Raw genomic sequence first — 121896 nt, forward strand, 5'->3', positions numbered from 1 at the left:
GTTCTCTACCCTAATATTACATGTGCTACCAAACACAGCCTCCTGTCATTAGGAGATAGACAGGAAGAAACACAGGGGCTGCCAACCTGGTAAGTCTAGCATTTGAGCCAAAATAGACCCTCCAATCATGTTTTTATTATCCATGTTTCATTGTTCCATGAGCACTGTCTTACACAAGTGTGACAACAGACAAAATAACTAAATAATCTCTGTCCTCGAAATGGTGGGGTCACAAAAAGAAAATAAAAATTCCAACTGAAATCAAATTAGAAAGGTAAATTAACAGAGGAATTACATTAATGATGTGCTGAGTTGAATTGGGGCTTCGGGATATTTCAGACTGCATTTTAAAAATGTGCCACCCTGAAGGAACACTAGCCCAACATGATGTTCTGAAGAGAGGCAAAGGGCCTTTTCACAAGACCAATTAAGTGAGCGCACACAAGTTCTACTTTGCGGTTACTCCAGCCAGTTCATTAAGGAGAGAATTATTTGGCCCTAATACGCCAACATGTAGCTAACTTACTACTCAATGATCGTGGAGTGAGTGTTGCCTGCCGCAGAGTTACTTGAACTACATGCTTATGAACTGACACACAATGCAACAATCGTGGCCATTGTGAATGAGTTGATACAGGCCAGCTCTGCTTTGCAGCCAGTGTGAATGTAGAAACATTGATAAAATGTCTCTTAATGGAAACCCAGTGTGGAGCTCCTTCCTTTCTTTAAGCATTTAAAGGAATTCTCAGTGACTGCTGTCTAGTTTGTGGACGGTTTTGTAATTAAAAACGACATGCACATGTGGAAACAATGTTTATACAAGACAGTAATTTAAAAACCATGATTGTAGCAACCCGGCTATTAGCATGTGCGATTCTGTCAACTTTTAACTTATATATATCATTATGCTACTTTGACTACCCACCTTTTCCTGAGCAAAGCATTTAAACTTCCAGGACATTTCAAAAAATGGACTAAAGATTTTTAGCTTCACTGCTATGAGTCACGGGACAGATCTTTTGTACGTGTAATTGCCATTGAAAGAGATCAGGTTTGCTGATAAGCCCTGTAGATGTGTGTTTTGGAAAATATTACACTAAGATTCCCTTTCTTAGTGGTATCCCTTGTGTAACTCATAAAAGCACGAATATTTGGATACAAAAAACATCTTTCATTATGACACAGGGTCTGCTCAAGGTAGAAAAAGAGGCTGCTGATTTTCCTCCCATTGAAAACGATATGATGAACTGTGGCTCGTAATCAAATTCATGTGTTTTTCCGACCCCACCAGCCAGAAATGGCCTCTTTGGTGCTCAGCTTGGATTCACTTGGATGGCTGGGGAATCACGTCAAGATGTTTTGGATTTGTATTTTTGCTGTTGTGATGAGTGGCGACGGGCAGCCATATCCCTCAACTAGATAATGACAGCAATGATACATAACTACGACACCTTTTTAACAAGAGGTGTTGTACCTATGTGCTTTGCATGATGTTTTCATGCATTCATTAACAGTACTTATTTATCAGTCATTCGACACTTACAATGGCAGGAAGCCAGATTTTACCTTGCTACTATTTGCGTTGAGCAAAAATAACGCTGAGTGATATACTGTATTTTGGTAAGTGTCAAATTTTGCAACTCATACCAAATAATTCCCATTTGCTTTAGCAGCTTCTTGCTTAATATTTTGTAAAAATAGTAATGCTTCTGCTGTAATTAATTTAATTAAAACATACTGCGGTCACACTGAATCTGGGCTCGGCCGACAACGAGTATATGCAAAGTGTGTGTTCTGCTCATAAGAAAATTAGATAAATCTTGTACGGATGTAAAGTGCATACCAGACAAATTACTTCCAGTGCTGACTCAGACAAGCAGCATGGCAAAACTGCCCGGTGATTGACATCATCAACATTTTCAAACCCCTAAATAAATTTGTTTGCTCAAATCATCACTTTCATTTCTCTGTTATTTGTCCAAAAATAATTGACTGCAATATAAAATGAGAAAGTTTCTCAAAGTAAAACGAGAAGCTGGGAAAGTCTGGCTTTATTTATTTATTTTGCAATCCCCAACAGTAGTCATTCAACAACAGTAAAAAGAGAAAAAAGGCCATTGTAGTATCAGAACTAAAAGGCAGAGCATAGCTGTATTCTTCTTCCTGCAGTGCTATAGTAAATCGCATGAGCAGGTTAGCTAAATAAACCATACTGCAGTAGCGGGAAAGGACTACTGTAAATGTCTTCAGGCTGTGAAACGGGGAAAAAGCATTATAAGCACAGAATACCTTCGCCATTGGTGGTTTAATGATTTGTGATTTTCAGTGTGTTATGCATGAGGCTCAGATTCATAATTTAATAACTTCCCATTATTACTGTATGTACTGTATATACATACCACATGTACTGTATGTTTTGTATTGCACTACTACATGGTTTTTATATGCAGCACATGCCAGGTTCATGTTTAGAACAAATCCCCTTTGTGAATTTTAATGTTGTTACAGTGGTATATTCACTGAGTTTCCCATCTACATGGATTTTAACAATGCATCCTCTGTGAATAGTGAGAGTCCGCTTAATGAAATAATTTACAAAATAATAAATTGCACAATATCTAAATCAAACGTATACTATTAAAACATTTTAAACATACCAAAGCAAGAATCAAAATATTGTCTAAATATTCATGCATTATGATTTTAAATGTACGGATAATACAGAATATAGCATTTCACATGTATTTCAGTATAGAAAAAGATGATATTTTGGGCTTCCCAAATATTCACTTTGCCAGCCTGGTTTCTAGAGAGGAATGAGTATGGTATCTGGTTTGGGTAGAATGCTTAACTTCCTGTTTAGTCTATGAATTTCCCCTGGGCAGACTTAAAGGGGATGGAACGTCAGTGTGTGTGTGTTCTCAAGTATGCATAGTCCAAAAAAAAAGACAACAAAAAAAAAACCCTGTAAGACAAAAGAAGCAAAGGAACAGAGTTGGTGTTTTTTTTTCTTTTTACTGAAGAAGCCGGTCCTTGGGCTAACCCATCACTCATTATATTAGAATAACATGAGTTAGAATGTACTAATTCATCATTCATGCTATCAGAAGAGGCTTTTCTCATAACTTGACATTTGTAAAGGACATGCCATTTCCATAATCATATGCTTAACAAATAATTTTTACAACATACCAGTACAACCTTTGAATAAATGTCATGCATCACAGCTTGTCATAGCATCTTTATGTGGCTGGTTCTAGTGGTGCACTGTACAAAACTTCTATTGTGATTCTCTGTGAGCAGGTATTAGAGGGAGTGGCATAGTGGACTCTGGAGCAGTGGAAATGCATTCTCTGGAGTGATGAATCACGCTTCACTATCTGGCAGTCTGACAGACGAATCTAGGTTTGGCGGAATGGATAGTGCCAACTGTACTGGCCCGAATAGTGCCAACTGTAAAGTTTGGTGGAGGAGGAATCCTGGTCTGTGGCTGTTTTTCATGGTTCAGGCTAGGCCCCTTAGTTCCATTGAAGGGAAATCTTAATTCTACAGCATACAATCACATTTTACAGATTTTGCGCTTCCAACTTTGTGGCAACAGGTTGGGAAGGCCCTTCCCTGTTTCAGCATGACAATGCCCCCATGCAACAAAGCAAGGTTTTCTGAGTTTGGTGGGAACCTGACTGGCCTGCACAGAGCCCTGACCTGTACCCCATAAAACACCTTGGGGATGAATTGGAATGCCGACTGCGAGCCAGGCCTTACGACCATCATCAGTGCCTGACCTCACTAATGCTCTTGTGGCTAAATGGAAGCGAAACCCTGCAGCCATGTTCCAAACTCTAGGGGAAAGTCTTTCCAGAAGAGTGGAGGCTGTTACAGCAGCAAATGGGGGGTCCAACTCCATATTAATACCCATGGTTCTGGAATGAGATGTTCCACAAGTACATATGGGTGTGATGTTCAAGTGTGCACATACTTTTGAAAATCTGTGTGTGTATATCACATTTTTTTAAACAAACACACTTTTTGAAAACAAAAACAAGAACTTGTTAATATTTCAAAATTTCAGTATTGCAAACCTTGAAAAAGTTCAATTCAAGATCAAATATTGGGCATTTACACACATGAATACTAAGACACAGCATGTCACTGTTCCATTGTGGTCTGGATCTATTGATTCACTGTCACCTTTGCAGCTCGATAAGGAATGACAATGAGTGGTTTCTGCTGAAGGGATATCTTTAAGATCTTCATCAGTCACCAGTGAGATATCTATCACTCCTGCAAGCTGTCCGCCATGTCACAGTACTTCACAGAGAGGAGGCTTAGCTCTGGGCAGGATTGGAGGGCCCCCTTCACAGTGGAATGCTTGTTAAATGACCGGATCACTGTCAGGCAAGGGGTGATTATCACCACCCCTTGACCCCACTGTGAAATACGATGAACATAGCTTCATGTTGTCTGGTGTTAGAATATGTGGCACCTTATACTGACTCAGCTAAGATGTCTAGCAATGGTTAAATAAAAATGATACATTTTTACAGTAGCATGCCGAGTTCAGCACCACAGAAAACAAGGCAGTGCGGTTGAAGAGCTGTCTTTTAATATATCAAAAGAGCCAATCTAATCTGATAATGTGTTAAAGATTATCTGTCGTCACTTGATTCATTTACAACATAAGATATAAACGTGTCTGCAGTTTAAAATGTATGACTTACATAGAGTGGTTACATAGAGCAACCAATCGCATGTGGTAGGCGGGGCTTACTAACTTGCAGCAAATACTGTGCCATTTTTATTTCCCAGGCAGGGTCAACCCTGGCATGTGATTTGGCAGAACTGACATATTATGTTTCATACAGCCATGAGAATGATAATTTGTGCTGTAAATTATGCTACACAGATGAATGCAAATAGAGTCATGTTGTCTGCTGTTTTATTGGACCTAACTAAATTTATCCTGTGAGAGTAAGGGCTCATACATTTTGATGTTTTCAATAAAATAAATTTTGTTTTGTGTTTTTTAAGACCCGTATTCAGTCAATATTTGTGCATAACTGACGTTCAAACGAATGCATGTGCTACTTTCTCAGTGTACGCACACATAAAATCAAAAATGGTCATTGAATGATCATTGCATTTAAAGACAAAAGACGACTGCATTCAGGCATATATTATAAAATCACCAAATGATCATCTTTAGAAAATGATTACCTTCAAATGGTTTCTATTTAAATCTGAGGGAAATGTAGTTCTGCACCTTAAAGATGTAATTAGGCAGGGGTTTTAGTTACCCTATAGCTATAATACGCTTGCCCAGACGTATATGCATTCCAGTCCTAAGCAAAGTCTCATTGTCTGGATGTGTTGTAAAAGCTCTTCCCATTTACAAATGATGCTTCTTTTTTCACAAAGCCCAGAAGTACTTGTTCCAAATGAGTTACCGCATATCTGAAAGCAAGAGAGCCTCAGTCCTTTAGTTCCTAATCTGCTGCTTATTTCAGAAAAATAAACCTGGCTTCAATTTAAAAATGCTGCATGTGTATGACATATTTTAATTATCTAGCTTAATAAAACCAAGATATGAGAGTACAAATACATGTAAAATGTTTAAAAGAACATTGGCAATAGTGCTTCCTGATCATCAGTGCTAATTCACTGCAAATGAGATAATAGTATGTACAGTATGTAACACTGATACGTATCCAGTCACCCAGTAAATACTGCTGATTTTCTTTTCTGTTTTGCACAATAAATTACAAGCATGATTCAAATAAGGTTCTTTTGGAGGAGAAAAAACTATGATTTATACTTTGTCCTGTTCAGTTTGAGTCAAATTCGCTGACTTTCGAAATTGAATTATTGTAAAATATCTTGCTATATTTCAGTTCACAAAATCATTATCCTGGAAGTAAAGTTATGACTTTCTTTTCAATGCCTCCATACCCGGACGTTATCATCCTGTTCTAAGACATTCTGAACATAACTGAATTAAGTTAACAGACATTGGCACAGCAATGAAAATGGTGCACCAAAACCATTTGCTATGTAAATGAAAAACCACATACACTCATACATTTTCATTTGTATTTTGTGTGTGTGTATGTGTGTTGTGTGAGGAGAATGTCAAAAAGTCTATTAAACAGCATCTTTGCCAATGTGAACCAAGCTCAAATTTAAAAAAGAATGTTCTAGAGAAAGAACGTGTTATACTTCTTCCATAAAGCTACGAGTTTAGACACTGACTGTGTAGCTGGCGGGGGGGGGGGGGGGGGGGGGGGGGGGGGGGTAGGGGGGGTAGGGGGGGGTAGTGTGTATCTGTGAAAACTACTTCTCTTGTGACGCTGCACAATAGTCAGTCTCATCAGACCCAAGTAGCAAATGTGGAAAAAAATCCTCATTTATTAAGAGTTTTTTTCTTGAGAGTTTATGTACTTCTGTATTATATCATGGAAAAACATTGAAGATTCCACAGACCACATCATACCACAAAGAACAATTGCTACTTTTTATGACAGGAAAAAAAATGTAAAAATTCACACTAAAGATTTTAATATGTGAATTCCTTAATTATATTGTGTCGTGGGAATGCTGAGTTGCCTGGAGGTTTTTATAGTGTCACTGCATTTGATGTCTGTTTTTCAAAGCATTAAAACTAACCTAGTCCTGACTTTGGGGTTTAGTTTACCCTATTAGAATCAAGTCTTTGCATGCCCTGGATCTGAGGAAAATGCAGCCATGTCCTTTTCTATCGTCATCTTTTCTACTCTCTGGTTCGTCATTACCCATGACTGGAAACTGGTGATTTTGAGGTCGTAAAATAAAAGATTTAGCACCACCTAGCATGGGGTCAAACAGTCAATTCCCTTGTGAAGGACATTGGAATCCACCTTTGGTTACAAAAGAAGCCCTTTTTCAGCATGGTGCCAATGTGCAGCAGCAGTTGTAGTGGTAGCAGTTAGAGACATGAACCTTTAATGAAACAACGTCACAGTGAAATTCTGAGTAGGGCACAGCTTATGTACTCTTATTCAAAACACATTTTAAATTTTTTTATTTTATTTACAAAACACATTTTTTTATTTATTGTAGTCTGCAAGCTAAATGTAGACTAAATATAGACTTTCATTGCTATAGTTAAATATTACCTATAGTCAGGATTATGCTTTTGTTTTCCAACAAAACAACTGTTTCCTGTAACACTGTTAAAAAGTTACAAATGTCATGTACATACTGGTTATAATACAGTAATGAATACAAACTTTAAAAACCTGCATAGCATCACTCACTGGTTTTGCAGTTTAAAAGAGCTTTATTGGCTAACTAATGTATCATCCTAATAAAAAAAATATGTGTGCATTTCCCATAAAAGCCACTGAGGTTCAAAATGCATATGTATAATTTTACCTAGCTGTCAAAAGGACAGATTTCCCATAGACATAGCATTGATGCATGATGTAGCGCAGTTCATACTGAAGTAATAAAATAGTCTAGCCAACTAATTACTTTGTTTTCATTATACAACAGAGAACAGTGAGGTACCCAGCAAGATGCATTAACACCCAACTAGCTGGTGTCTGTAAACTGAAGGTAAGGCCAAAATAATCAAACATTTCACCACAGAGAAGTGGAACAAGTGGAGCAAACTCATAATCAGCTCATTTCTGAACTCAAGGAACTGTGATTTTAACTGCTAGGTTACACCAGCCTTAAACTGCTCTTAGTCCTGATTACAGAGGGATCCTGTACTCAAAGACAGTAAATTGGAGATCCATAACCGTGTGAATTATTATTTTCGTAATACTAAGGGTCTGATTTTGGTTTTTGAACTTAAAAATAGATATGAACTTGTTTAGCCTGGAAGGGGGCTAAACTTCTGCACATGAGCAGCCTTTTATGTAAACACAAAAAATGACAAAAAAAATATGAATCAAGAAAAACAAGATTTTTTTCTGCAGTGAAAATAACCATCCAACCCAACATAGTTTCAGCATCAAACTTTTTTTGGACTGTTAGTCTATTTAAATGCATTAAATTGTACACACTTTATAACATATTATCACAAGAGGTCAAGACCCACTGGGCAGACCACCAATTTTATTAGAGCCAGAGAGATACCAAAGTCAGCTCCAAAAGCAGCTCCTGGTCTTCTTAACACTGCTCAGGGCACAGCAGTTGGTGGATTTACTATATCAAGCAACTCTTGTTTCCTCCAAATGTGGCCAAGACCACTGTCAGATCTGAAGTGCATCGTCATGCTGGAGCCAACTGTTCCTTGGGAAGACTGGATGGAGGAAGCCTTTGAGAGAAAGAAGGCTGGATTCCAGGGTCTGGTCAGCATTGGCCAGAAGCAAGACTGGAGAGTAAGGTGCTTGCACATTAAGGTGGGGTGAAGAGGCTTTGCAGGGTGATCACCCTACAAGACCTACAGTAGTATACTTGGCATCACAGCGGCACACAGACGAAGGGCCGTTGTTGGCCTCCAGATCTATGGCTATGGATCTGAAGAGCTGATCCATTGGAGGCTGATCCTAGGGCAAAAGCTGAGACTTGATCAACCTTGCCTGGGTCGCCTGAGTGACTTTCAACATGTCTGATGTTGAAAGACCTGAAACATGCAGGTTACATCATTGATGGTGAGCCCTAGCCAGCATCTGAAGATGCATCTTTTAAACAGGAAGCAACCAAAATGTGTGGAACATAGGTTTTTATGCATATTTGCCCACTCATATATGTGATGTATTTACATACCCCCCATTTCAACATAACAGTTTCATTTACTATATCTCTCTACCTTGTAATGAAAGTGCCCATGTATGATGGAGTAGTGGGAGGTAAGGTTCAGGAGCTGGAGCTGGGTTCTTCAGTTGGCTGTTGGAAGCAGTAAAGAGGCTGCTGATATCCCAGCCCAATTCAACAATATAGTTAAGATACTGAAATACTGAAAAATGTCCATAGTTTATCAATAGTTTAATTAACTAGCATCCTAGGAGTAGTGTTAGTCATTAGCATGTTCACTAGCATGTGAATTATGTTCTGGTTTTAAACATTTGTTTCATAATATGTAATTAATTGGAGACGTAAGTAACATTTGTTTTACTTCTCTGGTACTTGGTAAAATGTACACACATGTGTAGATGCACAATGGCTTTATTCACTCAAACACACATAAAGTAAGTATATTGTGACTGTTATAAGAAAAACACAACATAAAACATACAATGTACTGCTTATACATGGTGGAGGAATTATGTACCAGCTGAAATGGGGAGACTACGTACGAAAAGTGTGTAGGTCCTACAAGGTTGGCCCAATGGATGAAACAATTTTCAAAATAAAGCTGACATTTTATTGTTTCATTTCAAATGCAATGTGCCAGAGTACAAAATGATGTACTGTGAGACTTTAAAAAGTGCTGCAATTTCTGCATGGAGGCATTAACATGTCTAAAAATACCTTTAAACTCTGAGAATGTGCACTGTAACCACATGTGAATTGTTTGATTACAAATCTAAAATTGTGGAGTAGAGCCAAATCAAGAAAAAAATCAAATCTTTATTTTCCCCAAACATTATGGACATTGCTTCTCACAAATTGTACAGAACACATTAAGATGCATCATTCAGAAACACGTTTAGAATACTTTTCGGTTCCCAGGATCTCTGGGGTTTCTGTTAGATGTATTTCTTTCCAGATACTTCACACAGAACAATTATAAAACTGTTACTGTTTGGCAGAGAATGTGTTGGTCCATTCTTGCTCAAATACACTACTTAAGTCTGACGTAAAATTGCAGGCCTCTGTATTTACCCCACTTTTATATCCCTGTATCTAAAGTCTGCCAGGCAAAATCAAATAAAAGTTGTATTTTTAGGCAAAGTTGCATTTTATTTGTGTCAACACTGGCTGCTCTTAAATGAAAGTAATTACTTCTGGCTGCTGTCCGAAAAAACAGCACGAGCTGCAGGTCTGCAATTTCCTCTAGACGTGAAATAGCCCCACCCATGTTGTGTGTCATAAGTTTTAGGAGCCTAGCAGTGAATCAAGCTGAGAGAATACAGCTGTACATGTACCATGGGGCAAGAACTAATTCTAGGAATCCACCATATGCATTTAAAGCCATGGCTCAATGTAAAAAGACATCCAGTGGTTTTCTTACTGAAATCAATCTAAAGACAAGTTCTGGTAGTCGGCAGTCACACAAATATATTTTTTTTACCATCAAATTTAGAATGCCAAATCCAATCCCAACTGCAAGGCCATCCCCACTTCTGCAATGCCCACTCTCAATTTGAGCAGCTGCAGATTAGTACACACATCCTCCCAAAGGCATGCAGCCAGGAACTGCTTCTTTTCACCCCACAAGTAACCACTGAAGTGCAAAGATATTGCCCTGGAGGACTGCAAATCTTGTGTGCCCGGGGCAAGTAGTCATGCAGACCTGGCCGTGACTGACCACAGGAGCGATTACGTGACATAGCATGAGGTGTGCTGCTGACCCGAATATCCCCCCCAGCACACTCCTCCCCCCAACACCCCCCCCCCCCAAACAGGAGTCCTGGCCACCGTCAGTGCAGACATGGTCAGGGTTTGATTACAACTTATGGCGCATATCACTGCACTGAGAGCCAGCGCTTTAGCTGGAACGCCAAGTGGGAGCCTCCATAAATCATCTCAGAAAAAGCCATTGACAGGCATGTGCTTGGTACATCGAACTTAAGTTTTCCAAAACAAAACGTCATCGTTTTCGCACGGGCTTTCGGAGGCACAGAAATGCACGTGCTGCACAGAAGTGTCCGTGCTGCACAGAAGTGTCCGTGCTGCACAGAAGTGCCCGTGCTGCACAGAAGTGCCCGTGCTGCACAGAAGTGCCCGTGCTGCACAGAAGTGCCCGTGCTGCACAGAAGCGCCCGTGCTGCACAGAAGTGCCCGTGCTGCACAGAAGTGCCCGTGCTGCACAGAAGTGCCCGTGCTGCACAGAAGTGCCCGTGCTGCACAGAAGTGTCCGTGCTGCACAGACTCATCGACTGACAATCATTTGGTGCCATGTGGAAACACTCCTGCTCCTGTTCCCATTCAGCTCTGGAAATCAGCCTCGCACAAACAAAATGATGTACTGTGAGACCGAACGATACATCAGTGCTCAAACAGACATTCTGGCCGGCAGCGTGTGCTTCGTCAGATCTTAATCCAGTTCAAACATTGAAAGAGGAGGAAAGTAAAGAAAGAAAGGAATCCCTTCTGCCACAGATTTGATGTATTACTTCATATTGTACTCAGAGAAGATTTTTCATTTTCGTCAGCCTTAGCCACACCAGGGACTTTACTCACACGGTGAAGGTGAAGCAGTATAGTATGAAACAAATAACTTTTTTTCCCTTGCATGGCCTGGTTAGTGAGAGGCAATAAGCTAATTTAAGGTGAAAGGACTATGGAAATGAAACTGTGTTATCCAAAATGTTCAGGCACACCATGTGGCAGAGTGTGATAAATATTTCTGTAGACAGTGGGTACAATAAGAGCGAAAAAAAAAAAAAAAACAATACCATATTGTGGTTTTCTAATTAATCACTTTATTATGTACACTTGGATTTCCATTCCCTCGAAAGGATGACAAAACAAAGACAAGGAAGTTATTGGCAGCACAGTGGCTGAATTATAAACACACTTTGCTGGCGTTTCTGTTTCTTCAGCCATTTTCTCACAACTCTTGAGGCTGAGACATTTGCTGCACATCAGAGTCCCTTAAATCATTTCTCTGTAATATGAGAATGAAATAGTTCATTCTCCACTTTCACAAAAATATGCAAAATGCAACTACGTACAAGCCAACAGATCTTTAGTGTCTGGAGCCAGAGCCACCTGAGGAGGTTTACAGATGAGGAGGACAGACGGTGCCTGTCCTGGATGGAGTGCATAGCTTAGCTCTTCTTTCTGCCCCAGAGGTATGTCAGTACGCAGTGAAACAATTACTCAATGGACAGGTTCAGTTGCAATAGTTATAATGCATGGACAAATAAGTAAATAAATAAATAAAGTTCTTGAAATCTGTTCTAAATTTGCGTAGCAATTATTGTCATTACACAGTCACAGACAGTTTTAATGTTGCGAAAAGCACAGCACTGAGCTCAAAATTATATGGCTGCCACCTGTACTTCCATTCTGCATCAGCCAATGGTCCTTTTTTTCCATTAATTATTTTCAGAAGGGGAGAGCTGCTTCAATCCAAAAAATACAGACTGTAAAAGAAGACTTTTGAGAACGTGGAAAGTATTTTCTCCTGGCGAGGGTAATATCTGCCCCATCGTTTGGCCTGGCCCCTGCGTGCTGTCTGTGCTTTCCATCTTATTTTCAGATTCCACACACTTTCAGGAAATATTTGGGAGGACTGAGCACCCCTCCCTGCAATTTAACGCGCAATACCAATGAATAACCTTGTTTCAACACAGATCTTTCTTTTGTGTATCCATAAAGGAATTTCCCCCCCTTTGTAACAGAAAAGGTTTATTCATGTTAGAAATTTTGATGTGTTGAGAAAATTATATATAGTTTTGTAGGCTGGGGGACACAAATAAATACTTACCCAATATGACCAAAAGTATGTGGACACCGCTCAGTCTAGGACAGTTTTTCATGGTTTGGCCTAGGTCCCTTAATTCCAGTTAAGGAGAATCTTAATGCTACAGCATATAATCACATTCTAGGTGATTCTGTGCTTCCTCAACATTTTGGGGAACGCCCTTTCCTGTTTCAGCATGAGAATGCCCCCAGGCGCACAGCGAGGTCCATATAAAAATGGTTTTGTCAAGAATGGTGGGGAAGAACTTGACTGGCCTGCACAGAGTCCTGAGCTCAACCCTATCCAATATCTTTGGGATCAATTGTAAAACCAGCTGCGAGCCAGGCCTAATTGCCCAATCTGTGCCCGACCTCACTAATGCTCTTCTGTCTGATTGTAAGCATATCCCTGCAGCAATGCTCCAACAGTATAAAGCCTTCCCAGAAGAGAGGAGGTTGTTATAGCAGCAATGGGTGGACCAACTCCATATTAATGCCCATAAATTTGGACAAGATGTTGGATGTCAGGTGTCCACACACTTTTGGCCATGTAGTGTATATACCTATCCCGGACACTATTTGGAGTGTCAAGACTGCAAAGGTAGTACTGCACGTTGGTGTTATTGCTGCAAGGATGTTTGATCAGATTGTTAAAAATTCCATGAATTATATAGAATAAAGGAATTCAATTATTAATAAATCCTTTATGTGGAAATGGCTGGGCTGTTTTGCACACATACACACGCACACACACACACATGTAAGAACCTGCTATAGAACTTCAGCCTTGTTGCTTCTTGCTTCAGTACCACTGTTCTGCACAAACTTCTTGCAAGCTGAGATTTGATTTATTGGCCGCGATGTTATTAGCACAAACTACCAGTCGCAGATGTCACACCAATGCAGATTTCTCAACCAAATAAGAACCACCAGGAGTCCTTCAGGATACAGTAAGAGAACAGGACTGTTAATTGTACTGGATGCTATTAAACTGGTAAAAGTTTCAAAATCTGCCAGGACTTCGACAAAGTATGAAAGAACTTAAACTCATGAGACAATATTTGTACCTAGCTGGATGAATTAGCTGAGGTCAAGTGGAATATGATCTATGATCTGAAGGGGGATGTGAAATGTACTTTTCATGTCATGCGAAGAGCAAAAGTCTCACTTGAGACACGCTGCCAGAACATAATCAGAAGTCTGTTTTTGTGAGATTTTTTTTTTCTTCATCAGATGCATGCACGCACACACTTTACTGATACAATATAGACAGATACCACTCTTTTAATCACCTCATCCTACATAGTCTTATACTGAGTACACACATATTACAGGGCTGGACTGAGAAAGAAACTCTGGTATAAAAATGTAAATGTACTGTAAAAAAACAAAACAAAACACCCGAGTTAGCTGCCTCAAATTCACCACCATAGCTAATATGGTGTAGTAACTATGTAGCTAGGTGTTTTAGTCAACAAATAAACTCACTAGCTAATGTTAGCAATAAAAAAAAAATTACAGCTAATGGCTAAATAATCAAATCGTCTTCTGCTAGGGAGCTAACTAGATAACATCGCCAACTAACAGTATGTCCTATGACAAAAACAGTTTATATTTAACAGTAGGGACTCAAATATACTCAAGAAATCCAACAGTCATAACCCCATGTTTATATCATAAGTCATTTGGAAGTTATTGCAGTTTTTCTGACTCAAAACGCTTAAAGAGAGCATAATCATTTCAGACTGCAGACAAGAAGTGGTAATTCAGGCAGGGGAAATGCCTCAAGAAAGACATAATGGCCACTTGTAGGCTTCATAACTTTTACTGTATATCAATCTTAAGGTACTAAAACTATATTAGTTCTACTAATAAGGGGAATGGTAACATGTACTGTAGTACCCGGAAAGGAAACACAATCTGATGAGGTAGCTAATTCTACAACCCTTACATGTCAGATTTTGCTACAGTAGCAAATTCTGACAGAGGAACAAAAAGTTAGATTATGGCAGCCCAAAATAGTAAAAAATCAGACTGGCCCATCTGCCATTTGCCCAAACTGCCAGATGGCCAGTCCGGGCTTGCACACATGTAGATAACATGTATTTTATTTGTAAAACATCAACTAGATCGCCTAAGATAAATCAGTGAGTGTAATGAGTGTAGCCAGTGAGTGTACACAGAATTGGTTACACTGACTGACTTTCCTTGTGTAAACAAATTTTTACAGGGAATTGCTTTGTCATCTATGCCATAGCATGATCCTGAACATAAATGTATATATTGACTGTGTATATATTTCTGTTAAAGAAAATCGTTTAAATAGTACAATTTAACTTAGATGACGCATACATGACCTTCACCAATGGCATGCCAATGAGAAAGCACCGATTTGGATCATATCCATGACAATATCACATCCATTAAATAAATGAAATAATAATTTTTAAATGTGTTTTGTGTTTACTCAGTTTCCCTTTGTCTAATATTAAATTCTGTCGAAAGATCTGAAACAATTCAGTGTGACAAATATTCAATAACAAAGGAAAGGGCAATTTTTTTTTCATAGCATTGCATATTATCAAATAATTAAGGTAGGCTTAGTCAGAGGACTCTACGCAAGAGTCTTTATCATATCATGTCCTGACATGGGTACTGTTAGTGATATGAACAAAATCAGTGTTTTCTTATTGGCATGCCATTGATTTTGGAAATTGTGGAGTGCAGAGCCAAATTAAGACAAAAAAAATATGCCTTTGTCCCATACATTATGGAGGGCACGATAGTTTACTGTATAGAACAAGAACGCACAAGTTGGAACAGATTCCCCTGACAATTTATAAGTTATACGGACAGATGCATTTGGCTTCCTGAAATTGGACTGCACCATAGGACAACCTAAAAATAGGAAACTCCCACATACCTATTCTCAGGAACAGGGCTGGTTCTAGCCATAGGCAACAAGGGCAATTATAGGGCACCACCCGTCTCAGTGGGCAGCAAATCAAAGGGAAAAAAATAAAAATAGAAGTGCTGTGTCCATCATAGCTGGTGGACCCCCCAATCTCATTTTGGGTGGCAGAAAGGCTAAAGCCACGTCTGGACAGGAATTAAATAATATTCTGAAAAAGATATGAAGAATTCTTATTCACAAAGTATCTTAAGTGTCTTTAGTAATTATAAATGCACACAAAAACGTATCATCATAAAAAATAAAAAATAAATCTAATGGCTCTCTTTATCAAATCTATCATGCAACCATGATGGAAACTACTGTAGCCTACTATTACATGATAATTACATTATTTAGTATATTAGTTCGTTTAGTTAAAATGAGGAAAACTTAAAGAATACCACATTTATCACTTTCAATCATATCGTCACGACTGCAGTAGAAACATAACGATATACTTTCTAACGAAAGTCCCAATGTGAGGCTAAGTGTCACGTTTCTGGCATATCAAAGAGCATACTCACTTCATTATTGGTGATGTCTCCTGCAAAGTTGTCCCTGCAGTTAACCTATTCTTATAATTTTTTGTTGGTTGCAGTGATCGCGCATATCTTGTTTCCAGTTGTAAGCGCATAATTGATGAGAAAACTGGCTTGTTCAGTCATCCATAAAGGCGTCAATCCGTGTTGATGCAATGACGACTACGTGCTCACGCATTGTTGTAGTACTGCAGGGCTCGAGGTTATTTGATCCTCGTCACACACAACAAGCATGTCGAGGGAACACGCTGATTCACTGTGTGGGAAGTCAACAACTTGCGTTTAATTCCTGAGTGAAACCTAGGCGATGCCTAGGTGATGTTGGTCGAACAAGCATCGGTATGTGGCATAAGGTTGAGTACTCAGTGTGCGTATTCGGTGGATTGACAATACGAACTACTGCTAGTAATACCCCCCTCCCCCGGCATTCGCCCAGTCATTCCGTCTGTCCCCCGGGGGGCGGGGGGTGATTCAATCAAAGTTCGGAGACTTGGAAAGTTCAGTAAAACTGAGGGGCGGGTCCAGAGACAAATCTGAAGGCCGTGATTCGCCAATCAAAGGATTTTCACTTGTCATTTTCCTGCAGCCGTGGGTCTGGTTTACGCTGCTCGTCCGGCCCTCCTTACGGTAAGGCTCTAGTGGAATCTAATTGTCTCTGCATTTTGACTGAAGCCCAAATACCTTCAGTCTGAAGGCAGGGCTCAGGGAAGGAAGAACGGAAGGGCCTGGACCGGCCGCACGAGGAAAAATTGCTTTTCACTTATGGCTGCATAGAACAGGTTTAACACATTTTTGTTGGGATTGTGGAAGGGACTGACTTTTGCGTGAAGTATCCCGTTTTTGTCACTGTCGTGGGCGCCGATCATGGAGATGCAACTGTGGTCCACGAGGTGGAAAACGAAAAGGTGGCTTTTGGATTCCGGTTTAACCACAATTATCACCTTTACTCTCCTTCTGCAGGCTGCCAATGTCAGAGCAGGTAAGACACGCAAGGGAAAACAGATATTTGTTAATAGCCTGCTAGACATTTTAAGTCAGCCCTTGGACATCCTGACTTTAGTCGAGTGATACAACTGCTGTTATGATAAACGATTCATTGACTCACAGCTGAAGTTCTGGAGTCGATTATAACTCGCGTTAATGTGCCCAAGATTTCCAAAGCGCAAGGCATCTCACAGAGACGAGCAATCCCTTCAGATGAGTAATTCTAATAAGCGGTCTGTGTAACACACTAGGCTGTTTAACGGAATGAAACACAGGTATTCTCATAAGATAAAGTGTGAATACAAAGTCATTGTGTACTTTTGATACAATTCTGAGCTCAATAGCCTACAACTTTATATTTTTAAGATGCCTCTGTGTTTCATTTTATCCACAAAACGTTTGTATTCATCTGACTACATATTTAATTAATTTTGTAGGCATAATTTAAAGTATTTCCATCAGTTTCCGTTAAACGTGCTATGACTGGACTTTAGTTCGTACACTTTTGAGACTGATGCTTGGATGTCGGCTTGGTTACACGTATGGTACGTGGCATTACGTATTGATGGAGCCAAACTCAAAATGTGTGGACGCGCTTTCTACACTACTGCTTTAAAAATATTGAACCTTGTAGAGCCTAATAGCCTGCTTTTTACCAGTATGGTCCGTTAGGTGTGTGTGGACACGGTTAGCAGGGTGGAATTTTGTTGCGTTTGCGCTCTCTTCCTCAGTTTGGTTGAAAATATGCAGACCTGGGTTATCCTTGATTTTTGCGTTATAGCTAAGTATCCACCAGTTATAAATGAACGTGCTGATATTGGTGTGCATATAATACTGGTGTGTATCACATTGGCATTATTACATATTAATCGTTTAATTTTTGTCACATTTAATTTATTAAAAGTCTAATTAAAATGTAACATTGGGTATTCAAATAGAATTATTTATTTCTACCAATACTCATATTTATAAATAATATTTGGAGGTGTCGCATATCGAAAATCGAACTCTGCAGAAGGTCTTGCCTATCGGATGGTCACGCCAAGACTGCTTTTTTTTTTAAAAAAAGGGGAAAGATTATTTGAACGAGTTGTAGGCTACTCCTCCCCCACGCAATTACGCACATAGTCTATGTAGGATACCAATCGACAGTGAGCCGATTTGATCTAATTGATGTTATGTCATCTTTTCTTCTGAAAAATATCCTTTCGGCGTCCAGTTACATTTTGGATTAGTATTTGATCCCCTGTACGCATTGAGTTATGGAGATATGTTGCATAGGCCTATGCGACACCTGGACGGTACGAGAGTGATAGATTCCTGAGGAACTTTCACTGGCCAGAAGGAATACCCTTTCACCACACTACCCCGGTTCTCACTGAAGACTAGAAGGGATATTCACAGACAGTTATTTCGGGAATTTTACTGTTTTTGAGTTTCCATAATAATCTTTATCTGTTTACATATCAAACATTGTTACATTTATTGAACAAAATATTTCTGAGGTAAAGATGGTATGTATGATGATTATCACCTCTCATTATTATTCTTTTAGATTTTCCCCCATGTGTAGCTCCAAAAGGTTGAGTAGTGTATTTGTCTTTGTATGTGCCTCAGTCATAAAATACGTAAAATAATACCTATATATCACAAACGTACACATTTATTTGCTGATTTTAAATTTTCCTGGTTTACGTGCAGTTTCATCAGCCATAAATAAATAAATTCAACTTAAATGTCACTGCATTGAGTACTATATTACATTCTGAATGTAAAAGTGTGCCTTTAGTCCATGGACTACTGATCTTATGTTTTGTGTTTTATGAGTGTGCGGTGTTTAGACATACCATAATTGTATGATGTACTCTTTTACAGTTCTTTTACAAGCCCTCACAAGTAATTATGTCTTATATTGGCAACTTTATGTGAAATGCCCATGATAACTAACAGTGCAATGATGCTATCCCTGGATTGGCTCTCAAATTGTAGGGCACCAAAATACATTGAAAACCCAATAATTTGCAGAATCGCAAAAGGCATCTCATGAGAAAGACAGAATGACTCTGATATAAGGACTGTGTCCAGGCTATGAGAGCAGTGCTTTCTTGTGCTCTCAGAAGAGTGGCATTCTGGCTGAACAGATTATTTGAGTCTCAGGGACCAGGAGGAGAATAGGTTTTATTTTTTCTTTCCCAGAATTGTTCAAAAACAAAGCAAAGAACTAATATGTATTTTTTGTTCTGCCTGTTTGATTCCTTGTGATGCTGCTGACTCCTCAGTCAGCTGACCTCAGCTGCACTAAGCGTTCTAGTGTGTACAGCTGGGCTGCATCATATCCTTTAATATTGTCTGTAATGTCTGCTTGTTAACATGAGATTAATTAAATCAGGCATCGAGAAGCACTATGCAAATGTAGACAGACACCTCCCACTCATATCCCTGCTTGTGGGTAACCAATAGCTTGCAGCCAACATGGAAGCCTCTGTCTGCTTGAACCATTTCCTTTTTCGAAGAATGTCTCCCTCCTGGCCGTAAAATTTAGGGTTTCCCCTCAAAGGTGTAAGGATTGGAATCCTTGTTTCAACAATGACCAGGGGTGTGCAGCACTGTGTCATCAATTAAGATTTTTTTTTACTGGCTACCGTGCATGCTTTTTTTGAGTTTTAATGCACTTCAATGAGGGGTGCAGAGTGTGAGCATTGGGGCTGGGGAGCTGGGGGCTGTAGCACAGTTGAGAAGGGAAGGGGGGAGGGGGGGGGGGGCTGGCCAAGTCGGCACATCTGGAATATATGAGCCTGGAGGTATGCAGTATGCAGAAAGGAGTTCTGAAGCTCACAAAGAGATCCTTAGTTCAGTTTTCTTTTTTCTTTTTTTTGAAAACCGGTAGCAGTGTAGTTTTGCAATATACAGCTAAAGCAAGTAGTCAGACACAATTTCCCCTCTTCTTTTCAAAAATTTTAGATGTTATTCTGTTTCTTAGCTTCACCTATAGCTTACAAAACCTCAGAAAAGTGGCTGGACATACCAAGCGTTTATAAATCTACCAATTAAGGGACATTACATTGTTTTGTGGTAGGCACTGTACATCCCCCAAATACTTCCTGTTGAATTCATTTGTCAAGCTGATGGGACTACAGGAAAAGTTCCAAATTTGTATACATGCAAATTGACAATTTACAACAGGTAAACTACAGACTTTTTCATAAAAAAGACCTGGGAACTCTTTGGAAGGTGTTGCGAGGGCAGGTTACAATTTTGTTTTGTGCTCAAGGGTTCTGGAATTTTGAAGTATTTAGCGAGAGCGTTTGTACTGCCACTTAAATCAGATTAGAAGATGTTGAATCGTATGATGAGGCCAGAAGAGGCCATGTGGGTTTGAGATCTCTGGTAATGTCAAAGGCCCCTCGGCACATGTGTTTCTTTAAAATGGTAAACACCGAAGACCCAGGGAATGGGGGCACATGCAAGCGGTATCACAGTCTTAATGCATTCAAGATGCTCAGAGGTTCACCTGGGTACCACAGCAGACCGGAAACTGCAAGCTCAGCATTTCCTGCAGATGTCAAGCAATCCGGCCAGTATATTTCATAAAATAGTAACCAGCCTGTATTTAATCAATGATAAAAGCACAGGAACACACATGTAATGATAATGGATGCTTTTACACAGCTGTTTTCATACCATGACCTCAAAATGCTTTACAATAGAGTGTTACAGTTACCTCAAATATCACTAATACTAATTTCACAAATAGTGGTGTTTTGCACTCTACTGTATTGGAAATGAGAAATATGATTGATTGCATGATAATTTATAAACAAATAAAATGTAAAAAGAGAAAAAGTTGTATCTACTGTAGGATACCTTTTATCAGCCATTGTCATACAATGTGACTTTCAGAATGAATGCCTTAAATGCATTGGTTTCCAATGGGGAAGTATAAGGGAAATGATTATGTGCATTTGTGTGCATGCGTACCATTCTATTGTGTCATTCTTTTACAAAGAATGAAGCCATTGTTTTAGTTGGAAGAGATTCATGGTGGATCAGGGCATTACTTTTTTCATGTTGATCCAAGACATTATTTTCCAAATATTCCGTAAAAGTAAATCACAAGGTTACCGTCTGCTTACCCAAGGTGAAACTGGAATTTCCCTGGTAATGTGTAAGAGGAAGGAGATTAGAAAGACATTATCTATGAAATCCTAGAATGAAATGCATTAAGAATTCTGAATAAGCTAGCTTACAGAAACAGTATTTTTAGACCTTTAAAAACATTTTAAAACCATGCTTAGAGAAAGTAACACTTCTGGTAAGATAAAGAATTGAACTGTTTGTTGTATGTGGATTTTTGCATTTTTGAATCATTTAAGAAAAACACTCATACTGTGGATGTCTGCTCAAAGGATTAGTGAGTCTGTTATGCAGTGTGGCGAGTTTGGCCTGGGATATGTACATGTCCTATTCTGCAGGAACTTCCTTTGCTTTTTTCCATTATTTGAGATTGGATAGTAAGAGGCATGATATGTTTTAAGAAAGGCTGCATTATTGTCTGTCGAAGGCACTTTCCCAAGGGATCCTCTGGGTGAGATCAAACAAAAAAAGACACTATGCAAAATAAATCAGATAGCAAGGAACAGAGAGCACTGCTTATCATTGAAAAAAACATCCGAAAATTCCTTTTGCATTTTTGGCAAACCACAGACACATTGTTGGGCTTTGAAAGGGCCATTTCCTGTCTTGTGAACAGCACAGTTCATCAACCAACCCATTGGTGGAAGGCAACTAGTTGTATGAAGCTTCTGGTCCAACCACCCCATTGGTTGGACCGAAAGTTTAGGCCAATTGATTGCCTTCATTAATGAATAATTATATAAAAATAATTAAAAAATGATAGTTCTACTGGCTAGTGTTTCAAAAGGAACAGTGACTAAAGTGAAATCTGCATTTAGATATTTTAAATAATAAAATAATGATAGTACTACTGGCTAGTGTTTCAAAAGAAACAGTGACTAAAGTGAAATCTGCATTTAGCATCTGTGAATTGGACAGAAAAACAAACAGAAAAGAAACAGAAAAACAACTCTTCACGTGGATGAGAATGTCAATGCAGGACATGATCAGACTGTGTCAACAAGAACAGTCTATCGACAACTATATAGAGAGGGATATTATAGTAGGGTTGCATTGCATAAACCCCTCATTACCATAGGCGCTGGTCTACAGAGATGTGGAAAAAAGTGATATGGTCAGAGGAGTCACCCTTCACTATATTTTTGTCAAGTGGGGGAGTGCTTTTGTGGTGTACACCAAGAGAACAGAACAGGCCTGAATGCTTGACCCGTATAGTGAGGGGGTCCAGTGGCTCTGTTATGCTGTGGTGTTCATTTTCCTGGCATGGTTTGGGTTCACTATTCCCCATAGAGGGAGGAGTCACTGCAAGTTATTCTGAGTGGTCACCTTTAACCTATAAAGAAACATTTATGTCCTGATGGTCTCTTCCAGGAAGACAATGCCCCTATTCAGTGGGCATGAGGGGTCACTGAATGATTTGATGAGTATGGAAATGATGTGAATCTTATGCTATGGCCTTCACAGTATCCAGATCTCAACCCAATTGAACACCTATTGGAGATTCTGGACAGACATGTTAGACGTCGCTCTCCACCACCATCATCAAACCATCAACTGAGAGTATTCCTTTCAGAAGAATGATATTCCATCCCTCCAGTAGAGTTCCAGAGACTTGTAGAATGTGTAACAAGGAACATTGAAGTTGTTATGGTGCCTTTTGGTGTCCCAACACCTTACTAAGACACTTTATGTTGGTTTTTCCTTTAATTTGTCTCCTATCTGTATATGTATATATACTTCAACATATAAACATTTGTGTTGCTGTAAAGTGGCATCTTTTTATGATTATTGTCCTTGTTCGAAAGAGAGGCATTTTATCAAAGATTAAAAGGTTATGTGGTGAAGAGGGACTATGAATTTAGCTTTTGGGGTGGTTGTTGATTGGGTGGTTGGCTGGTATTGGTGCAGTTGGGTTCAAACTATAGCAACCGTGTATGTATATGTGTAATGTGTGTGTGGGCGGAGGGCAGCAGGGGTGCTACTAATGCTACTGGAGAAGAAACACAGAGCTAAACCTAAATACCAGTTGTGTGTTATGTTGTCTTTTGTGCGGTTTCAGTTCAATGCTGCCATTTAAAAGCAGGATAACCACTCTAAACTATGCTGAAGAAATTTATCAGAACATTCTGTCCATCAGAGCTTTTACAAGGAAAACAATATATTTTGGGTTATTGGAACTACAAATTATATTGTTTACCCACTGGCTTCACAGTGCAACTTAAGTAGGTCAACCATTGCTTGTCTGTGGATTTGCACGTTCTGTCGCACTTCTTCAGATGGGTTTTCACCCTGTTGCTTTCACATGCTGCTTGTGGCTTCCCCATGGACCACATTTGGATAGAATTGTGTAGCATTATGTGTTAATCGCATTGCTTATTATCAACACAGACATCTGTAATTAGTTTATCACTTAGCTCAAATTTAAAAAAAAATAATTTAAAAAACTGAGGTCATGAGTACCTGGGTGGGTTGGCTGCACTGCACAGATTTAGGTCTTCCTCTGAATGACGCATGCATGATGAAAATGTCCATTTTCCACAGTGTGAGTCAGTGGGCCGTTGCTGCTCCTGGGGGGAGCTTCAAAGTCATAAACTGCGGGGCTTCGGAATCTAATCTGGATGGATTGTAGTAGCCACGTCGTCTCCCTGTGGCCTCATCTATCAGCCCTGTCCTGGTCATGGGACCCTACCACACTCTTTACATTCATGATTTTAAAATAAAACTCAACATAAACATTGGTGTCCTTCTTGTATACAGTGTCTATCAATAGGTTATTGCAGGAAAGCACTTCCCAGGCATTTGAACAACTTTCAATTTTAAGATTTCAGTTATTTAATTCTTCCCCATGTCTGTTGTCGTTTCACACTGTGTGTTCTTGTGTCTCTGCTTTTAGCTGTGACTACATTGCCCCTTGGGGATGATAAAGATGTATGGAATTGTAACTGAATTATTGGGCTATTACTATGTCATTCAAGTACCAACTTTCTGTGTTAATTTAAAAACCATAATTCTGGACATTATGGGAATCTTAAGAATCCTGTGACAATCAGTCTTAACATAAAGCTTTAAAGGGAGTTTGCTCCCTTTGTCTAACTGTGACACATTAGCTGTGAACTTGCAAATATTCATTATTAGGGGGCCAAGCACTGAAGGTCCTATTGTATTCCCTGTTATTATCATTATGAGATCTGGCACAAATGCCGGGCAGCCTTTTTTTTTTTAACCAAACTTGGCACATTGATAGAGGGTTACTCTGAATAGCCAATGAGTGACACTTAATGATGCTACAACAAATGGTTGAAAATTCAGATTTGGACCACAACACTGTATTGAAAAAGCATAAAATCTATCTCTTCCAAGACATTTTTACCCATTTGCACCTTGGAATGTAGCATATACTTGCAAATATCTTTAGAAGTTATATACACAAAAGTTTCTACACTTAAAAATGCCCACAATCACAGGAAAATCACAGTTGTTTGCACTCAGCTGGCTACAGTGACTAATCACTTAATCAGGAGTATGAATATTTACGTTGCGGTCATTGTGATCTTGAATTGGCGGCCATTTTGGATTTTGATTTTTCAATTGTTACTTTTCCCACTTTCACCTGGTTGATTCACATGAAACTTGGTACACTTATACAGGGTACCGCCCAACCAGCACTGATCATTTGACCATATTCTGTGCTATTGCAGTCAACTGAATTTCCAAATATAAATTAATGATAAGTCCAGCTCCATTTTACTTGGAACTAATGTCACAAGATTCCCTTCTCACACAGAATAAATTTGTCCATTACCCATAACCCTACTATTGTGGATTTACTGCCATTTTGAGTTAATATAAAGCACTAAATATCTCCTCCAAGACAGTTTGTTCCAATTACATGAAACTTGCCATAAAACATCTATAGATCAACTCCTCTAGGTATTGTATAGAAAATATTGCTATGCAAAAATTGTGGCAGCAGTAAGCTATCTAGAATGCAAAGTTTATGAATTAACTTTAGTGTGGTTGCTTCAGCAGTTCATTAGCTGTTACCTTATGAAAAGGTTAGAGAGCTGTAGTATCTTAAAAATTTACCAAGGTTACCTTATGACCATTACAATCTAAATTAATTTTGTACTCTATCAAATAGTGGCACTATGTCACCAAATTGTCCCCCACTTCCAGACATCCAGAAAAAGGACCCAAATTAAATGCTATGAATATCAACTATTATGACAACTCAAAATATATACATGCAATCTGCTTGGAATGGGCAGCTTAAAATCTGTTGTTGTACTGTGCAGAAATTTAGGCAGAAAATAATACTATGTGCAGTACATGGGGGGAATGAGAAACTTTGAGATGCACCCATTCCTTCATTTTAAAATCGCCCCATATTATGTGAATGTGTGTTTTTTATATATTTTTTAAATCTAGACATGAGAGTATGCAAACCTTTTTGCTAATTTTTCTTTTTACGTTTTCAATATCACCTTTGATATAAAAGGAAAACGCAACAATCAAATAACACAAAGTGCATTTATTTAAATGAAGTGCTTTTGCATGTGTCCATGAGTTTGCTTCACCACTCTTTTCAGGATGTGCTGTCTGCCTCTGAGAAAAACAAAAAAAGCCATGCACACATATGATGCTAGTCCATTTGACACAGTCGATCGTGCAAGCACACGCTTGTCTTCAGTAATTTTCTTAATTAAATTCAGGAAAGGTACTGCAGTCATGAATGACATGTCATGTTATGGTATAAATGTGCAAATACAAGCTCATGAACCTTGTTCCTTGAGTTTTTTTACAACACAAACTAAATGGTTTTCCATCCGCTCCCTTTTCATCAACACTAGCCTATCTCCATTTATTTTACTGTTTTTACAATTCAGCTTGTCCCTGGTTGAGGCCTCCATTCTCTCTCATCAACTAACATCAGTTTAAATGATAAGATAAATGTATAATTGATTATCAGCAGCTAGCTAAACGGCTACATATGACAGAGTTCTTTGAAACGTGTTAACACCTAATATACTAAGACTTTCACTACTGCAGAGTGCCAGTACATACCTGGCTAGTTATCCTGCAAAAGAAAGAGATAGTAATATTCTGCTTTTGTCACACATTCATTTGTGTGACTGGCTTCACGATACCGGTAGCTAAATGAATAGTGTTTTTTAAATGTGTGATGCCTATCTGTTGTGATAGTATTATACAATTAATACTATTATAAGTATTTGGTTCTTATTAATCAGCTTGGTAGCTCGCTTCCCAAGTACAACATGCATGGCGTCTTTACAGTATTTTTTTTCTACGTGTCCTATTAGCTGAAATAGCATCACATGTACTAAGTCATCACAAGGCTCAGCATTCCGTATTTATTGCATTCAAAAAACTGTGTACAAGCACACCACTCTCAGAGCCAAGCTGAATATTGTAAAGTTGGAATGACATGTCTAGCTTAAAAGCTATAGGAGATGTGTGCACAAATTTAGGCAGAAAGAAAATAAGAATAGAAAGTATGCAAGAGAACAGGCAGCGAGTTGCTGAAGCAACCACACTAAGCATTTAAGCATAGTTTATTGAAAAGAAGCTAATAGATTAAATAATGAAATAGTTTGACATAAAGTGATGGAGTTGGAATGTTTATTCACACATAAATCCTGATGGCAACCCTTAGGAAATAGACAATTCAGAAGACACGGTGGTGCAATAGAGCTCCAAATATGAAAAAATAAAAATTAATTTAAAATCACTGTTATTTAACAGATATTTCAAACATGCGACTGATTTCCGCATCAGGAACATGCACATTTGATTTGTGCTACATAGTCTAGTCAAAATAAAATGTTGCTTTGCATTATAAAAATTCCAAAATTCTGAAGGTTGGAAGTTCTGTAATAATGGAAATTCACGTCTAATTCATTATAAATTAATGACAAGAATATACTATAGTAGAGACAAAATTCATAAGTTTTACACCAGCTCCTCTGATAGATGTTTAAAATGTGGCACGCAGAGTGACTCTCTCATACATGCCTTTTGTTATTGTGAGAAAATTAGAAAGATTCGGGAGAATATTGAAAGATGGATTTCAAGAACTTGTAATTGCAAAGTTGCATTTTCACCAATGATCTGTCTCTTTCAAAATGTTGGGAAAATAAGATACCCAACTGGATGGCAAATTCTTTTTTCATCATTAGTTTATAAGAAGCTAATATTGCAAAACTGTAAAAATAAAGAAGCACCTACACTTCAAAAATAGAAAACATTAATGAAATATTACTTGAGTGTTGAAAGGACAATGTCGGAGGACAGTAACAAAGAGAAACAATTTCACAAGATATGGAGCTCAATTTGCTAAGCTCTGTAGATTGAGTGGAGCCGCAAAATCACCCAGCATCCATACATTTTAAGGAACTTTGTGTTTTGTGTTCTGTTTTGTTGTGTGTTTGTGTGTGTGTGTGTGTGTGTGTGTGTGGGCATGTATTACTATCTTTGTGAGAACCAAATGTCCCCACAAGGATAGAAAGATGAGGAAAATTACGCAAGGTGGGGACCTTTTGCTGGTCCCCACAAGTTCAAGAGGCTGTTTTAGGGTAGGTAGGGTTAGGGTTACAATTAGGTTAAGGTTAGGGTTAAGGTTAGGCATGTAGTGGTTGGGGTTAGGGTTAGAGGTTAAGGAATGAATGTAAGTCAATGGGAAGTCCTCACAATTATAGCAATACAAACGTGTGTGTGTGTGTGTGTGTGAGTGATAAGTGTGTATAAGTTTGCATGGGTGGGGATGCAGTATTACCTGTGATGACAACCGTATGTGACTGTAGGGTGCTTGTGGGTGAGCAACTCAAACAGGGTCAAATCATGTAATTTAATTCCTTCAAAAAATGATGATTATGTAACATGTTGAAATATTGTTTGTATTATATTCAGACTCTTACTCACTCAATAAAAAATAATGAAGGTGTTTTAGCCTACAATTAATTTTAGAATTGTAGCATTTGCAGCTATATTGCTTTTTATATTTCTCATGACATTACATAACAGGCATTTAGCTCTTATCCCAAGTGACTTACACAACGTTTTACATAGCATCCATTTATACAGCTGGATATTTACTGAAGCAATGCAGTTTTAGTACTTTGCTCAAGGGTACAATCCAAGTATTGAACCTGTGACCTTCAGGTTACAAGATCATCTCCTTACCCGTTATACTACACTGCCGCCCCATGATTCACATAGTGTTTATTAATGCCAGCAATCATTTATCTGATCATTTGAAATTATGGACAGAGCATTTTAATGTTAAAGGTGGAGGGCCTAGGGTCAATGCATAGATGGAGTAAAGGCAGCCGTGGCAATATAACACAGTAGTATTTCATTTCATCATTGCGAGTGACGTTGTACCAAAAGGAGAATAGTTTACAGGGATGCAGTGCTTTTATAATTATATGGGTTGTCATAGAATGTATCAGCTTGATGTGGTAAAGCCTGCTTCCCTGAACTCCAAACCCCGAAAGTCATGTTTTACCCCAGACCATTTGTATATATTTTTCATGGGTTTATGTTCAGGATGACCAGTTATCCCAGCTGCATGCCTCTTTTGATGCCATTGCTCAGGGCTCTCAGGAAACAGTTGCACAAACTGTAACATCACAGATGTAGCATGGCTGTCAATAGCTTGCTTTCTAGACATAATAATCAAAAGTGAGTTGTCTGTCTGTTTTACACATTTCTTTTCTGTGGCTGAATGTTATCTTGAACAATTGAAGTTGAATGTCTTGTATGAGGACATAACAATAACGGAGAGTAAAACAATCTGATCTTCAAATTCCCCTCCTTCTAGCTGCAAGCATGGTTCACTAGGATCGACAATACGCTCCTGGCCACAGCCTTATACTATATGGAGAAAATAAATCTCTGGACACTCAATACACTCAGATGTTTACCGTAGTGTAGTTGGCATATTTATATGTTTACTATTATACAGGCATTAAGAAAATGCATTTATCATCTTCAATATCATTACTCCATGTGTTCCTTATGGTACACATGTACATTCTATCTTGACATTATTTTATAATACTATAGGTTCTGTGTTTTGCAATTAATTCACTAAAGTGGTATTGAACATGAATTACTGATGGGTCTAATGGCAGAAACCGACAGGTCTGAACTTCAGCAGACTCCGAAAAGGACCAACTTTAATATGTAGTGTACCCAATGTGGATGTATACCTCAATGTTAAGTCTTGTCCCTTTGCTCTTATCTCACACAGCAGAGCCAGTGGACGTGCTTAAAGTATTAGAATTTCACCAGGCTCCGGAAGGGGTCAAGAAAACGACGGGGTTTTGCGTAAATAGGAAAGCATCGCAGCCAGACACAGCCTTCAGAGTGGGGAAGCATGCACAGATCAGTGCCCCGACCAAGCAGCTCTTCCCAGGTAAGCAATCCCATTCTTGCCCTGACCTTTGTTCTTGCCTTGGTACATTGCCCTCGTCCTCTTTTCTGTTGCTGGTGAAACTATTTACTCGGGGGATTGAGGTCAGTTAGGTCCAACTAAATTTTTCTTGACAGGGAATGTTCACAAAAAGGACTCCTAAATAAGGTAGGCTGGAAAAACCATGTAACACCAATTACAATATGAAAAACTCCACTTTCAGATACTTTATGCTAAAAATTTAATTCAAACGTTACAACAGTCCAACGTTCCCTGTCAATGAAACTTAGTTTGACCTAATTTGTCTGCTTGGAGACTTCCCCTTCCTCTTCCTGCGCTGTGTGGTCCACTTTCCCTCAGCCTAGTGTTTCAGTGCAGTGTCCTAGAACTATAAAATTGGCAGGAAATGCTCTCTTTTTCCTCCCATCTTTTCTGAATGCACAATGAGTCATAACTTTAGAGATGCAGTTCCCAGCCCTTGATGTCAGAAATGATCTGATATTTATATTGTTTTAGGAGTGAGTCCATCAGAAGAGGCAAAAAAGGTCTTTGATAATGTTTCCTTTGGGCTGGCTACTGTCTGAAGCTACTTATTACTTTCTGGCTAACAGTTTTTATAATAAACAACCTTAAGTTACCCGGTAAATAAGGAAGTTTTTCATTACTTGAACAATGCATGCCTGCTCAACCCTTGTCTGGCAATGCAAAGCAATTTTACCAGCTAATTTTTTACTTCATAAAACTCATAATATAATGTTTCAAGGATGTCTTTGCGTAAGAAACATACTGGGAGATATTTCAGTTTTACATAATATCTGAACATTTTGTTGTTTTATGGGAGCTGGTCATATAGTAAATGCCTCGACAAGAAATTAATAGCTCCAGCTCCAGGGTGTATTCCTGTCTCTCGCCCAATGCATACTGGAATAGGCTCCAGCATATCCCGCGACCCTGACCAGGAGTATTCAGGTATAGATAATGGATGGCTGGTTAAAATTAAAGTTCTTAGAGTGCATGGTAATTTAATAAGCAGAATAAAGGTCTTGTATTTATGCACTCTGAAGGCACAATTACTGAGATAAATGTGTTATGAAATTACTAATTTTCTTAGTGTGCTTTGGTTTTGGTTTTTTCCAAATTGGCAAGTCTGTACAGGAAAATTGAAACACTGAATTGCGGGAGATTAAATTAATAATTCCACTTCTGTGAGTTTTGGCAGAAAATTATTTCCCCAAACCCTATGCCTTTAAGACTGGAAACTTAAGTAACTAATAGGTTTTCATCAGAAAATGAAAAAGAAAAGAACTTTCTTTTTGCATAACTTTTGAATGAGCTGTCAGAGGTTTCATAGTCTGAGGAATATTTCCTTTCCAATAGTTTTACTTCATTTCCATTTCTTTGGGAACCAAAAATGTTATTTATAACGTCTGTTACAATTACTCATTGAAGTGGGCCCAGTATTATTTTAAAACAAAAGAAGCTCAAAGAAGGGGTAATTTGACATGGTAAGATTATTTGTCTTCTTTTAAGGCCTGGCCAATAACTTTGTTTGTACTTTGTTTTTGGAATTAACAAAAATTATTTTTGATATTTGCTTGGCTGGAGGTATGACAAAGTTATCAAAGCAGTACACAGCAGTATAAAATAAATAATGAACCTCTTTCTACTCATTTCAAAATTGAATCAATCAGTTATGCAATCCATCTCCTGGATTTCTCTGTCTTGGGAATATTCTCAAGGTATACTTTTGCGTGTGTACACAATTAAGAAATAGTTCAGCTGTAATATGTGTTCATAAGCCTCAGGTTTTAAACTTTTCAGAAGGCATACCAAAAGATGTGATGAACTCCCTGACCTTGAGACTAAGGTCTCCAGGGAATCAATCACACTTTTGTTTGGGCTCTAAGCACGTGAAATAATCTTACAGTGGTGGTTCCCTAACCATGATCCTGGAGTGCCACATGTTTTTGATGTTACTCAGATCTTAACTGAACTTTGCACAGTTTACACAAATTGCACGGTTTATTGTGTGTAAATCGGTTGCTCTCGTCTCAGCTGGAGTGTTCCCTGAGGATTTCTCCATCCTCATGACCATCAAGCCCAAGCCTGGGATTCAGTCCTTCCTGCTGTCCATCTATAATGAGCAAGGCATTCAGCAGCTGGGAGTGGAGGTGGGAAGATCTCCTGTCTTCCTGTATGAAGACCAGCATGGAAAACCTGCCCCTGAGGACTACCCCTTGTTTCGAACCATCAACCTTGCTGATGGAAAGTAAGTACAGTAAAGCTTGGCCCAGTCCACATACCTCAGTAGGTTGAACTTATAAAATGCTCACCACATCCAAGAAGATACTGTCTGTTTCTCATAGTGAGAGGAGAGCAAGTCTTGCAAACCCTCATTGTGGAAGGTGCTTCCAAGTGCCATCAGTCACAGATTTGTTATTATTACAACCATGGCCCAGATTCCATCAACATTTGTCCTTAACTTTGAAATGCAATTAAAGTTTTACCTTGTTCTTGACAGGCATGTTTAGCAAATTCATTTTGCCAATTGTGATTATCTTGTCAGTGTGGCTGCAGTTCAATCAACATTTCTTTTTGAATTTGAGTAACACTTAAAAGCAAGAATTGTTATATTTTATTTATCAGTACACTTGCTTAATAAATTGAGACTGTGAAGAAAAAGTGTAACACTTGTGTTTACCTGTAATTAGTTAAAGACAAAAGTAAATACAGGTTACAAAAGTTTTTTAAAAAAATGTAATACAGTTAAAGCATTTGTCCAGAAACAAAGTAACAGTTGTTTGTAATTGACAGCCAAAGTTAAACACAGATGTTGATTGGATCCAGGCCTCAGATACAGTCAGAGAGTTGCTGGTAACTTGTGGGCATCGTGGGAGTCCGTGACCATTCACTGTTACATCGGAACTTTCTAATATTACATAAGATGCATGGGGCAGTAAAATCCTTAGAGGCTTCTAGAATTTATACACAGTCAAATGTTCAGTGTTAAGTCAACTCTTGCAGAGTACATACGGCCCCTGTTGGGCTCATATGCACTGCAAGATCACTTAAAAGCAGCAATTTTTTCCAAATGTATGTAGCAAGGAGGTTGTGATGCTGTATTTGAAGGAAACAAACCTATCATAGCACACAGGCCTCATCATCTCGGCAAAGCAATCTCCACTCTGTTGTTTGAAAGAGGAGAAGATTATTCCCTTCCTGGATTACCTCAGCCAATTCATGCTTCTCGGAGTCTCGTTTCCTGTCGGTTGAAGCCATAGGGCTTGGAAACCCTGGATTCTTTAGTAAGTACAGCAGCTTAGTTATAAAAACCGGAAGTCTGGAGGCAGGGAGGACCAAACAGGCTGTTTTATAATGTTATGTCAGTATTCACAGCCTCTTTTCATCATTAACAATTTGGGCTGAACGTTCTGATTTTTTAAAAATATTATGGCTAGCCTAGTTTGGACTGTTGAATTATTTTGAGTTTCATTAAATAAAATGATGAAGTGTGTTTGGAAATGGCACTTTATCATTGAGTTTCTGACAGTACCTTATCTGAAAATGACAAAGAAAGTCACTTAATACATCTGCCAGGAGCTTTATATCCACAGTTTTTGGATTTGGCAGTACTGCTCTGCTCTGGTTTCACCACACGCAGCACACACGGCAGCCGTGCGTCTGCTTTACTGCCACGAGTCATTGATTTTCCACACTACAACCCAAACAGTGTACTGTGGGAGAGCGTGCACCTCTCAGCTGGAAGACAGGCATCAATGTTGATTGAATCCAGACCTCTGTCATAGAAGACTAATGAATCCTCAATGGATCCTAAAAAATATCTCAGCATCGTCAAATATATTCTTGAGATTAAGACCAGGGATTCATGTCACCTATAGGGAACAGAATGAAGTGCAGGGTCTTAGGAGGCTAAAATTAAAAATAACAAGAACTAACATAATAGGTAACCATATCTGTACACGTCTCAATATATTCACCACTTTTAGGGGTAAAAACCTTAGAAAATTAGCAGAATTTGTGGTGTTCTGAGTGTATCTTGATGGGAGAACTATCATATTTAAAACTATTACACAGTTGTGTCTTAACTTGGCAACCCATTTATGTGTGACTACCCAACGCTTTTATTTACAATGCTTTGGGGGTTATTGTACAGTTATTCACCAAAGTACATGTATGGCTCAGATTTTATTTAATTTTAAAAAATAATTTATTAAACTGTCAAGTTATAATGTTGCTCATGAGTCAGATCTCAGTTTAATTTGAAACAAGTGTGCTTTTCTGTCAGACACAATGCCTGTTATTGTACTGTGCGAAAGGGCTGCAAATGAAATCCGTTCCTTTTCTAAACCCACTGGTGAGACTTTCAGATTTGGTCCTCTTTGCTTCTCATGTATATCAGATGATCTCTAATCATTTATGCTGTCATAGCCTCTCACCTGAACTGTGGTTGGTCTGGAGAAGCCTCAGCCTGAAGAGGCAGTTCAGTCCAACAGCAGAGCAACATGGCTTTAAAGGGAATCCTGTGTTGGCTCTCTGTAAAATCAGAAGTATTCTACCTAATTTGAGATTCTGGTTGTTCATTATTCTGTTATTCTTTGCTCTTTATTAGACAGGATCTGAAAATTAATCCCAGGAAAAGCCCTTTGTTGAACACACTTATCCCAGACCCAGGAATGTCCAATTGAACATTTTCCTTGAGTTTCTCAAAGAACGACTAAATGTGTGTACATTTGAGAAAGAACTTATTCTGCTGCCAATTACCGGACACATTTAACATTTTATTTCAAAATGAAATGTAAAACTATTGTAAGATTTTTTTGCGGTCAAAAAAGTCCTTGACTGGTAATGGCCCTGTAATCTACAGTTCTGCTCAATAAGGTTACTGGCGTTTCTTCGTGGTGTTTACAGTGTCTGTCAAAGTGAATACCCAGGAAGAGGATTATATTCTGTATTTTAAGTTTAATCCAGTATAATAAGGTTTGAAAAAGAAAATCCAGTGTGGAGGAATGGAGTTGTATGCCATGGGGCAAAATGCAACATTTCACCATGGTGGCTAGTCACAATGATCAGAACAGGCTTGTCTCACATATAATTCTTGTCAATTTGCATTCTTCATTGATAGGTGGCACCGGGTAGCTATCAGTGTCCATAAGAAAACTGTCACCATGATTGTGGACTGTAAAAAGAAAGTCTCCAAACCACTGGGCAGAGGTGACCGCGCCGCCATCAACACCAACGGGATCACCGTGTTCGGGACCAGGATTCTCGATGACGAGGTCTTTGAGGTAATGCCTTCCAAATTCCAATTTCTCGTTTTACAAAAATTTGATTTTAAAATTGCATCCATTTACTCAATTTATCAGCATTGCTAAGGTTGGTTTTGCTTTGTCTTCTTTTTTTTGTTTCTAAAATGCAAACATGAAGCATTAATTAAACTGTTTCCTGAAGCCATATGGGCTATTCTATTGTTGAACTGTTGAAATTATCACAGACTTTTTATTCTGGTGATGGTATGCATCACTCATACCAGTGATAGTTGCAGACTGTACATTATACTTGTACATTTTATAAATACTGGTTATTGTTATTTTAAGTGAATGAGATGTTCAACTCAAGTATTAAGACGGTTTTGTGTATATACTTAGCATTTGGCTTCAAAGATTTGTAGACCAAATTTAAGTCATCAAATGCAGCAAGCATTATTGTGTTCGCTCTGCACAGTGTATAGCTAGTTGAAACACAGTTTGTATATTGATTATTACAGTGCTAGATACATGGTTGGGACGTAAATTACAGAATTACATTCTAAATTATAAATTCTGTTTTATTGGGCAGAGTTCCCTGCTGAAAATTACTGGTAAGACGACCTGGGATTCTAAGCTAGTTTAAAATGGTTTAAGTGGTGTTTTTGACTCTTCTAGCTGGTAATTTCTGGTCTGTGGCTGATCAAAGCTGGTCTCTAGCTGGACAAAGCAGGTCAAAGGTAGTTAAACTGGTAGAGTGAGCTAGTGCTCAACTGATGGATATAGGCTGATCAGCTGGTGAACAGCTGGTTGACCAGCTAAAAGTGTCGAAAGCACAGTTTAAACAAGCTTCACCAGCTTTGGCTGGTTTAAGCTTTCATTTTCAGTTGGGTTAACCAATAAAATAGATGCCTAATAAATGAGCAAAGGGTTTATTCCAGGATAACTTAAAACCCTGTGCATTTTGAACTATTAAAGAAAGTGCCACTCGCAAATATCTTGATTGATGGTTGTGGAAACATGTGTCTGAATAGAGGGGACTATGAAGAAAAAAAATAGCCAGAGAAATTTGGTTTGGCATTTGGATTGAAGTGCGTTCATTCACATAGGAAAACCTTGTTACTTCAAAAATTTTTATTTTAACAACAGCTGTAGTTCTATAGTTCAAGACTATTCACTCAATAATGAGGAAAAAGAGACCACCTTTGGCAACTGCCAATGAAATTAATTCATATTTACTACAGCAATAAATTTCTAATCCTATTGCTGAATGTCCTTTATATTTAATAGGGGCCAAGGTTTTCTTTGGTTGGGGTACATGTGCAGTTTCATTTGTGCAATAATTTATTTTTGAATGTTTATAGAGAAAAATTGTGGCAAAAATATTTTTTGGTAAAGTATGCTTGCAGAAAGTATAGTGATCTTTCTGAGTGAAAAGTAGCTTATATTACTGCCATGGCTAGATTAACTGCAATACATTACTGGCACCGTGTAACCGGAAACCATTTGTCTGTGAAGTCAAGTGTCCCTCTGAGATTACATTTCCACCGTTATTTGTCCATGGTGGTGACCTGTTTGAGTTCAGTTGTTGGGAGGTATTTATTCTTTGGGAGTGAAATATTGTAGACTCCCCAAAGCGGTTTGGGAAGAGGGTGGGGGGTGCTTGCTGGGTGCTAATACAGAGGCAATGAAGAAAGACTTGGCCATCGGGCAATCTTTTTCAGAGTCAAGTTAAAGCCAGTTAAAGGACTGCAAACTGAAAATAGCAGAGTAGTTTACCTAGCATTTACTCTTGATCATGTAGGTAGTCAGTACATTTTTCATATTGAATCACAAGGAAATTATTTGGTTGGACATTATGGACACAAGACAATTCCCATGGTGCAATGCGTTGTGGTATTTGTCCTAAAGCCTGTAAATAATGTTTATTGGTTGTATTGGAGTATTGAACAGAGGCAACCGGGCCACGGCTATTTTTCTTCCGAAATGGGCAACCAGGCTGCAGCAAATCTGTTCCTATTTTGAAGGACAGTCAGGTTTGCAGGTTTTACGTCATAGCACAGACTTGTTTTCACCTCCCAACAGCCAAATCAGGCCTATTTGTAAATATGATTACCCAACCACTTCCCCAGGGTTTATATTTCCTCTCAGGTCAAAATGCTGTTTAAGGCTAGAGGATGCCTGCTCTGCTTTGAGTCTGCTTAATGTCATAGAGTTTGGGAAACTACAGCACAGCGTGACTGAGTGTGTCACACTCCCCTAAAGGTGCATATGCCGTTTTTTGGGGGAAGACTTGTCTGTATTTGTTGAGGAACATCTGGCATCACATTGTAGGCAATTTAGTTTTCTGGGCCAGGGGTATTAAGAAGATTGTTTTATTTGTCCCTCAGTTGCTATTGTTCTCAATTAAAGCCGGCAGTGGGCATGTTCTGGATTTGCACTGCATTTCTTTGTAATTCAAAGCTAAATACAAATGTTGATTGAATCCAGGCCATGGTGCTGGAAACAAACCACTCAGTGATTACCTCCGCCAGAGAGGTTATGTAATGCTTTTTGTCTGTCTATCCATCCATTTGTCTGTCTGTCCACGACAGATATATGTGGAAAAGTAATACTTGGATTGTCCTAAAAATTTACTGTGCCCATCCATGTTCTCTAAGGAGAAAACCTATTGATTTTGATGATCTCATGACCTTTCCACTAGCACCAGCATCACCCCAAAAGTTCAATTTATGACTGCCATATCTCAAAAAGTAATGGCTGGATTGCCATGAAATTTGCAGTGCACATTCATGTTCCCAAAAGAATATTTTTGGGACCCCATGACCTTTCCTCTAGCACCACCATCAGGACAAATATATCTTGAAAAGTAATGACTGGATTGCCAAAACATTTTCAATGCACTTCCATGCAAAGGGGGGTTGTTGTGTCTTGGCAGAGGTCTGCACTTTACTGAGTGCATTCTTTATGGCTTTTGAGTGGTTTGTTTCTGATTTCAATCTGCATAATTGAAAGCAATCTGTGAAACAATAAGCACTTTTGGTGGGGAAGAAAATGTATTGTGGAGAATTGCAATACAGTGCCTATCTGATACTGGTGGGAGCTGAGGCTGTTAGGCCTAGTTTTTTTTTTTTTCTTTTTTTTTTTTGCAAAAATTCAGAAATCGTATTTGCTAGCCATTTATTGTTCCTTGTAATTTGCTGAGTGTTTTCTCTGCATCCAGGGTATGCCTGACATGACATCTAGTTCACCCTATTTCACCCTAAAATTGTTGCATTATCTGACATTCCAATTTAAATTTGTAAAAATAAAATTTAACAAATTGCCAAAAAATAAATTTTCATAATATGCAAATGTAATGAGTGCAGACGATTTACACTGGAATCTCTTATACATATGTGGAGGATATGGTTTCTCAGTACCTGAGAGAAGACAAGTCGTGTACTGGCATACAGTCCAGCCTTCTTATCCCAATTTTGAGAGAGAGAGAGAGAGAGAGAGCTATAGTGGAATCTTGTGTGTCTGGCATTTTTTAATTAGTTTTTTTTTTTTTTAAGCACATCACATTTCCAATGGTGAGCCCTAGGTGGTCGCTCGCACGTATGGGTGTAATTTAGCTGAAATCCATTTGTCACGTGGCATCAGAACGCCTGCCTTAATGGACTGGGAGCAGCACATCTGGGAACCAGCAGTCATTGTTTGACGGTTTGTTTGTTTGTTAGAGGCTGTGAATTTGTGCCAGGCAGCCCCCCCACGTCTCTTCCCAACTCCAATGGTTCACCTTGGCTTGACTGATGAATCCCTTCACGGCTTCAAAGGGGCCCTTGGTGTGGCTGTGTTATCACTCAAGTTAGTGATATCCCAAAGGGCCTGTGAGACTCATTTGTGATGACATAGAAGTATGAAGTCTGATAGGCCATAGTAGGTAGGAGTCTGCTTGCTTCTTCTACTTGATGATGCAACATTCCCTCCTTAAAAATTCAGCTGAACGTGAGATATTGCAGCCATGTTAAGATGGCCAAATAAACATGGCCTTCTGCTTCCACTTGCTGGACCCCACCTTGAATGTGTAACATTTAGTGCGTTCTGACTTCTGCAGTTTACCGTTTGCTGTATATCCCGTTTAAACAATAATGGAGAATATAGTTAAAGTTTTAATTGGCTTAGCAACTTTCTCCTCAACCTCAGCTGAAATGTAATGCACACTCTGATAAAATGAATGACAACCATAATTCAGGCGGCTTACACATTGGTTGTGAATAAGGTGAGCCTTCCCCCTTCAGTGTGAAGGGAAATTATGAAAAAAATGCTATATAAATTCAATCCATTATTTGTTATTATAACTGAGCAATGAGCCAACATGGAGGTGCCTCAAAATGACATTCACTGATACTTCACAAAATGTACTCTGATAAATGGATTAACAACGAGCAGATTATTCCTGTTAATATACTAATCAGCATCTAGAATGGTCTTGTCAAGACTTGGTCTTACCAAAAATCCCTGAAAGATGTGCACATTCAACCAAACTTACATGAAAATGTTAACACCAAATTATATTGGTAGTGTTTTAGGGGGGGGGAAACCCTACATATGTGCGTTGCAGAAAATTTGTTTCTTGACGTCCAGGCTAAATGCTTGAGTGTGGGTGTGGCTCCGGAGGAAAAAAAAATGTGATCGTTGCACGATTTTTTCTGGCAATGGAAACGCGGCTGTTTTAGAGATACAGTAAGCAGTCGGAGTCTGGCTGGTCAAGTCATTTGTGCGATGAAACCCACAAGAGGCATTACTCAATGCCACCAAACTGTTTTATCTTTTCTTTTTCAGAAGGGTGCACAGCCAGACTGAAAATAGAGAACCTGCATGGGTTCCCATCAGGCAGCGATCTCTCCAGGGGGGGGCCCATAGACTTTGACTCCCCTCCCTTGTGTATAGACCTCATAATCAATCATAACTGGTTTTAATATCTTTGGCAGACAAATAATCAGGTTTGCTAAACAACAGCGCATTTAGCCAAACACCATATTTTTGAGTACCTTGTGGATCCGGTCCTGTTCCAACAGTGTCGGACACTTTTATCGATCATGAATGTGATTTTTGAAACCATTGCGTTTCAAATGTGTTTTTTTTTTTTTTTACTATAAAAAAAATTATTTGTTTATTTTTTTTTTTTCTAAAAAAAAAAAAATCCTGCCAGCTCACAGCTGATTGGGAACCTGACAGTTTCAGCCCTGCGAACCGCACTTTGTGAATGAAGGCCTTTCATTCCTCCTCTTCCCTTCTTCTTCCCCCTATCCCCCTAGCCTAGCTCCCTGTGGAGCCGAGGCCATAAGACTGACTATTCATCAGGCTCTGACATTTCTTGTCAGACGCATGGATGTTATACACCCCCAGATTGCCCCCATTACCCTCCCCTTGCTCTGTCTCCTGCACTCCTGCTTAACATGCTTTACTACTTAAGGGGTCCCAACAGAACTATAAGGTATCGCTTGACTGTTCTGGGGCGCGTTCACTGGGGCGCTTCGGTGGAATTCAGTAGCTGCTGCAAAGAAAGAGAGAGTATATGGGGGAGATATTAAAATCAATACCTACCATGGAGGTATTGCATTGTGTGAGCCCGTCTGGAGACTGCATTAATATTCATTCTGCAGATGCCATCTGTCTCTCCCTCCATTCTTAAAAAGAAACCTTATCCCTTCTTTGTCCACAGAGGCCACATTTGATGAAGGCTGTAGAGCATTAAGGCTTTTTGGTATTTGCTGATGTCACCAGCACAGGTCGGAAAGGAAGCGATCGGATTGAGGCGTGCCCGCCTTTATGCACGTCAGCCCGCTGTCTGGGTTGTGGTTGAAAGTTGTGGCCTCGGGGACAGCTGACTTAATGTCCTGCCAATGCAGACATTACTTCTCATTGCATTTGTGCCTGCCATCATTTCTGCACAGCAGCCCTGTAATTATTATCACTACTATACTACAAATTATAACAGTAATTATGTGGATCCATCTGAAGACGGTAGTTTTATATAGAAGGAAGTTTTCAGGCCCTATTTCCTAGCTTTGTTTGATGTTACATCTGAGTAAGTTTAGACTTGCTTTGTGTAGTCATTTCTGGTGCTTACCCAGTTTAAAAAACACTACAACCATGCTTTTGTTACTCTCTGAAATACTTTATAAGATTAAGCTATATAATTTACGACTTGAAGCATTGTGTCAATTTAAGGAGTAACACGTGAAATAGTAATTGATGTACAGAAACAGAACATTCTGTCATTCTGTTTCTGTCAACAGGCTCAACAGCCATTGAGCTGATTCCAGTGCCACAATAATAGCACACACCAGTGAAAACACAGAAACACACAGTATGTGCATTGCACTAAAGTAACTGTCAAGTGTAATAACAATCTATAAAAGCATTGACTCAGGGCTGCTCTGAGAAATTATCATGGTGCGTATTTATTCTTATTTAACCTGTGTACCTAACTGGAGCTCACTGAGCACAGTGGGCCATGTGTGGCATATAAATGCTTGCTGCTTCTAATACTGACCTTAGAGTTCAGTTTCTCAGAGTTCTTCCCAAGGTATCTTTAATGACAAAGGTCAAAGCTCAGTGACCTAGGGCTTTAATGCATTTTTAAAAAATATATTACTGGGGACAAAGTTATGGTTCCCATTCCTGTTTAGAGGTTTGAAGAGAATTGGAGCAGGATTAGGGAATTGCTTGTGACCAATAACAGTGAGCAAATACTGAACAAATGTATGATGTGTGATGCTTTCTTCTTTGCCAAACCTCAGAAGTGGTGTTTTCCTGTGTTTTCCAAAAACTGGTCACATTTGTATCTTTACATTCGGGGGACGACCTTCCTTATCTCTAATCTGTGACCGGATGTGACTGTGCAACACAACCTCAAACAGGTCAAATTTAATACACTATGTGCTGAACTGCGGTCAAAGAAAGGTCAGGTTTTTACTCTTCGTTGATAAAGAAAGGTTAAAAGATAATTTGTTTTTTTCAGAAATACAGATCTTTGGATAAACAGTGGCTCAAAATACAGTGACATGCAGTCACAATTATGAAACTGTGGATGTCTGACATGTTATTGACCTCAGAACTTGCCTTTCACAAGTTTTAAAACACACATACCATAGGGTAGCCTATATCTCTGACAAACATAACCGCGTAGATCTCTACTCACTTTGTGCATGTATTGAATGTTGGGCCTTAATATTTTTAGTTATGGAATAGCATAGTAACTATTTGAAAATGATCCCAACAGGAAGGTGTTTTTAGGAATGTACCAGAAAGGGGATGACCTTTACGTGGCTTTTTGTAAAGACTTGGTTCATCCAACCAAACACTTTCACTGAGTTTATGAGGTGAGAAGAGCTCCTTGTTGCCCCCTTAACTTCATGCTATGCACCTGAATGATCACCGCTGCCCCATTTGCAAGAAGTGGGGCATTCCAACTACAAACAATGCATTTATAATCGCAGATGTCTAGGAAGCCAGGGGCTGTCCCCTGCGAGCTTAGTGAAAATCTCCCCCCAGCTTATTACTGAATATGTGCTTCAAAAGGTCTTCTGCACTTGCCAGGTGTTCACAAACAAAAAATGCAGACACTTTTGTCTACCTGGACTCAACATAACTGTTTTCTCCAGCATATCTAAAGCCCCTACAAGACACACTGAATCAGAATATATGAATGCACATATAGCTATTGTCACTTTACAGAGAAATCTGAAATTTATTGTAACGCATGTCTTACAATGGCTTCTCTTGGTAATTTGTTCCTGGTATTTCACTGAATCCATTCATAGTGTTCGAAGAGGGATAATAACAAAAATTTACAAAAAATTGGCCCTTCACATCTGCACTCTTAATCATGGCCCCATATTTGATTAGCTACACAATTCTTTGCATTTCCTGTCTACTTTGATTCTCCAAGTTATCACTGCAAGTAACAATTGAGTTCTCCGTTAAATTAAAATCAAATGAAAGTAAGTATTTTGGCAGAGCAGTGGACAGGTTACTGGGCTTTTAACCAAAGGGGTGTTTAATCAAATTCTGGCTGGCACAATCCTTCTGTAAACAGCCCAGTGTGTAAAGATGTGATTATAGCAGAAGCTTTTTAAGTTTCTCCGGATGATGGGGTTGTGCCAAGCAGATGGTGCAGCAATGTGTTTTCAATTGGCCGTTGCAGCCAATAACTTTACCAAAAAAGAAGCAGTAGCAAAATTCTGCAGACAGCAGACTTTAGCCTGGATTTAATTAGCATTTTAATTTAAACATTCCTTATGAGTAATTGTGATTGTTTATTTTTTCAGCTTGGCAAGTTAATGTTGATTGTTGAACTTGGCCCAGTGTTCATAAAGAGAAAAATCTAAGTTACAGGAAAAGTTTCATTGAGTCCAGGACATAGGTGTATTAAGCCATTCCTCAGGTGTGGCTTAATACAGGGATTTGCTTCTGTTCAGCCAGCAGAGCATTAGTCAGGTCGGGAGCTGATTGGGCAATCACGCCTGGCTCGCAGTTGGCTTTCCAATTGATCCCAATTTTGTTGGATGGGGTTGAGATCAGTGCTTTGTGTAGGCCAGTCAAGTTCTTCCACACCGGTCTTGACAAAACCATTTCTATATGGACCTCGCTGTGTGCTTTGTGGCATTGTCATGCTGAAACAGGAAAGGGCCTTCCCCAAAGTGTTGGAGAAGTGCATAATCATTTAGAATACTGTCTAGATACTTGTCCAGATAATTTTGGTCATATAGTGCAATGCTTTTTTTCTGCCCCCCCTTTGCCCCTCCCACTGCTGTTGTACCAACCCTTGATGTTATATAGGTGATAATCTTAATAAAGATTTAAGAGTGCACTGCCAATGATGAGCTAATCTGGGAGCATCCTTCTAGGTCATACATGCAATTTATAGTCTTAATACTACTCAGGTTCAACAAGCACAGTAAGACACTGATTCAGTCATCACTAAGCTTTCAGTCAGGCTGCAGTTTATTTGCCCAGCTCAGTGTTCCCACTCTCAGTTTATTGCCAAGTGTAGCTGGTGCATGGGCTTATGTTATCATACACATACAGAATGTACCCTGCTGTGTTTGGACTAACTCTGCAAGGCCTGCCAAACAAAACAAAAAAAGAAAGATTTTTTGAAGAAGATTAGAAAAATGTGACATTGGGCAGTGAAGTTAAGTCAATGGCAACATGCAGCAAGATCGTAGGAGTTTCATCCATGGCTCTGGTGTTGATATTGTACTGTATATGTGTATGTATGCTTGTGTATTCCAACGCAAGTGAGTGTGTGAACATTTCACAGTGCTGCATGTGAGGTGAAACGTGAATGAAGTCCCTAGCAGTAGCTCATAATGTTCATTTATATTATCTGGAGACAGATTTATTACTTCACACTTTCTGCCAAACATCCTGCAACAAAGCCACGCTGATGTATCATCAAAAGCATTCTGAGCAGCCTTCAAATCATGCCAATGAGGCTGGAGGTCTGTAAAACAATATGAATAACTGCTGCACGAGAGTCTGAGGCCAGGGTAACTATGTTCTAGGAGCTCGTCTTAGGAGTTTTAGTTTTTTTTTTCGAGTGTTAACTCCAGAGCAAACAAGAAGAGACGTCATTGCCGTGTGTCAATTAAACAGAAACTGATACAATAAAATGAGCTGTGTAACAGCTGAGTGTAGTGCTGAGTAATGAGATGATGCAAAGTTGAAATTTAAATTAAAGCCTCGCTACATTTATGGTTCACCCTTACGATATTCCACTTTGTGCTTAATTTATGAACTATGTCACGCAAGAATTGTTTTTAATTCTTATTTTATTACTTAAAAACAGTTCATTGGTGTTAGCTGGATTGAATAGCTATCATAGTTTTATTTGCTGATAATTTTACACACATAGTTTTGCACACAAAATTAAGTAAACACATTAAAGGATATATTTTCTGTGTAGTTCTCTGAAATTCATGACCCTAGCAGAGGAAAAGTAATAAAATAGCACGTAGATAAAGAAAAAAGGAAATTACATGCAAGTTGCACAGAGCATACATTGTGTGGGGTCAAGCAGACCTGAAACGTAATAGCTGGGTTTAGTTCTTAAAAATTATGAGGCAGTAAATTTGAGTGTGTGAGTGTGCATGTATTAGGGTTGCCAGATGTAAAATTTGTCAAAACCAGACAACATGCACAGCTGGAAGCATGGTCACAAACGAGCCTTTAGACCGGGAACCAATGTCAGAACAGAACTACCTGTAAACTACCAGTAAATTTATTTTGTCGGTTACTCAGACCGGACTTTACACTGTCCGGTCAGGACTGCAAAGTGGTGATGTACAAATAATTTGAAGACTGGATATTTATATATTCGAAAAACGGACCTCCTGCAACCCTAGCGCGTGTTTGTGTCTGTGTTTGTGAATGTGATTCCATGTATCATTTGCATCTCTGCATGCTCGAGGTTGTCAAAAATAAACATTCCCTATCCATTGCAGAAACAAGTGTCAGAATGCAAATATCTGAAAAATGAACAACTTCACGTGCCGCCTCATGAAGATTTATGTGGTGGTCTTTCACAACATATATTTATGAGACACCAGGTAGTGGGGAGTAACACACCTCCTAGAGAGTTAAGCTCACACAGATGGAATGCCTGTTGTTATGTATCAATTGCACATCTTTATTTGTTTTCAAGGGCCACCCTGTTTGTGTTCATATTTTCACATGGTGTCAATTTGAGGCAACATCTCATTTTTATGGCATAGTATACCATAGACTGATTGTCACCCCCAGAGCTTATGCAGGTCAAGTAAGGTATTCATGTGGTCTTGTGGAGGCACATTTTCTGCAGTGGCTGAAATGATCCTGGTGAGGCTTTGGATTTTAACCTCCCCTCCCCCACTTTTGGTGGAGCATTTGGGGTGGGGGTATAATTTCCTTCTCCAAATGTTCATGAAAAACAGACCATTTAGGATGTTTTCACATAAGTACAGTCTCTGGTTATTTATCTTTCCATTCCTTTACAATTAAAGCACAACTCTACTGTGAAATGTGACTCTGAATCATTAATGCTTTGGGAAGGAAAATACAGTGTAACAGCCCCTGAGCTGCAGACAGACCCCACCCATCCAACGTACACACAAAGACGGCTGCCGCCTGCCATTTCTCTCTCTCCAACTCTACCATTCCTTCTGTCTGTGTTGGGACCCACTCAGCATCAAGCACAGGGTGTTGGTCTTATAAAATTTAAATCTGGCTGAAGTAAAAAGAGATATGCAAAGCAGAATACAAATCAGATGTCACTGTTGATATCATAATACATTTCATTGTTGTCTGCTTAACAAAATTCCAAAATAAGTATTGTTTTCTGAGAAGGAATGATGGCTGGTCAATTTTCACAGCCACAATGGCTAATTAACAGAAAGTTAATTTCCTCATACAAATGAATCATTTATGTATTTTTTTATTTATTGGCACTCATTTTGAGAGTACATTAAATAATTGACAATTGCTAAAATGATTCCCCAAAGTTTGATCAATAATTGTATATGTGAGTGATTCTATGTTCTAAAAACATAAAAATAAAAAAGTGCATTGTTTGATTCCTACATACTGAAAGACAATAATTAATATACCTCAATAGGCATGGAGCTTGGAGTTTCTTTTGCTTCCTGGAAAATACAGGATATATAAGGGTATATATCAAGGCACATTGTGCTCAGAACTGGTTGCTTTGATATCATATTAGTTCAAATTCCTGCAAAACTGTGTAATTCAGGTTGACTGGTTTCCTGTGAAGGAAAATGCCTAAGCCATGAGCATGAGCAATTTGGTTACCATGGGAATGCAGAAAGTATATATATTGGCAGTGATGTGTAGACTCATTTGGCTTAGATTGACCGTGCTTCCCAGGAGAATCGAGCAGCACCATGAGCTATGTGATCACAATGCAGAAGCGCAGAGGCATGAGGTGTTAACGCACTGTTGAATGTTATGATTTTTTTCCAGGGCGACATCCAGCAGCTGCTCATTGTGGCTGATCCAAGAGCTGCCTATGACTACTGTGAGCACTACAGCCCCGACTGCGAGACTCCCCACCGTGACACACCCCAAGCCCAGGAGCCCGAGGACGAGGTTAGTATCGGGGGCCCCATGGCCTGTACTGTATGTGACTACCAAGAACATCCCTACGCTTGTCCCTGAGGGCCTGCTACCTGGAGAGGGGCCTTACCAACCTCTGCAGCCTATTAGAACAGGACTTTTAGAGGTGTTCATTTTCAACCACTGAGCTCACAGCACACATTTGTTCTAGATTGTTTACATATGAGGACTTAAAAAAAAAAATTGTGTTGATTCAAGAAAAGTAGCCAAGGGAGTACAGCTGAATAAGTTGCTTTAACTATTTGAAGAAATATCTCTATTTGTCTTTGTCCATATATTTCATTTCAATGTGGGGTTTTATGATTACTGGCAGATACAGCTTCAGTTTTACCGTCTCATAGGGTTTAACTTAGTAGTCGATTTCATAATCGAAATACAGTGCATTCTGCCTGGCCTTTTGGTATTCATTTTTCCTCTGGCAGGCAGACATTTTCCTTTGGTATTTGACTAAATAGCGGATGAGATCACGGTGGAAACTTTTTTTTTTTCCGTGAAGTCTGAGTCCACTTTGGAGTTGCCTGTGATTTATTCCATTAATGAGTTCTGCAGGTTCTTCCCTTTGCTCAGACTGAAACTGTACCCCTCTACTCCATAGCCCTCAAACAAGGCTGAGTCTGAAGGCCCAAAGCATATTGTCTTATAAGACCATCAAAAAGCTTTTAAAACAAGGAACACATTTCTTAAATGTAATTATAACCAACACATTCCCAATCATGGGAATGTTCAATTTGCTTACTATAATGTTAAAAAAACTGGATTTTATTATGCTAAAATCATTTGGGAAATCAGCTTGTCAATAGTGAAAGAAATTAAAGACGTGCAATGCAGCCTGATTGGTCTGATGACTGCAGCTTGGCTCAGCATGCCCTTTGTTTACTTAGAAATTAAGGCTCCCCATGCTGTTTTTCAAATGACTAGAACGCATCTCCCATCGCTTTATGGCTCGGCTTTGGCTTTCACAAATTCCTTCCCAAGAGGCTTTGCTGCACAACGCCACATGCTGGAGCAATATACCTGCTAACACATGCGGGCGGAGGTGGAAGAGGTTATTATTGCAGCTAGATATTTATGACTTTCATTCAGTGGCCCTGCCTCTCACGGCGAATGCTCTTGGCCAGGAATGCGGAGAAACATAAATTGACATGCTCTACTGGCTCTCTTTTCCACAGTCCTTCTCTGCGGTCTGGTGGAAGGTGGCCAGCTCAGCAGACCCTGAGTTTTTTTTTATTAGCTCAGCTGCTGTATCGGGACTAATATTTATTCATCCCTGATGGATGTGGAGATATCAGGATTCGCCTGTTAACTTAATCCGTTTTGTCTTTGTTTTGACTGCTGATGTTCTTTAAAAAAAAAAAAAAAAAAGAGCAGGGGAAAAAAGAAAAAAGCGAGACCAGGAACTCCCTGCAAATATGCAGACAAAAATAAATAATTAACGGATGTGTTTGAAATGTTTTTCAGCTCATTACAGTTTGGTGCCTTTATTAAAAATGTGAAATGTATTTACTTTCTGAGAGCTTCTGAGTAAAATATTTTTACAGCTATTTTATTTATGTGGTTGCAGAGTTGACTGCCATTTTTGCAAACATTTTTGTGTTTATTGACGTCTCCAGTGAGGCAGAAAGGCTTCTGACACAGAGCAAATTTATAATAGAAATTATGGCAACACCAATAGACCCAGAGCCTGATGGTACCTGGACAAAGTTACAGTTATGCCACATACAAGCTCCATGCCATTCGCTTTCCTCCCTGCCAAATGTCCTGCTTGATGCTCACTTGGATCTTTTGCTGCTCCTGTTGACAGGAGGGGTGGTGACACAGAGCTTTCCACAGGTTATGTGACGTGGCATACACAGGGACCCAGAAAAATATTGTATCAATTAGCACAGGCCACAAACTGAAACCTTTTCTTTCTGAGACTAGATTTCACTATTGTTCATGGTCAAATATATTTTTTTATGCTGAAGTTGGCCATGAGCAACATTATTGCACTGTATGCTTTTCTTTTTTCTTACATTGTCAGCACTAAATTCATGCTCTTTTACTTGTGTGATGCATGTCATGTAAGCTCTATGTGTTAAAATATAACAGCAATATGGCTGCGAAGAGATGCTGACATCTATGAAGTATGACACTACATATTTGCACAAATTTTTTTCTTCTTAAAATGAATAAAAATAGATGTGTGTGTGTGTTGTGCATACACATACACACTATGTAAGTGTGCAAAAATGTGAGAAAATGTTGGTTATTACTACTACCCATTTACAATGCTATTATAGAATATAAATATATAATTACATACATTATATAGTAAAATGTATTCTATGCATTGCATTTATTATAGTGGAAATAACTGACATTAAAATACTGGATTTAACATGATTTATAATTTGGTTTAGCTTGCTGATGCATAGAGAGAGCTCTAGAATGTTTGGGACAAAGCTACACTACATGGCCAAAAGTGTGTGAACATCTCACATCCAACAAGTCATCCATAATTATGGGCATTAATATAGAGTTGGTCCAGCCTTTGATGGTATAACAACCTCAACTGTTCTGGGAAAGCTTCTGGGAAAGCTCTGGGAATACTAGATGTTGGAGCTTTGCTGCAGGGATTTGCTTCCATTCAGCCAGAAGAGCATTAGTAAGGTCGGGCACTGATTGGGAAATTAAGCCTGGCTGCAGTTGGCTTCCCAATTGATCCCAAAGGTTTTGAATGGGATTGAGGTCATTAAAGTTTTTCCACGCTGGTCTCAACAAAACCATTTTTATATGGACCTTGTGTGCCCGGGGGCATTGTCACACTGAAACAGGAAAGGGTCTTTCCCAAACTGTTGGGGAAGCACATAATCATCTATAATGTCATTGTATGCTGTAGCATTAAGATTGACCTTCACTGGAATGAATGGGCCTAGTTCAAACCATGAAAACCAGCCCCAGATCAAGTGGTGTCCAGATACTTTTGGTCATGTAGTGTATTTTTTCTTGATTTGGCTCAGTATGCCACACATTTTCACGTGGTTAAAATGCACATTCTCAGCTTTTGTTTTTGCATTTTGGTTTCACCATGTAGAAATTACAGCACTTTTTATAAATAGTCCATAGCATTTGAGACAAATGGCTTCACAGGTCACATGTATTTTAATTTGTCAGGTGTGTTCAGTTGCTTTCTTAGTGCAGGTATAAGACAGCTTTCAGTGTCTAGTCTTGATTAAAGGCTTTTCATTGCCTTTGCAGTCAGAGTACAGATCCAAATGAAGAAAAATGTGTCTTTGTCCCAAACATTATGGAGCTCACTGTATGGCCATATTCACTCATGTTGCTTAATTTGCTTCTACTATGGCCATACGTTAAATGCATAAAATAAAAATGTAAATATGTTTAATATTTTAAGAGGTTTGGTATACACATTTGGTTACAAACCCAATGTGTTGTTTACATTTAACACTGGCACATACTAACAGTGCTGTGCTTCATTTCCTTCTCATTGAATCCAGTACACCACTGATTTAGAGTACAGTGAATTCTATGAGTACAGTGAAGGAGATCAAACTGAACCTGCAGTCCCCCCAACTGAAGAGGCCTATTCCGAAACAGAGGTAAAAAAAAAGTGTCTTACTATCAGTCCTCATGGGATTCACTGTTCCCCTCCCCCTTAATTAACACCATGGCCACTGTGTGTGGTCTGTCACTCTGTCTGCCCCAGTTCATCTCTGTGTGTAACTCCACCTCCTTCCTCGCACCCAGATGGAAGACCACCTGAAAACCCTGGGTGTTTATTACTCATCCCTCTTTCCTCATTCTGTTTCATCTGTTTCCTCCTTGTTTTATGAGCCCTCATGTTGTCTTTATTCCATTCATTCTTTCACCGCACTTTTTCCAGAAAATGAAACTTATCTCTTCAGGCAAAGCGAAGAGAACCCTAAAGTTGTCTAGCTCTATGGCTGGACTGCTAAGGGATAAACAGGTAGCTGCTAAGAAGAAGCAAGCGATGTCCGACTACCAAGCTACTGCACCGTTGAAGCCAGCAGTTGCTCTAGGGGTAAAGATAGAGCAGATGAGCACATCAAGACCTTTCCTGTGACTGTAACAGGAAAATCTTTGATGAAGACTGAAGCTCCCTGCCTAATCCGCTGTAGACCATAGAAATTCTAGACCAAGGATAGGCAAACCTGACCCTGGGCTTCCAGAAATGTTTATGTTCTTTGTTCCTTCTAGCTTGATTACACCGTTTGATTAACCACATGCATTGATTAAACTTTATGATAATTAAAACCAGAAACATCTCTGGTACTCCAGGGATGCCTATCCTGCTCTCGACCAGTGTTTCTCAACCCTGGTCCTGGGGACCCACTGCCCTGCATGTTTCCCTGCTCCAACACACCTGATTCAAATGAATGGGTCGTTATCAGGCTTCTGCAGAACTTGATAACGACCCATTCATTTGAATCAGGTGTGTTGGAGCAGGGAAACATCTAAAACATGCAGGGCAGTGGGTCCCCAGGACCAGGGGTGAGAAGTACTGCTCTAGACCATTAGTAGTTCCTAGTGACATGCTCCTTCTGTTTTAACACTGTTATTTTTCTTCTTCTTCTCTTTCAATATGACATGAATGCAGCTTAATGTTGATGGGGAATATTATACTGACAGTGAAACTGACTACGGAACTGTAGAGGGTTATCAGACACAGGCTCCAGTTAAACCAAAACAGGTAAATGTTCCATGTTTCTATATTTTTTATTTGCTTTATGTTTGTGAACCCTGTGAAAAGACCAATGTACCTCTCGGGCTGGTTACTGGGAAAGTACAGAGAAAACCATGGATGACAATGTGAGTCAATCTGTAGCAACTGCTTTGTGTTTTTTTTATTTTTTATTTTCTTAAAATGTGTATATATACAACATTTGGAATAAGGCTAGAAATAATAGTAGGACACTTGGATTAAAGCTAGTATTACAAAATACAGATTAAAAAATATAACATCAAATTCCTGTTTGTTCCAGCCCCTTGAATTTACAACCGTAATGCCTTTTGGCACTTCTTTTAAGTGTCATATATTATTTTAGAGAATTGCAAGTGCATTCATTCTATGAGGAACCAGTAAATTCAGCATTGATATAGAACATTTACTGGCCTTATTTTGTATGTTAAAGATGGGTAAGGCTGCAATTCTGCAAAACCTGTCAGACTTTAATGTTGTACAATGTTTGAGAGGGAAAAAAATCAAGTGAATCACCACAACCAGTTTCCATTTTTCCATGTAGTTGCAATGTGCATTCTCATTAGTTCTCATCAACCCATTTAAAATTGTTTTTCTTTTTTGCTTTAATTGTTTTGCATTTATTTAAGTACCATCCAAGATAATAACGGTTTTGTAAGCAATTAAAAAGTAAATTAATGTATAAATTCTTAAGGACAATGCAAAGACTGGATGAACTGTTAAGGCCTTAAATCTCCATTCCTAAAAAAAACCTAACATACAGTAACTCTCAAATATTTATGCAAGAAAAAGGTTGAGAAATTGTGTCTTTAGAAGTGGCACCTGACAGGTACAGGGAAGCATCAGGGAAACACCTGCTGTGACACCTGCAATGCATTCAGACTGGCATTTCAATGATGGAAAGTCATATCAACAGATCACAGTGATGCCTAGCTTTGTGATATGCCAAAAAAATATAAGCCAACAAAACATAAGCTGGCAGGTCAGATCAGGACTGCTTGTTCCAGGAACACCACCATCAGTTTCAATATCAAAGCCTTTTGTTACATTTTTCATTTAATTGTGTCTTAATGTTGGCAATTTATCCACTCTTACTCTAAGAGCATGGGTTGCTACAAGCATTCACATCACTTCCTGCAGCCTGCATAAAGTCTTTAGCTCAGCAGCCAAATCATATTTCTTTGTACAGTTTGCACCATACAATAGTTCTATTTGCCTTTTCATGGCTGTCTGTGACTCCAAAGAAAAGACCAATATGTATCAGGAGGCTGAGGTTGTGACAGAAATGAAGAAGGAGGAGACATGTTAAGCACATTAGCATGAGTTGGCATTCATTACAGGAAATGACATCAGAGTCATCAGTTCTTCTGCCAAGGGACCCAAAATGCTCACTTGACGTGGTAACCAGATCTTCTGGCACGCTGTGCAGTCATGGTTCTTCTTCAAAACCTGCAGTCATTTATATGCCATTTATAAAGAGATGGAAAACCACAGAATCATAGCCCTTGTGGATTACAGTTGGGCAGCCATGCGCTATGACATCATTTCATTCCTTGCTCAAAATGGGCAGCATTAAATATTTCTGCTTTGAAATCTGTTGATCTGCATCCGTAAGCGTTCACTGATGGGTAAGTAATTCTGAGTGTTAGAGATTGAAGTAATGAAAACAAAAGCTGAAAGCAAGTTAGAAGTCCAAATAAAAGATCAAATAAAGAAAGATTTGGATGGTAGCCCTGTGTTTGTTTTGAAAATTTGGTAGTTGCCATCTAAAAAAAAAAAAATCTCTTGTAAGTACAAATAAAATAATGAAAACCATTCCGTGAGAAAGCAAAAAAAGAACATTTTAATTTGAAGAGAAGCAAGCATTGTGCCTCTTCATGAACCTAAAGGCAAAAAAGGGTTGGCTTGGTGGGCAAATGAGCCTCCAATCTGCAGAATTACTGTGGTAATAAAGGCCTTTATCAAAATCTATTTTGCTTTCTGCTTGAAGAAAATTGGCTCAAATTTGGCAAATGCAGCTTTACCCATAATTGACATGATTATATGGCAAGTAATTGCTGTTTTTAAAATATTTTCTTTAGAAAAGAGAATATTTAACTGCGTAGTTAAGCCACATTGCTACAAAGCTATGCTTTTCTGGATCATGTTATGCGGTCCATCCTCCAGTGAGATATGACATCAAAGCTGTTGCTCCTGCATTTCTGTGCTGTAGCTCATCACATCATCTGCAACATACTGATTTAACGGTTCTGATCTGATTGATCAGTGTTGCTGCAGGGTATTTGCAGCTACTGTAGCACTCTGTAAAACCATGTTAACTATAGGCAGACTACTGGCTGAATGGATATGATGCGACAGGTGAGTAAGTAGCTTGGTCCATGTTGATCCAGGGCTGTATAGGTGCACCTGTTGCATTATATATATATATATATATGTATATATATATTGTGCACACATCTAAATGATCCAAGCCTGTCAATTGCACGTATGTATTTCTCCCATTGTTATGTATTTAAGAGGTGTGTCAAGTACTGAGTACTTTTCAAAATCTTCCAAAATTGTTTAAAAATGTTAATTGATCACTCCTGTGTTCATATGAAATAAGTGAGAATATCAGTGCTTTTCTGTACATTGCTGCAGGTTATGTATTTTACACACCTCAGATGTCATTTTTTGTTTTTAGCAAATAATTAAAAATTGGCCTAAAAGGTCCCTATTCATACTTGCAATGTACTTTGGCAAATTTAAGACATGTATGTTGTTTGATTCTTGCATGTTATTTTGAATTCTGTTTTCTTACCTCAAAATGTCCTGAATGAAACAACAAAAATACATTAACTGCTTAAAGTCATTTGTCAGACAGACATCAGATATTCACATCCCTTTTCCAATACACATAATTTTAGTTTAAAATGATGTGCATCCACTGAAGAGGGGGACTACAAATAGGTTTGTATTATAATTTATGATTAGCTGATAATTTTGCAGAATAACTTGTAATCATCAAGCAATACCTTATTTTTTGGCCCCTGTGTATTGCCGTGGAAATTATGTTTTGGGTTACTTGGCCTTGTAGAAGTTTTCCAAAGACTACTATAGTTGAATTGTTAACAAGGTGGCCCACTCTTCTCTCTTATATGTGTCCCCAGGACCCCAGGAAGATCAAGCAAACCAAAATGATACTAACATCTAAATATACAATTTTGGTGACTCTGCCAACAGTCATTAATAAAGATATTTTGTCTTTGTATTGTAGCGGCATAAAATAGAGTAAAGATTGGGCACAGTTAGATATTGAATTATTGAATCGCTATTTGAGATTATTTAGTTATTTAAGTGAATCTAACCTGAGTGGTACGTGTGATACAGTGGTTTGTTTGGAGGTTTTTCTCCCTGTTCCAGTTTTGCCACACATCTACTGTGCATTAATAAGTTGCATTTTGAAAACAGTGTTATAATCACACTGACTGAAATTAATTACGGTTTACCATTTATGGGTATAAAATGAGGTATTGCCATTGATAGATTACCTGTCCAACTGCATTTTCTGTACATGTTCATTTTCTGAGCTCTGGAACATGAACATGTGTGTCTGTGGCCTAACTGCTTAACTAACAATCATGTCCATTCCTTTTTTCAACGCTGTGCTTTATTGCTTGGGCAATAAAAGCCGGTTGAAGAGGAAATTATTGATGACTATATTACTGGAGTGGATCAAGTCGGTGTGGATCCTAGCCCAGCTACATCCGTGGTGGAGACAGTGGAGACCAAAGAGAAGGTGGACCTGGATTCCGATTTGTATGACTTTAAGGAGTACGATATTAAGGAATACAATACGGGCTATCCTGACAAAAAGCCGTATGAGTATTACGATGAGTACGACATTCTTGAGCTTAAGCCCACCACCAGCTCCTACAAGGATGAGTTTGGGCCTGGCGAGCCTGCGGAGACTGACATCACAGAAAGCAGCGTGAGTATGCACTGTCCCCTCACCCCCACGTGCCACTGTCTCCTCCCACTTTGGACCGGCACCAATCAGGATTGGCCTGTAATCTGGATCCGAACACATGATCATTATCTAATTTACATTCTAACGTGACAGTTCGATAATTTGCATCCAAACCTGATCATCCAATGTTTTTGTCTTGTGGTTATTATATTGCATTATGTGCGTGCTGCTACATTAAAGCTATAGATCTTTATTTTTATACATGAAATGTCCACAAAGCACATGCACATGAAATGATACCATACACATGTGGTAGGCAAGCATTAGGTATTGGGATGGGAGAAGGAGAACATGAAGAACAAAAAGGCACAAAGAGAAAGGCACAGGAAGAAGCAAAAGAGCACTTCCTGGGAATAGACATGCTGTGCAAAAACTGTGCATGTGGTATAGCTATAAAGCCATCATGTCGTCATCTGTTTTTAAGTTGTTCAGGATGTAATGTACCTCTGCAGAACTACACCTGAGACATGTTTTCAGTGATCTGCTCTGTCAAGAAGCTGTTTTAAAAAATGAATACAAATAACCTGACCAACAAAAGGGCCCCCTTAAATCATACATGATATGCAGTGATTTCCATGTTAAATATGTGCACACACATGGACAAACATATGTCGACATGCACTTTTATAGACATACATGACCTTCTACAGAAAACACCCACTAACTGGTTGTGACCTGTTTCGCTGCAGTCAGTGAATGCCTGCTTCATGTAATGTACTGTACTGAGAGTATAACAGAATATATAAATATTTGGTTGGACATAGCAACATTTCGTTATCTGATTTGTAGGCCTTTGGCTTATTGTGACTCTTGTATATTGTAGTTAAACTATTTTGGAGAACAGCTCGATGTTGCCTTAAATTTAATAAACAGGGTTTATGAAATCCTTTGCGCCAAAAGGCTCTGTTACTAGGGAGGAAACCTAATGCCATTTTTGCCAACAATACTTTTCCACGGACATTCTTGAGTCTCCAAGACAGGAAATTAGTTAGTGTCTGTCTGAAAGCTCCATATTGATTTCAGACTGAGGCCTCCTATTATAGCGACTCATCTGTGGTGTTTTGCGAAGCTCTGACTGCACAATGCAAACACAAGCCCAGACCACAGAGCAGTCTATGGTTTTAGCTCCTGGACGGACAAGTGCCAGGGACATTCAATGCTGAATAGCTTGATTCTCAAATGCCACACTCGTGAGGTAATTGTTAAAACAGCACCTGGCTGCTCCGTTCCAAGCCACAACTTTTTATTACCTACTTCAAATGCTATTTTATAAACTACAAATTGCAATACAAACCAGTGCAATTCAATATAATACAATACGACTGTATATTCCCTCCCATCATGGCGGAAAGAACCATTTGCACGGATAAAAAAACGCAAGATTTGCACCCACATGCAATGACTGCATGTAATATAAATAGCCTACCTGCCCATGCCAGGAGCAAGCAGTGAGAAAGCTACCTACCTTTTATTTATTTTTTATTCATTTAATTTTTTTTTTTTTTTTTTTTTTTTTTTGGGGGGGTTGGGGGGGTTGGGCAGAGCTACTTGCATTGTACATAATTAGAACATTTACTAACATAATTTACCGGCAGACATTCATATAGCACATATATGTGTGCAATAGGATGGAAATATTAATATTCATGCTGCAGTGTCATTCTATGTTCATGCTGCCAGTTTCAAGCTGGTTGGGGTCCTTATTGCACCCAACATCACGTCACGCGTGATGTTACTGTTAATTATTCACTCTTTCAACTTCCCGTTCTCTTTCACTTGTGTCCTGTAGAAACGTTGCATTAATCCTTTATCTAATTCCTTAGAAAGTAGATTTTGCATGTTTCTCTAATATGAATCCCCTTTTCAATTCCCTTCACAATCGTGATTTGATATTGGAACTGGATTGATAGTATGGCGGACAGTGACCTTCATTTCTTTGTTTGCAGGTTGGGAGCGATCTTGGCTTCTTTGGAGAAAAAGGCGAGAAGGGTGAACCAGCCGTAATTGAGCCCGTACGTCTGCCACCGACATTGAAGATTTTATTCATAATGCCTAAATAGAGAATGGAAAAATACAGTCTTGTGATTTTGACTTGCTCCAGACATTTGTCAACAGGAACTGTAATCATAATCATTGTCATCACTTAAACAATGGAATCACCTTTATCAAAATCTTCAATCAAATAGCTTCCATAAACAGTATATGGACAGAACGAGACTCAGCGATGGAAGCAAAGTACAGACATGGCCTCTCAGTCTGCATACGGTGGTCTCGGTTCTTTTTCCCCTTTCTGTGGGCCGTTAATAATATTTGCTACCGTTTGCTCTTTTTTTTTTCCAGGGTATGCTTGTTGAAGGCCCCCCTGGACCACCAGGCCCCGCCGTGAGTATCCCATTCATGTCAGCCTCTTTCTCAAACCAGTCCCCCCCCCCGTTTTTCTTTTTTCTTTTCTTCGAGTGGAGGAACAGTATGGAAAAAAGGCTTAAAGGAAAAGGTCTCAAGCCAAATGAGTATAGACAGCATAGCCTAAGTAAAAGTTTAGTATGTCCTGTGGCATTTTGCCTCTAAATGAAAAGTCACTACATAAAGACTGGAAAGTGCATTGTCTTCCATTTACACAAGGGTGTTACTGACTGCTTTGTTTTTTTTCAGGGTCTTCCAGGTTCCTCTGGTCTACCCGGTACCCCAGGTCCCCCTGGAGATGCCGGTGAAAGAGTAAGTGTTGGTTTTCCAGGGTCCCATCATCTTGGGCCTGTCCCGGGCATGTGGTACAGGCTGTGACCCCTATGGTACGATCAGGGAGGTCTCACGGAACCACTCACTCAACCCCCCCTCCTCTGAGTATCCTTTAACTATTTTTTATACCCTATGAGCATTTCTAAAAACGAGTGAGTGGTTTGCACAGCTATTAAACTGTCATCTCCTCTTTAAATCTGACATTTTGTAATGGTGCAAAATCTACAGGGGAATTGCTCAGTAAAAAGTGGTCCCAGATGACTTTTTTTCCCTAAAGTAAATAAATAAAAATATTAATTTCCACAACATAGGTAAGCATATACAATCCCATAGGAGCATGTTGTTTTGGTTACTTCTCTATTATGTTCACCATAGAGTATTCTGTTCTACTGTGTTTTATTCTGTCTTGATCAAATCACAATGTACACAGTTCTGTGTATTTTGTCGGTACTGTACTGCTGTGCTGCCATTAAGTAATTTATAGTTGGGCTGTTGGGCAATACTCATATATATATGAGTATTGGATGTGTGATTACCTTGTCAATTGCTTCACATTGATGTGAGCTTAGCTTTCCAGAATTGCAGGCACATATTGATGCACTCCTCTCTGGAGAGTCTGCAGACACAGGCCAGTGTCAGGCCATAAGTAAAATGACATGGTGAAGTGCAGTACACCACACACAGCTGGATCTGGTTGTTAAAGCTGTCAGCAGAGCTTGGGTGATACAGGACTTGGTAGTCATTATTCCATCGTGCCACAGATACCGCAGACACCAGCTTAATTGGGCCAGATTGGTCCACTGGTGCGCCAGTTCACAGGGGCCCAATAGCAGAAGCTTGCATATGACATCACCACCAGCAGTACTTTACTCTGCCTCAAGAAAATTCTCTAAGGCCCCCAAATGTTTGGTGATTGATTCTGAAGCACTGTGTAAGTGAAGCTGAAAGCTGGAGGGCAGATTGTTTTTGCAGACTGTGATCACAACCCCCACTCACCCCCCCCCCCCCCCCCCCCCCCCCCTCAAAAAAAAACATCTGGGAGGATTAACCCTTTAAATTCACCCACTGACACAAAGAAGTAGAATCTCTGAAACAATGAATTCATTGTGAGTGCGGAAGCATCTTTTTTTGATATGGAACACTACTCTTCCTGACAAGAAGCAGAGAAGCAGGAGGTTCCCTGAGGGAAAGAAGCAGGCTGCCCGATATGGAGCCAGTGTGTGGTTTCACTGACATGCGGTTGCACTGAATCCCAGGCCAGAAATTTGTATCCTTGCATTCGGCTAATTTTTCCCAAACCCTGTAACTCAAAGGCACTAGATGGCACTGTGTCACTTATCTGGCCCACTGGAGCATATTTTCCTTTCGTAGCTTGGCCAGAGTGCACATGGGAGCAATTAGATTTGAGCAGATTGATGAAGAACCGTGTATGAAATACTAATTTGTTTTCAGCTTATTTCACTTTTTTTTATTCAACTAAAATAGAACTCCATCTGTACTTTTCTACTTCAATGAGTACCATATACGATATACATTTTGTGTCTGCTATGAAATCATCACTTTGTGGTGAATACATATACTTTATTTTCTATTAAACTAAACAGTTATTTTAAACTATTTATTGGAAGTCTAAATATTGCCTCTCTGGTAGGTTCATTAGTCTTGTTGGCCAGGCGCAGTATGTTTCCCATACAAGGGACTTTTAAGGCGTCGTCAACTCGGACGCTCACTGTTTTGACTTATTTGGATTTATCCTGGGTGCTGTAAATATAAGCGTCCTTACATTTTTTGGGGAATTTTATACCCAATTTTTTTTTTCTCGGAACTTGGAATTGTCCAATCATTTTTGGTAGCCTGTCCCATTGCTAAAGCAGATTAGCTTTCGCATTAACACAGTGTGCTTGTCCTCTGAAGTGTGTTCTGTGAGCCGCCGTTGTTCATCTGCATTTATCAGTGGAGCTCTGCAGTCATTGCACTTATAGCTAGTGCAGACAGACTGCAGGTGCCCAATCAACCAGATGCGTTATTGTTTTACAATAGGGGGAACCCTACTGGTTCAAGCCCTCCGTGCCTGTATGATGCTAATGGCTAATTGTGCCTTGTCTTCTGGAAGTCGCACCATAGTTCGCTTTGGTACAGTGAGGATTTCATTCTGGACCAAGGGACACGTCAGTGCACCGAGCTTCAGCTATTCTGGAAGGCCTGGATATATTTTATTTCTGTAATAATTAAAATGTAAATCTTGAACCCCATTTCAAAGTGCACCCAATGAAATAAGTGTTCATTTAATTATATTTTGCCCTTGCTAGTTAGTATTCTGTTACTGAAGAACAACATATGATTGCCAAGTTATTACAGCATTCCCACTGCGGCAGTACACTCCTGAATTCAGTCCTTCTTTCATCCCTCTTTTTCATCATTCTCTCACTCTGGCTTTTGATCTCTTTCACTCTCTCCCATTTCTGTCTCTCCAATCATAGTCTCATTTGGTGCTGTGATGCATAAGTGATTTCACAGTGGTTTGTATCTCTCCCTTTCTCTCACACACCCTCCCTCTGTCTCTCAGGGCCCTGCTGGACGGTCAGGTCTTCCAGGAGCAGATGGTATTCCTGGACCTCCAGGTACCATACTGATGCTGCCGGTAAGTCCACCTTCACTGCAGAAACCAAAGAATAAGTCAACCCTAACAAGTAGTTTAGTCTTATATTTAGATTTACCTTATTTATGCTGCTTTTTTTGCTAAGCATGACAAAAAGATTGCCAATGAGGTGTGACAGTTTGATTCATTTCTAGATTTTCCAATGAGATGAGACAGTTTCACTTGACAAGCAAAAAGTAATTTTAAACATTAATTTTAAACAATTTAAAACATTATTTTCTATTTGATGGGGGAAAAAGATTTTAAGTCTCATTACAAGATTAAAACACTTGTAAAACAAACTTTTTTTACTGTTACTTCCTGTCCCATAACCTGTCCTGGCCTGTCACATAACCCAGAGATACCCTGGGTTAAATAATGCACATTGAAGAAAGATTAACTCTCACAGATCCCTAGGCTCATAGTTGGCAATATTCTCATTTGACAAAAATATTTTACTGTAGGTTCCACCTTCTCGGGATAAAGTCATTTTCACTGTATTATAGCTTAAATGACAAGTAGGACTATACTCAGTGAATGCTATACTCTTACTGTAATCATCAATATCTAAATCGATCTAAATATTCTGCCATAACATTTTACTTGTACTTACTATACTTAAGTCAGTCTGCCACTATACAGAAATTAGCCGAAGGGGAAAAGCTTTTATTTTGACCGGGCCAAGCAAATGACCCTTATGAGGCAATATCCATGTGTCTAACCAAACACTTTCTCTTAGACTTTACTTTTTCATGGAACCACCTTCTCATAAAACAGACTGTTAACAACGGCAAACAAGTCCTCCCCCTGTCCCTCCTATCGCTGTCTGTGAGGGATCAGTGTGGTGCTCAGCAGCTTAATAACAGCTTTAACGAGACTGCTCCCTTGGAGGGAATGCTAATAGGGGGTTGAGTTAATCTCCTGTTTCCGGACAGTTCCGTGCTGGCGGCGACGGGCAGAAAGGCCCTGTGGTGTCTGCTCAGGAGGCCCAGGCTCAGGCGATCCTCTCTCAGGCTCGGGTGAGTAGCAGTGCACTGTGGGTAATCCGGGCCAAACGGTCAGGCGAGCGCATTACGAGTGGTGAGGCCTGGCCTTTATCGGCGCCAGTGGGTTTGTCTGGCCTCAGGTTTAGAGAGGGCGAGATGCTCTCTGCGGCCCAGGGCAGGGCGCATGTTCAGGGTGTCGTTAAACCCGTCACAGGGGCCCGTGACCTCAGTGTGGCCCCCAGGAACAGGTGTCGGACAGAAGCACAGCACAGGAATTCAGCCAGTTAGCCAGCTTTGAATGTTCAAGCACTGCTGCTTTTTTAAGTGTTAATGTTGAGAGAAATTTAGAAAGCACAGCTATTCCAGAGTAACTACAGAATCACTTAGTAACAAACAAGCTAGTACAAATAATAATCTTTATACACTTGCATGGCACCACTACACACCTAAGAACTGTGCATAGAGGTTTCAATGATTATATTACATTATAATTTTTTATTGTGTGAGTAGGCACTTAAGCCCATCGTATGCCTACTCTCATGAGAGCATCTAGATCATCTAGACCTTCCTGTATAACACACTGTCAATTAATATTATTGCCATTGAAATAAAGCACTGAAGTAGTTAAAGGGATTGTACAGCCATTTGGTTTTACACATTCTGATCTGTTCATTCCATATTTGAACACATGTCTTCATATATATTTTATCTATATTTTCATTGGGGGTAGAAAATATACAGAAAATATATTTGCTCATTAAACGAGTCGTGGGCTAAATAAATTTAAGAGTCTCAGGACACGGTTGCTTTTTGTGGGAATCTGGTATGGCTAGGTATGGTAGGGTGGCATGGGTAGGTGGACCGAGTTTTGGCTAGCGTGAGAGAAGGCAGTTTCTCAGACGCCTGCATGCCTGACAGGCATGCATCGGCCAGACTGCCCCCCAGACACCTAGTCCTGACAGCTTATTTATGGTCCCCACAGCTCGCCATGAGGGGTCCCCCAGGACCGATGGGACTGACAGGAAGGTCCGGACCTGTGGTAAGTCTCTCCCCTTCTCCCGGGCACGTTCTCCGCCGTGCTGACCGTCGAGAACCGCCGCGCCGCGCTCCACGTCCTCCGGCCCCGCCCGCCCCGCGGCCTGCACAGCGTGGGTTCCCCGTTCCTCGCCGGTCGGCCAGCTCCGGCGGCCCGTGGCGCGGAGGCCCAGTTGGCCGCGGCGACATGTGTTTTTTCCATAAGGGGCACGTTATTTACGAGCGGTGTGTCAGTTCCTTTAGCGCACCGGGTTTATGGCTGTTAGTCAGCGCATAATTCTGTCGGAGGCTTCTCCCGCGCCATCCTCTTCTCGGGGCATTCTGACGTAAACGCCGCTCAGTACAGTAGCTCTCCTCGGCCCTAATGACCAGGCTACTGCTGTGCATCATCTCTCTAATTCCCCCTTACTCCCTCTCTTCGCAACGGCCAGTTTACAGTAATTCCCACTCAGCTGGGTTGCAGGTTTGCTGGCTGGAAACCAAGTTTGGCCCCTTGGCTATATCTGAGCTGAGAAGCTATAGGCAAAGCTGCATAGATTATTTTAGAAACCTGGGACTTGGTCATTAACAGATTACAAAGTATTAAGACTTCATATAGAAATGTTACTCTATTATAATGCTAAAAGTATTTAAGTATGCATTTTTTATATATTTATTTACTTATTTGGCTAACATCCTTGTTAACAGCGTTTGAAATGTTTTTTTGATTGACATCACATTTAAAGTCATAAGTTTAAACATTTAAAGTCCTGGCAGCAAGCCCAAGTACATCTTACTATCAATGTTTGCGGTGCATATATTCCTGTAGATCTCCTTAGAGATGAGAGCTACTAAACAAGTAGAAAATACAGAACACAAGCAAAAAGTGACTTTTACACGTTAATTATGTGATGCTCAACTTTATTTTGTATGCATAAGACAGCACTGTACACTGCTGGGCTGATCTTCATCCCATTATGAAATACCAAGGGGAACATCTGACCAATTGGAACATCATCTTCGTAATTACCTTGGCATGCTTGCATTTAGAAGGGCCTTAGATCTGCTCTGTGACTGGAAATGGGAATTTGCGAATGGAGCTTTAAGGGACGGACCCCCCTCTAAATGTTCACCAAGAAAATGGTTTGCATGTTGACCATGTCATCATTGCTGTACATTTTACGAAAACTTGCTAACAGTGTTTGCTAACAGAGGTAGACTTGAGGGGTTACTGTTTAGTGTCTCTCTCACGCAGGGTGGTCCCGGTGCCACGGGACTCAAAGGAGACGGCGGAGATCCCGGACCCCAGGTAAGACCTCTGTCTGTGACGTTTTACAACTTCCTGCTTTTTCATCATAATTTTTAACTCCCTGCGTTTGCCTGTTGCTTTCCTCCCTGGGGTCACACTGGCACCACTTGAAACAGCCTTGCTAACAAAACAAGCCTCAATTAATAGAACATCGTAACACGCATCTCCAGCTGTTACAAGTAAAACAACTAAAAATATGTAAGAGGGACTGTTGTTTTTTTTTACCTACCTGAATATTATTATTTGCTTTGGGAGAAATGACGGCAAGTAAAAGTGGAACAAGCTTAAAAGTAATGGTTACCATTAAAGATCAAAGTAAAACTTGATGTAAAAATGTAAAGGTGCTGATAAAATGACCATTTGCGAGGAATCCTCAGTGCTTATCACCAAAAAAGATTTCAGAGGAATGTGGGACTGGTCTCAATTATGGTCTGTTTTAGGGCCCAAGGGGAATCCAAGGACCTTCTGGGCTGCCAGGAAAACCTGGAAAGAGGGTAAACACATTGCATATGACACTGACACCTTTGTTCAGTGTTGAACTCACCATTGTTCACTATTGTTTACATGTGCCTCTCTCCGAACTCACGCTAGCGCAACATGGGAAATTTCTCATCATGCCACCAAGTCTCAACTTATTTAACATTGCAACACTTACCTCCTTTGCAGATTTGGGTAAAATATGTTACAAACATTGTACCAGTTAAATGATAGAAAAGATGCATCAAATTGATTATGAGTGTTTATGTAAAGCATACTTTTAAGAGCCGTTCTTCTAGTATTACTCCCGGTCTAGATTGAAATACACTGTAACCCACAGAGGCATGGTAAATCAATGATTACTCCACCATTTCATGTGCCTGCATCAGGACTTCCGCTCTTTATACTGACAAACTCCTCAAATTGGACACACATTCCCGAGCCAGAACTCTGTATTCTCATGCCAGCCCACCCGGCAGTAAAGTTCTTATAGCTGGCCTGTCTAAAATTTGTAAATAGGTTCCTCACTTCACCTCATATTTAACAACATGGGGACAACTCACACCCCGGAAGACTCACAATGATATGCTAATAGGAGCGATCCTGATTCTTTTTGGTGCTTTGTATGTGCGTTGCGTTTGTCCGATTCTCATTCTGAATTCTTTCAAAGGGACGGTCTGGAGCTGATGGAGGTAGAGGAATGCCAGGAGAGTCCGGAGGCAAGGTATGACCTCTAATATGTCTGAGGGGCTTTTCTTTACGTCTTATACAGTCAAAATAGGTCATTTTTATTTTATATTCTGCATGGGCATTTGCATTCCACTAAGCATTCAGGGCTAAAGACTCAGGTCTCTTTTTTGGGGAGCTAGTCAAATTCTTTGCCTGTTTTTCTATGAGGGGTGATGGTACCTCATGTCACCAATGACACATGCACGCGCAATAGTTATTTTTAGTGCCATCAGTAATATGTAAAATATGAAAGACATTCTGAACGTTTCAGAACAAGGGTATAAAACGCATCCATTATCATATCACTATGTCACTGGTGAAGGTAGTATGTTGAAACCGTTGGATCTTTAGCCTTGTCTCTACTGGAAAACATGCTAGGGCTGTGGTAACCCACCCTGTTCCTGGAGATCTGCAGTCCAATAGGTTTTCACTCCCACCCTAAGAATGCATACCAATGCTAAGGATCTGCATTGAGCTGCTAATTAGTAGAGTCAGGTGTGCCAAATTATCGTTGCAATGAAAACCTTTAGGAGGGTAGATACCAGGGACAGGGTTGGTTTCTACTGTTCTAGGGATTGTTTACATAGCTACATATGAAGGTGTTGCACCAGAAACCTTGATGATGGAAGAGCAGCAGAGAAACTGGGTATGTGTCTTGTTGTATTTTATATTCATGTCATTGTTACCATGTCCTTGCAGGGTGACAGGGGTTTTGATGGACTTCCCGGCCTTCCTGGTGACAAGGGCCATCGCGTATGTACTGTACACAGTGATACAAAATGGTTTGTATGTATGTGTGTGTGTGGTAAATGCTGTTCCAGAGGCACAGAACAATACCTGGCAGGGATGAGGGATAGAGGAAAAGTGTGAGCAATACACAGGACTGATCACTGAAAAAATCAGGGAGCATTATATTTTAAAATGAACTACGGGGAAGGCATTTAGTTTTAGGGAGCAATAACAAGTCAATGGCACCCACAACACTGCTTTATACATGTGCATTATGTCCAAAGACTCCCCCTGGGCTTTACAGTATGTTCATGTAATAAATTTAGATTAAGGAGAATCTCTAAAATGGCCGACTTCGTCATCTGCCTGTTGTTTCAGCTTGTCCTAATGTGGTGCTCTCTAACTGATTACTCCTCAACTTTTTCCAATGCGTTTTTCTTTGGCAGGCTTTTGTGCTAGAAGGATGCATTGGTGTGTGCTGGGGGAGGGCCAGATAAACCTCACCGCGCTCCCCATTTAACATGTCAACAGGAACAAACATCTGCCTAGGCCCCCGAGTTTAGATGCTGCCATTTAATAGGCCTGATCTCCCAGTGAGGAAATCAGCCAGCCACAAAAACATTTAGTCATGTTAGCACTGCACCAGCTCTAAATCTGCACTCATAAAATAAACAAATTAATTCAGTTAGTCATTTGCAGGATTCAGCAGCAGTTGACAGACAACTGAAATAACACTAACTCTTCTAAAATGATGACGACAGGCACAGGTGTAGAGACGTTTAAGCCAAGCCACATGTGTTCAAAACGTTAGGCATTTCAAATAATTCCTGTCCGGCTGAGAAATGCAAGCTGGTTTAAGAGAATTGGATAGCAGTAAATATAATGTGTTAAAAATGTAAGTTAAAAATTGTTCAAAAAATGCTAATGCTCATCCTTGAAACACTGGGATTCCGATATACAGATATACAGAATTAGTATTGCTCAGCGCCAACTGGGTCTGCCAGTCCCATGGCTGTTTGAACTCATTATTCAATTTTAGAGTTGAGATTATTTTTTTAAATTGTAGTTAACATTTGAGTGTTACATGAGCAATTTGTTATTTCGCTATTTATAGTGTTATGTTGAAACAATTTTCTCCGCTGTCTCTCAAGCAGAATTTTACTTCATAAAAGCATTTTATAATTAGCGTTGGGTAAACTAAGGTCATGATGAGCGGGACAAATTTTGGAATTTTGATCCCTTGCATTTTTTCATGTATTTGCAGTTGGCTTGGCTGCATTCAAACCAACACCAAAGATGGTGACAGCTACCCCAGTGCTTGCCTCCACCCTCTGACCCCCCCCGCCCCCCCCCCCCCCCCCCACTTCCCCAAGAACCACCACCACTGACAGTAGCACTTGGCAGAAATTTTGGTTTGAGAAAATTGTGGGACCACAGAAAGGGGCCTTTCCAGCAGAGATATTTCCAGGCCCAGCTTTACATTCCTAATCCTTCTCTGGGTAATTACAGGCCACCTCTGAGCAGGCTTGGCTGTGTGCCTTCCAAAGGAGGGCTGTAAATAGTGGCTATTTTCTTAAACAATGCTATAGGCCCAAACCGGTAATGTTGGGAATAACCCATCTTGTCATGTCAGGCAAGGGAAAATATAGTTTCAAATGGAACAAAGCACCTTTAATGGCATCAGTAGTTATTGCAAGGAATAGTGTCAAACTGTTCCAGATTTCCAGTGTGATAACATTTGTTTTCCTCTTGGACCTTACCCAAAACATAAAGTGGTCATGTGGAGCACTGTGTTCTGTTCTGCTGAGGATTGGTGTGTTTCTGTTATAGATCTACCATTCCTGTTCCAGTTCTGACTTTTAACACCTCTTTTTTTGTTTTTAACTGGATCCCGTCTTTCTCTATATTTCTCTCTCAGGGTGAAATTGGACCAATCGGCCCACCTGGATCTCCCGGAGACGATGGCCCAAGAGTGAGTACACCACCCTCCAAAAACAGTGTTTTTTAAATTCTCATCCTTCTACCCATCTCACCACTGCCAATTCCCTTCATGTTTGCAGGGAGAAGATGGAGAGATTGGGCCAAGGGGTCTTGCTGGAGAGAGCGTAAGCATGTTTTTTGTATCTGAACCTGACTGAAGAGAGTTGGGCAAAGCACTCACTTCCACAACTCATTAAGGTACTCTTCATGATGCCATGGCACACCCAATAATCTCCTGAAAACACTACAGTGTTGCATTTCTTCTGTTTGTGACTTTTGTCAATTTATATCAACAGTGAGTAGCTATAAACTGTGACTCATCGTGAGCTTGAGATACAGATACACTCTCACACAACCATTTCCCAGGAGAGGTGAAAAAAATGTTACAAAATCACTATCTGGTAAATACAGAATCACATTCCTGAAGATCAAATCTACCATTCACTTAAATTTCAGAATTCACATAAATATGTGAAATTTTGGTAAATATTGGGAATATTTAGTCCTCCAGCTAATGTAAGATATATTTGTCTCACCGTGACTGTTGGAGTCCTGAACAAAACTTTTGCATGGTCAAATATGTTCATCATTGATATGAATTAAAAGATGACATCATTTAAAAAATTGACTGATCTCTATTATGACAAGTTGCAATATAACATACTGGTGTTCTAGTGTTATAAAATATTCTTCTTCAATGACAAAAACAGCCAGTTCTTTCTTCTTCTATTGTACAAAATTAGTCCTTGCTTTCTTCTGTTGTAGATGTCTCTGTTCATTTGCCAGTGTGATATGATGTAGTTGTTTGGGATTTGTGCAGCTTCTTGAAACTGTCTTAGACTAGTGTTGTGCATTCTGCGCTTCTATATATGGCATATTCCCACATGTGGGTTACTTTGGTTAAATTTCTCAGTTACAATGTTGTTGTGTGTTGCCATCATTATCCTGTTAATCTAGACTAATGGCAGTGCCTGTCGTTAAGCTGTGTTTGTCAGTGGAGTCCTAAAGCCAAAGCTAGAACAACTAAGCCGCTAATGTTCATCATTGCCGAGTCAACTGGACATGATTTTTTTTAAATTGTTGTTGGATTTTTATGGTGCATGGCTACATAGTTTAGCTGCCAAATCTCTTAAATATAGGTTGCACTTACGTTCTGCTCAACATATTCGAGACTCAAACTCAGTATTCAAGATTTTGCCTTGTTCAACCTGCATGGTTTTGATTTTAGGTAACCAAAATATTTCTATTTCTTTTGCCTTTCAGGGACCAAGAGGATTGCTTGGTCCAAGAGGGTCTACTGGTCCACCTGGACAGCCTGTGGGTGCACTTGAATAATTTTCAAAATTTAATTCACATGAAACTTCACCCAGCCCAGTAAATTGGCCTGTACCCATCAACTGTGCTCTATTTCCACAGGGTGTTGCTGGTATTGATGGTCCTCCTGGTCCAAAAGGAAACATGGTAATTTCAGATATGTGTGATTGCATATTTATAAACAGACCTTTATTTCTTTACAAAGAATGACATAGCTGGATGTACATTTTCCTCTAGTTTACCTTAAAAGTTTGAAAGGAAAGTATTTGAGTGGCCATGTCACTGCTCGCTGTTATGTTAACAAAAAGTTTTGTTTTCATACTGTCATGCTTCAAAACATTAGACAAATAATCAGATAATCGACCCTTTCAAACCTTACTGCCAGGAAGGTCAAAGTTCATGAGCTCGCATGAGTGCTTTCAAAGCAGGGTGAAACAGTTTCAAAAATGATGCTGGCGACCATATGGATGGGGCTGTGCGAAAGCCCTGCTGTGTATGTATTACCACCTGCCTGCCACCTGGGGGCGACAGTTAGGTTCCACCCTCTAATATTTACAAAGTAAATGCAGGGCAGGACATTGGCACACCTCTAGGGTTTTTACACCAATGGCATCTTTTCTGTGCCTAAAGGAATGGTAACGAGTTGGAGAGTCTTTGGTTGAAACAGCAGGCCACAAAGCAAATAAACAGAGTATTTCAACATTTTCCCTGTCAGGTTGCATGTTGTTTGCACATGTTTCCCTCTGGCAGTTGAGAAAATAAACACGCGCTGGCTTCTGAATGCTCTTTCAATGACTCATGGAGAGGAGCGTGACGAACAGATGATTGTGGCCGTACGGCTAAAGATGTTAAGACGGCTACCGCACAAGAGCCTGTCCACACAATGCTGTCAGTCTTTTAGAAGTTGTGTTGATGGCCAAAATAAACAATCACGTCTTGTGTTAAAACATACGGCGAGACATCAACACAACAGCAAATGGAAACAAAAACGTTCAAAGCTGAAATTAATTTCTTACACAGATAAGAAAAAAAATGTTCTGGCTCTGGTGCCCATGAAATGTAAGAAGCTGATGATTTTTGGTGTAATACAGCTATGACAATAATTAGTACTTTTGTATTTATATTTATATGCTGCACACTGTAACTTGAAGAGGCTGACACGATGACCTTCAATGACTGAGTGCTTGCAGTGGCAACAAGACTGACATCACAAGAGGCCTGAAACAAAGTTTGATTGTTTAAATCTCTGGCCTGTGATTGGGTCAGTTACACGGCTCCCCTGTTGAATAGGTGGACATGCCACACCTGTTGAGTGTCTCCTGACTACTGTCCACAACAGGTTATCATGTTAAACTGGCAGACACATGCCACACAGATAGATTTAAATCCCTGGGACTTCACTCCTCTCTGTGACCTCTCAATGTGATGGAAGGCATCATCTTAGCATTGGTTTGACATTAGACTGAATACAACAGCCCTTAGCCACAGAGATACTCAACCGACACAGAATAGTTCTCCTTTTCCTTAAGATATTTCCAGCTATTATATGTATTTATGCAATTTGACAGTCGTGCATGAAAGTTGTCTGTGAAAGTTTCAGTGTGGTGAACTGGCCATTTGATTCATATTTTATTAACTTTATTCCAGCATTCAAATTGTCATTTTCTACTATTTTTTCAAAATCATTCTATTTTTAACATAATGGGTGTTTGAGGTGTACTCAAAACAGCATAATCCCTGCTCTGAGGACATAACTGTACAGCCTTAAACAACCTTTGGAGGTTTGTTTGGTCAGCATTTAAGTTTTTGGACTGATAATTGGTCATTTTTTATTAAATAGAAGAAGCTTTGTCTCTGTTTTGGTTGAAATATTATTTTATAACGGCTCTTGACACTCGTCATGGGTATGGACAATTTATGATTTATCTGAATGATTGCCATTGTTTGGCAACAAAAGTACACATCCACACCCAGAATAGACATTTACGCACACTGAAAATATTTCTGAAAAACTATCACATTTATGAAAGAATATCACATTTTTTTCTTTCATAGGGACCTCAAGGAGAATCAGGACCACCTGGCCAGCAAGGCAACCCCGGAGGTCAAGTGAGTATCAAAAAAAGAGACCTTTGTTTGTTCATCTCCGAACACCCATTTGACTGTATTTCTATGTTGCAATCAGGGTTAGTATGACTGTAGATGGTCTGAATCATGTTTTCTAAGCATGTGTGTAGCGTGCATGTTTTAAAAAAAAAAAAAAAAATTCTCTTTAAGGTAATGCTGGGCACACAAGCATAACGTCTGGCAGTTCTGGGATGTTTGAAAGCATGTAATTCTGATCAGGAAAGCCTCTGGGAGACCAGGGAGGGAGATTGCATACGGTATCTTCCACAGGCCTATTTGCCATGGCCTCTACTAAGTTAAGACAATCTATGGAAAAAAGATTGACATCATAACTGTAACATCAATAAATTGCTTTAGTGGGCCATGACCTTCTCTACTCTCTTGCAACGTATTATCTATCACTCAAACAAATGCTCTGATCACTAAAACAAGTGGCATCCTCTATTACCATGTTAAACGGCTCAGTTTTATCTGTGTTTCAGGGTCTCGTTGGTCCACAAGGCCCCATAGGACCACCTGGAGAAAAAGTGAGTGTTTGAGGCTTTTCCCCCACCCCAAATGGCCTCTGTTTTTTCACACAGTTTGCAGGCTGACTCCGTAAGTGCTTTAGCAGACTCATTGGTTTTCAAGCTGTGGCTCCCTACTGGCTGACACACACACACACACACACACACACAAACACACACATACACGCACACACGCCCACACAGACACAGAAACACACATGTGCACACACCCACACACACACACACACACACACACACACAGTATATACTATGATCATATATATTAGAAAATCATATACTTCAATCAAGACAATGAATTATAATTAACATAATTAATCAGCATTTATCATTGTTTATTTAAATAGAATGTCAAAAGCACAAACTATTGCAGTTTCCTGCAATATGTAGACCCTAATCTGAACAAACTGTTCAGGTGAGTTGTGTTCTGTTCTGTTCTGTAGAAGTGGTCAGGAATAATTTGTTCCTGCAGTAAAACTACCATTCCTGCTTCTGACCTTTAACCTGCCCTTCTCTCTCTCGCCCCCCCCCCCCTTCTTTCTCACTCACTTTTTCTCTCTATTTCTCTCCCCCCCAGGGACCTCAGGGCAGAGGTGGGCTCCCTGGCTTGCCTGGTGCGGACGGGCCTCCTGTAAGTCTGTCTCTCACCGTGTGACTGTTGTAATTTGGCCGTCTTTTACTGTGTTACCCTCGGGACACACTGCTCATTCTGTCTGCATAGTTAACTCATCTATAAATTCATACCGTTGTTTTTGTTTCGTTCTCTTTTTTTGTGCATGTGGAGGGGGGGGGCGGGGGCGTCGTAAAGATTTAGGTTTTCTGTGAATCATTTGCAAAAAGAGGCGGCACGTTGAATTCGTTTTGCTCTGTGCAAAATGTGGTCTACAATTCTTCCATGGGAAGCCGGATATGCCGTTTAGCCTCTTGGCCTTGTAACCGTTCACAATTTCTCATTTAGCAGAGCAGTGCTTTTCAACCGGTGGCCCAGAGGCCTTATTCAGCCTGCCACAGCCCCTTGGTCATTTTATAAATTATAATGATCCATCAGTAAATGTTGTCAGCTTTCCTCCCACTAGTGAGAAAATAATACCTAATATTTATGTATTATTTTTAAGTATGCATCAAGCAGACATCTTTTTTTCCCCACATGTGCCATACGTCTTTTTCACACTGTTTTGTAAATGAAACATGGCAATTGTTTGCCCCACATGCATCATTTTAAAAAAGAATCGCCCCTCCCAGGTTTACGAACGCTAACCTTGACAAAATACTAATGGGAACCTGGAATGGGGGGAAAAGACAACGCGCTAGATTTGTTGCAGGACGGCCAAGGATAAACAAAGCCTTATGTAAATGACATAACATGACATATTGGGAATAATGAGATCAATTATTGAATTACTCATTTCTTTTTTTCCATAGGGTCACCCAGGGAAGGAAGGGCCGGCTGGAGAGAAAGGTGCTCTTGTGAGTGTTTTCCTTTCGTTTCTGCATCTGGACAGCCTTCGCGTGTCACAGCACGTCTGCGAGCGTGCTCTGTCTACGAGGACGTCCCCATATGGAGGGGCTCCAGCTGTCACAACAGCAAAAAATTCAGCATAACTGTAAATACAAAACGAAATGCTAAAAATGTCAAGGGTACTCTGAGGAGATGGAAAATTATCTCAGGTTCCCTCTGTGATGAGTAAAACAGCTACAACGACGGTAAAATAACTCAGGAGCGAGGGCTGAATTTTCTTGGACAATCGGATCGGTGACAGAGCTGTGGTTGAGGTGGCTGTAGATGTTGCTTGTTGCTGGTGTTAATGTGTCTCCAAATAAACTGACGGCTTTGTTTTTGGGATTGTTTTCAGGGTCAGGCTGGTCCGCAAGGCCCCATCGGGTACCCGGGCCCACGTGGAGTAAAGGTACCTCTGACGTCTGTTGCTCTTGTGATGGTTGTGGTTCAGTGGTATTTTTGCTGTGGGTGACACCGTGATCTCTCTCTCTGACAGGGTGCCGATGGAGTTCGTGGTCTTAAGGGGGGGAAAGGAGAAAAGGTAATTCTATTGTCGGCGTTCATTTCTTGAGTGTGTACATGCGTCTGTGCACGTGTGTATGTGCGAGCATGTGAGTACAGTATGTACTTGAGAGTGTGTTTTTCTCTGTATGGATGTATGTATATATGGGATATTTCTGTTGTAACCAAGTTGGATACAAGAATGGTATGTAAGCACATATGGAAATATGTAGAGAGACTGAGGAGTTTGGTTAGCTTTCATTCAAAACTGAAGCAGTTTTAGTCAATTAGGCTCAAATGAGCTGTGTTACATTACAACGGGAGTAGGCCCCGGTTCAGGCAGCCAGAGGTATTATGCGAAGGAAATGGATATGACGGCCCTGCCATTTTCCCCAGGTGGTTTGCTAAAGACCCTCGCTGTGGTGTGAGCCTGTCCTGTTTGCCCTTCATCGAGTTTTCCCTGTAAGTCAGCGAAAAGGGGAAGCCGTAGTGGTGTTAGAGCGACCACAGACAGCCCGATGCACAGTCGCTGTTGGGAGGCTGCCCGTACATCAGGGGCTCATGCATACAGCATGTTGTGTTTTCATAGCACTTAAGCAAATTCATTTTCGGGGAGAGGTTCTGGCTCCAGTTAGTTGGCTGAAGTGCGCGTACAGTGTCTTCAGGAAGTGTTCACCATTGAACAAAATTGAACATTTTGTTCTGTTACTCCTTTAAATACATTTCAATATTTCTTCCTCTTCACAAACACAATAAATCAACACATTTGTGGTGCAAAAATAATTGTATTGCCTTTTCTTTCTGAAATGAAAGACATTTCTTATTTACAAAAATATTCATTACTTCTTCACAAAAGAGTCATTAGGCCTTTGGCAGCAGTTAGTCTTCTTAAGTATGTCTAATGAGCTTTGCACATTTAGATTTTGGAAGTTTTTCCTCATTCCTTCATGCGAGGTTTCTCCAGCTCTGGCAATTTGGATGGAGAGCATCGGGGGACAGCAATTTTCAGGTCATGCCGCAGATTTTCGATGGGATTTAAGTCTGGGCTCTGGCAGGGCCAATGCGAAATACAGAACACTTTGTAGTTCTTGCGGTGTCCTTTGGGCCATTGATCTTAGGAGCGTGAATCTGTGCCCTGACTGCGGAGCTCTTGCGGACTGAAACAGGTTGCGCTCAAGGCTTTCGCCTGTATTCGTCTGCAACCATCTTGCATTCGATGGCAATAATCTACCCAATCCCTCCAGCTAAAAAGTAACCCCACAGCGTGATGCTGACATCACCATGCTTGAATGCTAGAGATGCTGTCACCAAGATAGAAGCCAAATCTTTGAACTGCTGAAGAGAATGTTTTTTTTTTGTTTTAGCTAAAGAGATCTGCACCTTGCCCTTTTCATACAGTAGCTCAGCTCAGTAGCATGGCCTGGTTTTGGTAGTGTCTGGGTTTTGAAATATTTCAAATCCTGGCTGTTTTTTTTATAATCTTCTCCAGCTTTTTACCTCCTAACAACTACATCTGGAAGTTCTACAGGCGAGTCTCTGGTATTCATGACAGCATGACTGGTCTGATCTGCTCCAGTAGATCTATACACCAGTGATACTTATTTGGGATACACCTGGCCCAATTTAAGTTGTAATACAAAGGGTGTAAATATTTATGAATAAGTCATTTTGTAGTTTTTATAATAATATAATTCTTATGACATCCCAGTACTTTTTCATTTTGACATTATAGAGTTACTTAGTATAATATGAAAAATGAAAAAAGGCATTGTATGTGTCTGGGTGTAAGCAGCTATAGAGTATGTGGGTCTCTGCATATGTGTGTGAGTACGTGTGTATGTGTGTGCACTCGTATGTGTGAGTACATGCATCTATGCACATGACTGTTTGCTTTTGCATGCACGTCTGCGTGTGTGTGTGGAGATGTATACGGGGAAGTATGCATGCGTGTATGTGATACACACATGTACTGAGGAGTTTGTGCACACACACACGTAGTGCTTATCATGGCACAGAGGAATATAATGACTAAGATCAGTGTCTCCCTTCTGACAGCACCCATTACCTTTGACATACACATCCCTGCCTGTTCACACTCAGCACAGGCTGAATATCTGTACGTTAACAGTAAAGGCCCCTGAAAAACTATAGCTCTCTGACTGCAGTCATTGCCGGGATTTTGTTTGGTGGTTAGACAAACAATACAGTGTCATGGAAAACCTGATTATGCTGGGATAGATGAATCAGAATTATCACAGTCTATGGGACCAGAGCTTATTTACACTTCAAATCCAAAAATGAGCTCTGTGGACCTGGTCTCTCTCAGTGTGTCTATTATCTGAGCCTCATCATATAAAAAGAGCCAATCTATTTGAACAATACACTTATGTACTGTATAAAGCTGCTAGTCACCACAGTATACCAGATGGATGGCCCCAAATTATCACTTAAGGCTAACTGTCTATCACAAAGGCTTAGTCAGTACCAAATAAGTAATTGATACCATTCATTTTATAATTTTACAGTTGCTTGAGACAAAAGGGTCATTAAACCAGTGATATTGAAATGTGTTCGCTTGATCAGCAGTTTATGCAGACTGGTTCACAAACTTGCGGAAATTTCAATAAGACCCAAAGCAGTATTCAGCCGGAAAATTGAATCCCTTGGTATTATGCCAAACACATTTTTAAGCGCACGTAATTGCCATGTAGTCATAGTTCTTAAGGCTTACTTTTTAAAGGCTAATGATTGCTGTCATTTCCAAATCATATTTCCAATCTGGCAAAGTTTTCTATTATGACACTAGTTTTTGTAATAGAGTTATTTCTGTGTTTATTGCCTACATGCTTACACTTACACAGACTGTATATCATTTGGCCTTCTGTAGTTTGAAATGTTGTTGAATCCCTCCTCCCTACAATCACTCAATTACATTTTACAATCCGTATAATACTGCTTGTGTAAATCAACAGGCAGCATGTTCCCTAATGGAAATTTTTTTCTTCTGAGAAACAGCAGATCATAAATATTTTTTTTAGCTCACAGTCATTTGAGTCATTGAAAGTCACAAGATATGTTCCCATTAGCATGAACTTCTGAAGCTGTTGAATTTACAATTCCGTGCAGCTTGCCTCTTGGAAATATCTCCCAATGCTGAAAGTCAACATAATAAAGGAAACACGATGGTTGGCATGTGTAACATAATTCACATTGGAGCTTGCAGAAAGTACAGAGAAAGTAAGTGTGGCAACAAATCTTGCTGGCTACACTAGCCTCATGTTTTTCATAAAATATAGTATGATATATGCTAATTTGAGGGCAGCAAGTAACCTGAACCACATTTCTCACAGAACACACACTGAGACCAAAGTACTATTACCACATAATTATATTACTGCTGTACTCTTCAAATGTATCTCTACAAATGGCTCTCTAAATAAACTATATATAGTATCTCAAATTAAATTTATTAATATCAACGGCATATTAGACCCTGGTTTATAAGCGTCTATGTAATGTTAAAAATCTGTGTATAAACTGCTCACTGCAGCCCATAATTCCCTGTGTGGGTGCAGTCTGTAGAACCACCAGCAGATGTCACTTGATTTAATGCAATACAACTCTCACTGACTGAGACGTGGAAAACTCTGTTCCCAGTCAGAGGTGGTCTGCCATAGCACTAGGATTATAAAAGGTGTTTATTGAGTGTGTTTATTAAGTGTACAACCAACAAGGAATATTCCCTGCGCCATTGTGTATTTTATATGCAGCTAATTTTATTACACAGTCCTCCATTCATTTATTCATTTAAACATGCAGTTCATAGAGCTACCACAAGGTGTCAGCATGGTTCATGGTTCAAGTCGCAATAAAGCATGCATGTGGGTACGAATTACAATAGATATATGCATTAGTGCCACATAAAGTCTAAAAGCCTAAGAATTCAGATTTATAGCAGATATTTATTTTATATTATATTCATACCTATATCATAATTCTACTGTCTGGACATTCTATTCATAGATTGCAAACCTTCAAATAATGAATAGATCACACATACTATTAGGCCAACAGATCAAAAATCAACAGGCCAAAATAAATAAGTATTATATTGATTGAGTAAGCACATAAAAGCTTTTTCCCATGCCGTCTCCATTTGCCTGTGTTTTACTTACACCATCACGCACTCTGTCAATAATCTATACAGACACAGTAAATACTTTCCAGCTCCAGTAGCATCCACTGGCATTGAGTGGAAGTATGGGTTTGCTACAAGGTCATGAAAAAGGTCTTCAGTTGAACATGAATTCACTTGTGCTTACAGGGAGAAGATGGTTTCCCTGGATTCAAGGGTGACATGGGTCTCAAGGGTGACCGGGTAAGTGTCAACAACCTGTGTCCTGAATGTCCTTCATGAAATCAGATTCCTATCCTATCATAACCTGAATTAATCTTTTGAAATAAGAAATAACACTTGTGAAACAAGTAAGCTGGATCAGTGTATCTACCAAGCAAGTGAAACAATGAAACCCCTAAATGTGAAAGTGTTTTTGGGGAATAATCCCTCTCTTTGCTGTGTTTTCAAAGGGTGAGATTGGTCTGTTGGGATCACGAGGAGAAGATGGGCCAGAGGGACCAAAAGGTCGGTCTGGCCCTGGCGGAGAGGCTGGACCCCTGGGTCTGGCCGGAGAAAAGGTATGTTCACCAATGTTACTGGCCGGCTCTCTTTGTTCTGTCTGTTCATTTCTCTTGTGCTAATGCTATAAGTGTTTGTTTCAAGACAAATGCAGTTTAGCAAGTTCAGTGCTCACCCACACTAACTGACCATACTGTGGAAAAAATAAACATTTGTACAGGAAATATATGTACACATGTTTATCTGGTCCCTGCAAGTGTCTGGTGTCTGCATTATGGAATGCTGATTAGATGAAGAGATATGAGTGCAGAACTGCTATGTTTACTGTTTTGCTATGCATTTTCAGGTGAAATAAATGTTTCGAAAGTCAGTTTGTTCCATTTTGTCACTGTCCTTTGTGTATCTGTCAGGGTAAACTCGGAGTTCCTGGTTTACCTGGGTACCCAGGAAGACAAGGACCAAAGGTATGTAAACACAAGAGGAAGTCGCATGAGAGTGGATGTTTTAGGTGCAAAACAAAAACAAGGTTCTCAGGCCTAAATTATGAGCTACAAATGATAGCAGTATTTGAAATGTTTCTCACTGAAGTAATTTTTATTGTGCTAGATGGTTAGACAACACGATTCATGTAATCTTTTTTTGTTCGTTTTAATTCGTGAGAAATTGTGGATATTTAAGATTGTGTCTTGTGTGGATATTTTATGTTGTATATCAACAGAATAGCATTTTTTGCTACATTCAGGTGGACTGTGTGGTTTAGCTGTATAAACAAGAAAAACGTATCTGTCACAGTGCTATGCCGGACAGTAGCCATCTACAAATACATGCATTGATATTGGCTCACCAGTAGGTGTCTCTCTTTGCCTGCATAGCTCTGAAAGGCGCTTAATCTTACACCCCCACTTCAGAAAGATATAAAATTGAAGCATTCTTTTCTTCCTTTGATCCTTACGGTTCATACAACATGCTTTTCTTTCTTTCCAAATCATGCAGTCTTATTTTTTCATTGTCTCTTTTCATCCACCAATCCATTATTTCCTTGTATTAATCATTTTAAAAACCTGCAATTACAGCACAGAGCCTCAGGAATAGGAAATGGGAAAAAAAGTTTGGAAAATTAATATTTTAACTGTAAGCGTAGGGGATTGCTCAGAGTTGGCTGGCGGTTGGGATTATACTGGGCTGTTGTCTCCCTGTCGACTCCCTGTTAAACTCGCGTAGGCATCCTCGTGTGTCTGGGGCTTGGTGATAAAGTCTCTTTGGCACTTGTGGAGAGCATTAGTCTCTGGCTGGGTGTCACTCCAGTAGTTTGTCATGTGACCGAGCATCTGCCACATTGTCTATTAATGCTTTTGTCACCAGAGCTAACGAGGACCCTGTCAGCTACTTCTGCCTTTTAATTTTCCGAAGGCACAAAGCAACATAATCTACATGATGCTTTTCTTTTCAAGAACCATTTTGGGACAAAGTAAAATTCATTATAATAGCATGGACATCCCTCCATCTTCGGTTAATGTTAATCGGTGTTTTCTAAAACCTGAGTGCCACTGCACTGCATGATGTGTGCTGTACTGCACCTGTTTGGCCAAGCACGCCTTCTACTCCAATCACATTAGAACATTTTGAGAATAATGCAGAGCTACTGTAAATCAGGATAGAAACGTATCACACGTTTATCAAAATGTATTACATCATGATGTACACGTACTATACTTGCACCTTGGCTTAAAATGTCCACTTCCTATCATGAAATCATAAAGCTAACGTTCGTTCTGTAAAATCTGTTGAGAAAATTTGACAAAGGTTTATTGAAGTTGTTAAAAGAATTCAGAGCTGCTTTTGTATAAAGTGATGGTGGTCGGGACCCCTGAATATATCACCCGACAGTCTCTTCAAGAAGAGACTATCAGTGAAAACAAAGGCTTGGATTGGCTGTGAACTCACACGTAGTCCAACGGTTTTGGCAGTGAATGCTCAGAAGTGAATTGGGCGAGACAGATACACATTTGCACTCCGCCTGCAAAGGTTTTATCACTTTGATGACAGTTTGTCTCAGGCACAATGCAGAAGCTCTTCAGAGGAGATACTGTTGCACAATGAGCCGAGGAGAGCCCAGCTAATGGAATCCCTGCCTCCCACTATCTCAGTACTAGAGGCCTAATGTCCTGCTCTGCAGGACTGCCAGTCACAGCACTAGTCAGACCATAGGGCATGTTGCAACTCTGAAACCCTGTAGGTTATCAGGATCCTATACAGAAACTAAACATACTGAAATATATTTAATTTAAATATATTTGATCAGAAATGATACTGCAACATTTTACTATGAACAAATGTATACGTTCTTGCTGCTTTCAGATGTTTCAATATATCATTTAAATGCATTTCTATGAAATTCCTTAAAAGGATGAACCACTAAAGCCACTTTGTATGCATTTGATAAAAGAGTATGCAGCTAGAGCGGTGTCAAACTGAATCCCAAGGGGGCCGCAGTGTCTGCAGGTCTTTGTGGTTTCCTTTCAATCAGTTGCCAGTTTAAGCCTTGAGAACACGATGTGTGGATTCCTTAGCCAATCAATGACTTAAATGTAACACTTCGCTGAGAAAACCAGCCGACACTATGGCCTCCCAAGACTGGAGTTTGATGCTTGTGAGCTAGTAGATGCTTTGGCAGTCCTTACGCTGTCGGAGCCACCGTGCTCTGATCTTTTATCACTGTCTGTATGGAGACAGCAAACATTTCAGTGATATCAAAACATACTACCTATGTCTAACACAAAAAGAAATGAAAAACACACTAGCTGTGTCTGACACAATGAGAAATGAAAAACATACTAGCTGTGTCTGACACAATGAGAAATGAAAAACATACTACCTGTGTCTGACACAATGAGAAATGAAAAACATACTAGCTGTGTCTGACACAATGAGAAATGAAAAACATACTAGCTGTGTCTGACACAATGAGAAATGAAAAACATACTACCTGTGTCTGACACAGAAAGAAGTGGAATGAAATGCAGTTATGGCATACACTGGGGCTCGTGGATTTAAGATGTCAGCATACTTGATTGTTAAGGGCTGTATAAAGGTAAAGCTGTTGGGAGCTCTGAATTACAACCTTGTGTTATTTTTTTGAGAGGTGGATTTTGAGTAACGCAATTTCTCAGTTGAAGGCATTGTCAATGCCTTCGGAGTTCTTAGTGCAAAAAGGCACATTTATTTATATCTGACTTCTGTGTTGGGGAACGGTGCATTAAATTGCCATTTCCGTGTACAGTTATGTACAGGAAATTGTATTCAAAGGAAAGTATAAAGCTGTGCATTGATGACATTGTTAATGCTTTCAATGCTTCCTGGACTGAGAGTACGATGGTAAGCTCTTTTCAGTTCTCACTCCTTGTAAGCCGTGAATCTGATTCTGCGGTGGGTTTTTGTGAAGCTCCTTGTTTTGTCTGTGCAGTGATTACCTATAAAGAACATGTAGTGCCCGATAATTACATTTTAAAATTAATTTTGCAAAATACAGTAAGATGTGCTTTCTTCCTTTGTACCAGTGTGCTAAATACCCACGGCACTGTAGCCTGTAGAGGGCGTTAGTTAAAGCTGCCAAATGTTACCATTTAAAGAAAAGACTGAAATAATTAAAGGTTTGGAAACCCTTGTCCAGCTACAGTAAGTACAGTAACTAGCTAATGGCCATTGAAGTTAAGTATTTCAAGTTTCCGAATGGGGGCAGACTGTGTGACCCTGTGCCAGCCTACAGGGCTCGGCATTCAGTGCAGAACAGCACTGGTTTAAATTGGTCCCACAGCCTGTAGTGGCCTGAGTGAATGCTTAGGACAGAATAAAAAGCCTGGCGACTCTGAGCCTCCTCTTCTTCCATTTTTGATCTGCAGGGTTCCACTGGCTTCCCCGGATTTTCAGGAGCCAACGGGGAGAAAGGAGGGAGGGTAAGTAGTCTGCATTGTGGGTTTGTTTCCCCTGAACAAGCAACAAGTAGCTTCATAACGCAAATGCATTTGTGTCAGGGGTCGAAAGAACAAACGCTGTCATAATTGATGCCATTCACAGCCAATGCTGTGCAGACCCACCCATCAGCTCTCACTGCACAATTAAGGCTATGTCAGCTGCCAAGGAATTCTTGAAAATCCTCTAATTTAGAAAAATTATGGTTGACTTCAACTATTTTCGGGGAAAATGAAAGATGCTGACAGTGGTTGTGAGATTTGTTGATCACCTTCAACAGCTTCTTATCCCCATTTTATGTAACTACTAAGGCCTTTAAAACCTGAACAAGAATCCACTCAACTAAAAATAGTCTGGAATTTAGGCCTTCATATGCTAAAACTGATTATTATTAGTTGTGCTGTACTTGTCGGGTCATGAAATACAGTGTACTGATTTGTCAACTTGCATTGTTAGGACCTTTATGTATTACTGGCATTGCTTACACTGGCAGGGAGGGTGTAATTCCATTGGTGTTAATTAGTCCTAATCGAATATTATTGAACTATAGTGTCCTCCTATATATACAGTCTATTTCATTTCAATAGCAGTTTCTTATTTCTATAGATACGTTGATTTAAATGTGTCCGTAGAAATGATCTCAACTTAAATGCCACTAGATCTGAATAAATAAGCAAGGCTGTAGTAGACACTGTCTCAATCTAACCCAAGAAAAAACACAAATGGTCAAATTCAATACACCAGACATTGATCAATTATTATGACTATGTCATTGAATTTTTACAAGTTTCTTGGGTTTTAAACTCCTGTAAAGTACTAAACAGTAAACAGTCATCACACCAGACAGTCATAACAGCACCTGCACACAACCATTAAACCTGCACATCTATATGCCCCTAATTCCTGGACAAAACAAATCTTCAATGTTTAGTATCCAAGAGTGATTTCAAGTAAAACTACCAGTCCGAAACAAGACGAAGACCATCAAAATGTGGTCTTAAGACTGGTCTTGAGTACCACTACCCCTCTCAGAAGTGGACTATCCTACTGTCAGACTGACATTTTGAATTAAACATAAAATTGCTTTAACGCTGGTTAAAAATGCATTATCAGTCTGCTGGATGATTTCCTGGAAGTGTGAAACATTATGTATGTGGTAAGTCAATACATTATTAAAACCAATAAACTAACTTAAATTCAATATGAAATGTGAAATAAATTATTGGTTAAAGTCCTACAGAGTACATTGTTAATATTGTTTTCTGGCACAAGGACACAAAACAAAATCACATGAATCACATTTTAATGAGATATATCATCCCATAGTCAATTGTTCTTTCAGTGCTGATTGATTTCAGCATTGACTTGTCATGTCCAACCAAAAGGGCTGTCTGGCGTTTCCCCACAGAGGGTCAGGCTTGGTAGGGTGGAACAGGCGGAGGAAATGTCAGCATATATGCAACACGTCCATCCCCAGGCCCCAGATGTAATATAGCGCGCACATCTGAGATCTGCCATTTATCCTATTACCCAGAATCCCACAGGGCACATACCGTTGCACTCTGTCAGACAGGCCCTCTTCCTTCAAACTTGAAGATACGCAGTGGGAGGCTGCGTGTCAGCCGGTAGATTGTTTAAACCGTGAATTGCCGAAGGGGATCCTTTAACTCTGCTTTTTTCAAATTTATTTATTAATTTTAGCTCGATGCTATTGTTCTTGGTTTTATAGACCGAAACCTTTTGGCAGAAGTGTTGTTTTGATGTGTGATACAAGCAAGATCTCAACATGCCTTTTAAATGCGGAATGGACTGCAAATTATTTTCAAATTATTGCAGATTTACATCTTTCTGACAATTAATTTTGCCTTTTTTTTTCAAGGGTGTGGCAGGCAAAGCTGGTCCAAGAGGACAAAGAGGTCCAACGGTAATTGATTCCAATCCGCCTTCTGGCTTTTAATATCAATTCATTTTCAAGTTTGAATACTGAAATTATTTATTTATTTATTTATTTATATATTTTTTTCGTATTCCTCCAATATTTTAGGGTCCACGTGGTGGTAGAGGTGCAAGAGGTCCCACTGGAAAACCAGGCCCCAAGGTGACTGACATCCTTTCACTGGACAGACTCCCAGTTTGGACCTGATTGGGCATGCTCACGGTTTATTTCACTTGACCTTGCTAGACAGACTCACAGTTTAAGCCTCATTGAGCCCAGTTTATTCCTCTAGATTTCACTGAGCTTGCTCACAGTTTATCCCCTTTATAGTACCCCAAATCCAAACAGTCCTGATTACTGCAGGGCATTATATTTTATATAATTATATGTTGTTAGTTGTGATATTAGTAATATCTGTACTTTCTTTCTTTTCACTTGTCTGTGCTAATGCACTCTGTGTTTCTCATAACGAGTCTGTCACTAATGGCAATGCTTTTGATGATGTAACATTCACAAGAAAATGGCAGGTATGACAATATGCTGACTCCCTCTCTTCTTTTCTCTGTGCAGGGCACTTCTGGTAATGATGGACCAGCAGGCGGCCCAGGAGAAAGAGTAAGTGTAGGAACCTGTGGACCTGTCTCTGGTGTGGGGGAGGAGTATGCACCACAGAGCAGCAGAGTTTTAACAGCATGAGATTATAGAATAAGACTGTTAACCAGTGCTTGATTTGCTGGCACTTGCACATTCCTTGGTCAGATTCGAACATATTGGGTTATTTTTGAAAAGGCTGGCTTTTAACAGGATGTCAGGGAGTTCAACTCATTAACTTCGGCAGATCTTGGCTTCTAATTCTAATTATAATACATTTTTACACAGGGTTTTCAGGTCTTAATGGCTTTGATTGTTTTATTTATTTATTTGCTATCAGTAAGAGCTAACATAAACAGGCAATTGTCACTAAAACTCTGACCAACTGACCAACATTATTTCCATGGGTCATTTAATGTGTACAAGGGATAAAGAATGAGACTATTTTAAATATAAAGGGTTTTTTAAATTTTCTTGTGTATGCAGCGTCAGGAACACCTCCCCCACTCATGTTCAGGGAACACAAGACTACTTTTACATATTTTGTCATCAAAAATGAATATGCAAGTACAGAAATGGTGTTTCTGACTTTTTTCAGTTTAGGCAAAATGTAGTTATGAGCTTTAAAAAAAAATTCTGTGTTGAACTGAGAACCAAAGACCCCCAAATGAAAAGAGGCATTGGAAGTTTCTGTACTGAACCCTAGCTAAAGAAATATACACGTGTTCCATGGATGGAACACACATAATTAGTTTCCATATCAGGGTGATACAAGAACCACGTGACTGTTCTGTTTATAACTGCATGTCTTTTTATACTTTCCCACTCTCTTCTTCCCAGTTTGGAGTGGCCAATTATATTTATCATTGCTCATTGCTGCAGCCTCTGCTGTCAATTTGGGAGAGCTCAGACACGCATGTCCTACCTCCAAAGCTTGTGATGTAGGGCGCTGGTTCTTGTCACACTGGTAGCTTGCGCAGACATGAATCAGAAGATGCTTCATTTGCAGTTTAAGATGCAGACTTGTGGGTGCACGATTGACCAGTGGGGGGTCGCTGGTGTACAAGGAGGAGGCACTGGCATCCCAGCCAAGTGGCCATCCATACACAAGAACAGTGCCTTAACAGGATGAGCCACCCAGCAGCCTTATGAATGCATGACTAACTGACTTTTATGTGTTTTCTAGGGACCTCAAGGACCCCAGGGCCCTGTCGGCTTCCCAGGACCAAAGGGACCCCCTGTAAGTATCCTCGATTGACATGCCTTTTTCCCGCTAGTTCTTATCGGTGACATTTAGCCAAACTCATTGTATTGTGCAGCCCAGTCGAATCTATTTCTCTAAGGAGAAAAAGCCTTTGAAGTTTAGTCTGCTGTGATGGGATGCCTTTTGTTTGCTAAACAATGCTATATCAGGCCTCTGAGAAGACTTTGCATTAATGAGGCATTATACTGTAGCTTCTGTCTGTGTGAATGTACGTCAGTAACTTTTTGTTTTAAATGTGAGAGATAAGTACAGCAAATTACTGCTGCATGGTAATTGTGTGATATTTGAATGATCTTAGGGACCAGCCGGAAAAGACGGGCTGCCTGGTCACCCAGGACAACGAGGAGAGACTGTAAGTGAACCTGGATCATTCCTCTCAGCTTTCCCGTACAGAATTGCAGTCCAGCCTTTGTCAGTGAGCCAGAAAACTTTGCTGTACCGTTTCAACCCAACTCCCAAACTCTTCTCACCTGGGCAGATATGAATCACAGAGCCTGTAGTAGGACGACAACATATCTGTTTATTGATACGTGAAAGCACATTTATGCATGAGTCTCACTTTAGGGGATAATTCACTTTCTGCAGGCTTTTGATATTATTTCACGTTTAATGTAAGTTTTCTACTGGACCAGCCAGTTTGTCAAGCAGTAAAGGACATTTTAGATATTTACAGAAATTTCAGATGACTCATTGTTATAATTGCAGGTTTCGCAGGTTTAAAGCATGGTTACATTTTCACAATTATAAGCATAATCATGAGAAAAGGCACAATCCATTTTCAGTCCTGTCGTTTTGTTGTTGCTTTTGTTTTCTCTCTCATGCCATAATTAACTTCTCTCCACTTGTAACCATCAGTATCACTGATATAGAAAGCCATGTGTGCCTCATAGTTCCAACAAAAATGTACGCATTTGAATTTTCATGAAGTGTATTATTAACAAATGAAGATAGCTAAACATCTACATTGCAGTGAGTTTCAACCACAGTCAATGTGCAGCCAAATGCTCCCCCTTGGCTCACACATCTTTGTAGAACAGCCTCAGGTGGCTTGTCGTGTTATATCCAAAGGCCGACGTGTCTGAGAGAGAAACGCTCTTAAAACCATGTTGTTGTTCACTCTTCTGACTGATCTCTCCCGAGCACTGAACTCCTGCTCTCGTGCAAGCAGACCTGATAAGATCAAGAGCCTTTGAAGTGGCTGTAGAAAAGATTTCATTCATCATTGTTTTTAGAAAGCCCTAGTCTTGCACTGACAAGAGCTACAATTTGCCAATATACCACATGGATGGCCAGTCCTTTGTAGATATGGAAGAGACACCAATTTATAAATTACATCTGGACATGTACAACTAGTATGATATAGAGCATATTTTGCATTATTTTTATTTTTGGATTTAAAATTTGGACTCATCATACATTATTGTACGTAACAAAGAAGATAATTAAAAATATAATCTATTTTGTTTAAAATTTTTTTTTTTGTTGTTGGGTATGAGAACTTTGTCATCTGCCAGTTTCAGAGAGTGCAGAGTGCCTCAGACATTCTCCAAACATATGTGCAGCAAAGACGCTTCTTGTTAACCTCTAGTCCAGCAGGTGACATGACTTGTGTATCTACTGTTCAACCAGCACAGTCAGGCTGTAGCCACTTAATCAGCTAAACGTGTTGGTAATGCACAATGAAATGAAGAATTCCCTTTTTACTTCCTGAGTGACAGTATAGTAACCTCTGCACTGCTTTGGAGTAAATTATTTGCTATGTTTCATAACAGCACCATGTAACAGTGAATTTAAACTGATATTAACATTAGTATATCTTAAAAGAGTTCTCCACTGTTGGTTAATATGCTGCACATATGTCTTGTTTTAAACAGTTACCTCAGTGTCAAATAGTAAATAGAACTGAGAAAACTAATAAAATTAATTCAATGGAATCATTCTTGGAAACTGAGGAACTATACAGTATATGAGTCCATTACAATCAAAGTATACTGCCAGTCTGTGTTCACACTGTTGACTACAGACTGCCCAGATGAAGCACCCATGCTAAAAGCCTGAATAAAACACTGGCTGCTGTACAGTCTTTCTCCATCCACTGCCCCTCCACCGAACGATCTTTTAGCCTCAGAGCTGGCTCAGTCCAGTTCCTGCATGCTAATGGGGCATCAAATCGATGTTTATAATGCCTGATTTATTAGCCGGCAAACAGCTCAACAAGCCTTGGATATCGGAATCGATCGCACCGGCGAGGCGGCGGCAGGCGGGGAATAATGTCGGCTTTGCTTATGCAGAATGATTTCTGTCACAGTTGATTCCTACTGCATTCTGTAATTTAAGCAGCCAACCGGCCAGCCTGTAGACCACCGGTTCTGCTGCGGCTGCTTTGTCTTTCATTCTGATTGATGATCTTACACATAAACCTTCTTTACACGTAATTTGTATGAGAATTCCATCCCTTTATTAGCTTTTCACTTTTAGAATAAAAACAATTTGGCTGTATAGTTGCTCTGCAAGCTTTTTTATTTTGGGCATATTGTCTTGCTAAACAATGAGAATGCCTAGTGGAGTTTCAGTGAAGAAACACAGATATAATTGTGTGTATGATATAAGTTTAACATTATCTTTTTTAAAACATGATAAACACGTGATTGTTATTGTCTGAAGCCATGTAATGCATACATGTAGAGATTAGTTGGTTACTAAAAGAAGTGCAATTCTTGTTTTATTTTCTGTTTAAAATTTTTGGTTTTTGGCATTTTACAGGGTTTCCAAGGCAAAACTGGACCACCAGGCCCTGGAGGAGTGGTGGGACCACAGGTGAGAATATCACACCCTCACTGGTTCAAGCCCAGCAGGCATGTCCTGCAGCAGTGTTTCTCAACCCGGAGTCCTTGGGGGAATGACTATAATATTCTATTATTTGCATATATTTCCATAGTTTATAAATAGCTCAGTCTGATTTAACAATTGAACCAGTGAACAATACCAGTCGAGTGTAAACAGCCATACATTTCTGACACAACAACAAGCCATTTAAATGATGAACATCACCAACATTGCAGTCTCATTTGTTATGCCAAAAATGATCACCACAACAGCTACAAAATATAGGCTATAAAATGATGCCGAGCTTAACTAACCCACTCGTTTGCATCAGTAACCTAAATTAGGATTGACAGTATCGTTTTTCAGCTGAATTAAATCCTTTCTTTAATCTCTACATCTTGAATGCTAGGTTTAAGCAGCCGGCATGGCTGATGTCTTGTCAGTCAGTCCCAGTCCTATGGTCCTAGAATTAATTTCCTGGGCTAGTTCTTCTGCTGCTATTATTGTTTAGAATTTTAGTTTGTGAGCTATTTTGAATGAGCATTCTTCTGCCTTTAGCCAGCATCATTAATGTTTAAGACTATTATTATTATTACTCCTATTTTTGCTTCCAATCGAAGGGGAAGCAGACTTTTGCCATTCTGTGTAGTAATTGTAGTTTTAAGTCCAGTTCGGATCAAAGATGAAATGACGCAAGACAAGACAGTAATGTTTTATCAGAAAATTTGTCTTTAAATGTCTTCTGTAGAATTGTGGTTGTTCATGTATGTTTATTTTATTTTGAAAGTTGGCAATGTTCAAACAAAATACAGAACCTGTTACATGTACATTTGTATGCAGCGTGTCTAGAATTTTTTTCTGTGCTCTGAGCAGTAAATAGATTGTAATGCTGTTTTTGGGTACGTGACCTCAGAACCAAATGGGAATTAAGCTGGAATTAGAATTCTTGTAATTTTTTGTATATTCATGCCTTGATGTTGAGTAACTTACGCTGTCATGGTGTGGCCCAACAGGGTCCTACTGGAGAGACGGGTCCCATTGGGGAGAGAGGTCACCCAGGCCCCTCTGGTCCACCTGGTGAGCAGGGTCTACCTGGTGCTGCTGGGAAGGAGGGAGCAAAGGTACAGTACGGTCTGCCCGATGGCTCTTCTTTGGTCTGCTCAACCCCATAAACCCCAATAACCCCGACCCCAAATGTGAAAGTGACCGCTCATCCTATTAAATCACCTACACAAGAGCACACAAGCTGAAGATATTTATCAAGGTAAATCTTATCAAAGGACCATCCTTTGGACAACTCCCAAGACTAAAGATGTGTGCATTTTAGAAATAATCTTATCAAGGAGGTAGCTTTATTCATGTATCTCCATATCCCTGGCTCTTTGCCCAATAGTCCAACAAGTATAGAGGAAGGACGGATGAAAATGCTTTCAGGTAGCTGCTGCATCAGTTGGAATGGGTACCCTTTGCTTTCCTTGAGAGTTTGGTCACTCCTGGTCACTCTCCTCTGCATATTATCATATGCTACTGTGAGTGCCTAGGCTTACCTTTCTGGTGTCCTCCTTGTCTGTTTAGGGTGATCCAGGTCCTCAGGGACCAACTGGGAAAGATGGCCCATCAGGTCTAAGAGGATTCCCTGGAGAGAGAGGACTTCCTGGAGCCATGGTAAGGAACCCTTTCCACAAACATCATACGATTTTAAAGGTATGGTGCAGTTAAAAAACATCACATACACATTTGACATCTTGGAGGCACTGCTATGCAAAGTAAGTTAAGTCTAATTTCACAAATAAAGGCATAGCATCAGTTAACATTTTTTAACTAGAATGTTTCATTCTCATATTTATGTCACCATCATGGAAAACCATTAAGTACATAACATATAGTGTATCAGGTCATTTTAGAAAATCATTTGGTTGGCAGTAGTAAGCAAACAGGGTCTAATCTAGGATCAGTTATCATTATTTTTGTTGTACTGCACAATCAGAGCTGCTACCAGTAATACATTAGGATGGATGGGAAGCACCAGTGTTTGCTTCGGTAATCCCCAAGGTCGGGTCATGCTGAGGCAGCCCTGGCTGTTCTGTGGAGGGATAATTTACCACCTCTCACATCCACAAGGCCGCATTACTGGACCCTGGTCCAGCGAGGTGCCACTTCAAGGAGTTGACCTTCCTGGTGTTTTAGTTCATTACTTCATCCATTTTTTAATAGTGACTGCCCAGGGAGACAGGTGATGAACCCGGACACACAATGTCCAAGACATCATTAACAGAATGCAGTTTTAGCATTTTTGTACACACAGTATAGCAGGAGAGCATTGGAGAGGTTCAGAGACCAAAGGAGAGATTCAGAACTGGTGTTGTGAGTATACAGAAAGGGATTATGGGTAAAATTCTGAGCTGGTATTGAAGAGAAGGGCAGTGTGGGCCAGATTCAGGAGCTGGTGTTTTGATATAAGGGGCAGGGATTGTAGGATAGATTCTAAACTCTACCTACAGCTCAGGTACTACACAAATCACTCATGAGTCATTACTTATTGCTGCTGAAACACTAGTGCTGCACTCTTGCCAGGTTTAGACAGTTTTCCTGTCTTTCTTTGGGAATTGTAGTCCTGTAACCCTCTATATGCAACAAAGGGGCCCAGAGTGATATTTGCATAATATATGTTGTCTCGGTCTTGCTTGGTTCTGTACTTCCTCTGGGGCTGCCGGCTGACGGTATTAATACAAGGAAGCTGGCCAAAACAAAAAGGAAATACAAAGGGGTGTTAACATCAAGAAAAGAAGTGGCTCAAGCTTTCCATTGACAAAAGAGAGCAGTGCAACCGTGGCCTGCATCTAATCGACATTCAATTTGTCCTTAACTTTGACAAATTGAGTGTTGCTTTCTTAGTTTGTAACTGTAGTTCTAAAGAGTAAAGATGGATCCCCATTACATTACCTTGCATTAACATTACAATGGATCCCCATTACAATCATTTTGCCGACTATGCTTCTTTTCGAGAAATGGGAAATACATTTTTTCAGGAAGTCCCAGGATCTTAGTTCCCTGCTTTCATGCGTAGTACTATGCTCACTGTAAGGCAGAGAGTCAGCAGGTCTTGTTAGGCTGGTTCATAAATGCTTATCAGATCCAACTTTAATTGGGTTGGTATGTGAATGTTTTTAAAAATCAAATCCTGGGTCTTGCATGCCTAAGTTTGAAACGTGCACTGTTCAGAAATTGAAATGGAATTCAGCAGATGTGGCAAGGACGTGCTGTTGTCTTCGTTAATGAATTTCCCCCCTAATTAAATTTTTTTCTGTGCTCTTCTTTCAGGGTCCAGCTGGCTTGAAGGGAGGAGAGGGTCCACAAGGTCCACCTGGGCCCATTGTAAGTACCCAGTTACCATGGTTACCTAGCCACATTGTGAGAACAATGCTCTGGCATTGCAGGAGAGGGGAGGGCATCTAGATCTCCTTAAAACAGGTGGCCTTAATGTGACAGCTGATCATTTCAGTTCCCTGATTAGTCCAACGGGGATCACATTACCATATGGGTGCTGTGTAATGAACCCATCACATTTTGTTGTCTCTGTGTGAAGGCAACAGTCATTCTTTAGCTTTATGCACCCCATAGTAATGGTGGTAGCCAAGGTGATGACATAGATTTTCACAAGTGTGTGTATGTATGTGTGCTTGCTTGTGTGCGTGCATGTGTGTTCACATGTGTGTGCATGCATGCTTTTGTGAGAATGTATGTGGTGGCCTGAAAGGGGGAGGGGGGGCATGGAATTGTTTCCTCAGTCATGAGGGACAGATATAATTTGGGCCCTGCCATTTGCTGCAACATACAATTAAAAATTCAAGCACTAGAAGGCAGTTTATTACCCTTTATGAAAGTGTAAATTCCAGTCCCTCTTCTAATGTTGAGTTATTTGAATCTGAGTTTCAGTTGGTATTTCTTGACATTTTATTCTGAGTGTCTGCCAAAAAACAAATTAAGGAAACAGGTGCAGTGTCTTTAAATAGCAATTTCGCTGGTAGCATTCGTTCTTTATCAAATTGTCACCAAAACGGCTGAGGTACGTCAAAATCCAATGGCGAAAACACCACTTCGCCAGCGCCACGGCTCGCAACACACCAAGCACCAGCCTGAAAATAGAGCCCGTTGCCTTCTAATAAACGCTCGTTGTTAAGACCGAAAGCGCAATGACAGGCATTCCACGGAACGGTATGTATGTTTCAGGAAGCGTCGGTGTTATGTCATGAAGACATTCTTTCACGTGAAAAGATTTTTTTGTACTCGTATATCATATCACCGAGGCTCTGTGGGCAGGTCGAACAGCTCGCATCGGTGTCCACGGAAAGCAGCAATTGAATTTTTTTTTTATGGACGCCCCGCTGGCAGACGGGACATGGTTCTCTGTTTGTGGCTCCGAGCTCTGAGGTCTGGCAGAAGTGATCTGTTTCGAGATCGGCCTCCGTGAGCCAGGCGGTTCCTCGAGAGGCAGATGAGATTCTGACTCACAGGCGGAATCGCTTCAGAATCGCACCTTGATTGTCTCCCACAGGCCGTTTTTAACCGTGTGTGTGTGTGTGTGTGTGTGTGTGTGTTTTTTTTTTTTGTATGTTTGTGAGCGTGTGTATTGCCCACATGTGCATGTCTATGTGTGTGTTCCAACGAATAAGCAGCATGCACCTTTTTTCAATGCGTAAAGAGTACATACATGTGTGTGTTCATGAAAGGCTTTGTTTTTATTTGCATTGGTAATGTATATATACATATTGGCGAGTATGTGTGCATGATCCTACATAATGGCACTTGTTTACAGGTGCGTGCACACACATATACATACACACACACACACACACATACACACACACACACACACACACACACACACACCTGCTGCCACCGTTTTTTCCCGCTTGTCTGAGTCAGACATCCATAACCTCATGCGAAGTATCTAAGACTAGACTTTTTACACAACGTGGGAAGAAAATTAAGCTAACACAGATGGCTCCAGGAGGAACTTTAATAGCACCAAAGCAATGTTTGATGTGGTGCTTACAAACCATGAAACCAATCATGTTTTACAATGTTTCCTTGATGTTGGGAGTTCCACACAACACCAGACTATGAATCAAGAGCTTGTTCTCTGGCTGAAGAAGCCTAGTTGAGCAGTGTTTTTCATTAGCGTAACATGCTTAGCCTGATTCCAGAAGCCTTTATTGGGTTGTGATGATGTTTTCTCTGCTGTAGGGATCTCCTGGAGAGCGAGGAGCCGCCGGGCCTGGAGGACCAATCGGTCTCTCTGGTCGCACAGGCCCTCAGGGACCCCCGGGCCCAGCAGGAGAGAAGGGCGGCCCGGTGAGTACCGACGCCCTGGCTGAACGCCAAGTTCCCGTTTGGCTCGTCCGCATGTCACTCTCCCCATTAGAGGCAGGCCTTCAAATCTGGGGCACTTAACTTCCCACTTGAGTTTGACCACGGCTTGATTTATGTGTAATTGTAATGGCTCCCGAGGAGGTGAATAACAAATAAACATGAATAAAATGATTAAGTGCATCATTTGTTCCATTATTCATACAATTAACATGACTTGGAAATCAGAATCCCTTGGGGCCCATCACAACTAGCCACCGTTAATGCTGGATTATCATTATCTTGAAATATGCGTATTTGTTTATGGAACACTTGTTTTGTATTCCAATATTAAATGTCAAAATCATATTGTCCATAGGTTTCATTCGAAATAGGACCATAATGTTCGGTGGTTTATACTATACATACATGTGTATATACTGTATGTGTGTGTATATACCATTGTACCTGCATATATATACAGTGTGGTAAATATATAAATGATTTTTCCTTCTTTTTTTCAGGGTGAGAAAGGTCCTACAGGGCCAGCTGGCCGTGATGGTATCCAGGGCCCCGTTGGTCTACCTGGCCCAGCTGGACCTCAAGGACCACCCGGAGAGGATGGTGACAAGGTAAGCCTTTCCACACCACTAGGCCCAAAAACAGCTGCTCACACGCTTTCTGCATTAAGAATAGAAATACAGAAAATATTCCCATGATCCATCATCATCACAGACCGACATTCAGAACATCTGTACCATAGATACACGTTCCTCTGCCATCCATCATCATAACCAAATGTGACATAAAATCTCATTAACTGAGATATAAAAATGAAACAGTGTTGGTGTTTTATTGACGTTTTATCGCCTACCCTCGTTTATGAGCCATGTGAAATATGGACAGTATCTGAGATGCCAGAGACACACAGCTGTATTTGTTGGTTGTGTCAGTTTATGGTAGCCTTAGGCTGTGAGAAAAAAAAATCAACATCCCTGCTAATGTAAAATGAAATGTACCGTTGTGCATTTGCCACACTCTTCATCGCTCCTGGGGATATAGAACATAGCATCATCGATACTGGCACCAGTCAAATAAAGAAAGCCGGCCAGAAAATCAATTAATAGCAAACCAACCCCTTGCCCCAGGGCCTTTGTGGTACGATGAAATGAATGTCTCTCTTGTGATATATATAGCACAGTAATGTTAAATGTGATATGAAAGAGTGAAATATATTTAAAGTGTGTCATGACGAACTGAAAACTCTTTTTGCGGTCTTTACAAGGGAGAAGTTGGTGAGCCGGGTCAGAAGGGAAGCAAAGGCGACAAGGGCGAACATGTGAGTCCCTCGTGTTGCCACCTTTAAGTTTCGTTTGTTTGTTAATCGCTTGGTCAATCATGTCTTCAAAGCTTCCAGAAAGGCTTTGGTTCCCCATAATCCTCCTGTGATTTCCCTTAACTTTTGTTCATCTGCTGTCACCTGCATTTAGCATTGATTACACATGTTCACAGTCTTCACTGAGGAAATGCTGTCTACAGCTAATATAGCAATGCAAGACTTTGTCATGCATTAAAGCTGACATGAGCTGGAATACACTATTTCTCTGGGCGTTTTTTTTTTTTTAAATAAGAAGGTAATTTACATTCAGACACCACATGGCTGATTTTAGTACCCTCATCACAACTACCTGCCAGTTGATTAGTTATTCAGGAGGTATATTGCTCAACTTCAGCTCAATTGCTGCATTGAGCTTTTTTATGCAGTGCAAACAGAGGTACTGTAACACCCCAAGGGCATATTTTTTTCCTTAACTAGTAATGCTGGGGAAATATACATATCCACCATCATTATATCAGATTTTCACCAAAAAGCTGAGTTATTGAGCTGTGGTACATTTATTGTAAAACTGGAACATATTTAAAAATGCAAAAGAAAAAAATGGTTTTCTGTGCTATGATCCCTTCTGTATCTGTCACTCTGTCTACTTTCCACCTGTCCAAATAAAGTTAAAAAATACAAAAGAAGGGCAGACTGTCCTCTCTCCTGTTTTCACAGAACAAGAAAAGGTGAGTAGGCCAGAATCTCACGGGCGTTAAGCACAGGGTGACCTTTTTTTCTTCTGTTTGCTGCTTCCAGGGTCCTCCGGGTGCAGCTGGTCTTCAGGGTGTGATTGGTGCCCCTGGTCCTGCGGTGAGTATCTGTTCATTGCCCCATCCAGCTTCACATTTGTTTATTCTTCTCCTGTCAACAGACCAGAAACTGTGTGTTGCATCGCTTGCTTTAATATCAGTTGAATTCAGAATGCTTTGTTGGCATTTCCAAAGCCAAATATTTACATCCTAGTACACAAAATTATACTCCTCTGTCCTCTGACTGTCATATACACTACATGGCCAAAAGTATTTGGACACCTGAACATCATACCCATATGTGCTTGTTGAATACCTCATTCTAAAACCATGGCATTAATTTGGAGTTGGTCTCCCCCCTGTGCTGCTATAACAGCCTCCATTCTTATGGGAAGGCTTTCCACTAGATTTCAGAACATGGCTGCGAGGATTTGGCTCCATTCAGCCACAAGAGCATTAGTGAGGTCAGGCACTGATGTTGGACGATAAGGCCTGGCTCACAGTCAGCGTTCCAATTCATCCCAAAGGTGTTCAGTGGGGTTGAGATCAGGGCTTTGTGCAGGCCAATCAAATTCTTCCACACCAAATGCAAAAAACCATGCCTTTATGGATCTTGCTTTGTGCCTTGTCATGCTGAAACAAGAGAGGGCCTTCCCCGAACTGTTGCCACAAAGTTGGAAGCACACATTTCTCTAGAAAGCTATGCTGTAGCATTAAGATTTTCCTTCACTGGAGCTAAGGGGTCTAACCCAAACCATGAAAAACAGCCCCATACCATGACTGCTCGTTCATGGAAACCCATTTCATGAAGCTCCCGACAAACGGTTCTTGTGCTGATGTTGTTTCCAGAGGCAGTCTGGAACTCGGTAGTGAGTGCTGCGACAGAGGACAGATGATTTGTTTGATGATGTGTTTCAGCACTCATTGGACCTGTTCTGTGAGTTTGTCAGGCCTACCGATTCGTGGCTGAGCTGTTGTTACTCATAGACGTTTCCACTTCACAATGACAGCACTTACAGTTAACCGGGGTAGCTCTAGCATGGTACACATTTGAAGAACTGACTTGTTGGAAAGGTGGCATCCTATGGCAGTACCACGTTGAAAGTCACTGAGCTCTTCAGTATGACCCATTCTACTGCCAATGTTTGTCTGTGGAGAATCCGTGGCTGTATGCTTGATTTTATGCACCAACTCTTTGGCTGACTTTGTATGCAAATCTATGCAATAAAGTAGCATCTTTCTGTCAGAGAATTCTTCATATTGAGTCTGGAATAAGATTAAACAGCAGTTTATTTTTTATTTTTTCACTTTTATTCACTGTAACCCCAGGCAATTCATGTCCCTTGGGTGCAACTATATCTTTGGGCTCTTTTATATACAGAAACCCTGTGTGATTTTTCCACTGAAAATTTCATTTCATTTCTCAGCACTTCCCTGATACTTTGCATCGCCTGTCGTATATGTTTAAAATTTGGACAGTATTTGCCATGTTTTTCTAAAATTTATTGGCTTTTTTTTTTTTAGAAAAACTTCAAGCTATTTTCAGTTCAAATTAATATATAATATTAAATAAATATAATTGTTATTAGTAAAAGTGATAGATTGATCTGGAACACAGAACAATAAAATGAATGAGGCAATTCATAGTGCTCTCATTCTCAAAAATGATGCTGTGTAACCCAGGGCGTTTTCTCATTTTTCAATAAAAATGATTGGATTTTCCAGCTCAAATAAAAAATATGATCTTTTTTATGAATAGCAAGGGTTATGCCCTGAAATGCACAGAATACGTTTTTGAAAATAAGTATATTACAGGTACACCTGCCGCACTGTGTCAGACGGCTACAGCTAAATCAGGGAGTCACACTGGCAAACCAGAGAGTTTCAGGATCGTGGAATCATGCTAGGTGTCTTCACCCCAGGGCATGGGTTCTGTTATTATTATGAGCTTGGCTGTTTCCTTTATAGCTTCCTCACTGGACTACTGCATACACTAGATAACTCTGAGATATACACAATCAGCAGTAGCTGCCAAATCTCTATTGCCTTGTATACTGTGGCAGTTTTGATTCTGCAGATGGCTCAGAACAACATTTAATGTTGTTGAATTGCCGTAATGGTCATTTTTCATTTAGCATTGACTGTCCTTGAATATTGGCTCGTGGACCATTGCACACAATTATGATGAAGAGAATCTGAATTGAAATTGACTCAAAGCTCCAGTGCTTCCAGGCAGTAAGCACCTTATTCATTGTAAGGTCTGCACTATCAAGCACAATGCGCAATTTCGGCTCGCATCTGCCAGGAAACGCAGCCAACCCAGTGCAGATGTGATCAGACATGTCGTGCATCAGCGTGATTGGCAGCTAATCGTTGCTTCTGTGCTACAGGGAGCTGATGGAGAGGCGGGACCCCGTGGTCAGCAGGGCATGTTTGGACAGAAAGGAGATGAAGGATCACGAGGGTTCCCCGGTCCCCCAGGCCCCATCGGATTGCAGGTGAGTCCTACACACATACACAAGTATGAACACACTCACATACAGATATGCACTGAACGCACCTACATGCATACAAACTACACAGAAAACATGGGGTTGTGGTGTGGTAGGTTACCAGAAGAAGAAATTTTACATAGCATTGAGACGCGTGACCACTGTGAGTCCACAGAAATTCAATATTTTGCTAATTAAGGTTTAGTGTAATAATTAACTGGTAGACTATCATGCACTAGCCATTTGAACTATGGTCATGATGCAGTGGAGTACTGGAGACTGAGAAAATGTCACATTTACTGGTCAAGCCGTCATATGTAAGGTGAATGAAAGAAAACCTAACACTTGCTGCATTACCTTGAATGAAGTGGCCATTAAGTGATCCTTAAGTCATTTTATAATGAAATTTCACAGACCGCAGCTGCTATTAGATCAGAATCTGTAGTCCTTCACTGCAACAGACTTTTAATTGGGCTAAAAGTACACTCATTAATCGATTTGGCTAACCTCCAACTCAAATAGGCTGAATTCCATTGAATATGTAGCATTCATTGTAATTATAGTAGTCATTAATGATCTTTAATGGAGGCACATTAAAGTTGGAGGTTTTTTAAAGAGGAGTGAAGGAGTAACTATTCGTAATTTTATGTATTGCCTATATACAGCTGTTGGCTTCTTTTAATAGTTAAGGCTAAAAGCCAACAAGCAAGAATATATAGATTGAGTATCTGTTTCAATGAGAAAATGTCACAGTCTTTCTGTGTGCATTTTTTTTAGAACACCTGTTACCACATTTTAAAGGAAATTGAGTCTTTATGTAACTATTCCATTCCATTGGTCCATGCGTAACAAACTAAAGGGGCTGTGAATTATTTTACTCACTGCAACCCATGCAGTACTACAGAAGAGCTAAAGCCTATCAGAGGAGGGTTAACGCTGACGCCTGCTTATGAGGCAGTGACTGACTCACACACTGCAGGCCACTGAGTACTGCAGGAGGAACTACTACCATGGTTACCTGAAAAAACCGTAGTCATATTCTTACCGTCCTAACAATGGTGGAATGAAGCAAATTGACCAACTCATTTTTGTAAACAGCTAGGAGCGTAGCCCAGGCTCAAACCTACAATTATCCTGGGCTCTGTGGCACAGTTTGCGGCAAGCACTCTGGAGCCTGTGAGTAGTTATTCTGTCTGTCACATCTTAATGTGTTTATGCACTTGCATCTGTCTATTTCCGTATAAAGGAGAATAAAGAAATGTATGTGGGTGGGTGTACAGTATGTGCATTAATGTATGTCTGTGTGTTTGTGTGTTTTTGTGGGGCATGTGTGGGCATGTGTGTATCCGAAACTCCTGAGAGACAGATATTTCTGTGCATTTAATAAAGCTCTAACTGTTTCATCTTTCTTCCCTCCAATTATCTTCAATTTTAGACTAAATTTAATAAGTTTAATTTAATTTAAAGGGTAAGCACCAGATATAAAAAATGAAATACACCAGCCAAATGGAAGAAGTAGTCCTATTTTAGGAAAAGTGAATTTCCCAGAAAGTACTCTGGTTGTTGGCTTCAAAATGAATCCCTCAAATCCGATCACCTCTGGCTCAAAGCTGAACAGTAGTATTGCGGTATCAGAATCAGGGATTATGTCTTCTGCAGACTCTTCAGTCATCCGAGTCATCTGAGTCATTGATAATGTGCTTTGATTCAGAATCAGATATTTCAATGCTGTCCATTTCTGTCATTTTTTTACCAAATGCTGTCCATTTCTGTCATCTTTTCAACTGAAAGGTGTAATAGCAGATATGTGTGTGTTTTCTACTTATTGTGTCACGCATCACATGAGTAATCTTCCAGTGTGTCTTTGGGTGTTTTCGTCAGGAGTGATCAGTTTTTCAAATTTGAAGCCATACGAATAACAATTTCAGCTTAATTTAATGAAAAACCTCTAGACTAAAATGAATTTGTCTAATATCGTTGAGGGATGCCATTATGTGGTGCTTACCCTTTAATTAAAACAAAATAGTGTTTAACTGAAATTCCAAGAAACAATATACAGTGTGTGCAGCCGTATTTTAGGACATCAAAATCAGTGTTTAAATGTGGTGTTTCTGTATCATGAATTTGAAGTGACTTCATTGTTGCCAAAAGTAAACCACCCAAATGTGTGTAATGAAGGCCTTTTTTATTAAAACTGGTATATTCTGCATGCAAAATAAAATGGCAGCATCTTCAACGGATAAGAAAAATCCATTTAACATTTATTATGTGAGATTACTAAGCGCATTAACAGTTTAACTGTGTCATCATCAGCAGTTTTTTTTTTCACCATGTGCAAATTTAATAGAATATTACAACTAGCTTTACTGCCATTTGTTATGATTGCCTTACTTCCATTCCCTGTTTCAATTCACTTGCACAGTGATTTTTGTTTTCCTTTACTTATCACACATAAATACAGTAACTATGCAGTAAATACTTTGAATGCTAATAGACTTAGAGCACCATGTGACTAATTAACTTGCAGTGTTAACTTGCAAGGAGCATTTATCTAATATCCTCAAAATGAATTAAAAACCCATACAGATTCCAGTTTAATTTATCATTGTAGACCATTCATTAACATATTCCAGGGATTCAACTGCAACATCTTGTAAATCAAGTGAGAACTGGAATTTTCTTATCTCAGAATTCTGTGAGGAAACTATTGTTCCATCAAAGACATTGAAGGCATTCTCAAACAGCAAGCCCTGGGTTACAAAGGAGCTTAACATTAAGGAAAGGAGTGCATCAGGAGTCAAAACTCATCCAGGTCTGGCTAAATAAATAAATCAAAGAGGTGAAGAGGACATATAAAGAGAAGTTTGAAAATCTGTTGCAAGAGGGGCAGATGAGAGATGCTTGGAGAGGAATAAAAATCTTCTCGGGTCTAAGCAGAATAACCCTGGCCTTCAGTCCGTGGAATACTGCAACCGATTTGCTGAGACTCTTAACCACTTTTACTGCAGTTTCATTTCATATAATTCCCTGTAGTCCCCCCCCCCCCCCCCCCCCCCCAGGAAAAAAAAGTTATTCTATTCTACTTATGTAATTTCAAACTGATAAGATATATGTTATCAGTTCCAATGAAATAGCAACTGATAATGACAAAAAAAAAAAAGCATAAATATCTCACTCAAAACAAAAAGACCGCTTCCTGGCACTTACTGTAACTTCCTGTTTCCTCAAAGGGTCTTCCTGGACCACCAGGCGAAAAGGGAGAGAATGGTGACGTGGGACCGATGGTGAGTTTCCCCTATTTTAACAAAAACCTCCATATGAAGATGCACATCACTGTCCTGACAGCTGGTGCAAAGTTCTCTTTTGCCATCGTTGAACAAGTTACATCAAGTCATTCATCCATTCAGCAAGGAATTATATTCCTCTTTAGTAAAAGAGGAATATATTTCCTCTTTAATTTCGTTATAGATCTTTTCTTTTTTCAGTGAGAACACATAAATTGGTCTTCTTTTCTGGCTCATTTTCATCTTTTTGCACACATCATTTGGCCTTTTTTTTGGCAAGTTGCTTAGCTTGGAAATCAGTGTTTCATGAGCCAACTTCACCTAATTTTGAGTGCTCCAAGTTCTCCAATGTCTTTCCATGTATCTCATTACTTTTGGAGAGGACATTTAAAAGCAAAAATTCTACTACACTGCCTTTACTGCATACCCTGGTATAATCTTATTTGTCCCTGTTCAAGTTTAAAATGAAGCCCCTTTAGAATCAGAAGAACAGCTGTTTGCACATGCTCTCTTAGTTCCTCATTAATATTACTTCACTGCAGTGCAGTGGTTCTCAACGCTTTAGATAATGAAGACCACATGTCCCAGCCAGAAGGTATGAGCCACAATGATGGAAAATATAAATCTGAGAATCAAAACATATTCCAGTAGAAACCAGTGGATGGATCCAGAATAATACTCATAAACAGAATAATAATACAATAATATTTTATTGCATTTGTGTCATTTTCTTCACTGACATTTCAATTGTATATATAAATCCACATATACTATTTTCAACACATTGCGATTTGGCCACATGTTGTGAAACAGCACTGTCACTGTAATACTTACTGACAGTTAGTGTCCGTGGTTTACAGTAAAGCACCTTCAAAATAGTACCATTTAATTTCAGTTACAGTATGCTGCCCCACTATAGAAGTTGGTTATATGGGACATGGGAAATGTGCAGCCAGCGCATTAAACTGCAATTGTTTTTTTCCCCATAGGGTCCACCTGGTCCCCCTGGCCCAAGAGGTCCTCAGGGGCCAAGCGGAGCTGATGTAAGTATAGCAGTGGTGTTTACCTTTCTTCAAGGTGTATATGCAATAGCATTATGCTCTTATTAAGTTTGTTGTCTACCGTATTCATTTAACTGACATTCTTCACTCTTAATGTATTTGCCAGTTACATTTCGCTTTATATAAACTTGTCTACTGTTTGTTTGCCTCATGCTGTTTTGTGTTTTACTGACAGGGTGCACAAGGTCCCACGGGTGGTGTGGGCTCAGTGGGAGCAGTGGGAGAGAAGGTGAGAGTCTTCTTCATATCCGTGAAGCAATATCTGTTGGAAGCTGCACCATAGTTGAAGCCTGTACTTTTCCTTACACAGGCTGGAAACCATCCATCATGGTATCGGGCATGCTAGTCCTACATTTGTTTTATTTGCAGCTATTCATTTGTTCAAAATTTGCTCCCTCGCTGTGCAGTTGAATATTTACTGGAGTCATTCGAGTTCGGTGCCTTGCTCTAGCAACAGCTGGGTTTCACCTGGAAATCGAACCCACAGTTCTGCTGTGTGGACTTCCTGTCTCAAAGAGTTTGTTCATTTCAGCAGCAGGCCTTGTTTTGAGCCAAAATCCCAGACATAATTAATGTCTAATTTGCAGCACTTCCATCAACACCACTCGTGTTCTACTGCCATTTGGCCACCTTCCTCATGCCATAATATCATGTCTGGCAGTGGCACTATTCCTGCTAAATTTACCATGGAGCGTTATCATCATGCTGATTGTACCAAAAAAGCTTGTTCCCACTTCTGCCAATATGCAGTCCAACATTATTCTTAAAATCCACTTGTAAAGTGAAGGGGTACACCACTTCATCAGGAGTGTTTATATGGCAGCGTACAACAGTAAGGTCAGAGAGGGCTACGGTCTCTCTTTTGCGTTCAGTGAAATCCAGTCCAAGAGGAATCCGTCAGTGAAAACTAGCGATGGGGAGAGCAAAATGCCGATGGCAATGTGTGTATACTCGTGTCCATATGGGATGCCTTGGCTTAATGTCACATTTTATCCTTTTGTCAACATTTCTTTTTCCTTCAGTGAACTGCTAATCCCCATGTCCTTAATTGGTTCAGCACAGAGCCCACTGTCACAGCTTTGCTGCCTGTTTGACATGCAACGGTGGCCAGTCAGCTAGTCCGCTCATTTTAAGCTTTCCTCATTCCAGCTTCATATTCCAGTTTGATGCTGACATCTGAAAGTTAGCCATGCTGTGCTAATGCCTCTGGGCGGTGACTTAATCAAATATTGTGTCCCCAAAGACATGGCTGCATTTGCATTGGGTTCTTTTCTGTGTATAATTCATGAAAAGTAAGCAATTTGTCAAGAAAATGTATGTATATTGTAAAAGCAAACAAACAAAAAAGATTCAATGCTAGTTTGAGGTTTGAATTTGGAATGACATAATACTGAAATAGCACAAATTAGCAGCTAATAGCAGTAAAACAAAGTGTTGTGTAATTGTATTTTAATGATACCCATGATTACAAAATTATTCCACATAACAGCCTTTATTCACTTGCTAGGCTCTGATGAGGTCTGATTACCGTGGTGACGTGACCAATGTAATGTTCCGCAGGGTGAACACGGTGAAGCTGGTAATCCTGGACCACCTGGGGAGGCCGGCATTGCAGTAAGTGTCACGCTGCCATTGTATTACTGTGTGCGTGTAAATGGGTTGTGATTAATATTCAGCTGCGCTTCTAATTAAGCCTCCTGTTTGTTGCCAAGCTCCATCGTAGCAGGGAACTCGCATATCTGCTCATCAAATAACTACCCATTTTATACACTCTAAAAGGACCACCACTGCAGGCTCTTGTGGACTGTACTTGGTATGTTCTTTAGGAACCTCATGAAAATTCTCATACTGTTTGAATTGCTGTATCGCAGAATATTTATCACCGCCCAGCAGACAATATGTCAAGTGCCTGTGAGAGGAGAGATGCTATTATCAATATTTATATTTTTTGATATATTATCATGTGTGTAGGCTGGTATATAAAGTAATTCACTTTGACATTGTCATTAATCTTGTCTGAATGAAGGGTCCTGTACGGTCAGCTCAGCGTTGGGTTGGGTTATTCTTAAGCTTGTCTGTCACATTATATCAATGTGCTGTTTCTATCATTTTAATTGACTGATGGACGTGCAGAGTCCATGCTATTGATTGAAAAGGAACCATTGTGCCATTGAGTGGAAGAGTGTCTCCTTAATGGGGCTGACAGTATCCTGTCTCAGATCCTATATTTATACTGTTTACTCCACTGCAGAGGCCCCTCAGCACGCTGTTGTTCCTGTCTGCTCTTAGACAGGGCTTGTATCCAATTTAGCACCCTTAATTAGAGTGATATTTGCAACGCATGCTGTGCAGGTCTTTATTAGTTATAATGCTTCTGACATATTACTTAGAGTACTTTAAACCTATGCTTGGAACCATTGCAAGGGGATGGGACTATCCATGTAAATATCTAGATTTCAGTCATTTTACCCACATCCAGATTTATGTAAGTGCATTTTTTTCCACTTTCTCCTGAGCTTATTTTTCTTCGCAATGCGTTTTCACTGTTGACGTCTTGCTTTATACAGTAGTGCTTTGAGTGCACTGCTTTAAAATAGCTATGTATAGGTATTTATTATTCCTATGTTTATTTTGTGCCATGGATATTTATGGCCCTAATGTCATTTGCAGGGACCCAGAGGTGAGCGAGGAGATAAGGGAGAGGCAGGTCCACCTGGAGCTGCTGGTCCCGCTGGAGCCAAAGGGCCCCCTGGAGACGACGGCCCCAAAGGCAACCCTGTACGTTACCCAAGTTTCCCCAGAATTGAGTCCTTTTAAGTGAATGAAGAATTTAAGCACCATTTCAGGGTTCCGTACCCAATCATTCTTAAGTCTTATTGTACAGTAAACAGATGCATGACTCTACCTGGCTTGAAGTTTTATGAAAGGCATCCACACTTGTAAAGGTCAACAATTCAACTCTTATGAGTGCTTCAGCTATGATACAGGTTAAAAACTCAATGAACCCCCGAAAATGTGCATTTTAGCCAATATAAATGCAGGAATTTACCTTAATATTTGAACAAAATTGAAATACTGCATAATTACTGGTGTGTTTTATTTAACGGTATTAACAAAACAGTGATTGTTAGGGCTATATTGCCTGTGTTTAGGTTGAATCAAAACTGTCATTCTGTGACTGATGCTAGTTCTCAATCTATTGTACCAATCTTATATAGGGTCCCGTTGGATTCCCTGGAGATCCTGGTCCTCCTGGAGAGCCTGGTGTTGCTGTGAGTATAGTGCATAAACTGCAATGCAATTCAATCTACAAGTGCTTTTCTGCCACAACCAGTATTTTCAACGTGGTCTTGAAAATGAGGAAATCATGAGTAATCTGAAGTTTTGTCTGAAAAAATATTGACAGAATATATCTGTTGTAATGACCCTGGACCTTGAGTGAACAAGCAATTCATCTTCATCGTTGATGTGATGTGGACCCGGGTTAGAACGCGATCTTGAAAGAATATCCTTGGCTTTGTACAAAGTCGAGCTTCATGAAATGTACGAGTGAATAGGTGCTCCACAGTGGCATGGTCTGGAAAGATACTTTAATGACAGTTTGGCTTCTGTAACCTTGGGAGTCTATAGAAGCATTATGTACTCCCGAGATATTCACCAGGCACCTGTAGGTTACCATTTGTCTTCAGCAAGGGATTTCTCTCCATTTTGTGCTTTTTGGGCCGTGGTGTGTTTCGTGAATGAGTGCAGGTGGGGCAGCACACTAGAGAGTAACTGGAGGGAAACAACCGTTGATTCCAAATTGTGGAGCAAAGAAATCATAAAGAATAAATAATTTAAAAATTGCTAATGAATTGATGTTCATTCTATGGATGAGATTTCATTTTTAAATTTATTTTTAAATTTTTTTATTCCAGGGAGTTGATGGGGCTGCAGGTGATAAGGGAGACGATGGAGAATCCGGTCAACCAGTAAGTTTTTTTCTTTCTTTTTTTGATAGAATTCATAAAGTGCTAAATTCAGCAATGGCTGAATCAGCCACATTGCCATAAGTGTACTACACATTCACAGTCACAGTCAGAATATATGACTGTGACATTTAGGGCCCAATTTTCACCATCACAATTGACAAACTCTAGCGTGTTTATGTAATCTGATTGTATGAACAATCTGATTAGCTGCTGTCTCTCTCTTAAATACATTTGCATCAAGGCAAAGAGAATGTTTGTCTGGGAGACAAACATTGCTACTAGCCCAGTGCAAAATGTTTTTGACACCCCCTATTGGGTTGACTCAAATTAGTTTATTGAACAACATGGAAGTATCTGGGCAAAGGTGAAAAATATTCCTTTTGGACTACTGTTGTCAGCAAAAAGGGACAGGAATATTGCAATAATATTATACGGAATCAATGCAGTAGTAGCAACTTATTGTTAAGGGATATATATATATATATATATATATATTATATATATTATATATATATATATAATATTTATCTCAGATCAGTTGACTATAATTGAATTGAATCATAATAATGAATTCAGCAGTAATGCAGAATTCATCGTCTTTAATAGAATAACAATAAACAGTAGCTATACATAAATCAGATATACATATTTAGAAAATGGGATCATAGAAAGTATTGAATAAAGTAATAATAATTTTATAATTTAGTTTAGATTTGGGAAATGCATTTCCCATTAATTAGCAATATAAAGTTTCAGTATCCACCCATTTTCCAGCGGAATAGTTCTGAGCACTTCTATCCATCTTTGTGGTTTTTATTTCTCATCTTAATTTGTTTGGCTTGCATTCATTATCTGTTAGCTCATCTGGAAAGGCAAAAATGGAAAAGCAGTATTTTATTTTGGCACTTAAATGGAGTTATCTCAAAAAAAGTTCTAAAACCAGGTTTCACCTCACAAAAAATCCTGGTAGGTATTCATTAGAACCATACCTTAGATAAAAACTCCATTGTGTTTTTATCATGTTCCATTGTGGAAAGAAAACAATGACTACTAAAATGTGTTTTAACACGCACTTAGAAAATGTCTTAAATCATAAATCTGACATATTTTGTAAATAAGAAGCATCTCCAATGTGATTCATGTTTGTTTCCACATCAATCTAGGAATGTTGTTTTAGCATGCACTTTCTTATGCCTATAGTCCTACGTAGGCATTTAGACTTACAGAATTGTGCAACTACACCATCTAGCATTCCCACAAATACTCTAAAAAGCCAATTGTGCCTAGTAGAAACACCTTTCATGTACTGTACCTCTTTGTGGTTTAAGTACACATCAGTGCATAATTAATACACTAAAAATTGAGGGGAAATTACTATTATTACATGGAATGACTGAAAATGAGCACTTGGCATGTTATGTATGTCCCTGCAAGCAGAGAGCAGCACTGGCAGACAAAATAGTCAGTAGGTATTCCTGACCTCATGCTGATCAAGAGATTATCACCATGGACTACATATCAATGAACCAGTCTGTCTACCTAGTATGCTTGAGTTTGAACCCTCAGAGCTCATCCTTCTCTCATATTTTAGGGTCCCCCTGGTCCCTCTGGTGAAGCTGGCCCACCAGGTCCTCCTGGAAAGAGAGTGAGTACCCACATATCTCCTTATTCTGCACAGGAAGTGACATCATTGTGGAGTTTGTATAGTTCATATGGCGTTAATAGAGTACATATGGACCCTGTTGAACTCCGTATTAGATTTTTTTCGCTATGTCTGTGAGCATCTGAATGCAGAAACACCAGTATTGCTTCGCTCTGAATATGAAAGATATGTGAATATGTAGTTTTGTAAAGTTTAATGTTTTCTTGAACAAAACAATTCTGTGCACTTTTGGATATTGAAAATTTGTATTTATTCTCTGTTACTAAAAAGTATTTATTATAATACTTGTTATAATTGTCATTGTATATCCACACACACATACATATTTACATTTTATATTTGTATTTGGAAATCAAAAAACATGTTTGCTTTCAGGATCAGAAACGTTTAGTTAATATTCATGTGCTGCTTTTAAGAGAAAATCTATGTCCAATTGAAAAGTGTCATACTAAAGAATGTTGTTTGCATTCATGTGTGTGTGTTTGTGTGTGTTTTTCAATCAACTTTGTACCATGCAGCACTTATATTGTCTAAAAGGTGATTGAAAATGTAGACAGAGATTTAGCCAGCCATTGCAATGAATGGCTGGTGAATGGAAATAAAAATATATCAAATCTCAGAGAGAAAGCAATTTGACACTAATATTAAATCCGTATGTGAAATTGAAATGTGCTAAATGTGCTCACCTCCAAACTTATTTAGGTAGAGTACTATAGCCTTCAGGTTAACATAAATATAGTTGTTTAATAGAATATGGATCTCAGTTGATTGAAACTCATAAATGAAAAGCGTATTATACTGAAAGAATTCAGTTACCACCAAAGGGAAAGAGGAAATGAGGATGCCAATTTTTAAAATGCACCTAGAGCTTGTATTTTGAAGTCCCATCTTCAAAACGTAATTTTTCAGTCAGCTGAAATTACTGACATAATTGCATAATTTGACCAGTCTTCTACAAAGCAAAAGCTTTTCTCTGCACATTTAAGGCAAGTGATAAACAATTTAAGAGGCAAAGTTAAATGAAAACTCTGCAAAATGTGGATAAAGGGTGTTGTTTAAACTGAACTGGTGTTGGTTAATTTACATCCTAATGTGAGGATTTGAATTGCCATGGTTTCTCTCTCTCTCTCTCTCTCTCTCTCTCTCTCTCTCTCACACACACACACACACACACACACACACATACACATACACACACACACACACACACACACACACATTCAGAGCATCTTTCTTGGATTGTATGGGTGTTATTACCATCACCCACCCCCTGTTCCATCCATGTTTATACTTCAAAACAGCTATCTGTTGAAAAGGACACAGAGTCGGATGAGCACTCTTCTGGCAAAAAAACAAACTAATCTTTGTTGCAGATGTGCAGCCAACATTCAGGGCAGTTGCCAACGCAGTAATAATCATGGCAATATGACCTATAACCTTCAACATTACAAATGTTTTCCCTAAGGCAAAGCTTTTTCATCACAAATAAGGATAGGTTTCATTGAGCTGTCATTAATATACAATTTGTTTCAAAGATATTTAAGAGAAAGTGCAATTTTGGCTTTTTTGACATTCATATAAAATATTAACAGTGTAATATCAGCTGTACCATGGCAGTGAGAATATTATTGAGAATATATTAGTGATTTGATCAAATTATATACTGATGATTTCTGCGAGTTTGCTGCATCAGGCAATTTGCTGCATCAGAAGTAGTGTCATGCCATTTTCTTCCATAGGTTATGTGGGTGCGCAACTCACTATTCCTTACCCTATTTGGTAATTTTCGTTGTTCACCTACTAAAAAAAAAAGAATCTTTATAAAGATGCAAAATGTAGAGATGATTTAAATAGGCTCTAAAATGTGCAGAACTGCCATGTTGTCAGTGACTCAGTGTCATTGCATTTCACTGAAGACTAAAATGTTTTTATTGGTTCAAGCAAGTCAGCGATTAAATTAACATTAATTTCAATGTGGTTTGGGCCAATTGGAATGTTGGCTGCATGATTTGATTTCAAATAGGGGTGTAACAGTATGAGGTTGTCATGGTTTTTTAGCCTTGATTGTCTTTCTGCATTCAGTCACAACCATATCTTTTTAAAACCTTCCAAACTTATGTATGGGAGAAAAACATGAGGGTCTATGTAAAGTGAATCATCAAGTATGCTTGAATAATAGTGACAAACCAAGCTACTTTAGCTACACTTGAAGAGCTGTCAAATTCAGTGAGGCCTGATAGACTAGGGGGGAAAAAAGCCTTGCTCCACCAACTCAGTTGTTACAGAATAAATGCTAAATTTTAGTAAAGACTCATGCTAAACCTTTGCTGCTAGATGTCATCATGTATAGCATGGTATGTTTTTAACTTAGGAGATTACCGTTCTATTATTTAATATTGTGGTATAGCGTCATACCAGTATACCATTTCATCCTTGGTCTCAACTATACCCCCACCCCTATAAAAAAAATAAAATAATAAAAAAATGGCAAAGCATGGCCCAAACAGCTCTTCTCAATCTTCTTGCAAAGTGCTTCTATGGTTTTTTGATGCAAAGGCTTCTCAACAAGCTGAAAGAACTGTCTTAGGCTCGAGAGGTTTCGATCGGGAGAACTGCTGACCTGGAAAACCTAAAATAATTGGAGGACCATTAGTGCTATCTGGCCTAGAAAGCCACCATGTCCTTTTGTTCTGTAGGCCCTAGAGGCAGTGACATTGGTATGAAAACACACATCACAGCCAGATGCAATATATATGCTGTAGAGGATCTTGAATCTAAGATTTTCTTTTATTACAGTAACAGTGCATGGTTCTGTTCAGTCGAGACAAATTGTTCATTTTTGTGACTCATGGAGACTTCTTATTTTTCCCTGCTGGTAGTACACACACACACGCACAAACACACACACATTCCCTTCATGTCGATAGTCTCTATGCATGTGGGCACTGAAGTGCATCATCAATGAAATGCATCTGCATTAAAGATGCCTGGGTATTGTTTATGAGGGAATAAATTACAGCAGGTGCACCTCAGGGTAATGTTTCTTCACAATAAAGTGCATTGGATTGAAAGAAGAAAAATCCTTCCATTCACTAGTGAGCCATATACTGAGTAATGTATGTTATAGTCTACAGGGTTCATTGTACATCCCATTAGATTGTCGCTGAACTCTAAATGGTACTCAGCAAGCAGGACTGTGTCCACAGGCAATTTCTGTGACAGCTGATTTAAATTCAGCCTTGTAGCACCAAAAGAATATGGGCACTAGTGTTCACATTGTGATTATTCTGTTTGCTTGGATGTAACGTATTAAGCTAATGCAGACATGTTTGTTTCACATGTCTGTATTGTCCCTGGATGTCTTCTTTCTTTTTAAAATTTGTGGCCTCGTACGATATCAAGGCTAACTTATAATAATTAATAGTAACTAATAGTAGTTATGCACTTTCTTTTTTTTAGGGACCCTTAGGCCCATTTGGTGCTGAAGGCAGGCAAGGAGAAAAAGGTGCAAAGGTAAGATGTACATCAACGATAGGAGTTTTCCTTTTCCAAATGGGCTCAGTCACTCTCGAGGTCTGTTTTGTGTGCACAAGAACAGCTGTAGAGCATTCTGCTTCAGACATGGTCATGTGACTAATGCCTTTGACTCAGGACTGAAACTGAAACACCATCAGACACCCCCCCCCCCCCCCCCCCATATCACCCTTAAATGTTTTTTGACTGTATTTATATCGTCACACCAGAGCCTCAAAATGTATCTAAGGACATGCTAGCATAATTTGTCTATAGTGAATTATTGTAAAAGTGGTCGGCCATAAATTACTTCCTGCTAAAAAAGACTGGTGAGGGCTGCCTCATATTCTCCTCTCCTGCTGGCCCTCCCATTTTTCAACATGCCTTGCTGCCATTTCCCAATAGGTCTTGCATAGTGTGGTTAAAGCATTGACAAGCACAGTATATAGAGCTAGACTGGAAATCATGCCCTCAGCCAGCCTAAGAAGTGAAGTCCCCAAAGTAAGCCTGCACTGTGAGGGAAAAATCCTGGAGTTTCTCATTGAAACCAAAGTCCTGCAACTTTGAAGTCAAAATAAAATATCTTAGAGGATTTATGATACGCCATTTACCATTGTTATAGTATTATGAGCGTATGCTGAAAATGTTTTTTAAGCACACTTAAGGCGAATGGCTTTTTTCCCCAATATAAAGTATATTGAGTACCAAGTCATGGGGATTGCATAGACTAGTATTTAGCTTCATGCCGTGTAAGCAGACATCACTGTCCCAAATAGGACAGTTCAACTGACCACACACACACACACACATCTATGGTAAAAGGTATATTTTTCAGATAAGACCGCGCTTCAGCAGGACACTATTGTCTTGCTATGACCATCTTAACGGCAAAACGAATCTGACTTCCTAGGATCTGGAGAGCAAAGCATTGGCATAATTGAATGTCAAGACATATCTAGCCACTCGCACCAAAGTCCGTTATTCAGATTGACATGAAATCCATGCCAATTCTAAAGTTCAGGACTCATTTCATGAACAGTGTCACACTAGTGTGGTTACCACAGTCTGGTGGTAACACTTTTGGTACATTGTTGTAACATTTACCTTCAGTCATTCAGCTCCACCATTATACAAGAAATAGAATTGTGTGAAACTAACTGTAGAAATGAAAAGATTTGTGGAGTGAATAAAGCAAGTGGTTCCAGAAAGGGTTCAAGCAGGAGTGTTGATGGGTTTTTACCCAGCCAGTGTAGGAATTGGCAAGCAGTGTAACATAAATCAAACCAAGGAAGGAGAAAGTCTGTTAGCAAGAGCAGGGTCAGTGTGGAAACACCATTGACTGTGTGTTCTCATGTGGAAACCCTATGAGAGCCCGGTATGTCTCAGTGCAGAAGCCCTATGAGAGCCCTGTATGTTTCAGGGCAGAAGCCCAATGAGAGCCCTGTATGTTTCAGTGCAGAAGCCCTATGAGAGCCCTGTATGTTTCAGTGCAGAAGACCTATGAGAGCCCTGTATGTTTCAGTGCAGAAGACCTATGAGAGCCCTGTATGTTTCAGGGTAGAAGCCCTATAAGAACCCTGTATGTTTCAGGGTAGAAGCCCTATAAGAGCCCTGTATGTTTTGGTGCTGAAGTCCTGTGAGAGCCCTATATGCTTTACTTAATATGTATCTAATCACAGGGTGAAGCTGGAGCAGAGGGTCCGGCAGGTAAAACTGGGCCCGTCGGTCCCCAGGGCCCTCCTGGAAAGACCGGTCCAGAGGGTCTACGTGGAATCCCTGGTCCTGTTGTGAGTTAACCATTCTAAAATATGTTTTACACGATTTTATTAGCATTTTACTATACATATACACAATAAAATGCATTTTATAATCTTAAAATTTTTGCAACCTGTGTACAATACAATTTCACCTAATATTTATTTCTGCAGATCTGCCATTAATTTTGTTATTAGCTCATATGAGTCTTGACATCTCCTTATATTACTGAGAACTGATTTGAACCATGCTAGTTTTACGTCTTTAAAAGGACATGATGTCCAATTGTTACCATGGGCTTTTTTACCTAAGCAAGTAATTGTATAATCTGTCACAACACAGTCACTAAATCTGCAAGAACCCAGCAAGTTAAGGCATTTTCAAAAAATCAAAGTCAATTTTCATGTGTTCTGGATGTATATGTCGACATATGGAACATTCCATAGGGGCACACAAGGACAATGCATTATATAACCGAATTAATCCTTGCAGGGTGAACAAGGACTCCCTGGTGCTTCTGGCGTAGATGGCCCCCCTGGACCTATGGTAAGTGAAGAGATGCTTTCATCTGAACACAGTGAAGACACCCTTTGAACAGTGATTTCTCAGTGCCTTTCTGTTCCCATGTTTAGGGCCCCCCTGGTCTTCCTGGCTTGAAGGGCGATACTGGCTCCAAGGGCGAGAAGGTAATATGATATTTTCTTGAAGGGTTGTTTTTAATTTAATTTAGGATATCCCGAAATTTGGTGAGTTTCAGTCTGAGAGGAGGTCTTTCCTTGTAAACAAGAATGAAAGCAATGCCCCAGTGAATGAGTGGGAAGTTGTGCTTTAGGAATCATCTTTTGAAAATTTAAACCGAAAGGGAAAAATAGTGCCTGCTGACAGTACATGCCCCGGCACCTACCTGAATTTATGAAGGATATTGCAATGATGGAATGAGTCTACCAAAATAATTGGGCATTTCAAATTGGGAGTCAAAAAATGGTTGTCTAACAGTTGTTAAAAAGTGTACTGTTCTTCACCCTCAAGACATGAACAATCCTCACTGCTTTTTTGTTTTCTTGCTGCAGGGTCACCCAGGTCTGATCGGTCTGATCGGCCCCCCTGGTGAACAGGGTGAGAAGGGAGACAGAGGTTTGCCTGGCCCACAAGGTATTGCAGGAGGCAAGGGTGATATTGTAAGTGTTGAGTCAAATGTCCGCTGCACTGATCTCACACATACATTTAGCTCTCACCTTATCATATATTTACTGTCATTTGTTTCCTATTGTTGAAACCTCATGATTCTCTCACTGATACCTTGTACAGCTCACTGAAAGCTTGGGCTTGACTCAATGGTCTCATTCTGTCTACACAGGGCCTTAGTGGTGCAGGAGGCCCTCTCGGTCCACCTGGTCCTCCTGGCCTGCCTGTAAGTTGTAACTGACTTTTATTCCTATACAAGAGATTAACAGCATTACGGCCATGTTGATGCATCACTGTCCTTTTCTTTTTGTTTAGGGTCCTCTAGGTCCAAAGGGTTCCAAGGGTTCCTCCGTGAGTCTAGTTCTTGTTTTTTTTGTTGATGATGTACTGTAAAGCAAGGACCTAACTGTGTCTTTATCAAGGCATTATCTTTCTCTATTCAGAAGTACTGAGGCATTTTTTTATCTTTTTCAGGGTCCAGCTGGACAGAAAGGAGACACTGGATTGATCGGGCCACCCGGTCTACCTGTGAGTAACCCATTTTAATGAAGCACCATTTCAAAGAAAATTATGAATTTCTGTTAAGGGTAATCATCCAAGCTGAAGCTTCTGTTTAGAATTGAATGATCATTAGCAACTGGTCCTGTCACTGAAGGAAAGTTTCAATTTTCACAAAAATCAATCCAAGCGCCTCTTTCCTGTTCAGACAAAGAAACAGACACAAGGGGCGGTAGCCTGACCTAAGTTTCTCCCCGGGGATGATGTGAGGGTTTTAGTGGCTGACAGTGTCATTTCCATTCACCAAGGGTCCACCCGGCGACATCATCCAACCGCTGCCAATCCAGTCGCGGGGGAAGACGCGGCGGTCGGCCGACAACCAGGCTGACACCCAGGCCGACGAAGCCATGGCGGACTATGGGGAAGGCATGGAGGACATCTTCGGGTCACTCAACAACCTCAAGCAAGACATTGAGCGTATGAAGTTCCCCATGGGTACACAGGACAACCCGGGCAGGACCTGCAAAGACCTCAGTCTCGGCCATCCGGAGTTCCCCGACGGTGAGTGATGTCGGTCCTGTGTTCCGTCCGATCAAGTCCCTGACATGGCGCAGCTCACTGGTACCGTAAAATTAATACATTGATGAATGCATGCTGGCCAAGGGCTTGCAGGACATTTGCAAGGCTAAATACTGTTGATATGATAGTAGAGAGAGTAGAGTATGAGAGTGGATTACTGCTGTCATTTCCTTATTGTTTCAGTTAATCTTGCTCAGATTTTTATCAGATTTCATCTTCTTTGGTTGTAACGGTTTTCAATAAAATACAACCATGTGCTGTTTTCGGCAGTTTAATACATTAGATATCAAGCTATTTCTTGAGGAAAAACCTGTTAAATTCAAATGACCTTTTTCTCAAGACAGGATATCAGATGGTGTACTTACTTATTTTCCCTATATGTCTGAGATTGAGTAAACCAATTAAGGGTGTGACATCATCTCTTTAAATTAGCTCCGTTGGCTTGTAGAGTGATCACAATGAATTTGCACAGCTCTGTATTTTATGGGGTTTTTCTACACTTAGAATAAAATGTGGGTGTTTTGCCCCACAGGCGAATACTGGATCGATCCAAACCAAGGCTGTATGAGTGACTCCTTCAAAGTATTCTGTAACTTCACGTCTGGAGGAGAGACATGCATCTACCCAGATAAGAAGTCCACTGGAGTAAGTGACATTTATTCAGTTGTGTCAGAGTCAGGAAAAAGCCATCACCCTCCAGCACTTGCAATAAAGATCATTTTTAGCTTGGGGAAGTAGAACCCTTATGTAGTAGGCTTTATTTTAATGCAATTTAAATCACCATTTTTCATTTCAGGAAGTCATATTGTGTATTATTCAAATGTAATAGTTTTACATACAATTGAGCATGCTCTGTATCTTGTTTTGTTTGTGCTGATCAATATTTTGAAAAGTCAGAAACAATTATTGTCTCCTGTGCATTTGAGAAAACGCAAATGGGTGGGGAGAGTCCTTTGTGCAAGCCTTCATCGCCATCCTTTCTTTGGCACAATAGGTCAGATTATCTTCCTGGCCAAAAGAGGCTCCCGGATCATGGTTCAGTGAATTTAAACGTGGCAAAATCGTAAGTGGACATCCTTCCCGTTCTCACAAAGCATCTGCCATTTGTTCGGTACAAAGCTAAAAGGCCTCTGCTTTCCACTAAGCAGCCACAGCGTACTCATTTCTTCAATCTGTCAGTACCACTTTGAAGCTTGTGAGACAGAAATAGCAGCTAGGAACAGTAGGACCGTGGCACAAATGCACAGGTTTCCACAAATCTGGACTGGCTTCTGAAAGAGCTGAGCATTCATTGATCAAGTATGTCTTTCTTTGATGTTCAGAAGATTACGTAATGTAATTACCACATATAGGGGAAAATGATTAAATTCAATTTATGGAGCCCTGAATTAATTTATTTAAGGTTGGAATGCATACATGGAATGCTTCCCATGGCTGCTGTGATAGCAAGACAAAACAATATAAGATTGTGAAATACATAGTAAACAAAACACCAACATATCTAGAATTGTGTGTAAATGGCAAGTGAGCGTATTCTAGCATATTGTTAGAAAATACATTATTTCTTTTTTGCACCGTTTAATAATAAAAAATACATTCACATACAGAATATGCTCCATATTAGCTCAGATAGAAATATGTTCATATTTTAAATGGACACCGGTATACATTTTGTAGGAGATAAAGCATTGTTAGTCATGTTTCATATTGGTTCCACGATTTCCTCATGCATGGATTTTCTAAGTACTGCTTTACAGTTGTTCAGCAGTTGACCCATTATGATCTATCACACGCTGTCTTCAGCAGTCATACGAACACATTGATGAGTTGCACTTTTCTCTCATCTTACTCTCGCCTTATTTTCCTCCCGTAGCTCTCCTACGTTGACCTCGATGACAACGCCATAAACATGGTCCAGATGACGTTCCTGAAGCTGCTGAGCGCTTCGGCCCGGCAGAACTTCACCTACATCTGCCACAACTCTGCCGCCTGGCACGACGCCAAGGCCGACAGCTACGACCGAGCGCTGCGGTTCCTGGGCTCCAACGACGAGGAGATGTCCTACGACAACAACCCCTACATCTACGCTGTCTCAGACAGCTGCGCGGTGAGTGCATTCCCATTGGCAATGAGTGCTGATTCTGTGCGAAACATAGCCAAGATTGAACCAGGCTGAAGCTCATTATAATTGCATAGTGTACATTTACATACTCCCTTTAATTGCAAGGTATGAGGCTAGAAACTGTTTTAACTTATATTGTCTATGGCTGTAGAGAGAATTTTTAATTTCTCAGTATGTCATCATAAGGAGTAAAATTCCATGGCATAGAATGAGGTTTGAACTGGCTTTTTACTTATATTGGTTATGTGAATACTCATATAATACAGCAAAGTGTATTACTTAAATCACTTTTCCAGAGCATGTGCAATTATCAGTACTTGATGCTATGTCATAAAGAAGGTTAAGGGCAGGAACAGTCTGAACCCTATAGTTTACGCATCACAAGGTTTAAGTTTTATTTGTGTCATTACCTAACTATGCCATTACCCAATGCACAATTGGCTTTCCCCTGCCCGGGGAATGATAGGTTTAATTCAGCCATTGATCCTTAGGTCACCATGGCATTAGCCCCTCCGAATAAATCCACATCTTACCGGTTGTTGTCAGGGAGAGATAACCCAATCTTCTGACTGACGCTAGCACTCCTGTAGTGAGGAGTATTTTAAGTAGCTGATGTTGAAGTAATTCAACAAGTTGACCAGAAAACGTATTACATTTTGAAAATCTAAATAGTCAAAAAATTGGATTTTAGCTAGTTGCTCATTCTGCCCTACAGCAAGGTGCTTATTCCTGTTAAGGGAAACTGGGAAAGAACTTCAAATTCATGACTGATGGAGACAGCATGTGGGTTCAGGCAGTCCTAACACTACACTGAAAGCGTTTTGTTCTTCTTTCTTGAAGTCGAGACAGGGCTACGGAAAGACTGTGATGGAAATCGACACTCCGAAAATCGACCAGGTGCCAATCATTGACGTGATGTTTAATGACTTTGGAGATTCAAACCAGAGATTTGGGTTTGAGGTCGGACCTGTCTGTTTCCTCGGGTAAACTTGATGGGATGTCAGAACGCCAAGCAAGCCAAGACGTAGTACCACCAATTCCTCCACTTGCCACATGCAAGTTTTGAATAGGGACAGTGCGGAGAGTATGCCTTGCCGTGTATGTACGTACTATCTATAAATTACTTGTTGCCCTTGTAGGGCCAGAATCACATGACTTAAACCTGTTATGGAAGCTCGTAAAGGACATTTGATGGTGTGGCAGAGAGTGGGGCGCAAGTAACATCACAGGGAGATCCACAGAGCAGTGGAGAATCTCCAGGTGCTTTACAAGAAACAACTACGATGGCGCTTGTTCCGAAGACAAACTCTGAGGTGCTAAAAAGGTGTTATTTTGTTAAACTGTAATTATTTTTTGTACAATACTGTGATATCTGAATCCACTTTCAAAACTTGCATGTGTATCAGAATTGCATCTGTCTAATTCTGTATATGTATGTGTGTGTGTTTTTGTGTGTTTGTGTGTGTATGGGTGTGTGTGTCTGTGGGTGTGTATGAATTCATGCACACCCACAGACACACACACATGCATACAAAGTCAATAATAATTATATGTTGTTAATGAATACTGTTTTCCTGTATTAAGCAAATAAAACAAGCTTTTTCAGTCAAACAATTCCCAATTTCTAATTATAATAAATCCCCTTGTATATATTGACAACCAAAATTGTTTAGGATTAGCAATTGGCTTCAGGACTCCAGATGGCACAACTGGAAGATGTTCATTGGTGCACTCAAATCTGATTGGTTCATAATCACGTGTTCTTGTTTTAAGCAATCACGGCATTCAATCTTGCGACATTTCATTTTCAGTTCCAGCTGTGCTACATTCTCATTAGGTAGTGATTATTTTGTTTTGTATAAAAAATAAAATTCTGTGAGAATGTTTAGTGTCAGCTGGATTTTTTTCAGGTGCTATACCTTAATCTATCACAATAATTGTTAAAATGCAAGGATTTTATGCCCTGTATATACCGTGATAACTAAATTTATATATTTGGGGTGGGGAATTTTTTAAAGAAAAATACTTATTTGTTAGCCATTTTGTGAATGCAATGAATAGCCCTTTAGATAACCATTTTTTGTAACTAAACTGAGAAAATGTTTTAATGTGCTTTCTATGGTTCATTTAAAATATTAAAACTGGATTCAAAACAACAACAACAAATCAAATGTGTGCATTGTTTACTTTAATTGTCAACACCTGCATATTCATCTACCTTTTCTGCCAAGTGCTTTTGTCTTGCGCTTCTGAATGAGATTATTATTTACATAATATGTCTAGGTCATGTGATTCTACCTTGCAAAGCAACACTTTGTAGGACTGCTACCTTCAGAGATTTTCATCTGTTGCCAAGATCTGTCTGGTTCAAGATATGTTTGCATTAATGAAATACATTTTGGTTCCATCATTCTGTGTCTCATCTGCAGCAGTTATCAAAGTTGTTGAATCATTTTTAACTTCCAGGAACTGTGTGTAATTTCCATAATATATGTATGATTTGAAATGAATGTTTGGACATTTGCTTAATACATATTAAAAATAATTGGATGAAGTCAGAATCTACAGTATACATCACCTTTTTTGCCGAATATATCTGGAACAATGTGCAGACATAGAAACTGAATTGTTGACAAAATATGCATTCCATTCCTTTCATGATTTATATATATAGTAGTTGCAGTAAAAGATGAGTAAAATAGTTAATTTCTTAAGACAAACAATTAAAGACAACTGGGTGGCTTCCA

At 39.8% G+C, this 121896-nt stretch overlaps 1 protein-coding gene across 2 annotated transcripts; it reads left to right on the forward strand.

Moving 5' to 3' along the window:
• The first annotated feature begins 16620 nt into the window (after positions 1–16620).
• Positions 16621–121655, forward strand: LOC118230272 (collagen alpha-1(XI) chain-like). 2 transcript variants are annotated; one of them, XM_035423139.1, is made up of 67 exons: positions 16621–17032; positions 29444–29608; positions 31661–31874; positions 34749–34911; positions 46882–47007; positions 50532–50633; positions 51653–51745; positions 55425–55724; positions 57710–57775; positions 58104–58145; positions 58416–58478; positions 61066–61140; positions 62073–62156; positions 63106–63162; positions 64393–64446; positions 64887–64940; positions 65594–65647; positions 66352–66405; positions 68300–68353; positions 68442–68486; positions 69625–69678; positions 69778–69822; positions 71731–71784; positions 72285–72329; positions 72904–72957; positions 73749–73793; positions 74180–74233; positions 74321–74365; positions 78650–78703; positions 78913–79020; positions 79372–79425; positions 82861–82914; positions 84810–84854; positions 84975–85028; positions 85437–85481; positions 86644–86697; positions 87020–87073; positions 89485–89538; positions 90561–90668; positions 91123–91212; positions 92869–92922; positions 94795–94902; positions 95421–95528; positions 96182–96235; positions 97034–97087; positions 99417–99524; positions 102749–102802; positions 103792–103845; positions 104039–104092; positions 105424–105477; positions 106534–106641; positions 107082–107135; positions 107781–107834; positions 109426–109479; positions 112957–113010; positions 114690–114797; positions 115258–115311; positions 115398–115451; positions 115836–115943; positions 116123–116176; positions 116266–116301; positions 116425–116478; positions 116757–117009; positions 117560–117672; positions 118022–118090; positions 118901–119134; positions 119990–121655. In XM_035423139.1, the coding sequence occupies exons 1-67, from the start codon at positions 16918–16920 to the stop codon at positions 120134–120136; spliced, it is 5460 nt and encodes a 1819-aa protein (XP_035279030.1). In that variant the 5' UTR covers positions 16621–16917; the 3' UTR covers positions 120137–121655. The 2 variants fall into 2 exon arrangements, with proteins under 2 accessions (XP_035279030.1, XP_035279031.1); XM_035423140.1 differs by lacking the exon at positions 50532–50633.
• Positions 121656–121896: the final 241 nt, after the last annotated feature.

This window comes from Anguilla anguilla, chromosome 6, assembly GCF_013347855.1.
Source record: "Anguilla anguilla isolate fAngAng1 chromosome 6, fAngAng1.pri, whole genome shotgun sequence".
Lineage (NCBI taxonomy): Eukaryota > Metazoa > Chordata > Actinopteri > Anguilliformes > Anguillidae > Anguilla > Anguilla anguilla.

Excerpts from the sequence above, each read along its gene's own strand:
- LOC118230272 (XM_035423139.1), top strand. The coding sequence starts at position 16,918 with ATGGAGATGCAACTGTGGTCCACGAGGTGGAAAACGAAAAGGTGGCTT. Across the intron at positions 91,213-92,868 it reads GAGGACTTCCTGGAGCCATG|GGTCCAGCTGGCTTGAAGGG; the intron begins GTAAGGAACCCT and ends CTCTTCTTTCAG. Across the intron at positions 94,903-95,420 it reads CAGGAGAGAAGGGCGGCCCG|GGTGAGAAAGGTCCTACAGG; the intron begins GTGAGTACCGAC and ends TCTTTTTTTCAG.